Genomic DNA, 141,810 nt, shown 5'->3' on the forward strand with positions numbered 1-141,810 from the left:
CATTAACAAAACAAAGCTCCAAAATCAAGCAAGTGATAATTATGAGAAAAGGCCCTTACCATACACACAGTGTCTCAAGGTAGAGCTATGAGCTGTTACAGACAAGCTTTTGCATGTGCTGCAGGTGAAGGTGCTCCTGTGTTGACAGTGGTTTGCAGTCAGTTGCAGGCAGCACAGTGAACTGGATTTTCAGCTGCTGGAGTTCACAGAGCAAGCCATCCTGATGCAGAATATGTCCGGGTGTACCCCAACCCCACTCCCATCCCGTTTTTCTGATAGGGCGGGGCCTCCTTCACTATCATGCTTTTCAAAGGACTCACATTACACACACACACACACACACACACACACACACACACACACACACACACACACATTTTCAGAACCGCTTGTCCCATACGGGGTCGCGGGGAACCGGAGCCTACCCGGTAACACAGGGCGTAAGGGGACACACCCAGGACGGGACGCCAGTCCGTCACAAGGCACCCCCAGCGAGACTCGAACCCCAGACCCACCGGAGAGCAGGACTGCGGTTCAACCCACTGCGCCACCGCACCCCCTAGACTCACATTAATTATCTATAAATTTAAAGACAAAGTATTTTTGATATAGACCATGTTTTCAACATAGAAAATAATGTAAATTAATTTCATGGGCACTGAAGAGGAGGTTGTTTTATCAAAAGTACTTTGCTATATTTAATGTTAAGAGTTTCTGAAAATGTCTTATGTACCCTAACCTTTGCTGTCTTCTTTGGATGACAACATTTTCCTCTGTATTTGCTCCATTTCAAAGGCCAAAAGCCATGGAAAAACTAAACACTACAGTTTTCATACAGTTTAGCCATATGTGACTTTAGTATATATGTAACAAACTTCAAGATAAAAAAGAAATAAGTAATTAATCAATAAGACAATTTTTTTTCCATATACAGATTTTTTTTATTATTATATTGAAATCATACTTGAAAGCTGAACACAGATATAACAGCACACAGTACTTTGCATGGTAAATAGTATATCAGAAGTGAAAAGAGGCTAAGAAGTCACAACTTACACAAGTTCTTCTCTTGCACACACTATTTTTGTCCTTTGTTCCTCTGTGACCCTTTTGCTTTTCTGCTGGATACAGATGTACAACAGTGTGCAAATAAAAAGAATCTGTGAAACAAGCTGCAGGGAAATGTTTACAACGGATACCTGCCGCATTACTTCCAGCTGCAGCTGCTGCTTTTAGAAGTGGGAGTGTGGAAGATCCACATCCTGCTAAGAGCTACGGATTTTCACTCTTGATGAGAGAGCGATTTAGTCATTGGCACCTCTTAACGTGAACTTTAACAGCAAGTTCACTCAGTGTAAAAAGAGAATCTCCTGCAAAAGGGTTATGAAGCATAGTATGTTTATTGTAATTATCACGGTACGTCCAATTAAGGCCCTAAATGCCAAAATAATCAGTGATGTCATTGCTTAGCACTGAAAAATCACAAAGTGTTCTTTTATGTCCTTTTACAAACACTGCAACTTATGCCAACAGATTGCCACTGAGACATATACATACTACTCACATACACTCACACCCATGTCATGTGTCTGACTTCATAAGCCCCAGTGTGAGGCTTCTTGCTTGGTCTCTGCAGCATGTAACTTGAGCACACATGGAGGTCTATCCTGTGCTGACTGGTCCGGGAGAATCACGCACCACTTTGCCAGCTGTGCTCGGGGTGACAGGCCGCTCTGTTCCATACCTGGAGGCAGAAAGCAATCAGAGGTGAGCTGTCATTGTGGAATGCCACACTGAATGATTTTCTCTGTGGAAATTAGGCTGTGAAGCCAGGATTCTGAAAGCTAAAGCAGAATACTCTTAAAATTCACACACACACACACACACACACACACACACACACACACAGAGTCTGAAACCGCTTGTCCCAAGTGGGGTCACGGCAAACCAGAGCCTAACCCAGCAACACAGGGAGCAAGACCGGAGGGAGAGAAGTCACACCCCAGATGGGACGCCAGTCTGCCGCAAAGCACCCCAAGAAGGACTCGAACCCCAGACCCGCCTCTTAAAATTCAACACATGTAAGTCACCTTGGTGAATAAAGTGTGTGGCCTAGTAACACTACACAGTTCCATTAGAAGTCACTTTGAAGAAAAGCATCTGCTAAATGAAGTGAAGTAGCGTAAACGTAAATGTATTTTGAGACCAGCAAAACTGATCAGTTTTGTGAAGAGCTCAGCGTGGGTTATGTACGTCATCTGTCTGGGAAATTGTGATAATACATTACAACTAGATATCTGAACTTGACTGCTGTGAGGAAACATCATATAATGCCTGGCATCTGGGTCATAAAAGAAATGTGATATGGTCTGATGAGTTTGTTAACAATGTCATCTTTAGATGTCAGGTGCTTATGTCTGTAAAATATTGGGCTCCAACATGTGTTTGGTTTTTTCGCAATTCCATTATGGTGAGAAAAGAAATTTTTTGAATGACCTGATTCCAAGCATTCTCTTGCAAGGTGAGCAACCATCTACATCTTACAATTAATTTTGTAATTGCTTACTGGGATGGAAGTTATTTTTTAGTGTACTTCAATTTACTGGTCAGTTATTGTTTGATATGAAGAAGATAGAGCTTTTCATCTTCCATGACTTCACCAGTTCTTTGCAGAGAACTGGAAGCAAGAAGCACAAACTCATAAGCAACAAAGTAAATTCACCACAGACTCTATAAACACAGCAACACACAATACATATAAAATAGATGTGTATAGCTGTAATGAGAAGACAAACAAACTGAACATACAGTGCCTTCTATGTTCAATATCCTCTTTTTTTATCAACCTGGTCTAAATCTGTTGAAGTTAGGTTGATACTCACAAAGTATTGGGGCATATAGTGCTCTGGATTCAGATGAGGCAAAGAAAAATGAACACAGAGCATGCAATACAAATATGTACTAGTACAGCACTATAGTATACACAGAAACAATGTTCACAACCTAAGGAGTCTTTTCACCAAAGGACCTACACCTCACCCAAGCCTTTCTAGATTGCTTGACACCTCAGAAACTTTTTCCCTCTTAGCCTACAAAACAGTCACCCCATTACATTCCCCATAAATCCCCCCAACGGTTGAACACTTTATTTACATCTTACCCACAATCCAACTATTTACAATGGACCCGTTTTCCCACCCAAACTCCCGGTAACACGGGTCGTTACAGTATTTGCCTAAAAAAGTTTGCGGTTATCCTCCTTAAATGATGATTTACGCAAGAGTTCCTGCTGCAGCTAAATTCATGTCTTCCTCTTGTCTCCTTAGCCTGATGAAAGAGTCTTTAAATATATTATTTGATTTGTCACTATTCTTCTCGTGAAGGTCCAGATTTCTGCCCATCCATCCATCCATCCATCTCTCGTCAATAACCGGCGTTTATCCAAAGTAGGCTCGGGGATGGTCCGGAGCCTATCCAATACGCGTAACCACAGGGGCCAGAACAACAATCACATGTGAAACAAAAGTTCTATATTATTACCAATTACTGCAATAACATTTTCACTGTTTCAAATGCTTTTACTTTTTTCCAAGCACGTCAGAGAATGGTGAGATTGAAAAATACTTCTGCGCGATTTCACACGCACATTTCATACGATAAAAACACCTTCGTTTTGTCCCTTAACTGACTAAACACTTGCTGGTCTTGGGGAATCTCATAATTTGCACAAGTCTGCAGAGCAAAGAGATTTGTATTAAACGGGGTTACACTGCCCTCTAGTGACATGAAACATAAAATACATAAAAAGTGTAAGCAATAATCAAAGTGGCAATTTGTTCCCCGGCAACATCATTTCTTCCTGCTCTGTTTTTTTTTCTCTCCACTGGAATTACATTACCGTAACCCTTAACTTAAGGATATACTGCGCAGCAGTCACTAACCCAGAACCAACCCGATTCTGCCAAATACGCATGCGCAGTTTTGGCGTTTCGCTCGTCAGCCCGTTCTACGCATGCTCAGGCTGACGTAGGGAAGTTTATATAAAGTTACCGGCGCGACTGTCCCTTTCCACCTTCAGCCATTTTGAAGATGTTGGGTGCTGTCGGACGCTGTTGCACTGGGGCGCTGCAGGCGCTGAAGCCTGGTGTAAACCCATTGAAAGTCTTTAGTGGAACTCCGGCTGCTCTTTATTCCTGTAAGTCAGCAGACCTGCCATGTGCATGTGTTTGCTTGTGGAAAAATTAGTAATTCTCTGCACCGCGACGTTGAAATGATATGGAGTTGTGGGATTCCTCTGGCGCGCAGGCCCAAAAAATTTTGTAAGACTGATAATACTAGTGCTCAAATATACACAATGAATGAGTGTTATCACCAGGACGTTGTGCAGTAGTACTGTCATTAGATGTTCAAGAAAACGTTTTAAGACCCGTGAAATACTGGATTCATTCTGAAATCTTTTTGAATGACCTTTATTTGACATGATAATAGTACAGAGTGTGACACAGTTTAGTTCTGGAATCAGTGTCTGAGGTTCAGGTACAACTTAAGTGTGTATGTTTGTACAGCACAGTAACCTAAATGTTTTTTGACGTGTTCATGTGTAATAGTCAATATAGTGTGTGCACATGACATGTATGCATTTTTAAATACTTTTAACCAACCCTACTGTTTTTCCCTTGTCTTGCACGCAGTAAGGTGACCCTTAGACAAATTGTTGCTTTATTACATTTCTCTTATCAATTTAACATGAGAATGGTTTATATAGATTTTTTTTATTTTATATGAAATAATTCTAACTTTATCATACAGGCAGGAACTATGCTGCTGCCGCTGCTCCATCAGCTAAGCCTGCAGCTGCCAACGGCCGCATTGTTGCGGTCATCGGCGCTGTTGTGGATGTACAGTTTGATGAGGGTCTCCCACCTATCCTTAATGCACTGGAAGTTGCTGGCCGTGAGACCAGACTGGTGCTGGAGGTTGCACAGCATCTTGGTAAGACTTGTTTCCATGTGTCACTTTGAGAATATCAGATTTGTCCTTTTGTGTTTGAAAAAGAGTTGCAGGTGACTCAAGTGCGTCATCTTTGTCAGGGGAGAACACAGTGCGTACTATTGCCATGGATGGTACTGAAGGTCTGGTGCGTGGGCAGAAAGTCATTGATACAGGTGCCCCCATCAGAATTCCTGTTGGCCCAGAGACCCTGGGTAGGATCATGAATGTCATTGGGGAACCTATTGATGAAAGAGGACCAATCACAACCAAACTGTAAGTCCAGATTGGTCATTTATTTATTTTCAACTTTGGTGCAATTCTAAAATGTTTTGTTTTTCTTGAGTAATTGGTAAATGGATATAATTTTATGGCTCCTGTTAGGACTGCTGCAATCCATGCTGAAGCCCCTGAGTTCACAGACATGAGCGTGGAGCAAGAAATTCTGGTGACTGGTATCAAGGTGGTGGACTTGCTTGCTCCTTATGCAAAGGGTGGCAAGATTGGTAAGTTTTGGGGGGATTCTGTATTATGAAGTGATCCTGTTTTAATTTGTGGATAGTCAGAATGATGCATGTCATTAGTAGTGACTCTTGATTTTTAGAAAGAGAATGTCTTTGTTTTTATGTAAGGTTTGTTTGGTGGTGCTGGTGTGGGCAAGACTGTACTTATCATGGAGCTGATCAACAATGTTGCCAAAGCCCATGGTGGATACTCAGTGTTTGCTGGAGTGGGCGAGCGTACCCGTGAGGGAAATGACTTGTATCATGAAATGATCGAGTCTGGTGTCATCAACCTGAAGGACAACACTTCTAAGGTGGAAGCTGCTTCCTACCTTACCTCTTACTTTAATTTGCTCACTTAGACTTGTATGCAATGTAAAATATATTGTATAAAGTATTTCTCTGTTCTCTAAAATATAGGTAGCACTGGTGTATGGTCAAATGAATGAGCCCCCAGGTGCCCGTGCTAGAGTTGCTTTGACTGGTCTTACTGTTGCTGAGTATTTCCGAGATCAAGAAGGACAAGATGTGCTGCTGTTTATTGACAACATCTTCAGGTTCACCCAAGCTGGGTCAGAGGTAAATCTCATTTCATATACCATTTTTGTACCAGTCATGGAAAAGGACTGGCAAATAAAGGGACATGTTTTCTAGTTCAACATAGGTAGATAATATACTTTTGTCACTGTGTACAATACAATGAAATGGCCTGTGGCAACCCTCAGAAGGACAGCAACACAAAGAACACTTGATAGAAACAACCAAATAAGTAAATAAGAATTAGACACACACAAACACTGACTGAAACCGCTTGTCCCAAGCGGGGGTCATGGCAAGCTGGAGCCTAACCCAGGGCGTAGGGCTGAAGGGGAAGGGGCACACCCAGGATGGGACACCAGTCTGTCACAAGGCACCCCAAGCAGGACTCGAACCCCACACGCGCTAGAGAGTGGGACCCGGCCAAACCCACTGCGCCATCACGCCCCTCTTAAATAAGAATTGCACTGAAGAGTTTTGGAGTCTTCAGTCCTTAACAGCTTTCCTTCAGGGAGGGGATAGATGTGGGGGGAAGTAATGGAGGTGGCAGCTGGCTTTGTGATCAGTCTCCTCTGGTTGGGCAAGGAGGGTGTGATGGAGGCCACAGCTCTGGGAAAGAAGCTGCTCCTATGTCTTCTGGTGCGGGCTTTTACTGTCCTGAACCATTGGCCAGGCGGCAGAGGGTGAAACAGTGACCGGTGCGTAGTGTCCTTGATACTGCCAGGCTTCTTTCTCAGTCAGCTAGCATAGATTGTCTAAATTCAGGAGCTCCATCCTGACAATGCACTGGGCTGCCTTCACCACATGATGCAGATCTTTCTGCTCAGCAGCTGGACAGTTTCTGCTGTACAGCTGGCATACCGCACAACAGCACGGTTGGTCGGGATGCTCTCAATGGCAGTTCTGTAGAAATTTAGCAGGATTTTCTGGGCTTGTTTCAGCTTCCTGAGGAAGAAGTCTTTGGGCTTTTTTGACCAGGTGTGGGTTTTGGAGGTCCACGTCAGTTGTTTTGACATTTTTGTAATCTTTAAAAGGTTAATTTTTAATGCTTTAGTGATGCTGAAGCTTACCTTTTAATTTCTTAGGTGTCTGCCCTGTTGGGTCGTATTCCCTCTGCTGTGGGCTACCAGCCTACTCTTGCTACTGACATGGGTACCATGCAGGAGAGAATCACCACCACCAAGAAGGGTTCCATCACTTCAGTGCAGGTAATTAATTTATTAGCATCATAATGATTTGGCACCTTGTACTTTCCTTTATGCCCCACGTGACAAAATCTTTATTTCAATCTCAAGGCTATCTATGTACCTGCTGATGACTTGACTGACCCTGCTCCAGCCACCACATTTGCCCACTTGGATGCCACCACTGTGCTCTCTCGTGCTATTGCGGAGCTTGGCATCTACCCTGCTGTGGATCCACTGGATTCCACCTCCCGCATAATGGACCCTAACATTGTTGGCGCTGAGCACTATGATGTTGCTCGTGGTGTACAGAAGATCCTCCAAGTAAGCATTCTCTCAGACCTTATATAGTGGGAGATGCATGAAAAAATTTAAAATCTTTTGGTTTGACCTATACATCAATAGCTGTTATATATATTATCCCTGGCTTTAAGTGGCCCTTCATTTTATGTGTTTACTTTTAACTTTGGGTTTATCTCTTTCAGGATTACAAATCTCTTCAGGATATTATTGCTATCCTGGGTATGGATGAGCTTTCTGAGGAGGACAAATTGACTGTTGCCCGTGCTCGTAAGATCCAACGTTTCCTTTCCCAGCCATTCCAGGTGGCTGAAGTGTTCACTGGTCACTTGGGCAAACTGGTCCCACTCAAAGATACCATAAAAGGGTTCAAGAGCATCCTAGGAGGTATGCACCCACTTATGGAATGTAGATATCCAAATTGCAGAATAAAGTTATATGTCTATGGTTGCATGCTTGTCTGACTAATTCCTTGTTTGACTGTTCTAGGTGAATATGATGCGCTTCCTGAACAGGCTTTTTACATGGTTGGTCCCATAGAAGAAGTTGTCCAGAAGGCTGAGAAACTGGCTGAAGAGCATTCATAACTTTTTGATGTGAAGGGAAGGTTTTATGATCAGAGCACTTGGTTTATAATCAAAACCATCAGTCTTGTCATGTTCTATTGAATGTTCCCATTTTCATGGGAATATGGATGGAATGCAAAATAAAGTGATCCTTCTCTGAATTAAAGATGTTTTGTGAACATGTGCTCAGGCATTTTACCTTTCATAGCTCAAAGTTAGGTCTTTGAAATTGCCATCTGCTAATATGTGAGCACAAGTGTAATGAATACTTCAGAAATATTTTAGAGCATTGACTGCAGACTGTAATCAATATTTGGAAGCTGGTGAATTGTTCCTGTGGAATTCAGAGTGAAAATACATCTTACCTCACCTCTCCCTTTTTGAGATCCTTGCATTTTTGTTCATTCCTGTAAAACTTTTACATATCAAGTGGTATAAGGTTTCTGGAACTTAGAAAAAAAACTGACTTTTTTTTTTTTAAAGATCATGCAGCAAACAAGACAAAGTGGGAGTAGAATTCTGCTTTGTTTCCTTTGAGACCTTAATATGCACTTTACCTAGTTTACATTGTAAAAACCCCTTCCAAAGTTGTCATTATGCTTAGAATACACACCCTTGCATTTTCGTTAACAGGCCAATTAGGTACTCGAGGTGGACAGGGCAGGAGTTCTGATGCTACAGTCCAGCTTAATACTGTACACAGCTTGAGAATGGGAGCAAATGATCTGTACAATACCTTTACTAGAAAATCTGAGTGGGTGTGCTTAGACCTGCAGACCAACAATTATAATACAAAGTTTTGCTGTTTATTGCCAAACTATGCAATAAGACTTAAAGGTGTGTTAAAATCATATCTTTCAGGTGCATAGTCAGTCAGTAGGTGGTGGTGTGTACTTGGTAAAAACAGCCTTCACCTGCCCCTCTGCCTACTTCATTCCATGACTTCCCATTGCCTGTCCTGCTTGTCCCCTGGTTTGGAAACTCTGTACCTTCAGTGAGGGGATTAGATCAGTAACCCAACTGGGTTTGTCACACACTGCACCACTCCTAGAGCGCTTCTTTTTGCTCACCATCATTGTCCACCTGTTGCCGGAATAATGTCTCCATTGAGTTGTAACATTTTCCCATTCAGAATAAAGCGAAAGCAGTTCTGTATGCTAATTTTTCTTTTGATGACAATGTTTTAAGTGAAATGTAGGCTTTTTAGACTTTTTTTTTGCATGTACAGTAGTGTATATATTTATAGGTTACTTACCAGCCTTTTGAGCACTGGTGTCGTGATATTTATGCGGGAATAATATACTAGGAATCGCTGTTTGAATCCGGAGCGAGAAATTTCTTGTAAATACACCTTTAGCCTACAGTTAAATCGGAATCTGATGCCATACTTCAGTCAGTATTGACACGGCGCATAACGAGCTTTACGTTTGTTTTACAGCGGAGTCGGAGTGTTGAATGATTTAATTTTTCATACTATTGTGCCCACGTGATGTCATTGCCTTTATTTTCTGTTCGAATTTGATCACTCATTCACTCACGCACTCACTCGCTGTCGATAGCTGTTTATTCTGCGACAGGGTCGCGGTGATCCGGAGCCTATTCCAGACGCCCACGGCGCTGGGCTGGTGAAGAGACACCCTGGACCTGACACCGGTCCACCGCAGAGGAGCCGCACACACTTATTAACTCACACACACGGGCAATTTACAGTCCTTACTTTCGGAGGTAATGATTAATGTCCCGAAAAATAATTTCGCCACCTCCTGTAACCATTTCGTGATCAAATAAAAGATTTATAATGTTGTTTCTGTTTTTATTGTTATTTTTGAAAAGTTTACTATTTCTAAATGCTTGTACTGCATTCTGAGTTCTGTGCTGGTTTTTAATGACATATCAGCTGTGTTGAATATGTCACATCAGCTAAATGTTCTACTTTTCAGAACAAAGAAATATTAAGATAACAAGGTATAAAAGAGGATCTTAAAACTCACCTCTTCCCATGATGTCTTAAGTTCAGGTGTAAATGTTCATGTTCTATAACTCTGAGGTCATATTGATAACAGATAAACTTCAAGCAGCTACCCGTGTAATGTAAATGTTAAAAATATATATTAGGAAGGTGATTAGGAATCGTCGATAACCAGTTTTATGCAACTACTCATGTGATGACATATCATATGTGGTGGAAAGAAACTAACTGCACTGAGGCGTCTGCATCTTTCTCTCTTTTATGAGACTTCGCTTTGGAGAAAAGTACCTTCTAAATGAATATAAATGCAAATAATAGATAATTAAATTGAAGATCATAGAGAATATTGGTGGTCTTCAGATAATTAAATATTATCTATATTAATATCAAATAAAATTAATTAAAAAGTAAACATTAATAATTAAATATTGTTAATATAATAATAAATATAATAATTAAATATAATCTAATATTGTCAAAATAGATAATCTTCGGTTTTACATCTTCCAAATCACTTTTCCTAGTCTTTGCTATCACACCTGACTCATATAAATGCGTTTTTATTTTCGGCATGACTTTTGATGTGTGAAACGATGACGGGCCGTGCGCGCGCTCACTTAGAAGAGCGGCTCTCTCCGCGCGAGACGCGTCCTGCCTGGACTCCAGCTAATGATGTTGGCCCCCGTGAGATGTGGTTGACCCCGGTGCAGTTCCGTACCAACACACCAAAAGCCGCAATTTGGATGATCACCCTGAGGAGGCCTTTCCCTAGAGAGCAGCCCCAGCAAGTGCTTTTCACATAAAACCTTTCTTCTGCAACAACAGGTCATTGCATCACACAGCAGCCAGGCGCGTTTTAAGCCGGTACCTACAGAACACTTGCACAGATTACTCGGTAAAATACAGTATAATATCATCCTAGTGTATGTACATCTGTATACTGCTGATTTATTAAAGTAATTATACCGTTCTTGTTAGTTAATTTCAGCAAGTAACAACGCTGGCAGTGTCTATAAATTTCACACGTGAACAAAGTTCATTTTAATATAACGTCGTTATCACCCCCACAAAAGACCGTCGTCCTATGTATGTGAAATTTTGCAGGAATAGCGGGAGAACCGTGGAATTAAGCGTCTCAGAAAAACAACAGGTTATATTATAAAAGTGCGTGGGTCTAAAAAGCTGTATATGTTTCCCTTTACAGTGGATTTTACAATTTTTTCCCGAAAAAAAACATTTAACAACCATTTATCTCAAAGTTTTGTTTTAGGCGAGAGAACAATATACGCCAAAACAGATTCATTTGCATATTAATATTTGGCCACTACATGCAAACAATTATTCCTGATTAAGTACTTACATATGACGAATACAAAGGCAGACATATAGTTAAAAATACACTTTAAAGAACTGATATTAGATAATACAGAAAACCCTTGTTACTAGCACAAGTTGTAGTACTTATGAAAACTCACTGACTGGTAAGGTGATATTTCACTGCGAAACGGAGCGGATGTGGATAGGGCAAGGTGCTAATATGGTATAGAATTCTGTGCTCTGTTTGACATGAAACTGCCTTTGTTTTAGCTTGATGAAAGGCCCACGCTCGATCACTTGTGTTTTCTCTGATGGACAAGCGCACACAGCCATTGTCCGCGGACGAGATAAAATGGCTCATTTGTCTGAGTGACCGAATTATGCACATTCCTGGGTAGTCCGGGTAAAACGGGCTTTACCCCCGTGGGTCAGAATAGAGGGCAGAACAGAGCGCATTCAAAATGTAATGACCCAGGGCTTGAACACGCCCCCTTCCATCAACTAGCGCTCGACACGCCCCCTTTCCACAAGCCACCGCTTAGACACGCCTCTTTTCCCATCTCCCGGCTCTTCAACGTGCCGCCTTTTCGCCGACTTCCCATTGGACACGCCCCCTTTCCCGATAGCAAGCGATGAACACGCCCCCTTTCCTTCAGCTAGCGGGACAAGAGAGAGAGGAGCGCGCGGCAGCATCCCAGTCCCTGAGGCAGCACTATCCCCCCCGGCTTCGCTCGGAGCTGGACAAGCAGCCGGGACAGTGTCTCAGAATGTGGAAAGCACTTTGTAACCTTCTTGTTCTGTTAATTCTGTGTACTCTCCGGTGCCATTCTCAAGGTAAGTTAATGCCTTTTTATCGAAAAAACACCACAGAGACAAACAACATTTGCTAAGTTTTTCACCCAGGCAGTGAGTTGAGCATCAACAAACCCTCTTCTTCTCGGTCTTCTTGTAAGTTGAACTATTAACGAACTTATATTGAGCGAGCAAACTTTTGTTTGTCTCACTACTATTGTCCACTGACTGAAGCCTAGTTTTTTTTCCACTTTTTCACATAAAACTGTTTATTTATTAACCCAGGCCAAGGTGCGTCCGCTAGCCTAGAGTACACAGACTGTAGCAAGAGTGACAAAAATCTGCTTTGATTCTCTTCAGAAACTTTTGACAACAATGCTATTTTAGTTCCATTCTTCGTAATAATAGCAAAGGGTAAGTTAGGTGGTCCGTGGTGTATGCAAGCAAGGTGTACTATGATTTGCATTTCAATTACTCTTCAAAAGTTGTTTATTATTTCCTTCCTTTTATGGCTAAATTCCTCTAAACTGAATTCTGTGTATTCTTATACGTTCAATTTTTTTCAGTTTTTCTTATGAATAATATTCATTACAAGCCATGTACGTGCTACATTTTGGATGTTATGACAGACAAGATTTATTTAGAAGTGCTATGCGATTCAGAAACGTTACTTTAATCTAGAACACAAAGCCTCCCTCAGACAGATTTGAAGTTCTCTCAGAGAACTTTTGCCTGAGCTTTGCCGTTGCTAGGTAACAGAGGATAGCATGTGACCAGGACACAGTCTGTGGACTGCAACTTACTGGTACGAATCTAAGCCAAGGTCCTGCCCATGCTTTGGACTGTACAAGTATCAAATGCATCCACAATTATAAAATTACTTCTGCTTCAAGAAATTTGCTGCTCATTTGTGCTATAGATTAATTTCTGTGTTCTAGTCTTGAATTTGACAGTGAATGCCGGTAGTTGAGACCTGCCTACCCAAATTGTAATCTGCTTTCTTTTTGCTCAACACTTAGTGTGTAAGCTCCTTAGTGTGAATCAAGCAACTAATTACGCTGCAGCTGCTGCTAAAAGCAACCTTTTCTGCCTGAGAAACAATGGACAAATGCTACATGTAAACAACAAGAATAGTCACATTGCTATTAAACTTTCTATACAAGATCTTTGTGGAGTAATTATTAGAACCCATGTTAATAATGAAATGTAACATACATTGTGGAAGTGTACGGACTGATATTTCACTTTTACACTAAGGTAAAATGTAATTATCTGAAATAGGTTTATTGCTTCATTTCACCAGGTTATTTTTAAGCCGAACATCTATGCAGATATTAACTGATAATTGTTAATTAGCAGCTAACAGCTGTAATAAAAATCATATGAAATGCAAAAGAACTGGTTTAAGCAATTTCTCAGGTATGTTTTTAAGCATATAGTTAGTGCAGTGGTCCATGCATTTATGCACCTTAGTTTTGACAATATTTATTTTTTTAAGTTTTTAATCAAATGTGTTATGTTTCTTTAGTGATAGAAGTTGTCACTTCTTTATTTGTTTAAGTTAAACAATATTAACCTCTGGGAGGGCAGTACATGTTAATTATTAGCATGTTTCGAGAGAAAATGAAGTATCACATAGCCTGACATGGGCTGAAGCCTTGTTGCTCTAAAACTTGGCATATACTGAAGTTAATCTTCACATTATTAAGGAGACAAAGTCCAGGGCATTTCAGCCAGTGGTATGTTTCAGCAGAGGTTTCCTCCAAGATGGTGAGGGAAAGGGATTCATCCAAATTTAAGTCTGGTCCTGTTTGCGTCACACCAAGTGATACTGGGTGTGCTGATCTCTTCAGAAATGTGAGCGCCGGATGGCTAATTTAATCCAGATTTATTTAGCATGTGTTTGGGAGGAAATAGCCAGAAAAGGCCTTAGAGCAGGTGGACAGGTTACTTTCTGTAACACGGCCTCGTTTCTACGGGCCAGCATCTACAATAATTTCTGCTGCAGCTGCAAAGTCTTCTTCAACCCCAAGGTTTTTTGTTTGATGATTAGTCATAATAGGTAAACTACTACAATGCATGGGCACATTGTTAACTGCCTCAAACACCTTCAGGGATTTTTCAGAACGCCTGACTTTGCACAAAACTGCCCTCATGAGTGGGAAACCCAGTGTTAATACGTGATGTGTTTTTATCCCCTGGGAAGCAGGGACAGTAATTATACATGTTGATCAATGACCGGTGTCAAGGCTAGTTGACTTTCTCTTGTTAGTTAGCAGATAATTGTCCTTCAAAACATGTTTTAAGAGCTTCTGAATGTCAAATGTTTTAATTTTAAATGATTGCCTGCCTAATTCCTGTTGCCCAGGCCTGTTTTTATGAAATTGTGCTAATCATCTAACTGTCAGTTTCGGGCTGTTCGGACACTGATATTGTTGATTGGGGTTTAACAGTTAAGATATGGTTGAAGACACAGCCACGTATTTCACATCTGGCATTTGAAAGAAATGCTCATTTATATGTAGTGATAAGCCTATTCTGAGTGTTTCCTTCAGAAGTACCAAGAAATGGGACAGCACACAATGAAATACGAGATTCAGCAATGTCTGAAAGCTATTTTGACATTTGAAGCTGGAGTCAGTAATGACTGTAGAGTAGGATCATGGGGCTGAAGTTATTTACATGTGATATAATTTTCATCTCCATTAAGCACTTCTGTTTTTATTTTTTTTTTTTAGTATTTTCAGCATTTCATAATATAAAACAATGAAGTATAATTTGCTTAACTGCATTAATGTTGATTATAGATTAATCAGTTAGGATCTTCTTGTCTATTGCCCTTGCAAAAGGCATTAACCCTGTTTAAGTAGGATGCCTGCAGCTTGTATTGCAAGGCCTTATCTAGCCCCCATGGATCAATATTATCAGCAAAAGGAGTGCATTACTTAACAGGATTCACACTGACATGCATGGAATGTGTGTGTATATGGAAGTACTCAAACTCCTTAAAGGTTTCTTTTATCTTTAGATCTTCCATATCAGTGACAAAACACGACGATGTATATCTTCCTTTAATCCCATTTTCAACATAGATAGCATTGTGAACAAGGAAAAGTGGGAATTGAACAGAAATAAATCCCTATGTGGTTTGTATGGTAAGTGTATACTATATTTTGAAAATATCTGGTTAAATGTAATGCATATTCTGTCAGTGTCACACAAAAATCCACATCAAGTTACAGCTACACCCGTTATATAAATAACCATATCATATCTTTTGTTCTGTTCTAAAGAATGCTACAAAGAAAAAAGAAACAGCTAAGAAGTAGTCTGTGAAATTTTACACAGATTTTTGTTAATTTCCTGAACTGCACGTGTTTTTTAGGTCTCACACATATTGCAGTCCATTTGGTGTAATGCTAGAACAACATTAATACTGTATTAGGAGATATTCCGAGCAGAAGTTAGCACAGTTGGCAGGAACAGGATCCAATAATCCTTTCTGTTTTAAACAGCAGTGAGCTGTTTCAATGAGCCCGCGTTACTGAAATGAACATCATTGCTGCACTTAGTAGTGTGTTATAAAAATGTAATTTATGCAGCATTCATTATGGACGGCTGTTTAAATGTTTGGCTTCTTTATCCAGAGAATTACTTCTCAGTGATTGATTTCATATTATGTTTTATATTTAATGAGGCCATTTCAATTTGCAAAAATATCAAGATAGTGAAATCAAGCAGGAGAAGGATGGCTCGTGTTGGCGAAAACCCGTGAACACAAGTGAAGAATTAAAGGCATCTCGCTTAAGTCCTTCATCACATTTTTGTTTATCCTTCATTTTCCACTACTGCCAGACACATTTTGCTATGGGCTTTGTATGTGTCTCCTAGAGCCAAAGTCACTTGTTTGGCGACTGACTGCTTTCTGTGCCATTGATTTCCATATGAAGAGAGGGGAAAGTGCCATAGTCCACTCTGACCACACGGCAGGGTCCCAGGCACTCTGTTCTGCCAGCCACTTTACCTATGCACACTGAAGGAGAGGTCAGGGACACCCCTAAAACAAGGCGGCACTGATGAAAGAAGGAATCCCACTTTCTCAGGGGCCCACAGAAATGACGAAATATGTTTTGGGGTTCAAGCTGCAGGTTTTTTTTTGGTGTGGGGGTGGGGCAACGAGAGTGAGAGGTGGAGACTGGGGTGCACTTTCATTTTTTTCATTACAGGAAGCTGTACTGTATTCCACAAGCTGCCATCCATCTCCATAGTCCCTTTGGCGTGCTGACACCTCCAGTAATGAGGCTGCCGCCCCTGCCGGCTCCTCCATTGTGCCATTGTGATTTCACAGTGGGGCCTGAGCCTTCTGGAAGCTTCTTTCTAATGAAAATTCCTCCGTGGCGGCTCTTTGTTTGCCTGGGGCAGGGCGTCCTTATCATTCTTCCTGGATGGTTTGGGGTACTTGCCTGCTGTGGGTTTAAGCTGGCTAATTAGAAAAGACATGGCCAGGGAGAAGGGCTGAATGGTAGAAGTATAGGAAAATGCCAAACAAAACAACCAAAGGACACACCAGTGGAAAAGTACCAATAATTTTACTGTCTGTGTAACTTTCTCAAAGCAATCAGTGGAATCATTTTGTGTTTTTCATTGTCGATCAAGTCAGAATATTCATTCAGTAGTCACTATTTACCACCACAGTCCCAGTTTGCATTTTACTCAGTTTTTGATTAAAGATTGCAGGTAACCTGTTCATGTGTAAAGGCAAAAGAGTAGCAGGACACTACTATATAAAAAGCCCTCATTAGATTGTGTGTCACCATTCCCAGAGCAGTGATGCTATCATGAAACACTGGCCTCACTTGAAGGCCTTAGCATATTGGTTTCATTTTGGCAAAGGCTCGTTAGAGCTATTAACCCAATGTATAGGAGATAGAATTTATGGATATATACAGTGTTGCTAGGAGGCTCTTCCAGTGTCCTTCCTTTGAACTTGCTCCCCAATGGGGTTTAAAGACACAGCTAATCTCATAGGCTTTACCAAAGTTTTTTTTTGGTGATTTTTTTGGACCTCCATTGTGTGTTCAACTGTTGCCTAAACCTTCCATTGTATGATTCATTGAACTTAAAAGCAATGCCTGAAATGGTTTTACATCACAGTCAGAAAGTGATCTTACTTTGCATTTTTCTGAAAATTGTGAGTTTTATAACATAATATGATAACAGCTCATGACAGTGAATTTTAAAAGTATTGATTCATAATAATTTATTGCAAGTATAATAAAAATATGCCTTCTCTTAGCTACAGGAGCAGAACAGCAATACATAGAATGGAAGAATGGATTGTATGCCTTTTCTTCATAGCAATAAAAGTTGACATAGCATGTTTTAGTCTGTAGGACATAGACAGGTGTAGTCATTCTTCAATGGTGCAATTGAAGTGGTTGCTCTTCCGCTTGGATGCTGTGCATGCTGCTTGTCTTACCTGAGTGTTACAGGCGTTGCTGCAACCTCCGGGATCATGCCCTCCTAACAAAGGCTTCCATTGAGCTAATGGAGGGGCAATTTTATCATTAGTAAACTGATCAGGAAAGGGCCTTGCTAACCAATTGGCTGCTGAAAGAGTTAAAAAGGAAGTCCATTTGGCTGGCACAGTCTGAAAGTAAGAGACTGATGTTGGCTAATCTGAGACAGGACCTAATGGTTTCAGAGCTGCTCGCTAGGCTTTTAGCGCAGTAGCATGGCCAGTGACCCCACAATCTAATATGGAAGGGATCCATTTTTAAAGTACGCTCTACATAAAAGACATGATAAACTACTGACTTTCATATAATGAACTTTTGACCCACACCACATTTATCAAGTTGAATAGCCTGTGATTTCAAAGTTCTTTCCCTGCTTGCGTTGTTGTGCGCTATATTAGTATGTGCACCAATCTTCAAATGATTCCGATGCTCTTTGGTTCATTGGCATACGTCTTGGAAGTCCTGTCACTGACAGAAGAGGAGTTGAGGAGGCCTTTTTCCACTGGCCAGGTGTTAGAGCTTACTGCTTTCATTCAGGCTTCTTTTCTGTGAACATCTTGCAGTATGTCTCAGGTCTCTGTTTTGCTCTGTTAAAAAGGCAAACGCATTAATAAAATCACCCCAAAAGTGATGTCATGCAGGGGTTTTACAGCTGTTTGTTTTAAGTATAAAATCTTAATTCAGTATATTGAATGGGCTTGTTGGCAGTCATTTCCCTCTCAGTTAAATTAATCAGCTAAAGATCAAAGGATGACATCATAGCAATGTTCAGTGGAAATCTTTAACCCCCTACAACATTCATATGAGTATTTTCTCCTTTCACTTTCTTCCAGTTTTAGTTGAATTAAATTTTACTGGTAGAGTTAAGTGTTTGTTGCCGACACAATACAGTTCCATGCAATGCAATAACCCACAAATCTACCTGCTATTCAGGCATGGGCTAGTACTATTACATTTATAATACATGCTGTCTAAGTCAAAATGATTTATTCAATGACATATGACATCAATAAGCTTAAGATTGTTTTTTAAGTCAGTCTTATGTCGATTTACTAATTATTCAAAATGGCATTGTCACTTGTGATAATAAAGAAATATAAATGCTACATTTCTCTGTTCAGGATTCCACTGTATAGTGAACCATAAAAAATATCACCATCATACACAAATTCACCATAAAAGTATCAAATCTTACACAAATCTCTGCTCTCCTTCAAATTTTGTGTATGTTCTTTTTATATGGAATGGTCTTGTACCAATGGAATCTAAAGTAATGCTTTTGGGTGGTGACAGTGAGAAAGATTCATGTAGAGATATTACTGCCTTATCTGAATGAAACCCAATAAGCATGTTGACTGGTCGAACAGACACACACAGCCAAGAAAATGAAAACCAAGGTCACTTGCTTACTTTTTTCCAGAAGTTATGAAAAGCAGGTTGGACATGGGGCTCTGAAGTCTTTAATCCGATATTGTGTTTCTTTTATGATAAAATCAGTTATGGTTCATTTAAAAAGGGGTAGCAAGTCAAATAAAGTAAATTAAACCATGGCTGTGGTTTCATTCTGTTGCAGTTTCCTCAGAGCCAAAATCAGAGATGGCACTCTCACTTTGACTGTATGCCTTCTGAAGAGACTGTTCTAGATTTATGTGTAAACTTTCTATTTCTGAATTCCTAGTGAAATAACTGAACATCATTTCAGGCGTGTTTGTTTTCATTCCTTTTGTTTGTTTCACTGTTGTTTGTAGTTGTACAAGTGTTGCCATCTCTGACTCCCAGACCTGTTTTCCTCAGTGCATACTTGGTTAAGGAGGGAGTATATTTAAAGGTCGTTGATAAGACCTAGGCCATCAACCCTAAACCTGCACCACCAACCACCACTTTGCATTCTCCTCAGCAAAGAATTTGGGTGTTAGGGCTCTGGTACCACCCGGTACCACTATTTATCCCAATAACGTTTCTGACAAGGAACAGCATGTGCTATAAATCAGCATGTCACAATAAGACAATCTGAGTCACACATTCCATCCGGACGAATCTGTCTGTCACTGAACTATGCTTACTCCAGTCAATATCTCCTGGAGAACGTCAGAGAAGGTGTTGGGGGTTACCTTATCTTGCAGATGCCATGAAGCAAGAGACATCAAACAAGGGGTAGGGGATGAGCATTAAGGGTGGTTGTGTAACTTCAAGCTGGCTGGCACGCCTGGCTCCAGGGCCTCTTCAACTTTGCACTCTGCAGGCTTCATCAATGGTTGTATATGCCAAACAAAGCTCTTCCAGTGTTTTTTGGTGAGAGCAACACTTTTTTCTGTTTTTAGTGTGCACTGGGGCAATATTTAAATTTGCACCTCATTGTACATGGAATAAACTTAAAATAGGCATTTAAAAGAAATTAGGTATGTAATAAAAGGTATAGTAAAAAATAATCAGCTTCACCATGATCATAAAACATTTTTTCTTTTTAAAAATTTTTTGCTTCAAATAAAGACATGTTAGTTGTTATACTTGTGCAGAAAACTAATGTTTTATCAGTTACCAGACACTTACATCCAAACTTACAGTAACATAATAGTTTTTGACCCATTTATATAGTGGGGTATTTTTACTGGATCATCTTAGACAACTCTTCTAAAAGGTACAAAACAGCAGCATTTTGGAGTAGGACTTAAATCAGCTTTTTGTTACAAGTTAAAGTACTTGTGTTACATCCTGCAGTGTATATAAAATGTATCTACAGTATTGCTGAAGAATTAAATAATGAGAGCAAGAATGATAGTTTTGATACACTGATACACTGTTTTGTGTCAGGTATGTTATTCATAGTAGCTGAAATGATACAATGATCAGTTTATTCTAGAATGGGAGCATGGCAGATCAGCATTCCTTGGTGTTTTTGTATAACACATTAACCATGTACCTCTCACACTTGAAGGATGTGAGGCAGGACAGTTCCACTGTGGGACTGGTAGGTGTATTCCGCTGGGGTGGCGCTGTGATGGAACAGCAGACTGCGCTGATGATTCAGATGAGAGTGGCTGTCGTAAGTAACCATTTCTCTCACTGGAGTTACACAACTGAATCTATCAAAGAATGTGTCCTATCAGCGGAAAAGTAGCCATGTCAACCGTGCTACTGCTCAAATAAAATGAGGATTTTCTCCTGGAAACTTAGTTTATTATTAACGTTTCTATTTAATTTAAGCTTTACCGAAGACATAATTTTACCTGTTTAAAAGTTTATGTTTAAAAAACCAAACCAGTTATTGAAATATTTAGAAGAGCACAAGCTGTCAGCGTTTTGGAGTATACGCTGGCAACTTTCTAGTTATGAGGCCATATTCTTAATCATCATAATACTTGACACTTGTATTGCTGGCCACAAGAAAATTGAGTTGTAATACTTAACAAATGTGTTATGCACATTTTTTGTTTTGTTTTACTATTTACAGACAATAATGAAATTTTGACATCTTGTTTTTTCTCTGAGAAAAACCCAGTGTATAGCTTCTGATTTAAGTCATCCTGTTTCTTCTTTTTGATGGTACAAGTTGGAATTTTTTCTGTTTTCTGAAGAGAGCTTGCTTGGTGTATCTTATATATCCCCAGCTCGGCAATCCTGTGAGGATGGGCAGTTCCAGTGTGTGAGTGACGGGGAATGTATCCCGCAACTTTGGGTGTGCGATGACGAAGAAGACTGTGAGGATGGCTCGGACGAGAAGCAGCACTGCTGTATGTTTCTGTTCGCCTTTCTGTGCCATTCCTCCTATACTAATGTCACATTTGTATATTTCTGAAATGTTGCATATTTAATATCTGAATCTGAAAAAATCTGAATGGAACAGCCAAAGCATGTGGATTGTTGTACAAACTCACCATCGTCTAAATCTGTACCCTCTCTCCAGCCGGCCAGACATGCTCCAGTGAGCAGTTCACCTGCACCAACGGAGCCTGCATCCCCAGGGCATACAGGTGTGACCGGCTGCCTGACTGCTCGGATGGGGCAGACGAGACCGGCTGCCGTAAGTTGCCCGTGCGCATTTCCTCTCAGCTTGGGCTCCCCCCGGCATTTTAATCAATTTGTAAGATTAAGAGGCTTGGTGACGGATGGGAAACAACCACAATGTGCTTCTTGTTGCTGGGGACTCGTTGTGGATTCCTCTGTGGATTAAGTGAGCTGATGTTCAGATACAATCCCATCACTGTGCCTTTTCCCGGACCTCTGCATTTTGAGTATATTGCCTCAGTGTAAAAATTTAGCTGTTTTGTCATATTTAGAGAAAGCTCATTGTTTACTTTTCTAAATAGATTTTCTTACAGTTAATTTGGAGATTGACCACATGTGATACCATATTCTCTGAATGTGATAGAATGTAAATTGTATCTCTGTATTGTTTTCATATTTAATCTAAACAAAGCCCTAGTATTCAATCAAAAGCTCTGAAAATGCAAAAATGCCTGTGTCCTGTTTGAACTGGGCTGACACAAAGAAGCCCTCTCTTAAAATGCAGTGCGATGCTGTTGTTGGTATAATGCTTGGTTGCATTGTTTCTGAGATGTATGTCTCTTTGGAGAAACGCGTCTGCTCAATGAATAAATATAAATGTAAATGTAAATCGGGAAACATCTTTACTTCTATAATACTAATATTGCATCATTATACAGTATATGATATATATTAAATAGTATTGGTACAGACTTAAGCTGACAATTTAAACTACAATCAAATTAACAGAACCTCTTGCTGAACATTTTATTAACTTATTAATAATAGAGCAGAACTGGGTCACAGCAACATAGAGACATTATACTGTGATATTGCAAGTACATACAAATACATAAAATGATACAAAGACAATTTCAGTATTTAGCAGGGGTGGTCATGTAACAGTCTAAGAAGTTCTGAAAGCGGCAGCTAGTAGTGTAGTTGTTACCCCTCTTGCCTTTGGACCAAAAGGTGACAGATTTGAATCCCACCTCCAGCTGTACTACCCTTGAGAAAGGTACTTGCCCTAAATTCTGCTAGTCAAGTTACCTGGCTATATAAATGGGTAAATAATTGTAGGTGGCTAAATATTATAAGCTGCTTTAGAGAAAAGCTTCAGCTAAATTAATAAATGTAAATGTAAAAGAGTGACCACAGATTTCAGAACACATATGAATTTTTATGCAGTTCAAATCTTAGTTTTTATAGCAGAAGAAAATCAACTACACATTTGTACAGGGAGCTTCAGGTATGTACCACAGCAATAAAATACATTTCCATGTCAAATCTGAAAGAGAAATCTACCTACCTTCCATAACTTCATCTAAACAGAATTTGGATTTTTGTTTAACGGGAATATAGAAGGGGAAATAAAAATCAAACTTTTTCCTTAAAGTGTTTTCAATAAGCAGGGGTGTGGTGGCATGGTGGTGCAGTGGGTTTGGCTGGGCCCTGCTCTCTAGTGGGTCTGCTGTTTGAGTCCTGCTTGGGGTGCCTTGCGACGGCCTGATGTCCTCTCCTGGGTGTGTCCACTCCCCCTCCAGCCTTGTGCCCAGTGTTGCTGGGTTAGGCTCTGGCTTGCTGTGACCCTGCTTGGGACAAGTGGTTTCAGACAATGTGTGTAGATGTGTTTCCAATAGTCGAATGCGTATTAACAACTGAAGATTTAACATTGGATCAACCTGTTGGCTCGTTTTTTCATGTAATGAGGTTAAAACTGGACGACTAGATGAATGAACTGCTGACATGTCCATCTGCACACAGCAGCACCACAGAGCCTTAAATGAAGCTGCTTGTGATCATGTCTTCAACAGAGGGGAATGAGGAAATACTTGTCACTGACTGAGTGAAATTGCTTTGTGTGGCTGAGTTTATATTGCCTCAGTTATGCTGATTATATTTTTTGAAGTTTTAATCGCAAAAGATATGTAAACATATTGATAACCCCTAATATACAGTACACAATGACATAGTAATTTAATTGCTGGAGATGCTTTTACCTTAGTATTATGAGGGTACTTTTATTTGTCTGTTTGCAGTGGTTCACAAAACTTTAAGCCTTATTCACAATAATAATTTAAAATGTCTTTGATAGTTTTCATATATTTATGAGGTGTTGTAATTGGATCTCCCAGACTATCCTGACTGTACAGAGCTGCGATGTGCCAGTGGTGCCTGCTACAACAGGACACAGCGGTGTGACCATGTTCTCGACTGCCGGGATGGCTCAGATGAGGCCAACTGTAGTGAGTGCCCACATTGTTAAGTACTCTATCACCTGCTGCCATGTCTGCACAGGGTGTTTGGAGCAGACAGGAGGTTTGTCTATAAAGTTACACACATTTTTCTGTTGTTCCAGGTCAACACTGCAGCAACAGCCAGTTCCAGTGCAGCAATGGAGAGTGCATCCCACGTGTCTATGTCTGTGACCACGACAATGACTGTGGGGATCGCAGTGATGAGCAGAACTGCAGTACGTTTGTTTCTTCAAGACACAGCATCTCCCCTTGTTTCTTCTCTATAGCCCAACCTGTTGAATACAACAGAATAATGTTTTCTAAACCTGTAAACTACCAACTGAAATAGAATCCGTTTATGTGCTGTGTTAGGGTACAGACTGTTCTTGACTCTCGCTTTCCTGCAGCCTATCCCACTTGCAGAGGGAACTTCTTCACTTGTCCAAGTGGCCGCTGCATTCACCAAGTCTGGCTTTGTGATGGAGAGGATGACTGTGAGGACAATGCGGACGAGAGAGGATGCGGTATGGATTTGGCTACAAATTGATTTTTTATGATGCTCACTGGAGTAATGCATATTGGAATTAAAAATTTCAAGCAACAGAGTGAACTTTGCAAGCTGACTAGCAGTGCTTGATAAGTGGTATTTATGCAATTATATACCCTGTCTTGCTCTGTGTTTAGTTTGGGCCTGGAAAGTGGTTCTATGCTCCTTTTATGATTTTGTTCAAGCACCTCTTTGTGAATCAGAATTATTCTGCTCTTAAGAAAACCTATTGAATTTCATTAGTCTGTTTTGAAGAGTGTGTTTTTAAACACTGAGCTGTAGGACCCTCTGAAAAGCCATGTGACCCTCTCCATGCAGTTTCCAGGGTGATTTAAAGTGATAGTGCTGTCACACAGATCTGCCAGGTCTAAGCTAAGTCAAAACAACACACAAGTTTAACATCAGATTCCTCTGGAGGAAAACTCCATGCAACGATATAGTTATTCCTGCCACACTGTTGCTTTGAACTAGTGAGCTTTAACTCAGACTTTTTGAATATCCTCCAATTTGAAGGTTTTTGTGACTTAAACTGATACACTTGTTAACACTTATGGAAAGTTCAGTGGTGTGTTAAAGACAGGTAGTTGCATCAAAAACCAACTATAGAAACCAAAACCAATAACACATCATGGCTGCTCTGTCAGAACAAGGATGAGGCTTTTGGTAGTCATAGGTGCCTCTGCAGCTAGATCGGGTGTTTTTTGGAAACAGATGCTGCCCAGCAGGAGTGCTATCCAGGAGAGTGGGCTTGCCCCTATTCAGCAGTCTGTATTCCTCTGGAGCGACTATGTGATGGAAGCCCCCACTGCCCAGGTGGAGAGGATGAGACCAACATTACCGCTGGACGCAACTGCAGTCAGTACCAGACCATCCCTTCATCACCCTCTTGTCCCTTCCCTGAGAGCAACATTTTTACCATACCTTGTTTAAAAAACTTTCCTGTTGTTTTGCCAGTAACTTTCCTTTAACTGTGAGGTCTAATGGTATTCAAAATAAATCCATAGATTTTTTTACCATAACTGACGGTGGAATATGTCTTGCTCGGGTGCCAGGTATCTGGAAGTGTCCTTCTCTAAGCTGTGAGCACCGCTGCCACCCGTCCCCTGATGGGGGGACGTGCTCCTGCCCTCCAGGATATGTGATCAACAACAACAACAGCCGATCCTGCATTGGTATGTGTAGCTGCCACCTACCTTTGCACTCCCCCAAGGCTACTGGTGGCTGAAAAAATACTAGACACTGGGGACATCAGAATAATTGAGAAGATGCTGAATCTGTCAATTTTCCTTCGTAGATTTTGATGACTGCAAGATGTGGGGCATCTGCGACCAGCTGTGCGAAGACCGGATTGGCAGCCACCACTGCAGCTGCCTGGATGGCTATATCCTGGAACAACACAGACACTGTAGAGCTAACACTTCATGTGAGTTATTCTAAGCCTCTTCTGTGCACTTAAACAGCAGCTCAACCCCATACCCCCACCCTTCACTCAAAATCCAGGCTACCACCCCCGTTCGAAGCTCCTCACCCTGCCTGTGGCCCCTAGGGGCATTGTATGAGCTGGTTGTTGTTTCAACCTCTCCATTTGACTGTGCATGAATCAGAAACCACTGGCTTGGGGAAGGCTCTCTTCTCTGCCCCTGTCCAACTGAGCATCCAGGGGAGTGTGCTGAGGCCAATAACATAGTTACTGAAAAAACACACCTGTTTCTTGAAGACCTTTTCAGAATGCCTATTCATACTACCAGCTTTAATCTTCTAAAAAGTTTAAAGCTTTATGGGAGGTCTAAAGCATGGTGACATATGTCTGTAGTTGTAAATATCTCTCAAATATACCATAGATGTCATTGAATTTATTACACCGAGATATATGCCGACATTGTAAGAAATATTTCAATGCAAATACATATGATATTTTAGAACCAAACTTAACATATCAACAAAACTTCTTAGTGCACGTTGCTTGCTGAAACTTCATTAATGCTTTGTAATATAGTGTATAATACAGAATTTATTTTCAGATAATGTGTCTGGTGTGTGCTAACTGGTTGATATAATTTCTCCTGTAGCTGGCTCACCATTCTTGGTCTTCTCTAATGGAAAGGATCTGGTCGTTGGAGACCTCCATGGACACAGTCTGCGTCCATTGGTGCAATCTCAGAACCGAGGCATTGCAGTTGGAGTGGACTTTCACTACCACCTGAATCGGGTTTTCTGGACAGATACCATTCAGAACAAGGTTGAAACTTAGATCTTTCTTGACCCTCTACATTTATTGATATGCTATAATTCATCAATCATTATGTTTCTACGCCCTTGCGAATATTATGTTTATTGGGAATTAGTTGTCTAAATCCTTGGAACTTGTACCTTTATCTTTGTCTTTGGGAATGTGAAACACTATCTGTGTGACTCACATTCTTTTCCCGCTACATTTCCTGTGTTAGTTGCAGTTATTGACATTTTGGATTTTTGAGGTGCAAATCCAACTGATATGTGAAATCGCACTGTTACATTTGTTGCCGATAACAATGTGCTGCATTGTGCAGTTACCACCTTGAAAGGCTACTGATGTTCTCCTTGTCCACAAAGTGCTACTTTTCCTCTGATCCAATGCCACCTTTTGCCTGTACAAAGTTTGGCTTGCTTCCCAAGCAAAGCTGCTTCTGTTTGACTGGTCAAAAAGCAGGCTTGTCATTGCTATTTATGCTGAACCTCATACAAAAAACAGTCCCACAGTGTTTTATTAAAGAAATCTCCTAGTTACAGTCCTTCAGAATTCTTGCAGCATCCCCACTTCATGCCAAACTGGACAAGAACCTTGCTTGCTGTGAGTAGAGAGTGAATTCTTAGACTTATTCCTCTAGATACTACTCATGGTGCAGCCGTCTCCCAGATGGTGGTGCCACAAAAGGAGGTTGTTGATTTGGAGCAGTATCCAACATCCTAATTTAGGGAGCTGTCTCAGTCTGCTTGTAGAAAATGTTCGCATATTTTTCTTCAATTTTATGCAACCCAATCGCGTACTAAGTAGTCTGGTGGTGTTTGTTTTCACCACGCCTGCCTCGCTATATGCATTCTTTGAGCCTGCTCAAGGGGCTTTGTTTCAGCTCTTGGCTGCTGTGTGGTTTGAACCTCAGCCATGAGACTGAAAGGCGGGGATGTCTCGGGAACGCAGTATCTCTGCTGATCAGTCACCTCTCCTAGAGTCAACCATTTTAAATCTGGGACTACAAGCAGGGTTTCTCAATGTACAGAGGAAGTTAAACATTCAAGTTTCATGAAGAAAAAAAGCCCTTTCTCTGCATCTAAAACATTTGAATGAGATTTTTCCAAATAACACTCCGTTTAGCAATTTCCTTACCCAGTGTTTTACTGCTGACCAGTCAAACTTGTGTATGAAAGCACTCCCAGAGATAAAAATTTAAATCATCAGCATAGTATATGTAATGTCCAGCAGAAGTCATGTTAGTTGTCAGGTGATAGCAAGCAGTAACATCATGTACCTTTTAAACTCTGTTCTGACTACCCCATTTTTACTGTGTGTAATTCTTTTGAAACAGTTTATTTTGCAAGGTTGTAAGGTCTACATATGGCTAATCTCTTAACAAGGATGCTTTATGTTGGGGAACAGGTGTTTTCGGTGGATATGGATGGTTCCCACATGGAAGTGGTCTTAAATGTATCAGTTGACTACCCTGAAAACCTGGCTGTGGACTGGGTGAACAATAAGCTGTACGTGGTCGAAGGTGTCGTCAACAGAATCGACATGGCTGATTTAGATGGGAAGAACCGTGTAACACTGATTGCAGAGAACCTGGGAAATCCAAGAGGCCTGGCCGTGGACCCGACTGTAGGGTAAGTGCTGGGAACTCCCCAGTCCCATCTCTCTCTGTCTCACTCTGCTCAGAGGTAATAACAAGGGCATGGGATAAGGAGATTTTCTCAAGGGATTAGCTGGGAAGTAATAAAATTGATGAACCCGGATGTAACTTGATAGGGGTGTTCAAGAATGGAAAGCTGGTTGGGTGGCTTAAAATAGATTGCAAAGTGATAATTTATTTAATTACATCATCATTATTTTAACTCTATATTTACAGCTGTAAGGAAATGGACAATCTGTGTGTAGTTTTTTGGTCCCTTGGGATGCTTTGGAAACCTGCTTTGCATGTGTCACACTACAGAGTAAAATTGTCTTACTTTCTGTTCAGTTTCATGTTCTTCTCTGACTGGGACACTCTGAATGGGGAGCCCGGTCTGGAGCGTGCCTACATGGATGGGACCAACCGCTACGGAATCATAAAGACCAAATTGGGCTGGCCTGCTGGCATTACACTGGACATTGTGGCCAAGAGGGTGTACTGGGCAGACAGTCGCTATGACTACATAGAAACCACCACCTATGATGGACTGCACAGGTAAGTATCTGTAAAAAGACATTGGGAAGTGCAAAGCAGTTCAGTGACAGTTCACAGGCAGTCTAGTTTAACTTCAGACGAGTACTGGAAATATGTAACAGACTACAGATTTTCAAACAGAATGTATGAATTATTTACTGGAAAACTGGTCTATGACTCTTAGATACTGTATAACCTCTGTTGTAAATAGGATTAGCTGCTCATGTTCAAAACACACACACATTTTCTGAACCGCTTGTCCCATATGGGGACGCGGAGCCTAACCTGGCAACACAGGGCGTAAGGCTGGAGGGGGAGGGGACACACCCAGGACAGGACGTCAGTCCGTCGCAGGGCACCCCAAGCGGGACTCGAACCCCAGACTCACCGGAGAGCAGGACTGTGGTCCAACCCACTGCGCCACAGTACCCCTATGTTCAAAACAATTGTTACAAAGTTAAATACGATTACGTTTACTGAGTCAGTGGATATGAGTATATTTGAATTGTCAAGTAAATTTCTGCATTCAGCTAATATTGCACAATAATATTCTTATTTGCAAGTAATTTTTTATCAGTATCAGCAAATACAATGCTTTATTATATGCATATATTCAGCAGTAAAATTTTCACTAATGTGGCTTAATAGATTAATAAAGAGAATGAATCATTGCTGTATCTTAACTGGAGGGGGTGCTGTGGTGCAGCAGGTTTGGCCTGTACCTGCTCTCTGGTGGGTCTGGGGTTCAAGTCCTGCTTGGGGTGCCTTGTGATGGACTGGCGTCCCATCCTGGCTGTGTCCACTCCCCCTCCAGCCTTGCACCTTGTGTTGCCGGGTTAGGCTCCAGCTTGCTGTGACCCCGCTCAGGACCAGCGGTTTCGGTGTGTGTGTCTTAACTGAAGCACAGCTACTTTAAAGCTACGTCTGACAAACATGGAAACACGCCTTTGAAAGAAGAGCTCAGAAAATAGTTTTTGGCATTCAGACAGAATATGTCAGCATTTCTATTGCATCTAAGACCCCTAACGCTAGACATTATGGGTGTGACTTGTCACATGCTGTGTGACATCACATACTCCTTGAGCTGTTAACTGAGAGGTACTCAGTTTATACCTTTAATTTCTCCTCTTTATGGTTACAGTTCACGGGAGAGGTAAGCTATGCACTACCTCGCTTGATGTTCACTGAGTAAACCCAAAACAACTGAGAAATCTCCTCACTTCTACTGAGCACAGTTAGGTTGATAGTGATATATCTTAGGTAGGAATATGTAACAGACATCTTATGTATATTGTTTTAATAGAATTGCAGCTTTATATTTACTCTGCATTTTGGTAAAAATGTTTAATTTACAAAAAGGTTTCTAGCTTCAGTAATAAAAAGTGTGAACTTTTTCAAAGTCAGCATGCTGTTCAAGACTTTACCTGGGACTGCATTTTTGTCAGGAAAACAGTGGTCCATGGAGGGTCTGTGATCCCACATCCTTTTGGCATCAGTCTGTTTGAACACAATGTGTACTTCACTGACTGGACGAAAATGGCTGTCCTGAGGGCCAACAAGTTCAGTGACAATAATCCCCAGTTGATCTACCACACCTCCATGACTCCACATGGTGTGACAGTGGTTCACCCACTTCGACAGCCGTACGGTAAGTGTGCAGTGTGGAATGTCACACAGATCATTTCACTTCTTGCATAATATCAAATGAAAGAAGGGTTCTTGAGATGCATGGTAAAGGGATTATGCCCCACTATTGCAGTGAGGAACCCGTGCGGAACCAACAAGGGCGGCTGTGAGCATATCTGTGTGCTGAGCCACCAGACAGACAACGATGGGCTGGGATATCGCTGTAGGTGCCAGCTAGGCTATGATTTGCACGCGGATGGCAAGCGATGCATGGGTAAGGGCATTGATTGCTGTCTGCATTTAGGCCAGTTGTAGATACATGAGATCAGTTAGGTGAATCATGTACCAGAATCCATGCACACATTTTTTCACCAGTGAGAAGTTAATGATATGTACTATTTTTACATGGTTAAAGGAAATTGTTTTGAGACCATGTTCCAAAACAGCAACTCTGTGTAATATATAGTACATATACCAAAAAAGAAAATTCCAGTAGGCATTAAAACCTTCATCATTTAATAATCTAATTATGTGCATAATTTCAAGCTCTTTTTGACCATACATCCTTTGCAACCCACTACTTCCCTTTTACAGTGTACTACAGCATATGTAGCATTGCATCTGAAGAAGAGTCAGTTTGGGAGAGTATCTGTTTGCTGCAAACTATTTTTTACCTGTATGTAGGATCCTTCCTATGTTAAACCTCTTGTCCCTTTCAGCTGTGAGGCAGTTCCTGCTCTTCACCTGCCAGCTGGCAGTCAGGGGCATCCCTTTCAACCTCTCCACCCAGGAGGACATCATCCTACCCATCACTGGAACTCCATCCTTCTTTGTTGGAGTGGACTTTAGTGCAGAGGATGATGCTATTTTTTTCTCAGACACAGCCAAGAATATCATCTACAAGCAGAAGGTGGATGGAACTGGTGAGGGCCCTTGTTTTAAGAGCAATATTCTGTCTTGCCTCATTAAAAAAATCACCTTCTTTTAAATCCTCTCCCTGACCCCCAAATATTAATTTTAACATAAAAAAACTTTTTCCATAACAGTCATGTTGATAAAATCATTTTAATATTGATGGACACTATATTTTTCCTTTCATCCTTCAATATGTGCAGCATCATCTTGGGTTATCTGTAGGAGTAGGGCTCATGTGATCAATCACAAATGGACTGGGAAAGAAGGGGCCTCTCGTGCCGATCTGGGTCCTTGAGTGGGGGAGGAGGTGTAGTGTGGCATGAATGACTGGAAATTTCACTGTACCTTGAACGTATTGTCTAGAATGCTGGAAAAAACTAAGCTGTCAATAAGTACCACAGAAATAAGTGGCTGGAGTTATTAGTGGTAATCCTTAATGTGTCCTTCAGAGTGCAACTACCTTGTAAAACAAGTTTTTTTTTTAAGTTCAGAGCAGAAGTAGGTCAGAGCAATACAGAGAAAGAAATAGTATATCAAGAAAACACAAATATATAGAGATACGTGGTATAATGCAAGGGGACAAGGTTGTAGTATTAAGCAGGGGCGGTCATGTAGCACTATCTAAAGGTGACCAAATATCCCTGAATTTCTTTGAAGTATCACGCAGTTCAAATGCTCGCTTTTTTAGGAGAATAAAGAATTTTAAAAACTGAAACAATAATCTTCATTAAAAAGTTATTCAGTAAAAGTAATTTAAGTTAACCATTTGATGCTTGAGTCAACCATATTTTTGTAACTGGAGCTTCTTGTGGGGGACATAGCAACAAAATATATTTCCTTTCCATGTGTAAGAGTAATCTACCTACATATATTCCACAGTTTCATAAAAACAGATTTGCATTATGGTTTATCTCGAATGCAGAGGGGCACAAATCAAAGTTTTTGTTAAAGATTTTTAAAATGGTTGAATAAGCACTGTAAGCTTGTATGCTACCACATTTAGAGAAAAAAATGTATTGAAGTGCCTAGGGCAGCCTTACATTCAAAACACAGCTGAGATGTCCCCAGAAATATCCTATGAAGATATGCTGGAGTAAGGTAGATTCTGTGAATGAATTTAAAGTTTTGTTCCTGAATGCTGAGGGAGGTGCAGGCAAGAAGGAGTAGAACACCACGATAGATTATAGAAAATCATCCACCATCACGGAAGGACAAGCCATGCTCCAACGTCTCTCTCAGTACATCACGAGAACAGGTACCAACACTTGTCACAATGCTGTGTAAAGCAGAAGTTATCCTCACTTATCGAAGCTTCACAACAGTGCAGTATTGTGTTTGTAGTATCATCCTGGCAAGTGGGACTTTCCCCTTTTGGGCCTGTGCAGCACTAATACAGTCTGACAGCCTATTAACTCAAGCATGCTCCATATTTGCCTTCACAAGAAATGTACCCATTCAGGCAGTTTGATCTCTTCAGGCAGGGAGATGCTTGCAGTGAACCGAGTGGAAGGGGTGGAGGACCTGGCCTATGATTGGATATCAAAGAACCTCTACTGGACGGACCCGCGATACCGGAGCATTTCGGTGATGAAGGTAGCAGATAGGTCCAGGCGGGCCATCATCAGGAACCTCAACAACCCCCGATCCATCGTGGTGCACCCTGGGATTGGGTAATTACAGTTGGACAGCTAGTCGACTGTCTGTATTCAGGGAAAGAGATAAAAAGCTCCAGTTTCCCCTTCCTTTTCCTAAGAAGAAAAAGTGAGAGACTATATCAGAGGATGTGGGACCCAGGAGACAACAGATTTAATACAGTTCAGTGTAGTTCAGTAAAGTTTGGTCAAAGGGGTCTCGGAAGAGGAAAAGTGATTTCCAAATCTATCTTGAAAATAACATTTTTTATTTCAAATATTTTTAAATAATGACAAATTATGCTTTTATTGATTTGGTGGAAACTAGGAAAAAGAACTATTGTCATCATGTGAAACTTGCTGTGCTGTGCTTGCGCACAGTGAAAACAGTTTAGAGGAGTTAATAGCTCAGTTCCCCCCTTGTTCATTCTTGGTTCTGCAGCTCAACAACATGAAAAAGCATTAGTGGTCTGGGCACTTGTGTCCAGTCACACCTACTGTGATGCAAGAACTTCCAACCCCTTTGTGGATTGTTCGTGCGGTAAAACCAAAGCTTGATAAAAGGACTCTTTATTTAGTGCTTGTGAGACATTTCCAATAGCTTCAAAGTCATAAGGTCTCTGGGTCCAAAAGCCTAGATTAGTGCTGCATGAAGGCTGGTATTGTACTGAACACTGAGAACTTGACTATAAATGCAAAGCCTTCAAGTGTCTTCACTACATTGTCTACATTTCAGTTTATAAACATGAGGAATAATAAAAAAAGTTTTGCTTTCATCCTACTGTAAATGTACTTTTTTGTAGGTATTTGCAGTAATGTACAGAACCTGAATATGTTGGTTGTTTTATTTCCCTGTTTTGGACAGGTATATTTTCTGGACAGACTGGTATCGTCCGGCCAAGATCATGAGGGCCTGGTGTGACGGGTCACATGCACAGCCCATTGTGAACACTACTCTGGGTTGGCCCAATGGCCTGGCTATCGACTGGAGGTATGCCAGCAGTGGGGAGATGTATAGTAAAAGACGTCAGCTGGATTGATACCCAGATGCCCAGAAGCAACACACCTGACTAAAACAATTAAATTTATAGTGGAGACTGGAGTATTCACTGCCACTGTGAATGGAAACATACTAAAAATACATTTGTTGACATTCAGTTGTTTACTTGTCAAAGATCTCTGTAAGCCTCTTATAGAAATGATCCTCACTAATCTTTATTCTGACTGCATAATTTATGCTACTATAATTTATCTAATCCAAGATGTCTTTGCCTAGCTCCCTACGTCTCTACTGGGTGGACGCCTTCTTTGATAAGATCGAACACAGCACCTTTGATGGGACCAACAGACTGACTCTTAATCGCATCACGCAAATGTCCCATCCCTTTGGCCTAACCATCTTTGGAAGTTAGTTTTCTTCTCTAAGGAAGTGCGGATTTCACAATAATAGCATAGCATAACTGCAAGCACATTTAGGCTTCTTATCCTACCAGCCTATAGCCTTCTACTCATTATGGTTTGCTTTTTGCAGATTATGCCTACTTCACTGATTGGCGGCTGGGAGGCATTGTGCGTGTGCGGAAGACTGATGGTGGGGAGTTGGTTGTCATCAGGAGGGGCATTAGCCACATTATGCACATCAAGTCCTTCAATGCAAACTCCCAGACTGGTAAGCTACACTCTTTAGAAGGAGTTTCTGCTTCCAGTTACCATTTCTGAAAATTTCATTTATATTTTCCTCCTGTTACTCTCTCTTATCCCTGACCTGTCCCTAGGAACTAACTACTGCAACAGATTGACCAATCCCAATGGCGACTGCAGCCACTTTTGCTTTCCAGTGCCTAACTTTCAGCGGGTATGTGGCTGTCCCTATGGCATGACACTTGCACCCAACCAGCAGACATGTGTGGAGGATCCCTCCAACGAGCCCCCTACCCTGCAGTGTGGGGCCAACTCCTTCTCCTGTGCCAATGGAAAATGTGTCACACAGAACTACAGATGTGATGGCATAGATGACTGCCATGACAACAGCGATGAATTACACTGTGGTGCTCATAGTAAGTAAATAATTCTCTGATGCTCCCTTTACTGCAATGACGGTGATTTCACAGTATTGTGCAAGTAACCCACAGCCTTGGAGGATCTACTGTTTTACTAAAACTGAATACTAGTGAATAAAAATTTATACTTAAATACTTAATACTTGGGGGGTGCGGTGGCGCAGTGGGTTGGACCATGGTCCTGCTCTCTGGTGGGTCTGGGGTTCGAGTCCTGCTTGGGGTACCTTGTGACGGACTGGTGTCCCGTCCTGGGTGTGTCCCCTCCCCCTCCAGCCTTACGCCCTGTGTTACCGGGTAGGCTCCGGTTCCCCGTGACCCCCTATGGGACAAGCGGTTCTGAAGATGTGTGTGTGTGTGTGTGTGTGTGCGCGCTTAATACTTGGGGGGTGCAGTGGCGCAGTGGGTTGGACCACAGTCCTGCTCTCTGGTGGGTCTGGGGTTTGAGTCCCGCTGGGGGTGCCTTGCGATGGACTGGTGTCCTGTCCTGGGTATGTCCCCTCCCCCTCTGGCCTTATGCCCTTTGTTACTGGGTAGGCTCTGGTTCCCCGCGACCCTGTATGGGACAAGTGGTTCTGAAAGTGTGTGTGTGTGTGTGCTTAATACTTTACTTAAATGTCATCATTCTAGAAGATGTTACACTCTCCTCTTCTGTCAGACACAACTTGCTCTCCGACTGCGTTCACCTGTGCCAATCAGCGCTGTGTGCCTGCTAGCTGGCACTGTGATGGACACAACGACTGTTATGACAACAGTGATGAGCAGAATTGCCCAACCTTGGGTCCCAACACCTGCCCTGTCGGCATGCACACCTGCACCAGTCGCCTCTGTATTCCCATCACCTGGCTCTGTGACACTGACAATGACTGTGGGGATGGTTCAGACGAGGTTAACTGCAGTAAGTGATGAGCCAGCCATATCTGCATTTATACTTACCTAACTGGCAACTAGAGCTCAGTTAATAAGTTTTATCATGTGGTGTTCTTGAAGTGCTACTCATTTACAAATTGCACTTTGTAATTAACTCTTTATAGCTTGCTTGCCTGTCTATGTGATGCTATACCTTGAAACACAACCTTTGCAGCATATCCTTTTGCTTTTAAGAACGCTTGAGGCTTCTGTAAGTCAAAAAGCTTTAGAAAAGCTCTCTGGCCACAATAATACCTTGTGTCAGCAATGCAACATTGAGGTGGATTAAGCATCAAGCATCTGTGGCTTGTCAGACTTCACAGGCACCTGTTACCCGGGTCAGTTCCAATGTCCAGATCACCGCTGCATTGACCCCAACTACGTGTGTGATGGAGATCGGGATTGTGTGGATGGTACTGACGAGCAGGGTTGCAGTGAGTATCTGACTACGTGTATAGTGCTTTTGCCTTGGGCAAGCACACAAATGAGCTCTTTCTTCACAGAGCCAGCCATTGGCGACTTAGATTTCCTATACATATTTTGTATCAGTTTGTTTCAGAATTAGCAAAGCAAGTTATAAGCCTACAAATAATTCCAAACCTACTCTTTCTCCAGTTTACAACTGCACTGCCTATGAATTCAAATGCGCCAATGGCCACCAGTGCGTCAACTCCTACTACCGCTGTGATGGGGTTTTTGACTGCAATGATCGATCTGACGAAGCTGGTTGCCGTAAGTATTGCCTAAAGTCATAAATTGAACCCCTCAAAGAAATAGTTATATATGTGCATGTTTTGCAGCTTTGTATGAGCATGTTCTGAAATATTTTAACTATATGCTATATGAGGTTTCTATTTTTTATTTTCATTTTATTTTTCATTTATTTTTATTCATTTTCTATTTCATTTTGGTTTTTGCTCTGCTACAGATTAGCTGTGGGTGAGAGTTTTCTTATGTTCAGTCTCTTATTTCTCTTATGTTAAAATATGATATAGTCCTGACATTTGATATTTAATCTTAGTATTCCATTTCTTATTCAAACAGATAAGTGCACCCATTCTTCACATAATGGGATTAGTTTGTTCTGTCAGATCACCCTGTTAGGGCCTTAATATTCCTGGGTTAATCTTTTTAGATTGCCCTGGTATTGCATGCAGTGAAAAATGCAGCATTATTCCATTGTTAGTGGCCTTGTGCACTGTAATACTTTGTTTTAATATCTAATATTTTACCCTCTAGCCACAAGGCCACCTGGCATGTGCCATCATGAGACTGAGTTCCAATGCCAGTCAGATGGCAGTTGCATCCCAACTGCATGGGAGTGTGATGGGCATCCAGATTGTGAGGATGGCTCGGATGAGCATCATGTCTGTCCACCACGCACCTGCCCTTCCTCCTACTTCCGCTGTGACAATGGCAACTGCATTTTCCAGCGTTGGGTGTGCGATGGTGACAATGACTGCCGTGACATGAGTGATGAGCGTGACTGCCCAACACCACCCTTCCACTGCCCTGCCTGGCAGTGGCAGTGTCCTGGGCACAGCGTGTGTGTCAACCTGAGCCGGGTGTGCGATGACACATCAGATTGCCCCAATGGTGCAGATGAGTCACCCCTTTGTAGTAAGTCTTCTCCTGCACTCACTTCTAATTCCTCAACTCACCACTTTGTGACACAAAATTAAGCCAGTCAGCTTCAGTGTAATTCACAAAATAATTGTCATTATTTATCACTAAATGATGAAGTGCACTGATATATATATATATATATAAAACTTTGTCTTTAAAGCCGTCATGTCATTCCATATTTAAATTTGTATGGGTGAAGTCCAATTATCAATATTACCTCAAATTGTTATTGATTATTAGACCACACTGAAATGACATATACATATACTTCTATACTGCTTTCTGAATTCCAGTACTGAGAAAAATATAATTTTTTTTATGTGGGTCCTTGTTGATGGAGGTTTTCTGTTGTGTGTGAAACCTTGTATTCAAATCATGCATGTGATGATCCAGTCTGTGAAAGTGATCTATGATTTTTCCTCTCCCGTCCTTTGCGCTGCTTTCAGATGAGCCGCTGCCAGGTAGGCGACAACCTCAGTAATGACTCAGCCCCATTCTTGTAGCCTCCATTTCCCCAAGTCCTGCAGCACCTACTAACTGCCCGAGAATGGATAGAACGTGACAATGCATGACTGACAAGCCAAAAATTCCTGTAGTTGACTAGGCATAGTAATACCATATGCGCAATGTTCAGTGGCTTGACCAATGTTTGTTTTTGTTGTGGAGATTGGAGGATTTTACATGTAGACCTGTAGGCCCACTGATGCGCATGATCCGAGGTAGTGTAGCATGGCCTCTTACTGCACCATCCAACTTACTTGTTCTCTCTGTAATGTGTGGTGAAGTGCTGACCCCCAGCCCCTCTCAACCCTTTCCTCCAGACCAGGAGAGCTGCTTGGACAACAATGCTGGCTGCACCCATGGGTGCATCCAGGGCCCATTTGGGGCCCAATGCACGTGCCCCGTGGGGTACCTTCTCACCAATGACTCAAAGACATGTGAGGACATTGATGAGTGCAGCCCCCCTGGAGTTTGCAGTCAGCACTGTTTCAATGAACGTGGCTCCTTCCGCTGCCACTGCACTGAGGGCTATACCCTGGAAGCTGACCTCCGTACATGCAAGGCCACAGGTGTGTATTTCTGTGTTTTTCATGTTCCTTGTCTTGCTGAGTGCTTGTGCATGTGTGCCTCTAAATGTTTATGAATTTGCGCACATCCAGGCTAGTACACTGGTAGCCTGTATATGTGTGTACATGCTTGTATAGGTTTGCTCTTATCAGTGTGTTCTCTCAAGCTGAGAGTATGCTTGATTTACCATAGTCTGTAGGGCTGAGTGTTTTAGGTTTAGATTTTAGTCAAAACTCTTTAATACTGACTCAAACCTACTATAACGTGGAAAAACACCTGAGGTACTGTACGTTTTAAAATCTGCCCCAAAGTGTAAAAGTATGACACATAAGAAGTTCTGTTAATGTAAAAGGGACATATAAAAACTAATTGTTTGCTACCTTGGTGGTTCACTGCAAGTAATGAGATTAACTGCTGTAGGCATCTTCATTTAGAGTGATTATTTTTTTTTTATTCTTATCTTCTTTTTTGGGCTATTTAATTACATCTAAATAAAAAAATACAAATGGCTGTAGTTCTGCTGAAAAATTCTTTAGTGTTTATATCTCTGTCATAATCATTATTCCTTTGTTTCATTTGTTTTTATTCATATTTATGATTTTTTTAATATCATATTTAATAACATAAAAGGCCAGCATGATAATATACTCTGAATGGAGAAACTGTGATTCTCCATGATGTGTAAAAGAGGGACATAGAGTATGACATTGCTATGTTGGATGCTCTTCAAGGGGAGCTGTGGTCAGTCTCAACAGACACGTTGTCTCTGCTCTATTCATTCTTCACCCTCATCTGATTACCCCAGATAAGTCAAATAACATATATGTCACTCAGAAATCCCCTCTGGGGTAATTAGGACAACACTCAACAAAGGATTGTTTATGGGAAAAGCAGCTGCTATGAAGCCACTGTGCAGAAAGATAACCTGCTGAAAAGGCTTTTTAAGGTGCCATGATTCTGAACAGCGACTTGTTTATGTTACACGACCAGTGCTGGGAATTCTGGAAATTTTTCTTCCATACTGTGTCATCAGCATCTAGGAGAAATATAGCTGCTTTTCAGTTTGTATACCCCCATGCTTCCGTTTATTGAAAAATCTCACTTGTTCTGAGAACATACTTTGATCAAATTGCATATTTTGACCACTGAGAAAATTAAAGTTTTGTGTTCATGTTGAAAATTTATGAGTTTCCTCCAGTGAGGCATCAGTACATTTTCTGGCGAGGAAAGGATCAGGTGGCTGGGATTTGGTGACAGGTATTATGGTTTACTAAATGTGAATATTTTTTAAATTTTTTTTCCTGCCACAGGCCCCCGAGAGGCCATTCTGCTGGTTGCCAGCCGCAACCAGATTGTGTCAGATGACATTGTGGCACAACCTAATGTGGTTCGCTCACTTGTTCGTGACGGTCGCAACATTGTGGCATTGGACTTTGACACAGCAACAGACCGTGTGTACTGGTCCGACACAACACAGGACCGCATCTGGAGTGCTCATAAGAATGGCACGGACAGAATTGTGGTAAGTCAGCCTTTGTCTTTTTGCTGAGCATATGGAATTCAAAATCATCACTGATGTGAAATGGAGGACTGACATGATTTGACAGATATTTGACAGTGGCATAACGGTGACGGAAAGCCTGGCTGTGGATTGGGTGGGCCGAAACCTGTACTGGACTGATTATGTCCTGGAGACGATTGAAGTGTCCAGACTAGATGGTAGTCACAGGACTCTCCTGATCAGTGACAACATCACTAACCCCAGGGGACTGGTCCTGGACCCCAGAAATGAGTAAGTTCTGCTTCGTGTACTGAGCTACTTCCTCAGTCCCATGTAGGTGCTGAGTCACCACTGGACAGGGGCATAGAAGGCAAACATGCGCTGGATGAATATATTGTCATGTCAGATAAATTCCTGTTAATTTCTTCTCTAATTGGTGTTGTTTCTGCCATGCAGTGCTCACTTCATGTTCTGGACTGACTGGGGTACAAACCCACGCATTGAGAAGGCCAGCATGGATGGCAAAGTGAGGAGCACCATCATCAGTGACAAGCTTTACTGGCCCAATGGCCTGACCATTGACTACCCCAACAAGCTGCTCTACTTTGCAGATGCATATCTGGATTTCATTGACTACTGTGACTACAATGGGAACAACAGGAAACAGGTTTTGGCCAGTGATCTGGTAAGAACATAAAATTCATGTTTTACTTGCACATGCCATATATTTCTGTATTTTGGGTGTATGTCATGGTGTTTTTATTCAAAGTTTAGGTTCAGTATCAACCCTTTTTTAAGACTACAACAGCTTGGTCGCTCTTGATACTTTGTGAGAATGGCATAAAAGTACATGTGTAATATACTGTAGATATTTTTTGATTTAATATATTTATCAAAAAAAAAGACTTTTTACGCTTTCACATACCCTCGTACTTTACCTGCTTGATATGATATCTACTGTGTATTATTAATTCATAATATTTTTTGTTCTGTTCTGTTCTTAATGAAAAGGTGCTGCAGCATCCCCATGCAATAACAATTTTTGAGGACTTTGTGTACTGGACCGACCGGTACACCAACCGTGTGATACGGGCTAACAAGTGGCACGGACAGAACCAGACAGTGATCCTGTATAACATTCCCCAGCCTATGGGCCTGGTGGTCTTGCATCCAGCTCGACAGCCTGCAGGTACTCACATGCCACTGCTGTGTAGCAATTCAACAAACAAATGCAGTGCTATGCAGTTTTAATGCATAACAACAACAATAATAATAATAAGATTGCTGCTATTTAACTGAAGTTAATACAAAATCCATCTTTTATGTGTGAACAAAAAAACAATATGATCAAACTTAATAAAATTAAGCTTTACCCTACTATTATAAAATTAAACCACTAACAAGGCCACAGTAAGACAAGCTCATGAGATAGGGACCGTTGAGTGACACAATACAGCCTAGTATAGGTTATGTTATTAACTTCTCTGAGGCTTACACTTTAAACAAGCTGAGGTTAATAAGGGCATTTTTGAAGGATTATATTTAATTATTAATTTGAAATGTTATATTCAGTTTTATTGTTGCTGATTATTCTCCTCTTGTGAATAACTATATATGTACAACTTGTTATTTTTAGTGTTTATTTGTATTACTACTGACTGTTTTCTCTCTTTTCTGCCTCTGCAGGTGTTAACCGTTGTGCCAACAGCCCCTGCACCCATATCTGCCTGCTGTCTGCTGTTGGCCCCAGGTTCTACTCCTGTGCCTGCCCTTCTGGTTTTACTCTTGCTGCAGACCTGATGACTTGTAAGAAAGGTACTGTAGTTGATGTGCTGGTTCAAGAGAACCTAAGTGTGGTCCTCATTGTTTGCATCTGTACTTAAAAGGATATGTGTTCAGATGTTCCCTTCATACATCAGCATGTTGGCGGAGAAACACTGCTTTAAATAGGGATTAATGAGAGGAGATTCTTTAGTAATATATCTCAGTGGCAGACTGAACATGTCAACGGGATCCCATTTTCACTTTTGTTTTAATGTCCCCTTTTGCAAAGGTAAATATTGAGAATTATAAACCCCCTCTTTGTGTCTAGTGTTTCATTAAGAATACACAAAGGGGCTTTAATCTGCAGTCCGGCAGGTCCTCTTTAGGTCAACAGCTCAGCCATCTCACATTGCAGCTTTGAGAGAACAATGTAAAATGTATTTTGCACTGAAAGATGAATTATTACTTGAGAATGGTAGTGTTCCCATTTGCCTGGAGGTATCCACTGATTCTAATCTCTGGTGACATAGGAAATCAGATTTTGAAATTAACTTTCTTCAGCAAATTTAGATGTACCCTCTGGAGACAATGACTATTTGAACTGCTTCTTTAAGCTGCACACCTCTGTAAAGTAAAAACCTTATGCTGTATCATATTACTCAGAGCGCTGCAGATGCATAATTAGGCAATTACTTGCAGTAATTAAAAAATGTGAAAAAGTTCAGCACTTTTCAAATGTCAAAAAGTCTCAATCTTTTCTGTATGAAATAAAATGCCTCAAGATTTTTCTTACATAAGTTAGAAAGTGATTGTTAAAAATGTTTACTGCCTGTAAGGCAAAGAATGAGATTTTGTCTGTGTGAAGTTGTTTTTCTTAATTCTAATTTATTGTTGCCTTTTTTAAGTTGAAGACCCTTTTCTGGTGGTGGTCAGAGATAGTATAATCTACGGCATTTCCCTGAACCCGGAAGACAAGAGTAATGATGCTATGGTGCCTGTTGCTGGGCTGCAGAATGGCTACGACGTTGATTTTGACAATTCAGAGCAGATGATCTACTGGGTAGAGCACCCGGTACGTCCCTGGGCCTTGGCCTGCTGAGAGCTGTATGAATTCTTGTCCTCAGCAAAACCTTTTAATCACTCTCCTCACTCCTTCTCAGGGAGAGATCCACCGAGTAAGATCTGATGGCACGAACAGGACAGAGTTTGCCCCTGCTGCTATCCTGGGCTCTCCTGTTGGCTTGGCTCTGGACTGGATCTCAGAAAACTTATACTATACCAACCCAGCCACACAGTCCATAGAGGTGCGACATCATAAAGAAACTGTGTTACACTAACCCAGCCTTTACAATCTATAGAACAGAGACCTACTCAGCCTTGCAGCAAATAGGGTTGATAAGTCACGCAGAAACTTTGCCACCATTCTATCCTAGCAGTCTGGAGATAGGAGATATTGTGTAAAATCGTGATGTTCTCTTCCAAAATTGCTCAGTATCTGTTGGAATTTAAAGGCAAGCTTGCTAACTAAAGTAATTTCTCTAAAGATTAAATTTTATCAGTTTTGCATTTTTAGTAACTGAATACTTCACTCTGATAACAATGATATATGTTACAAATGTTGACGTGCTAGCTTTTTATCAATTGTTCTCAATGATTTGTACCCAGGTACTGAAACTGAATGGAGACGTGCAGTATAGGAAGACTCTGATCACCAACAATGGCACCCCAACTGGAGCCGGAACTCCTATTGGCATTGCTGTGGACCCGGCACGTGGGTAAGGCCTGCTAGACATAACCTGGGCATCTCTGTTAATCTTCAACCATTTGTTCCGTCCTCAAAGTTCAGTAAACATTGAGAAAAAGTTGATATGTGGTCAAGGCAAAGTATGAGTATATCTCCAACAGTCTGAAGATGTATATATTACATACCATATTTTAGCATTTCAGTGTTTTGGGACAGCTCTTAGTGTGGTCATTAGAGCTGCTGTTTTAGGTCCCAGAGGTCACAGGTTTGAATCCACCTCCAGCTGTAGTACCCTTGAGCAAGGTACTTACCCTAAAATTAATCCAGTAAAAATTACCCAGCTGTATAAATGGGTAAATAACTGTAGATATCAACATTGCAAGTTGCTTTGGAGAAAAGTGTCAGCTAAATGAGTAAATGTAGTATATATGCATGTATTTTAGTATAGTTGCTGGTCAGCTGACTGTGATTCTTTTCAGAAAGGTTTCACAACGTTTAACAGTTTCACTAAGCAGATGCTTTTCTCCAAACTGGCATACAATAGAGAATAACAAACATGCATTTTGCCAACAGAAAAGTGACACAAATGCAGACAGGTTATACTCGAAGTACACTATTTTAATCAAATACAACCATTTTTCTAGTATACATTGCACAAATCACTGCATATAGAACTGATAAAGAATACAATTTTTCTCTTTTTTTTTTAGATAATGTAATTCAAATTTATAGAGCAGACTGAAGATTAGGAGAGAAGTGGGTCTGAAAGAGACCTGTCTTGAAACCCTTCTTAAATGTTTAGAGAGATTCAGCAGTTCAGAGTGAGAGAGGGAGATAATTCCAAGAGGTTTGAGCCAGAACTGAGAACTTTCAGGCTTCTGAATTCTGGACCTCTTGTTCATGGGACCACCAAGCAGCCACAGATGGAGGAGTGTTGAAATCTGACTGGGGTGTAGTGAGTGATGTGGTCCTGTAGCTACTGGGGAGAAGATCTGCTGATGAGCTCTTTGCTGTAACAAGAGTCTTGAACTTGATACATACCTCAGGAATGCAGAGATGGGTGTAACACGATAAAATCTCAAATACTCTCAACACAGAAGTTCAATCTTACAGCATTCCAATTATACTAAATTAAGAGGTTTTGAAAAGTTTTTTGATTTTGTGAAATGTATTATTTATTTATTGAAAGGTAAAGGAATGTTTTTGCATTTATGCATACATCTCATATTTAATTACAGTACAAGCAAAGTCATTCAATTGGATGTACTTGGAAGAAGGTATTCAGATAAAAGTAACTTTGAAAATAACACCATTTTAATCCATGACAACCTGAAGGTGCGTACTGACTCATGAAGTTCATTAAAAAACTGTGTTGTTGTCATCATGCTGCCTTGTTTCAGAAAGATGTACTGGACTGACCAGGGGACAGAGACTGGGATCCCAGCCAAGGTGGCCTCTGCAGACATGGATGGCTCCAATCCTGTCATCCTTTTTACCAACAACATGGACCACATCGAGTTCATAACCATTGACATACGGGAAAACAGGCTGTATTGGGCTGTCACAGGAACTGGCATGGTAAGTCTTGAAAGTACACTTGGAAAAGAAGCTGTAAGTGTTGTGGGAACTAAACTAAGTATATGTATGGCTAAGTTCAATCAGAGAGTTACATTTACAGTTATTCATTTAGCAGACACTTTTCTCCAAAGTGACGTACATCTCAGAGAAATAAAATTTGTGCATTACATTAGGAAAAAGTTCTTTGCACGAGTAGCTGCATAAAACTCAGAACAGACGATTCCTGATCACCTTCCTACAAATTTTTTTTTATCGAGTTGAGGGAAAGGATTTATTTAACTGTAGCTACAAGCAGATTTCCTGTGACCAGTTGGATCCAGTACACTAACTACGGCTGAATCTCCACAGATTGAACGTGGAGACCCGGATGGAACAAACCGCATCACCATTGTGAACAACCTGTCTCACCCATGGGGGGTCGCAGTATATGAAGGCTTCTTGTACTTCACTGACAGGGACTACGAAGTGATCGAGCGTGTGGACAAGGCCACAGGAGCCAACAGGGTGGTGCTACGGGACAACGTGTCAGGCCTCAGAGTGTTGAAGGTTCACTTCAGAGAGAGTGTGTATCACATAACATCTGTTATTTGTCTTTTACATACCTCTGGTGAATTTGAATATTGTTTCATATTTTATTACTAACAAAATGTTACTTGGGCAGCAGGTAGCATTGAGGTTAGAGCTGATGCTTTACAGTTGAAAGACCCAAGCTTGAGTTCCAATTGTTGCTGTAGTACCCATTGAACAAGGTATTTACCCTGAACTGATTCTCTAAAAATACCAAGCTATAAATTCAGTACCTCAGTCAGTATCATTAACCACAGGTCAAAGTCAGTGTTACAGTGGTTTGCAGCTTATTCTACAAGCACGAGGTGCTAGGTTAGTCAGGGTCTACCCTGGCTGGGACACCAGTACATAGCAGGCACAGCTATATAAATGGGTAAATTACTATAAATTGCTCAGTGTACAAACCTAAACTGTAAGTTGTTTTGGTGAAAAAACTTAAACTAAATGAATCAACAAAAATGTAATTGAACTGTTTTTGTTCCTTGTTCTTTTTTTTTATTTTCTGGGACAGTACTGTTTATAAAAAATGGTTGGTGTCACCAATGGCTTTTTTGATAGCCATTTGATAATTATCATGATGATAATGGGGGGGCCTGTGGCATACCTTTTCAGCAAGAATATAAGACAGCAATGACAATGTCTGTGAGAAGGGAACAAGGCTCCCAATTCATCCCAGATCTGCCAGATGACTTAGGAAGATGTTGTTACAGATAGTGTGCATGGAGGATCCTAAACCACTGAAGTGTTCACAGGCACTGTCACCATCTTATCTTTAGGGCAGACTTTGTATCTCTAAATATACTGTGACATGATAGATCAAGCTAAAGTCAATTCGTCCAGTCCATTCCACAGTGATTAAATATATACTGTCTTATCCTTATATCCTTATTTATTCATAACTGAGGCGCATTCAGAATTGATGACTGTGGTACGTGGGTAGAGGAAAGTCATACCTGTGGATTTAGGATTTGAGTTGACTTTAATGATGTACTCTTTCCAGCAGGTAAGGCAGATCACCCCTTTCTCTCTTGGTCTTCCTCAGGCTCTGCAGGTACCTCTAATGGCTGTAGTAACAACGCAGGGGAGTGCCAGCATCTGTGCCTGCCTCGCCCAAACAATATATACAGCTGTGCCTGTGCTACAGGCTTCAAGCTGAACTCCAATAATAAGACTTGCTCACCTTACCAGTCCTACGTGGTTATTTCGATGCTTTCTGCCCTCAAGGGCTTTAGCCTAGAGGGGGTTGACCACTCTGAAGCCATGGTGCCTGTTGCAGGAAGAGGTGGGTCTTTGTGCACTTTATCTTTATCCTGTTGTCGGTCATGGAACCTGGTTATCTCATGGTTTTCAATGCTGTCCACTTAGGTCGCAATGCGCTACATGTTGATGTTCACATGGCATCAGGCTTCCTTTACTGGTGTGACTTCAGCAGCACAATTGCATCCCAGAATGCCATTCATAGGATCAAGCCAGATGGGTCTGGCTTCCGTAGTGTGGTCACCTCTGGCATTGGCCGCAATGGCATCCGTGGCATTGCTGTGGATTGGGCTGCAGGTAGGTGTATGTGGTATGTTTGTTAGATACTTTACATATACTTGAAAAAATTCTTATGTGAAAAATATTCTTTCTCTGATATTAATTAGAAATATTCCACTTTACTGTATAGGGAACCTCTATTTTACAAATGCTTTCTTGACGGAGACCTATGTGGAGGTCATTCGACTTAACACCACCTTCCGACGTGTCCTCCTGAAGACTACTGTAGACATGCCTCGGCACATTATTGTGGACCCCAAGAGCAGGTATCTCTTCTGGGCAGACTATGGACAGAACCCCAAGATTGAACGGGCTTTTCTGGATGGTACAAACAGAACTGTCCTGGTATCCTCTGGGATAATCACTCCCAGGGGCCTTGCACTGGACTACCAAACTGGATATGTTTACTGGGTAGATGATTCCTTGGACATGATTGCTCGAGTGCATTCTGAAGGGGGTGAAACACAAATTGTACGTTATGGGAGCCGTTATCCAACTCCTTATGGAATTACTGTCTTTGAGAATACCATAATTTGGGTGGACAGGAACCTCAAGAAAGTCTTCCAGGTTAGCAAAGAACCTGGGAACACTGATCCACCAACTGTGATCCGGGATAATATCAACATGCTGAGAGATGTGACCATTTTTGATAAACGTGTTCAGCCTGTCACAGCCCAGCAGCTCAACAACAATCCCTGCATGACAGACAATGGAGGCTGTGCCCATTTTTGCTTTGCACTCCCAGGCAGCCAGGCCAGGCGCTGTGCCTGTGCCTTTGGAAATCTTTTTTGGGACAACAGTACCTGTGTGGTGTCCAGGGATGACTACCTTATCTACACTACAGAAAGTACAGTGCGAAGTCTGCGTTTGGACCCTGAGGACCACTCGTTACCATTCCCTGTCATCAACGTGTTACGCACCTCGGTAGCCTTGGACTTTGACCATGCAGACAAGAGGATCTACTTCACCCAAAGCTCAGGGGCAGGAAGTAGCAAGATCAGTTACTTCAGCTTCTCCTCCCCATCAGTCCCCCCTACAGTAGTGGCCTCTGGTAGGGATCTTTTCAGTAAATGAAGTACAGTTGTACTGTTCTTATTTTAACAACTAAAAACATTCTGAGGATGAATGGCATGTTTCACTAGAACAATCTGTATAATCTATGTGTCACAATATTAAGACAAGCAGTTCATGAAATGCACTTTTTGTCTTGAAGGTTTGGGGGCCCCAGATGGTTTAGCCTTTGACTGGATCCATAAAAGAATCTATTACAGTGATTACATTAATCAGACCATCAGCTCCATGGCTATAGATGGCACCCAGCACACAATTGTTGCTAGAGTTCCCCGTCCACGGGCCATAATGCTGGATCCATGCAGGGGGTAAGCTTACTTTAATTAACCACTCTTACTAGTTTTTATACATTCGTTTGTATTTTGTTCATGCAGAAACATCCATAACAGCATTCCAGGTGATTAGTACCACTATTATTGCTAGGAAACTTGTTTACTATTTTGTTGTATGTTTGACATAGGTATATGTACTGGACAGATTGGGGGTCCAATGCAAAAATTGAACGGGCCACCTTGGGAGGGAACTTCAGGACTGAGATCGTGAACAGCAGCCTGGTGTGGCCCAATGGCCTAACTTTGGACTATGATGAGCAGAGACTCTATTGGGCTGACGCCAGCCTGTAAGGCTCACTGACACATCATTTAGTCTAAGAATATGCCCTGATGACATTCATGTTTTAGGTAGGTTTTTCCCTGTTGTGACTGTCTTTGCATTCCCTCAGACAGAAGATTGAGCGCTGCTCTCTCACTGGTGCCAACCGGGAGGTGATTGTGGGCACAGCTATATACCCCTTTGCTATGACGCTGTATGACCAGCACATATACTGGACTGACTGGAACACACGCAGCATCTACCGAGCAAACAAACATGATGGCTCTGACCAGCGGGTTATGGTGCAGAATCTCCCATCTCGGCCAATGGACATCCACGTTTTGGCCAGCAGCAAGCAGCAGCAGTGTGCTAGCCCCTGTGAGCAGTTCAATGGTGGATGCAGCCACATCTGTACTCCAGGTGTTGTTATAAACATTCAATTGCCTTCCAGTCATTTTACTATTTTTCATGTTATAGTTTTATTATAGCCAGTGTAGTCTAGACGACAGGCAAAATGGGTTTGAGTGGTGCCTAAACTCTTCATCTATTGAGATTGCATATTGTGTATAGTCTTCTCTCTTTCAAACATACCGAACAAGTGATTCTTAAACATAATGAATAATATTCTTGTTGCAAACAGCCTTTATTCAGCTGGAAAGTAAAAGCCTGTGTTTAGACAATTACAATTATCACTTCAATGCTAAAGCGTGTGCGACATTGCTGTGCATCTGACTTGTTGATTGGTGCCCAGGTCCTCATGGGGCAGAGTGTGGGTGCCCATCGGAAGGCCGCTGGTATTTGGCTGACAACAAGCACTGTATCCCAGACAATGGCACCCGCTGCCAGCCAGGCCAATTCACTTGCATGAATGGACGCTGCATTCGGGCTCAGTGGAAGTGTGACAATGACAATGACTGTGGGGATGGAAGTGACGAGCTCGAGAGAGTCTGTGGTATGGCTTTTAGTGTTATTTGTGTTTCACTGCCCATGACATCAACGTCAGTGGCTCTGTGTTCTACTGTCTGTGCTACATTGGTCAGTGTGTCTTTTATGCAGTCATCACTGAGTCTCATAGTGTATTTTGCACTGGTTGGAGTATTTAAGTTACTCTCTGTGATTCAGTGGGCACCATATCAGTGTTATGGAAAAACCACTGAATCTGTTTTTCTTTGTGTGATTAATATGAATTTGCTTCCTCTTTTATGGCATTTCTGTTAACTGACACGCTGCTAACATTTCTCTGCTAACACCAGCTTTATGATTTATTCTACACTGAATCTGTTTTTCAGGATCCAAGAGTGATTTGACTCGTTTTGGTGTGTATCGTGTATTTATTTATAAACTAATATAGTTTTAGGATAATTTTGTATGGTTTTTTTGAACTAATCAAATACTAACGCATGAAAAATGCACTTGTTTCCTGCATGCAGTGCCACAAATGGCTGCATTTTTTGCCTTGTCAGGTAACATACTGAATTTGTAAAACTGCTCACTTTCTTTTTGTTGGCAATTTAACATGAATGTTGTTGTCCCATGACCAGCTGTGCATGTCAGTACTGATGTAATGCATCCCTGGGTTTTGAACTCTAGCCTTCCACACTTGTGAGCCAACCATGTTCACCTGTGGGAATGGCCGTTGTGTGCCCTATCACTACCGTTGCGACCACTACAATGACTGCGGGGACAACAGTGATGAAGCCGGATGCCTGTTCCGTCCATGTGACACAAGCACCGAGTTTGCCTGCAATAATGGGCGCTGCATAGCCAGGGAATATGTTTGCAATGGGATTAACAACTGCTATGATAACGGCACATCTGATGAGAGGGGCTGTGGTAAGCAAATGGCCTGTTTTTCTGATCATTCACTTTACTTTTCTGGACATCAGTGCAGCATTCCAAGTTCACCTGGACCAGCAACATGTCCGAAAGTGATATTGTTGATGCACTGCTAAGAATACAACCAAAGATTGGGGGGAAATTATAGAAGCAGAACAACAGAGGTTTACATTTAGCTGATGCTTTTCTCCAAAGTGACTTACAATGTTAAGGTTACAGTTATTACAAGCTTACAATTATTTACCCATTTGTGCAGCTGGGTAATTTTTTAGGGCAAGTACCTTACTCAAGGGTACTACAGCCAAAGATGGGGATCAAGCCTACAGCTGTTTGGATCCACAGGCAGTAGCACTAACTGCTACGCTACCAGCTGTTCCCCTTGTACTCAGGTTATTTGGAATTAGGGTTGCTAGCCCATGCAGAAGAAAATAAGGGACACTTTTGGGTTCTTTCTAGGAAACTAAGGGACACTGGGAATTTCTTTGTAGCTAATTTATGTGTAAAAAAGAAGTCTCTGCTTGACTAAATTAAATGCTGGAATGAATCTGAGACATTTAATTTGCTTTTAGCTCGCTCAAATCAAATGTAGTTTTATACTGGAAATGTATTTTAACAAATGGATTATACATTTTGTAATATATTTTGAAAAGTAAAAGTTTAAAGAAAACGTGTCTGTATAATAGAATATACAAAACAATAGCCTATCATATAGCAGCGGCTGAGGTGGTGCAACAAAAAAACTGGAAATTGCTCCTTGGGGGGGGTGTTCTGTCGATGATTTTCCGTGGATGCATCTTGTTTTACGTCGTATACTCCACCGTGGCTAAGAGAAAAATCTCTCTTACAAACAAAGTTTAAATTACAGTTTGCCATACAGTAAACTCGTTCTCCCTGTTTTGCTAATCCATCAGTTCTCTGTCTCCCATTCTTTTTTTATACTTCTCTGATTGTTTCCGTTTACGAGGTGATCTAATAGTAGCGATGATGACATCTAGTCATCTAGTTAGTAGCTACCTGCCTTGTCCCTTTCGCCGGGGGGGTTTCCCCTTGACCCTTGATCCTCCTGACAGTCAGACTCACACATGCAACACAGCTGTGTTTCACATCCATTTTTGCGATGTTTTCCTAATCTTCTTATAACACTTCCATCGGGCGGAGATGTGCTGTTACTGAACACTCATACAGTTCTACCAGTTTTATAGGTCTATTCAGCATATCTGCACATTCTTGTCAAATTTTGCTGTTAGAGCATCAGGATACTGGTGCCCTCTCATTGTTATGTACTGAAGTTAGCAAAGGGTTCTTGGAGTCAAAGTAGCATAAAAGCCTTACTATTAAAGCACACTGAGGTGCAATGCATGATCCTAGTTTCCCTTTTATGAAGCCTTTTTGCACGTGACAGTATTTTGGAGATGGAATGTTACAGTGTTGATCCCAACATAGTGAGGCTGATTTGATGCCGCTGCTTGGTTATTTGCTCTCAATGTTGTTACTGTTGTCTAAACTAAGCAGTGCACAGGTTATGTAGTTTGTTTATTGCAGCTAGCCGGGTGTTGTCTAACTTTACTGTGTAAGTGATATGTCATTCCTAATGTTGACATTGAAGTTGTTGTCTGAAAACAAGCAGAGCTTGTTAGTTTGTCAAAAAGTTAATAGTCCAGCTACACAAAAAGAGAAGAGCATCAACTTGACAAAGTACACACACAATGTCTACAGCCGCTTGTCCCGAGTGGGGTCGTGGTGAACTGGAGCCTAACCTGGCAACACAAGGCGCAAGGTTGAAGGAACACACCCTGGATGGGATGCCAGTCCACCGCAAGGCATCCCAAGCAGGACTCAAATTCCAGACTCACCACACAGTGGGCCACAGTCAAACCTGCTGCATCACCATGCCCCCCAACTCGACAAAGTGTCAATTCCAAAAATTATTCTGCAAAGTGTTGTACAAGCTCTCCAGAACAAGCTACAGTGTGAATGCAACTTGGTATTATTCACCTCTGGTTGTAACTAACACTGTTTTCCAACTGTATTCTATATGTTAGTGGAGCGCACATGTCAACCAGAACACACAAAGTGTCAGACCACAAACATCTGCATCCCACGCTCGTATCTCTGTGATGGCGACAACGACTGTGGGGACATGAGTGATGAGAGCCCCACACACTGTGGTGAGTGACAGCTATGTATCTATAGCTGAAAAGCATCAAGTTCAGTGAGTGGCACCAAATAGCCCTAGAACATGCCTTTGTCTCTCCACCCTTTACAGCCACCTCAACCTGTACTGAGAGTGAATTCCGATGTTCCAGCGGCCGCTGTATCCCAGCCCACTGGTACTGCGATGAGGGGACTGACTGTGCAGACGGATCTGATGAGCCCTCCTCCTGCAGTGAGTGTCACAATGATACTGCTCTGGAAAAAAAAAACGCATACCAATTTTCAAACTCAGACTCTGTCCACTGTGTCTGCAGTACTCACAACATTTTGATATTTTGAAGTTAGGCTTACCAGTATAAGTTACACCTCTTGCCTCATAGAGCAATTGGAAGTATGATTCTAATTTCTCTCTTGTAGTGTTTTGTGTTGTTGTAGTATACTACTGCAATAGTGTTCAAGACCAATTCTTATACCAGACAAGCAGCAATAGTACACAGGAAGACATAGTGAAGGTATAGTCCCATTTTGATTATGATGGAGATACTGTCAAGTCAACCCTGACTCATAGCAACCACTCACATAGTTTACAAGGTAAGGGAGGAACAGAGAGGTGGTTTGGGGGTGCAAACTCTATCCAGACTGAGCAGGGCTTAAACCCTACATCCACCAAACACCTCAGGAGGTATAAGGTACTGGCTTAACCTGCTGTGCCACTCTGCTCCACAATCACATCTTTATTGTGAGTAAATTTTTGTTTGAGTGTTACTGTTATACAAAGTGTTTCATAGTAGAGGTGGTAAGGTTTCTTCACGACAGTGTGGTTACTATATATTGAAACCTGTGAGACACATAATTTATGAACTATGTGGAAGGTAATGGTTCTCTCACTAGGGGTGCTGGGAATAGGGCTGGATTAGAGCTAAGCTCTGTTCCCAGCACTCCCAGTGAGTATGCCAAACAGCTCATTGTTTTCAACATTCCTTCCCCACTTTCTCATTCAGTTCTTTATTCTTTTTTTTCTGTTTCAATAGGGCTTGAAATGTAGTATTAGAATTGCCTTAATTTATTGCTCCACTGATGGTATTTACAACACCATACAGACCAGTATTGGGTAGTGTGCTCTAGATATCTTCTGTGGGTAGATTTTACATGTAAAATGGATTGATTTGATGGTTTACTGTAAATGGTGTCTACTCCTAGCATCTCTGGCAAGGACATGCAATGCAGAGCAGTTTCGGTGTGATGATGGCAGGTGCATTTCTACTTCTTGGGTCTGTGATGGTGATAACGACTGTGGAGACATGAGTGACGAAGACCAGAGACACAACTGCGGTAGGTACCACCACCCCCCAGCCTTCCATCAACTCTGTCACACCACTGATGCCTTGAGAAGCCTGCACAGTAGGGGAGCAGACTGGGCCCTGCATCCCAGCAAAGGCTCTGGGCCAAAGTCCAGGGAATCTGAATTCCCGATTTTCCCTTGCCTCACTTACTACTTTGTAAAGAGGAGAACGAGGGTCTTACGTCACCCCCCACCCAAAATTCCATTTACAATGAGCCCACAGCTGATGACCTACTGTGCCGATGACTTCTTCAGTAGTCTAAAGCACAGGGCTCAGTCAAACTCTACTGATGTGTTAATGAAGGAACACCATTGTTTCCATTAAATCATGCTCTGAAATTTTAAAAAAACATTTAGAAAGAAATGAAGGCTGGTACCCGCTTGCCACACTGTGCATGAAAGGAGGTGTAATGACGATGTAATGAACTGCATTGTCTCTCCATGTGCCTGTGTTTTCAGCCAATCGCAGCTGCCTTGCTTCAGAATTCACATGCGTGAACAACCGACCACCTCAGAGGAAGTGTATTCCACAAGACTGGGTTTGTGATGGTGATGCAGACTGTGCTGATGCTTATGATGAGCACCAAAACTGTACACGCAGGTCATGTGCCATCAATGAGTTTACCTGCAGCAACGGTCTGTGTATACGCAGCTCTTACAGGTTGGCGACTTCTTTTACTAAATGGCTTTAATTTCCATTGTATGCAATATGTGTTCCTAGTGTTTTGATTTATAGAAACATATGGTAACATAAGTTAATTATTTTCCACAAAACCATTTGGGGATTTAAAAAAAAAAATCTTAGGCTAGTTCGTGATAATTTGAAAGATATGGTTGAAAGATATCCTTAAACAGAATTCAAATGCAGTACCCTCTAGTACACCAAAGGGGACCTACTGTAATCCCCAGATTTTTTTCAGGTGTGACCGACGCAATGACTGTGGTGATGGTAGTGATGAGCAGGGTTGCACCTACCAGTCATGCCAGCAGCATCAGTTCACTTGCCAGAATGGCCGCTGCATCTCTCGGGACTTCCTCTGTGACGGAGACAATGACTGTGGGGACCTGTCAGATGAACTGGATCATTTGTGCCGCACACCTCCACCAACCTGCCCACCTGGAAACTTCAGATGTGACAATGGGAACTGTATCCTGAACAACAAGGTGTGTGACAGGAGTAACGACTGTGCTGACAACAGCGACGAGAAGGGATGTGGTGAGTACTGTGCCGTGAGCATGTACAGTTTTATAGACAGGTGGCACTGGCTGATGTAAAAGATCACATTTGATCCGCTGTTGTACCCTTTAGCAACGCATTTATCCTCCATTCTATTTCAGCAACAATAATGTTAGGGTGGCATAATGGCACAGCAAGTAGTGCTGCTGTCTCATAGTGTGTGGGTGGTGCAAGAAGACATGGGGTATGGATTCAATCCCTGCTCAGTATGTGTTGAGTTTGTATGTTCTCCCTCTGTCTGCATGGGTCTCCTCCTGAAGACATGCTGTTTAGATTCACCCATTGTGTGTTCCACTGATGTATGGATGAATGACTATTATAAGAAGTGTATCTAGCAGTGTAAGTCACCTTGGGGAATAAGGTGTATAAACTGATAACACTACATGGAGTTCATTGGAAGTTGCTTTGGAGAAAAGCAGCTGCTGAATATGTATGTCTCATTTTATATATGGGTGTAGTGTAAGCCATGCAAGATGTTTTTGCTAAGAGTTGGCTACTAATTAAGATAAATAAATGAAGCTACAAGTATATGTTCTTTTTCTTTATTTAAGTTATAAATTATTTAAGTTAGGAATTGGAATACATTCTTTTCTGTCTTTCCTGTTTACTCATACTGTGGAGTTGCAACGTACCAAGTATTTGGGAAACCGATAGTGTGTAAAGCTAAAAATTGTTTATAAACAGCTCACCATATAAACCTCATGAGTTATGGTACCATAAGTCTAAACTTACACAAAACAATAATAGTATAGTTATTTCACTCCATTGCTGCTTAGATGCTGAGCAGTGTCTTCAATTGTACAGAGAAATCATGAACCACCCAGGAGAGAGTTGGTGAAGCTGTATCAATTTTTGCATATTATATTTATCAAAAAAATTAAAAGGAATAAATGATATATCCCTCCATGTTTGCAGGCATTAACGAATGCACAGATCCCTCTATGCACCACTGTGATCACAATTGCACCGATACACCAACCAGCTTTATCTGTACCTGCCGCCCGGGCTACCAGCTCATGTCAGATGGCAAGACATGTGACGATGTGAACGAGTGTGTAGAGACTCCCAGCGTGTGCAGCCAGATGTGTGAGAACACCATGGGCTCTTACGTGTGCAAATGTGCACCGGGTTACCTGCGTGAGCCCGATGGACGCAGCTGCCGTCACAACAGCAACATTGAGCCTTACCTCATCTTCAGCAACCGCTACTACCTGCGGAACCTTTCGGCCAACGGAGAAGCTTATTCACTCATCCTGCAGGGTCTGACCAGTGTGGTGGCACTAGACTTTGACCGGGTTGACCGGCGCCTTTACTGGATTGACGTGACGCGCCGAGTAGTGGAGAGAATGTTCTACAATGGTACGGGCAGAGAGACGGTGGTAAATGGTGTGCTGCATGGAGAGGGACTTGCTGTTGACTGGGTGGGCCGGAAGCTCTACTGGGTGGATAGCTTCTTGGATTGTCTGAAAGTGTCTGAGCTGGATGGTCGCTTTGTGAAAAAACTGGCAGACCATTGTGTTGATTCCAACAACACATACTGCTTTGAAAACCCACGGGCCGTCGTTGTCCATCCTAAGTACGGGTATGTAGTTCATAAGTTTCTGACTCTTACATAGTGACACACATAGACATGATACAGTTACTGAACATACTGAGTGCTGAGAACATCAGTTTTTACATACTGTACTCTAAGCCTTATGTAGTACTTATAATACAGTCTTATCTTTTACCATACCTTAAAATACAATGCCATTTATACTTAGGGTAACAACAGAGAAATGCCATTTTCCAAATGTTTACTTTTTTGGGGTCAATTTGTTTTGTAGGTATGTTTACTGGACAGACTGGGGTGAAAGAGCATTCATAGGCCGGGTTGGAATGGATGGGACCAACAAGTCGGCCATCATCACCAGCAAGATTGAGTGGCCCAATGGGATCACTATTGATTACACTAATGACATGCTGTACTGGTCAGATGCCCATCTGAACTATATTGAGTAAGAGTACATTTCACTTGAGAATGATTAGCCCCTCATACATTTTAAAAAGTTGCATTGCTAACTGGGACTGTTGGTAGCATAGTGGTTAGAGCTACTGCCTTTGGATCCATAGGTTCAATCTCACCTCTGTCTGTAGTACTCTTGAACAAGGTACTTACCCTAAATTGCTCCAGTAAAATTACCTATCTGTATAGATGGGTAAATAATTTTAACCTTGACATTGTAAGTCATTTTGGGGAAAAGCATCAGCTAAATGAATAAATGTGAAGTGACTCTCTCTCATTTCCCACAGGTACTCAGACCTGGATGGTCACCATCGGCATGTAGTCTATGATGGTATCCTACCCCACCCCTTTGCCCTGACAATATTTGAAGAAACAGTGTTCTGGACAGACTGGAACACCAGGACTGTGGAAAAAGGCAACAAGTACAATGGGTCAGGTCGTATGGTGTTGGTCAACACAACCCACAGACCCTTTGATATTCATGTGTGCCACCCATATAGGCAACCCATCAGTAAGTATTCAAGGCAGACTTCTAGCCAATGGGATCCTTTCAGGTCAGGGTTAGAATTACAGAGATCCCTGGGGTGCTCAGGCCCAATAGATTAGGCAACAGATTTCTGAAATAATTTAAAGTGTGGTGGGGTTGAGGTGTGATTTTAAACACCTTTTTAGTTATTTTTAAATTTCATTTCCTGGCTCATAACAACAAATATAAGAAGAATTAATCTGTGATAATGAGCTTGCTGTCTAGAACAAACTGTCTTAGATATGGCTGACTGACTTTCTGTTTCAATACTGGCCTTTACTTGACTGTTTCCCTTCTTTTGAATGACACATTCAGCTTCTAAGTCTAAGCAGTTAACTGCACAATGTAGCTATGAGAATCGGTATGCCTTTCTGGTGAATACAGAGAAAGTATGTCTCCAAATCTTGTCTCTTCAGTGTCCAACCCCTGTGCTGTGAACAATGGCGGCTGTTCCCACCTCTGCCTGATTCAGGCTGGGGGGCAGGGCCACACCTGTGAGTGCCCCGACCACTTCCTGACCGTGCTGCTAGGTGGTGTGGCTCGCTGCCTGCCCATGTGCTCTAGCACCCAATACCGGTGTGCCAATAATGAGCGGTGAGTCACATGGTGCTATGTGTCTCCCTATTTAAAGCCAGAATATATAACAGGGGTTTTAAATGTAAAATATGAATGTTTCTCCATCTCTGTTTCAGATCTCCAAACCAGGAATGGCTGGTTTCATGTCATGAACTGTACATTTAAAATAATTACTTTAAATTATCCTGCTGTTGTAGCTCCAGAACTATGGTCCTTCTTTTACCCAGAACCATGGTTCTCATGATGTGACTGAAATGTTGTTGTGTCTATGTGTATGGCCTTTATCTTCTTCTACAACCTGCTGAAGATGTATCCCTATCTGGTGGAAGTGTGATGGACAGCGGGACTGTCGGGATGGCTCCGATGAGCCCTCCACATGCCCGCTCCGCCACTGTCGCCTGGGCCAGTTCCAGTGCCTCGATGGCAATTGCACTAGCCCTCACTTCCTCTGCAACAGCGCCCAAGACTGCCATGACGGCTCTGATGAGGACCCCGTGCTGTGCGGTGTGTTTGCTCTTTTTAAAACATAAAGATTAAATGAGATTTATGTAAAGATCAGATTACATTAATCTTTAGACTAATTAAAAGATTAGATTAGTCTCGGAAGAGCTCCTGCTCATGTTTTCTTGAGCAGGGTTCTGTACCTGAATTATTTCGCTAAAAATAACCAGCTACTATATATAAACATATAACTTTATAAAATTTGTGTCACTTTTGAGAAAAGGCCCTCCAAACCAGCTATCACCATGCAATTAGGCTCTGAACTGCTAACACTGGGAAATGTAAGCCTGTTACGAGTGGCATTTACTTTAAACTGCTGTTCCATACAGCCACCCACCAGTGTGAAACACACCAGTGGCAGTGTGCCAATAAACGCTGTATCCCTGAGGCGTGGCAGTGTGATGGTGAGAATGACTGTGGGGATGGCTCTGATGAGGACCCCGCCCACTGCTCCAGCCGCACCTGCCGCCCAGGGCAGTTCAAGTGCAGGAATGGGCGTTGCATCCCACAGACTTGGAAATGCGATGTTGATGATGATTGTGGCGACAACTCAGATGAGCCTCATGACGAATGCAGTGAGTAGGCACCCACACACCTTTTGCATGCTTAAGCTGCCAATAAGGATGTGAGCACTTGCTTTCACGGCCAATCACACAACAACTTGATCTTGAAATACACTCACAGTGTACCACCAGCTTAACATATAAGCCTTTTTACTTAAAAGACTGAGCAACACTCAGGAGCTAAGGCTAAAATGTCATGTCCCTTATGTAAATAAAATAGGATTTATTTTGGATGTAAATATGCAGAATATTTTAATGCAGCAGTAATGTTTATATACACTCATATACAGTGATTTTTTAAATACACTCATCCTCTATTATTCTGTCTCCTGATATCTGGTATAGTACTGGTATCTCATAGTGCTGGAATGATATGATTGGACTTTGGTTTGTTTCCCACTCAGTCTGTGTGGTGTTTGTGTGGGTTTCTTCCCACAATCCAAAGACATGTGTTTCAGGTTATTTGTTCATCCGAACAGTTATATTGCTGTTTTTATATAGATGGTTGTAGGGAGTCAGTATAGTATATCTTGCACTATAAGTTACCTTAGATGAAGGTGTTGGCTAAATAATACAAGGTAATCATTGTAGTTGCTTTGGAAAAATGTGCCTACTAAATAAATAAATGTAAAGTTATGCTGAGTATCTGTGTGAGAGAGAAACTGTGAAATGTACCATCTTGTAGGCACCATGTATCCATCTGCTCAGTTTTGTTCTAGCACTCTGCAGTCTTGGTTGTGCACTCACATGTTTTTTGGTTGCATCCTCTGGTTTACTCCGTTGAGCTTAGATTATCTAATTATACATTTATTTAAACGTGGCGTAGCCTTTGTCTTCCTCAAACCAGTCCATGCACAGTATCATGGTAAATTTACTTTATGAAATCATTCTTTTTTAAAATTTATTTTATACTGTATGCATGACCCCATCTTTCCATTACCCTATTGACCAAGAAAGTCTTAAAAATAGCAGATCTTGAATTTCTGCATTTATTTACAGTTGACAGTTGAATAAAAAGTTAAACATAAAATATAATAAAATGAAAAGGAAATTGATTATTCTTACCACCCTTTCATCCAGTTTCAATTACTGCTTGTCCTGGGTAGGGTCATGGTGAGCTATCCAAGAATTACTGGGCACAGGGATGAGTGGGGTATGCTCTGGAAAGGATGCCAGTCCATTGCAGATAGTTCTTAGCACTGTTCCAAATACAGACTGAAAAAATGAAGAACCTTTTAAATATATAATAGATCAACGAACAAATAATAGATTTAGTTTTTTCACTACGTGATTTTTTGATATTCATTCAGATTTCGGGAACAAATTAGAACTGGTTAAAAGAGGCAAGTGTATTCATATTTATATGTCTCAGTAATGAGTTACTATAGAGAATGTAAATGCATTTAATCTTAATTTATTGGAATAAATGGGTCCCCACAACATTGATTAAACTATACTGGGAAACCGAATATCATCAAATGACTAACATCCCATAGTCTTACCAGTTATGGTTTGTTTGTAGTGGGGCCGGCATATCGCTGTGACAACCACACAGAATTCGATTGTCGAACCAACTACCGCTGTGTGCCAACATGGGCTGTATGCAATGGGCATGATGACTGCAGGGACAACAGTGATGAACTAGGATGTGGTAAGTAGTCATTTGCACACCTCTGTTGTCTGAATGAATGAATGACAGCTTAACATACGTTTCATCCCAGAAAATAACATTTATACAGGGTATTTGTTCTTGTGTTCCAACTCCGTCTGTAGGGTCCTCTTGTAACAGAGCACTTGTTTTTTTTTTTAAAGAAGTAGCAGGTACGAGAAGGGATTAGGTCTGAATACATCTCATATTGCATGTTTAAGATTATATCAGTCCCTCTTCTTTGTGACTCTCGTGGCTGTCAGACAACAGAATGAATAGAGTGAATGAAAGAATAATAAATCTGCATTAAGACTGGCCATTACAGGAGGTGGAGTTCTGACTGACCCTCTTTTTAAAAGACTGGGTTTATGGCCAGTGATAGTGTGTGGGTGAGAGTGTGAGTGTCTGGGATGGCACACTGTGCTCTTTGTGCATGCCCCTGCCCTACCTCCCTTTGCAGAGGGCTTATCAGCAAGCCTAACTCCATTAGTGCCATTCCTGGGACAGTGGGAAGATCATTCCTGGCCTGGCTGTAAGAATGCAATGCATTGGCCAATAAGCACAAGGGGTGATGAGTCCTATCTTGGTATACCAGGATAACAGTGTCTCATCGAAGTTGCATGCAAGCCACAGCTGGCCTATTCTACCTGTGTACACTTTGTGGCAGGTCACTGAAGTTACTGAGTTTACTGGATCTTTTAATTAATTCAAAGCACAGCGATGGTTATTGCTTTAATTTAAAAAAAAAGGCTGAGACTTGTCTCTTTAAAGCTTTTTTGTTAGTTTTTAAATTCAGAATTTTTAACCAGCGAAGGTATTGTAATTTCCTTTTTTGTCAGGAATATGACCACGTCACAAGTTTAATGTCATTATTGTTCTTACAGCTTTGGAGAATAATTATTCCATTCCTCTCAGGCAGGCTTTTGTATGCTTGAAGTTTCCAATGTGTACTGCATGCTTGTGGGGTCTGTGTGGGTCTACGTGAGAAGCCCAACAGTCAGAGTGCTTAAATGTGCATGTGATCTATATGTGTGGGGCTGTAGATGTGTCTGCATGTCTTTGTGTGTATTTGTATGTGTGGTGCACTCATATCTGTTGTATGACTATAGTCACTTTGTATATATGTTTTCAGAGGAGCTCACGTGTGACCCCATGGGGGACTTCCGCTGTGACAACCACCGCTGTGTCCCTCTGCGCTGGAGGTGTGATGGGGACAATGACTGTGGAGATGCTTCTGATGAGCGCACCTGTAGTGAGTCTGGACCTCAACACATTCAAATGCCCGCTTGGCCTCTCTCCACAATTTAATCAGACACTATATGAGGTGAAAGTTTTTCTTCTGGCAGTGCTGTCATTCACAGCAAACCAAATTGATGGTGATGTACTTTTAGCTTAATGTAGTTTTTATGCATATAATGTTAACATCAACAGGAATTAGGTATAAATATAAAAAATGGCTTGTGATATTTCATGAAAATGATATGTTAATTAACAACAGACATGAGGTGCATACTAAAAATAGCAATATGAAAGAGTCAGATTACATATGGGTTGGTTATGAATGGTTTTAAGTTAACAGAAAAGTTTTTTTAAAGGTGCAGCATCACAGAACACTGTTTTGTTCTGCTGGACATATTTGGAAAAAAAAAAATCAATGGCCTTTTTTCCAGCATGGTGTGAAACAGGCTTACAAGTGAGTTTAAGAGGCACACTGCCTTTGGTGTAGTGATTGGTGGGAGTGAGTCAGTTGCGTATCCATGAGCTGTGGAATTTAAAACAAGTCTGAAAGCAAGCTATCTGATAGCAGTGATGTAGTTCTTGAAAGAATAACAGATGGCTCTTAGTAAATTACAGAGCTTGTCAGTGAAATATGTCCAGATTTCTTCAACAAGTGCCCCTTCTTTCATGCCTGTCCTTGTAATGCATGATGATAACACCCATAATGAATTATATGAACTCAGCAGGGAAAAATGGCCTCAGAGTTAATAGTTTTAATCATTCTAAACAGCTAAGTAATGCACCCACACATCAAGGGCTACTTCTTAATATCCAGTACTTATAGAGGTCATACAAGTAATGTGATAATGTGTTTTGCTAATACAATTACTATATATAAAAGTGACGGAGCTCCCAGGTTGAAAAAATAATTTTAACTTTTTGGCATAGAGCTCTTCATAGGCTTTGCCACAACATGATTATAAAACAATGACTTAAGAAAAAATTACTTTACAATTGATGTTGGGTTAGAGTGGGTGAGAGAATTATGTTTCTCTGCTATGCTCTGTGATGATAACAGCCAACCAATGCAGTGAATGAACAATGTGTGTGCTTGATATAGGGTCGGTTTTATGTTCCATGTGGCCTTTCCAATCAAATTTCCACATGGGAATAATAAATAAAGATGATGATGATGAGGACCAAAGTAATGATGATGATGATGATGATGGTGATGATTCTTATTATTATTGTTATTGTTAACTGATTTGTCTGCCCTAGGCCCTCGTGCTTGTACGGAGAGCGAGTTCCGCTGCGACAACTTGCACTGCATCCCTGACCGCTGGGTATGTGACCATGACAACGACTGTGAGGACAACTCTGATGAAAGAGACTGTGGTAAGTGGATATTCCTGGCAGCCACCTTTATTTTCCCTGTTCTGTGGGTTGCAGGCTTCACTGAAGAGTGCTTTTTGTCTGCTTTTAACAAACCAGACATCCACTGAAAAAGAGAGGCCTCCAGCCATCTTTGCCACTCAAAAAAACACTCAAAAAAAGTCATCACCTCAAACATCTAGGGAGCATTGCATGTTAGTTATAGGGATGACTGGGGATGACAGCAACAAAATTTTTTGTAGGTCTTAATATTTGCTTTTACTCTGTGACACAAGTTTGATGATTAATTTTGCTGTTAATAAAGTTTGTACTGTGGGGCTGTGCTGCAGAGTTGCGGACATGTCATCCTGGGTACTTCCAATGCAGCAGCGGGCATTGCATTGCAGAGCGCTTCAAGTGCGATGGCAACGCCGACTGTCTGGACCAAAGCGATGAAGCTACGTGCCGTGAGTGTCCCCAAAACACAGCTGGCTTCAGCTTTTACATTAAATATTAATTTGTCTTTTTGCCAGGAACAGTTTTGTACTTTTCCTACACAGAGGCAACATGCAACAAAGACAAAACTGTAGGAAATATGACCTATAAATGTTGCAGAGGAAGAGCTGGATGTGAGTCAAACTTATGTGATCCTCCTTGGCAGCTACGCGATACCCGAATGGTACCTACTGCCCTCAGTTCCAGTTTGAATGCCGCAACCACGTGTGTGTACAGTCCCATTGGAAATGTGACGGGGACAATGACTGTGGTGATGGCTCGGATGAGGAACTCCACCTCTGCTGTAGGGCCAATTGTCTTATTCATTTCTTATTAATTACTTTCAAGAATTTTATGATGATTTATACAAACTGTAAAAATACCTTACTATTCTCTCAATAACATACGTTTTTTTACAGCTAATTAGTTGCTTTGACGATGTTCTTGAATTTTATGAAATTTACTGTGTTTTATTATTTTTGTGTTTAAATAGAGTAAATCTTAGTGAAATAGAGATTAGAATACACACATCTTTCATGAAAATAGCATAAGTATGGCTATTAATTTAGTTTTACAGCCTAGATCTGGTTTACCTGAGTTTTAGTTAAATTAACTAATCCGGATTTATATTCCTATTTCCCCAGTGGACATTCCGTGTGACCCCCCCTTTCGTTTTCGCTGTGACAACAACCGCTGCATCTACAGCCATGAACTCTGCAACTCGGTGGATGACTGTGGGGATGGTACAGATGAAAGAATAGAGCACTGTAAGTCAGGCCCAATTAGCATCTGTACTCCCATCTTTGGGAGTGGCTTCTTCTTTGGGGTTTTAACTTCTTTCTTTATTTGTACCTTTTGTTGTTTCATATTCATTTGCCAGAACATTTTAGATCAGAGATATTCTGTTGCAGGTATGATGTATAGGAATTCAGTGTATGCTTTCAGATGGGAAAACTAGAATGACACAATTATGTCCTCAGGCCAGCCCCCGACTCATGGACCCTGCTCTGTGGAGGAGTACAAGTGCAGCAATGGCCAGTGTATCCCTCTGCAGTATGTCTGCGATGACTATGACGACTGTGGCGATCACTCTGATGAACTAGGGTGCAGTAAGTAACCGTTCTGAAATGTGCTGTTCGTGCTGTATTGTAACTATTCCAACATACACTCAATGCAAAAGTAGTACTTATGATGGGGGTTTCTCATGGAATGCTGTGGATCTTTTCCCTGAGCAGACCGTGGCAGTGGCCGGTCTTGCAGTGAAAATCTCTGTGAGCATAACTGCACTGACCTGGTGGATGGAGGCTTCATCTGCTCCTGCAGACCTGGGTATAAGCCCAGTCAGACAGACAGGAACACCTGTGAAGGTAGACAGTGTAACTGGATATTTTTTCTGTAGCAGTTCATATTCAGTACCTTGCTCAAGGGTGCTATAGCGGTATCAGAGAAGATTTGTAACAGTAATCTTCAAGTCACAAATTCCTGCTTGTAACTGGTCCGTTACCTGGTGTTATTTATTCCCAGATGTGAATGAATGTGAGATATACAGCACATGCCCACAGGACTGCCGGAACTCCAAGGGAAGCTATGAGTGCTTTTGTTCCCAGGGCTTCCGCTCAATGGGCCTGGAGCATGGGATGGAGTGTGCAGCTGAAGGTGAGCACAACAGGGTGGTTTGTGTTTGTTTCTGTTGGAATACTGTTCCTAGCATGGTAAAATATGTAGCAGGGTTCGACATAGTCGCCCTGAACCTAGGGTCTGGGTCAACTTTCTTTCTCAGTCCTTCATGTCAACCTGTTTAACATAATAGTCCCGCTATTTCCCAAGGCAACCCACCAGTGCTACTCCTGCCAGATAATGTGCGGATCCGTCGCTACAACCTCTCATCACAGCAGTTCTCTGACTATGTGGACAACTCCGAGCACATCCAAGCCCTTGACTACCTGTGGGACCCTGAGGGGATTGGCCTCAGTAAGACATACCAAGCCTGTGATCTTGTGTGCTGTTCTTCAGTTACTGAATTATTTTACTAAATCAGTCATTCCAACAAATTTTACTTTGTATAGCACCTTTTTATAAGCAATATCTTAGAAAGTGGTTTACAGAACAATTTTTAGTAGCAATCAGAAAACAGCAAGACTTAAATTGCCCGTAAGGGAAAACTGAAAATTATTTCTATACTCTATTAAGAGGGCAGCTGAGCAAAATTGCTGCAGATTTGTTTAATAACAGATTACCATATAAGAACTATTGTAAAGGACAATATTTTTGTCACATTTTGCACAATTTAGTTAAAATAATTTGTATATATCGAAAAAATTACATAAATCAGTGGATTATAAGAGAGCTTTCATTTAGAGTTAGCCACAGCTCACAATGCACTAATGAATATTTTTTTAGGCATTGTTTACTGGACTTTGCTGGGAAGAGGCTCTCAGTTTGGGGCAATAAAACGAGCCTACATGACAACCTTCAACGACAATGGCAACAACCCTGTGAAGGAGGTGGACCTTAACTTGAGATACATTGCCAACCCAGATGGAATTGCAGTAGACTGGATTGGAGGGTGCGGCAAATCATAGAAAGAAATAATGTTGTCTGCTAAGTCTGTCTTTTTTTGCCAGTGTCACATCATGATTTTGCATTGCAGCCACATCTATTGGACAGACTCAGGAACCAACAGGATCGAAGTGGCAAAACTGGATGGACGGTACAGGAAGTGGCTTATCCACACAGATCTGGACCAGCCAGCTGCCATTGTTGTTAATCCAGCACTTGGGTGAGTACCCTTTCTAAGGCATTAACAAAGACACATGCTTTGTAGCTTCAGGAAGAGATTTTCTACCTAATAATTATTTTACTTTGTATTTCCAGCTGTATTTTTCAAAACAAGCAATTATTTTTCCCATCCTTTTTTTATTGTTGAATCTTACTTTGCTTAAGTATAATCTGCATTAGTCCACTTGTTGATTATGGTCCACTGGACAGTCCAATTTTAAGATTTACAGCCTGTTGTGTCATTGTCCTTTGCACATCAGTTCGGAATGAAAACAACAAATGTACAAGTTAAAAATAGACTAGGGTCATTTTATGTGCTGCAGATAACATGATGTTGTGTTTTGTGGTAAGTACCATGTACTGGACAGACTGGGGCAGAAGGCCCAAGATTGAGTCGGCCTGGATGGACGGGCAGCACAGGCAGGTCTTGTTGGATGAAGATCTAGGCTGGCCCACCGGTCTGGCCTTGGACTACTTCAATGGGAATAGGATATACTGGTGTGATTCCAAGGAGAACATCATTGAGTCCATGAAGGCAGATGGCTCAGAGAGGAAGATCATCATATCAGGAGGTGCTGACCAGTACAGACACAGATAACTGTGCCTCTTACAATGTAGTTCATAAAAAGTCATGTTCAAGTGAGCTTTGGTTGAAAAAGTAACTAGCAGAGGATCAGTGAAAATGTACATTTTTGTAAACACGAATCTCAAGTCAGAAGCATTCAATCAGGAACATTATTCAAAAGCATTTTTATGTGGGCCAGACCATTTTCATTAGTATATCTTTCCTCGCTTAGAGTCTTATGTTTAAAATTTCTACTATGGTACCTAGCGGTATTTAATTTTGTTTTTTTACCATGTCCAGATATTGGAAACCCCTACAGCCTGGATATCTTTGAGGGACATGTATACTGGACTACAAAGGAACGTGGTGAGCTGTGGAAGATCAACAAATTTGGTGTAGGGGACAAAGTCAAAGTGCTGACCATCAACCCATGGCTAACACAAGTGCGCATCTACCAGGAGCACAGATATAATCGTTCAGGTAAAAGGACTGTTTTATAACTGTTGTAATGAGTCGAAACTAACCACCATGTATATTTACAGGTAGTGACATAAATGCTACTCACTATTATTTTTTCAGTGCCTAACCCCTGTAAGGATGTCTGCAGTCATCTGTGCTTGCTGAGGCCGAGAGGATACACCTGTGCCTGCCCTCAGGGGTCCCTGCCCCTCAGCTTCAATCCCAATGAGTGTGATGCGGGTACACATCCATCAGCTCTTCTCTGTTCCTCTTTAATTTATTGCATTGTGCTGAAGCTATACAAGTTACAGAATGTATGAGTAATGCCTGTGTTGATATGTGTTATGCTGTTGTAATACATGGCTTCTATCCTTTCAGCAAACGAAGCTCCTGTTGCAATGCCTTCACCATGCAGATGTATGAATGGTGGAACATGCTACTCTGAGGAAGAGGGGATTCCAAAGTGCAAGTAAGTCTCAGCAGGTGGTCCTAGCAGACACAAATTAATAGAATAAATAAATATAATAAATCCTAGTTCATGCCAAATATACTGTCAAAATAACCCTGTTATCTTGTAATATGTTTTGTATGGCCTGGTTTTGTTTCTGAATGACAGGTGTCCATATGGCTATGCAGGCATCTACTGTGAGATGGGAAAGTCTAGTGGAGCTCCTGCAGGAACAGGTACTCAGTACCAGGTTCAAGTTATCTCAAGTCTAAGTTATGTCACTAGTTCAAGTTACTTGACCTCAAAGCCAATAACCTGTCCAAGTTACTGTTTTGTATATTTTAGTGCAAAGGTCTGAGGTCATTACAACTGGCTTTTCTACAAACATTTTAAATATGTGTCAGATTAAAAAAGGAGAGGCATCTTTATAGAATTAATAAAAATTTTAATGAAAAAGTAATTCCTTGTGTACAGTCTGACACAATGGGATTCACTGAATTGTGTGAATGAGCACAGTAAGTAAAATATTTGAGCAAACATTAGAGCTTTGTCTATAAGTACCCCAACACACATAAAACATTAAGCTGCAGAAATGATTTCCATAAACTAGTTTGAAGTCCATCTAATCCCAAGTAATGAATGTCTCTTAAGTCACGTAACACTGATAAACAAGAACAAAAAAAAAGAACAAAAATAATAATAATTTAAATTTAAGAAGGGTCTCAATACTCATCTCTTTTGGACTCACTTCTCCCCCGATCTCATAAGTGCATGATAAACATAAGTGTTTGTTTAGAAAAGCATTAGAATTAGCATTTGTGAAGAAAAGCATTAGATAAATGTAAATGAGTTTTCACAAACTATGCCAAATTGCCATTCCTTCAAGTAGAGGTTGCCTTTTTTCACCAGTATGTGGTTCACAGGAAATCTCTGCTAGTGCTGTTGTTTCTCCCCCTTTGACAGTTGCAGTGTTACTGGTCATGATTGTCATCCTAATCATTGGAGGGCTGGCTGTCGGAGTTTTCTTCAACTACAGACGTACTGGCTCCTTCATTCCTTCAATGCCTAAACTCCCAAGGTATATAACACAATAATTCACCCCCTTTATGCTAAAATCAATCTTTTCACAACCAAAGACCTGTTTCAGGTGAACTTGGGACTCTAAATTGCCCTTATGTGATGTGACTGTGGGGGGTGGCGTGGTGGCGCGGTGGGTTTGGCCGGTGCCCACTGTGTTGGCAGGTCTGGGGTTTGAGCCCTGCTTGGGGTGTCTTGTGACGGACTGGCGTCCCATCCTGGGTGTGTCCCCTCCCACCTTGGCCTTGCACCCTGTGTTGCCGGGTATGCTCTGGCTTGCTTGGGACAAGCGATTGTTGATAATGGTTGGTTCGTTGTTATTGTGAATGTGTGACTGAGTGCCTCTGTGTTCGATTGCGCTGCAGTTGACTGGTATTCCATCAAGGTGTACCCTGTCTAACACTTTATGTTTCTGGGATAGATTCTGTCCTACTGTGACCCTGCACTGAACAACTTGATAATGTATGGATAAATGGATGCTCTTTCCCCATACAGTAGAAACTCTTGAACTCTTCCAGCTGCCTTAGGTCACTTAGATCATTACAGAAACCAGTTCCGAGCAGTCCTTTTTTCTTCCTTTCAGTCTGAGCAGCCTGGTGAAGTCCAGCGACGCAGGCAATGGTGTTGCATTCCGCTCCGGTGATGATGTTACCATGGACCTGGGTCCGCCTGGTCTTGGGGTGTCTGTCATTGACAGGGCCATGCAGCTGGTAAATATGGCTTATTATTATCCCTCATTGTCTTTACATTTACCAGAACATGTTTCATCAGCTATTTTGTGACCTGCTATAATGAAATACCCATGCAACCACAACTGACTTTTGAACTACAGGCTGCATTCCTCATGCATCATTAACAGAAATAACTAATAAATAACTAATGAATTGCATTTTTTAACCTATTTCTTCATTATATCGTTAAAGGGGTGAAACTCAAATCCATTCTTTTCTTATAATCAGTAACTGAATGAAATTCAGCAGGAGCATTTTTGTGTTTCAGGTATTGCAGTGTCCCTCAGTTTTAGTCAATGAGTTGAGGTTATATTTCTATAGTAACCATCTTACAGATTTGACGTGTCAGATCATGATTAGCTAAGCGAAAGCGCTGCAATAACATTGACATGCTTATGAAATATTTAAGTGGGATTTGTGAACACAGAATTTATGTTGTGAGTCAATTTGATATTGAGCTCATAGTTCCAGGTGGTGGTTAGATAATGTGGCTTTGAAAGATCAAAATTTTTAATGACTACATCATGCTAAAATCCAACTGAAAACTGTCTCTAAGCTCTTTTGGGCTGATGCCTAATGACTTGCCACTGTTCACCTGTTCAGGATGAGGACTTCGCTTTGGGTGCAGGAAAGCAACCTGTGACATTCGAAAACCCTTTATATGCAACAAATGTTACTGCAGTCGGTGACCCTGCTGTTATCCATGCCTCACAGGTAGGCAGAACAACAAGTTTTTTTAAGTTAAATGGAACAAATCAGAGATGTGAATGCTTACAAAATACTGATGCAATGGAGAACAAAATTGAAAAAAAAAGTTTTGGTTAGTGTTCATGGTTACTGTATTGTACACAGGTGACTGTTAATGTGAGTGGGGACCAGATCAAGGGCAATTATGAGAACCCAGTGTACTGCTCAGAGCCACCTGAGGGGGTAGTGGAGATGCCTTCTGCCACTGCAGAGCCTGTTCAGGTAGTGGCTGCCAACCAAGGGTGATCATTGAAGCCCTCTCCTTCTTTCATGGACCGAAAAGGTTTGTGCTAAGATGGTTGTATCTCTTGGCTGCAGGAGTCCAGGTGGAGTTTCTTTAAGAAAAAACTGAAACCAAGCACTACGTTTGAAAACCCTACCTACTCAGAGGTAAGAAAACATCTGTATTTTGTTATGATTATGATTAAGAAGTGGTGTGCTTTCTTTTTGGCATATAACATTTTCAGGGAACTTAGTTATTCAGTTACAGACAACTTGTAGTTTGTTGAAATGCAGTGGATCTTTTGACCAGTTTCTTATGGTGTTAATAACATCAGCAATCATAATCTTTCATTTTATTCCACAAAGAACATGCTTGCTGATATCACGCCAATATCTTTACATTTCCATTTTGTGAGGTCCTGTCTCGTTCTCCTTCAGATGCAGAATGAAAAAGTGATGGAAAGTGGTGAGGATGGCACTGTAGCAGAGGCCCCACCCTTTGCCCCTCCCGCAAAGCCCCTGAAGAGAGAACGCCCCTGTGCATACACACCCAATGATGACACCTTTGGAGACACAGCCAATTTGGTGAAAGAGGACAGCGATGTATAACGTTGCCCTACCCTGCCGACTTGTGAATGGGAATAACAGATACCCTCTCCTTTGCACAGAATCTATTTTTATATGCAGCCTGTGAACAAAACTTAAGATTGTTTTTTAAAAAAGAAGAAAAATAATAGATGAACATTCTTATAGCCTACAGAGAAGAGGTCTCGGTTGACAATGCCTTCTTATGTTTCTTATGCCAATTCTCATGTGTCGATGATTTTTTTATTACAATGTACTATATGTATATCTTTGCACTGAACCGGCAGATATATTATAAATACACTGTATATTTGTAAATTTGTGAAAAATTGTCAAATATTCTTTTGGAATAGCCTATTGTGGAATAGATGATCTTATTCATAGTGACACATGACCAAGATAACACTTTTGAATAAGTGCATTGCATATATAAATGTATGTTATTTAAAGATGCTCATACATTAGATGAACATGGAAAGAGAATGTATACATTTCATCATGCCTGTTTATATACCTCATTTCTGGGCTGGAAACAAAATGAAACAAAACAAAGATATGTTTATCATGTTTAGCTCTTCAGATATATGTTTAACCTTTTCAATATTTTATTGTAGATATTGTCCAAGGATAGACCAAGGGTATCTGTAAAACTTCCATTTCATATTTTCCAGGTACAGCCAAATATTTCAAATTCAGATCTTTCCTGTTATATGCAATACTTAACACACTTTTAAATACAATCTTTTAAATGCAGTGAATAGCACAGAATTTCTATGTGAATAGAACTATTAATAGATCAAGATGTCCTAGTTAAAACTGAGCATGTATTCATTGGTGACCTTTAAAGACAAATATCCTGTCCTGTTTGTTCTGCAGTCCCTTAGCTTGTAAGGTCTGAGTGACAACAACTAAATGAAATAGTTGGACAGCTTGCACAAAAAAAATTACTGGAAATGTGTAATTGCTTTTTTTGGAAAACATAGCAAAAGCACAACATTATTGATTCTTTTCAGATGTTACCTAGGACAATACTTGAACAAAGCAGTTTTAATTGAGTCTAGTGCATTCCACTGTGGGTAATTTGCACACTTAAGCTTACATACAGATGCAGAAATGTTAAAACTTTAATCATGGTATTTGTCATGTGTAAATGAGCTTATGTGAATACTGGATATTACAGTATACTGAATGCAATGATAAATTTTGTAAAATAATGTCAAAAGAAGACAAGAAGAAAAATACTGTTTTAATGTGTAGATTACTCTGTATGCTTAAAGGTCTTTGTAGATAGACAACAGAAACTGGAAGATAAAATGATGCTGCTGAAGAAAATCTAATAAATTTCTTATTTTACCATAGAGACTCACCATAATGTGGCACTGATGAGATGCAAGTCCATTACAAAGATTCTTTTCTACTTTAACCATTTTCAACGAAACTTTCAGAAGTCACTAATTTCATATAATCAGTTTTAACATTTTTGTTTATTTTGCCTTTTCACTGTTACCCATTGCAACCAGTTACGCAGAAGCTTATAGTGAAGCACAAGAACAAAAGATGCTTCTGATGAACATCAGCATGCTTCTACTCATAAACAATACAATTATGGGTACAAATACAACTTATTTGACTGAAGGGGTTGGAAGGATAGCCCGAAGCAACAAATCAGTAATGAATGCTGGGAAGTAAGACAGGGGGATCCAGAAGAGCTTGGCATCCCAGCCTGCTCCATACCGGGTTCGTGGATGTCTGGCTGTCAGGGCATGTTCCATGCACCATGTCACCTTTGAAAGGTCCGAACTGCACAGGATGTTCATGTAGAACCTCTGCACTTTATTGACTGGGTGACATGGTGAGAGATATTACTAACCACTGATGGGAATACTGCACACACATTAGAAAGACCAACTTTTCATTACGAGTATTTAGTCAATGAAGAAAAAAGCAGTTTCCACTCACATTTTTCTACATACTTTTCACCATATGAAGCTGCAACCTCTGCCGGGAGCCGATGCCACAATCGCTCCATATTTGCCTCAATAAGGTCCAGACGGGTCACTTCTGTCTTGAAATAGCCAGGCTCAATGATACTGACTTTCATACCCCAAAATTGCATTTCTCTCCTGGGAAAAGAATAGGGTAAAAGTTTGAAGACATTTTAAATGTTGAGAACTCACAATAAGAATATGTGAACTGTATATAACAGCTTACTGAAGAATTGGGATATCTGTACAAGGGAACTTCCTGAGATTTTTTAAAATTTTATTGCAATACCTTTTTGTTGCAATTTCATGGTATAAATTATTGATCAACAACCTTAAACAGTTAACAGAAATGAATTTGTACTGTGCTGAGGATAACTGTATACAAATCAATGTGATGTGAATAATTCTTCCTGAGATTGTGCTCTTCTAGTAGTATGATTATTCTTTTATGTATAAAAAGAATAAGTAACAGCAGGGTCAGGAAGGCTGTCAAGGTACCTCAGGCCATCTGAGAAGGCTTCCACACCCCATTTGGACAGGCAATAGCCTCCACCAATCACAGAGAGCCTTCCAAGGACACTAGCCACGTTAACAACCCTGCCTTGGGCCTTCTTCAGCAGCGGGAGGAACTTAAGAGTGACCTCTATCATCCCAATGAGGTTCACAGCAAGGACCTTCTGAAAGTCCTCCAACTGCATCCACTCATCCAGGCCAATGGGCATAGACCTACCTGCATTATTCACCAAACCCCAGAGACCTGGCACAGTGCAAAAAAAAGGTTCAGTTTACTTCACAGTGCATTTGAAATGACTGGGATTATCTACAAGGTGTAGTATTAACACATTTTTAAAAGTATTCAAAAGAGTTTTACAGAAATATATCTTGTAATCTTAACTTGTGATTATAAGAAACGATGGTATACTTGTTTTTATTCTTTTCTAAAATTTTTCTCCAAAGCAACAGCCAGTGTTAAGTTTGTACACTAAGATACTCGGAGTTATAGTATGTAATGATTTATAGAGCTGGGTATTTTTCACTGGAGCAATTCATAATACAGTAAGTACCTCACTGAAAGCTACTACAGTTGGAATGAATTCAAACCCAGGTAATTCAAATGCACTTGCACCTATAACAGCAGAACTACCCGCTACCCTGCAGTAAAAGTTAGGTAACCAATTAGATCATCCGTAAATAGTATGTAGGGATAATACATACAACTGTAATACATCTACCTTATGTAGCATGCAGCATACAGTTGGGCCTAGATTTAAATACTTAAATATGTCTCGGTACCTACTGGGATACCGAACTGCTTGTAAATGAAGAACAGCACAGAACATATCACTAGGGTAACTGTTTGAACCCAGATAAAGGACAGCTACACATGAGGAGGGCAATCCTTAATTAAATTGGTCAGGGTCAGTCAAAGGTCACTCACTGTGTTTTACATTTTATCAGTGCAGAAGTTTCCACATTCCAGTCACCTGCAGTGTCTCGATGTAAGATCCAAGCTTCCTGTCACTGAGGAGTTTTTTTTTTTTTGCGACCAAGAGCTCAAAGGTTCTCGGTTCTAGCTCCAGTGTGGTGGAATGACCTCCTCGTCTCACTCAGAACTACTGAATCTCTGTTCACGTTTAAAAAGCGTCTTAAAAGTCACCTTTTCCGGACTCACTTCTCCCACGATCTCTTAAGTTCATGTAATGTGTAAATGTTCATGCTCTATAACTTTGAGATCATGCCTGTTAAACAATGGATAAAACTTCACGCAACTATTCCTGTAATGTAACGTAAATGTTTTTATAAAAATATATAAATATATACATATACAGTTCCATATGTATGGGTGCGGTGGTGCAGTGGGTTGGACTGCAGTCCTGCTCTTCAGTGGGTCTGGGGTTCAAGTCCCGCTTGGGGTACCTTGTGACGGACTGGCGTCCCGTCCTGGGTGTGTCCCTTCCCCCTCTGGCCTTCCGCCCTGTGTTACCGGGTAGGCTCCGGTTCCCCGCGACCCGTATGGGGCAAGCGGTTCTGAAAAATGTGTGTGTGTGTATATATATATATATATATATATATATATATATATATATATATATATATATATATATATATATATATATATATACACACACTATATATTACTACTAATGTGTTTATGAATCATTGACATTTGGATAAAGCTTTATGCAGGTACTCCTGTCTGTGATGGACATTGGTTCAAACGGTGGAAAGTAGCAAACTAACTGTACTTAACAATCACACGTCTCCATCCGTCTCCATCCAAGTCTTTCTTTCTCCTAATGTAATGAACACATTGTATTTTCTACGAGATGTATGTTGCTTTGGAGAAAAGCGTATGCTAAATGAATAAATGTAAATGTGAATATGAAAATATTCACATTTGGAATATGAATATGAAAATGTTACTTTGTCTTCTTCCTTAAATGGTTTTCAATTTGCTTTTGATCTATGGAGGAACGATAATAGAACTCATTAGAAAAATCCAACTCTTAATGTTTTTTGTTTTGCAGTACATCGCCCTCAAGAGGCTGTGGCTCTGCTTTAACTCCTCCAGTGCGTCACATAGACTGCCTCTACGTGTGTCCTACCTCGCCCCCCGACCTCGCCACGCACCACTTCCACAGCCCTGTCAATAGCGACACTGTCTGTGACGTCCAGCAGGATCGTCTTCAGTCTGGAGCTGGCGCTTGCTCTCAGGCTGGTGGCACCTTTCTCTGTGAGACATGCAGCGATGACGCGGAAGCCCTTCTGGTCAAGCTGGCAAGCCAGAAGGTTCCCAAAGCCCGAGTCACAGCCTGTCACAAACACGTGTTTGTCATGGATGCAGTCCACTTTGCGGGAGTCCCTGATGTACCACACCAGAGCAGCGATCCCCACAGTGGCCAGCAAGCACGACAGGAAGAGGTTTGACAGCAGAGTCTGCGACCACGAGAAAGATGACAAAAAACACAACACCGTTCATCAGGTGACCCAGGCAAGCCAGGGGAGTGGTGCACAAATTATACACTGCTATGTAATTTACTACACATAGGCTCAGCACTTATTTGCAGTATTGTTACACAACCTTATCACATAATCACTGTGGGCCAGCAGGGTGTATGGTGTTTAAGTGTGTTATCTTACTGTCTCATAGTACTGCTGTTGCTCTCCTGGTCAAAGTACTTACTCTGAGTTACTGCAATAAAATACCCTTCTGTATAAATGGGTAAAGCATTGTAAGGTTAATTATCTTCAACTGCAAGTCATCCTGGGCAAAGGTGTCACATAAAAAATGAATAATTATCATTATGACTGATTAGTTAATGGGACAAATGTACTTCTGCATAGTATACACATTTTGTCTCACCTCAATGATTTCTTGTGAGATATGTTTAAATTCAGTCGTCTAGAAAAGAAATCAACATTGTTATAAGTACCATAGACATTTCATTCAATGAAAAAGCTAAGCACTTACGAAGTGGGATTGTTTACAATATCTAAATTTAACACAAACAGATCCCCAGGATTTATGTTCCACTATTCTCTACAAAGCTGATATACAACATATAGTATACATACTCTGTGTGTGTGTGTGCGCATATATATATATATATATATATATATATATATATATATATATATATATGTAATAGTGGATATTGAAATTGTGTTCACTGGCTGAAAATAATGAAATATATTAGAAAAAGTGAAGCTAGACCTGTACGGAAGGTGGCACAGCAGTGATTTCATTTAGGAAAAAGGTAACAATGTTGGGAAAAGTACCTCCCTACCAGCAAATATTGATGCGTGAATGATTAAATGTAAATGAACAAATGTAAATGTAAATATGAACAAGCAACCAGACAAACAAAACCTCTAGATCAGCCAGTATTCATGTGCATTTTAATCGGTTCAGCTGACTTCAGCAACTTGCACTGACTGGGGCCGGTCATTTAGCTGAAGCCTTTCTCATTTACCGTTCATTCTAAATGAATAAAAGGAAATGTAAATACATGCATGAAGTGGAAATAAGAAAGGAAAAGAAAACAAGAAGAAAAGACTTATGAAGAAAAGAAACGGGAAACAAAAAGAGCAAAGGGTCACTGAAGGGAACACGTGCTACTTTGTACATGTGGCTTTATGCAAAATAACATCCATCCATCCATCCATCCATCCATCCATTTTCTATCTCGCTTGTCCTAGTAGGGTCGTGGTGGTAGCAGGGAGAGCAGAGTGGCCCAGCTGCCCCTGTCCCCCGCAACTTCCTCCAGCTCAGCCTGGGGGATCCCCAGCCGTTCCCAGGCCAACTGTGAGATACAATCCCTCCAGCGGGTCCTGGGCCGACCTCGGGGCCTCATCCCTGTTGGCTGTGTCTGGTATACCTCCAAAGGGAGGCGCCCGGGGGGAATCCTTATCAGATGCCTGAACCACCTCAACTGGCTCCTCTCGATGTGGAGGAGTAGCAACTCTACTCTTCCCAGATGTCCAAACTCCTCACCCTTTCACGGAGAGTGAGTCCCAACACCCTACGGAGAAAACTCATTTCAGACGCTTATACCCGCAATCTTATTCTTTCGCTCATTACCAAAGTTCAAGACCATAGGTGAGGGTAGGGACGTAGATCGACTGGTAAACGGAGAGCTTTGCTTTATGGCTCAGCTCCCCCTTCACCACTACAGTCCGGTGCAGTGACCGCATTACTGCTGCCGCTGCTCCTAGTCTGTGGCCGATCTCACACTCCCTTCTCCGCTCACTCGTGAACAGGACCCCAAGATACTTAAACTCCTCCACCTGGGGCAAATTCTCTCCCCTTACCTGGAGGGGGCATACCATCTTTTTCCGTGTGGGAACCATGGAGTCAGACTTTGAGGTGCTGATCCTCATCCCAGCTGCTTCACACTCTGCTGCAAACCATTCAAGTGCGTGTTGGAGGCAACCATGTGAAGGTGCCAAAAGGACATCATCTGCCAAATGCAGAGACATCACCTTCCAACTCTCACACAGAATGCCCTCCTGACCTTGACTGCGCCTTGATATCTTGTCCATGAAGGCCACAAACAGGAGTGGAGACAAGGCACAACCTTGGCGGAGTCCAACACCCACACTGAACAGGCTTAACTTAATGCCGAGCATGCAGACACAGCTTTCGCTCCGTATGTACAGAGACCGAATGGCCCGCAGTAGTGGCCCTGGTACCCCATTCTCCCTAAGCACCTCCCGGGGAACATGGTCATAGGCCTTCTCCAAGTCCACAAAACACATGTAGACTGGATTAGCGAACTCCCATGCCCCTTCAATGATCTGTGGGAGGGTAAAAAGCTGGTCCACTGTTCCATGGCCAGGGCGGAATCCGCATTGTTCCTCTTCAATCTGAGGTTCAACTATCGGCCAGAGCCTCCTTTCCAGCACCTTGGCACAGACTTTCCCAGGGAGGCTGAGAAGTGTGATACCCCGATAGTCGGGAAACACACTCTCATGTCCCCTTTCTTAAAGATAGGGACCACCACAGTTTGCCAATCCAAAGGCACTGTCCCCGAGGTCCATGCAACATTGCAGAGGTGTGTCAGCCATGACAACCCTACAGCATCCAGGGCCTTAAGCAGTTCTGGGCGAATCTCATTCACCCCAGTGCTTTGCCACCGTGGAGCTTACCAACTACCTCAGTGACCTCCACCAGGGAAATGGACTCTGACAGCCCGGAAGCCTCTGGCCCTGACTCCTGTAAGGGATGCATATCACTCGGGTTTAAGAGTTCCTCAAAGTGCATCTTCCATCTCTTGACAATGTCCTCACCAGAGGTCAGAGTTTCTCCACTCTTGTTGAGCGCATCCTGAGTGAAGCTCCTCTGACCCCTTCTGAGCTGCCGGATGGTTCTCCAGAACCTCTTTGAAGCTGACCAATAGTTGTTTTCCATGGCCTCTCCAAACTCCTCCCATACACTAGATTTTGCTTCTGCAACTGCAGCTGCTACTGCCTTTTTCGCATGCCAGTACCTGTCTGCTGAGTCAGGAATCCCCAGAGCCATCCAGGCCCTAAAGGCCCCCTTCTTCAGCTTGACGGCTTCCCTCACCATCGGTGTACACCAGCGGGTTCTCGGGTTGCCACCCTGGCTGGCGCCAACAAGCTTGTGGCCACAGCTATGCCTGGCTGCTTCCACAATGGAGGTTTTGAACAGGGTCCATTCAGACTCCATGTCCCCTACCTCTTCTGGAACATGGGAGAAGCTCTCCCGGAGGTGTGAGATAAAATCATTCTGGACAGGGTCCTCCGATGGTCATTCCCAGCACACCCTCATTAAACGCCTGGGCCTACCGGGTCTGTCCATCAATTTTCCCCGCCATCTGATCCAACTCACCACCAGATGGTGATTGGTTAACAGCTCAGCACCTCTCTTCACCCAAGTGTCCAGAACATGTGACCTCAAGTCAGATGAAACGACTACAAAGTCGATCATTGACCTTTGGCCCAAGGAGCTCCGGTGCCAAGTACACTTATGAGCATTGAACATGGTGTTTGTTATGGACAAACCATGACTAGCATAGAAGTCCAATAACATTTCACCATTCGGGTTCAGATCGAGCAAGCCGTTCTTCCCAATCACCCCCCGCCAGATTTCCCAGTGTTTGCCAACGTGAGCGTTGAAGTCCCCCAGCAGGACTATGGAGTCTGTAGGTGGGGCCCTGTCCAGAACCCCTCCCACCCTCTCCAAGAAGGTGGAATACTCTGAACTGCTGTTTGGTGCATAAGCACACATAACAGTCAAAGTTTTCCTCTCTGCGACCCTCTCGTCCACCAGGATAAACTCCAACTGTATGGCAGCCAGCTGGGGGCTTGTAAGTATCCCCACACCTGCCCGGTGCCTCTCACCCCATGCAACTCCTGAGTAGGAGAGGGACCACCCCCTATCAAGGAGTTTGGTTCCAAAGCCAACATTGTGAGTGGAGGTGAGCCCAACTATATCTAGTTGGTATCTCTGAACCCCCCGCAGCAGTTCCGGCTCCTTCCCCCGAAGTGAGGTTACATTCTACGTACCAAGAGACAGTTTCTGTCACGAGGGGCTGCGATGCCACGCGTCACCCTGCCCTCTCCTGCCGACTGGTATACATTGCACCCAATCCCCATGTTGGACCTTGCGGGTGGTAGGCCCACGTGGCACCCCCACGTTGCCTTTTCGGGCTGAGCCCGGCCAGGTCATGTGGGCTGCCTGGCCACCAGGCGCTCGCCTAGGAGCATTACCCCCAGGCCTGGTTCCAGGGTTAGGTCCCGGTGACCCTATTCCATTTTCATGGAGGTTTTTGGATCGTGTTAGTCTGGATCCTTAGTAATTTTAGCAATTTTTGTGTAGCCTCCACACAGTTTGTTCCCATGTGTGGTTGGATGTTTGGGGTGGAAAATGGTTATATAAATATTCAGGGGGGTTATGGTTTTGTAACGTGACTTTTTTTTGTTGTTCCTGTATTGTGCATTTTCTTTGGTGTTTGTTGGTGGGAGAAATGTCATTTAGGGACTGCCCAATCAGTGCTGGTGGGCCGTGGGCAAAGTGCTTGCGACCTTGTGGGGTGGGATGTTCCGGGAGAGAAGGGGAAGAAGAGGGAGGAGGAGAGGGTTGGAACACCGCGTGGGGAGAAAGGGGAGTTTTTTTTTGAGACCGGGCGAGGATAACGAGCGGTTTGGGTTCGTTCTCGCTCGGGGGGGTTTTTGTGAAAAAAAAAAAAAGAAAAAAAAAAAAACCACGCGAGCGACAACCAGTTAGGTTTTTTTGAGGAGTTTAAGGGAAAGAGAGGTAGGGTTTGGCCAGCGCGACTGGACCCGGCGGAGAGACAGTCGCCAGGACTCGCCATCATCGCTCCATCCTCGCTGGAGAGAGGGTGGATGTGACGACAGGTCGCTGTCGGTTTCCTGCACGAAAACCGTAACGGCGGGAATTTCCCTCGGTGGTGGACAAGGACTGAAGGAGCTCCAGACTAAAAAGTGCGCCAACGAGACGATGACGACGGTACCAGAGACTGAGTCATATAAAAGGAAAAAAACGTGTTCGTTTTCTTTGGTGGTGTGAATATGTTTATTTGTGTGGACGTTTTATATTAAATGTTTGTTGGGTTTGTATTTCACCTGAATGTTGTGACACTCAGTCCCTGTGTGGGTGTGAAGAATGTTTTTTTTGGGGAAAGGAAGGCGGGGCTGAGGTTGCTGTGTGTGACGCATGCATGGGAGGTTTGTACTCACTATAGTATAACAGTATAGCTGCACGACGCTAACTGGGCCTCTCCTCACCCTAGCGAGAGCCATACCCCGCAATTGGGGGAGCAACAGTACACGCATCCCAAAGTTGTGTTGTGGACACCACCGATTCACCTCCCATGCTAGTAATATTAAAAAAACATCAGAATTGAGTGGTTGGGCTACATTTGTAATTTGCGACCTTGCACTAATAGTACACACACACATTTACAGAACCGCTTGTCCCATACGGGGTCACGGGGAAGCGGAGCCTACCCGGCAACACAGGGCGTAGGGCTGGAGGGGGAGGGGACACACCCAGGACGGGACGCCAGTCCGTCGCAAGGCACCCCAAGCGGGACTCGAACCCCAGACCCACCGGGCAGCAGGACCGTGGTCCAACCCACTGCGCCACCGTGCCACCGCACCCCCGTTGCACTAATAGTAATTTTTGTAAATTTGTGATTTACGCCCTGTGTTTTCCTTGTGTTTTTCTTTCCTTATGTCCTTATAATTTATGTCATAGGCTGCTGAGAGGATTCACAGAGTAAGAATCTCATTGTACGGTGTAACAAACTGTTTACTGTAAACATGACAATAAACTCTTGAAATCTTACTCCAGATCTGTTCGCCTTGGGAGACCCTACCAGGAGCATACTGCTCCTGACGACATAGCTCTGGAGATCCCTAGATCACGCAAGCCCTTACGCCACGCCAAGGCCCCTATCCAGGAAGGGGAAATAACAAAATAACATGTTATGCAAATAACTGAACTGTCACCACACTGACTAACCCCCCAAAATCTGCTCAAACTGTTAAATTTTTATGATGTACACTGCCCCCCTATTTTATTTGTTTCTGCTCCTAATATATAGCTCACGGTAAGTGTTGCTAGTGTCCATTGTTTTACTGTGTTACTTATAATGCTACACAGTGTACATTCATGTCCTATACAGCTTTCTTTTTTGTACTGTATATTATATGTAAATGATTTTTAATGCATATTGTCTGTGAATACCGTATATTGTGTACTCTGTCGCCAGACACTGTCCCGTGTTTGCACTCGTCTGCTGTGTATGTTCTCTAACTCAGTAACTCGCCTGTGGCCGCACTCACACTCAAGTTCACTGTTACTTTGACGCGGTAAGACTCGGGCTGCCACAAGCGGCAATACACACACTGTCCGCCGGGTGGCACAAGAAAACTACGTGCAACTCGACTTGCTCGTAACGACTGCGTGACCTCTTAAAAAGAAAAAGTTTGTCTTCAGCTGCGGTTCAACAGAACACACTTTGTAACGATATAAACTAGTACTTTCGAAGAAACACCACCAAAAATCCCATACACAGTGTGAATGCAGTGAGTGAGCGAGAGCCCGCGGAGCTTTCGGACTGACTGACTCACTTCGCCACAGTGACAGTGAGTGAGAGTCGCCGCAGGGCAAACAGCAGCGGCAGCAGCCGGTCCGTGGCGCGTGTAAACACTCGGAGGTCCTGGACTAGACTTACCATGGCTGTGCACGTTCTGTTCCACGCTGGGCTCCTGGGTTGGCTCTGAGGACTGCTTTGCTGGAAGACTATCCCGTTTCCACAGAGCACAAGCGGTCTCGGGTCAAAGGTCTGCGATTGATCCCCGAGGGCAAAAGAAACGTTATGTGTCCGCGGTTTGCAGAACGCCCTTCGCTGCACTTCTACAGCGCGCTGAGCTCCGGTTGCCGATCACACCCTAACCGGTAGGACACAAGTGACAGTAACAAATAATGCCGGGTTCGGTGCCACCTGCTGCCCCCGACTTCCTCACTCCATCTGACATGTAGGCAATTCCGGACCCTGAAAGTGTGTCCCCCGAAATGCAGCCTTTTGTGCGTAGATCGTGCAAAGATCCCGGTATGTCGGTCACAAGAAAAGAGTGGACAGATGCCTTGAAGTCGTTCGGGAGGAGGTGCTGGTGCAGAATGATGGGCCACTGTCAGGGTGTCAAAGAGTTACAGTGTGTTGGAGAGTCTGGGTACTCCAGCTTTCAGGTTGCAGTGACCAAGAAAGCGCATCCTTCGTCTTTGTTCAGTTACTTATTGTGCAGTAGTGTGGGGAATCAGTGGGCTGGCTGTGTAAAACTTGACTTTAAGGGTAGTTTAGGGACAGGACGAGTGCTGTAGACTCAAATTTGACTCACAACGACCACTTGCGTGGTTTCGTGGTAAAGGAGGTTACCAAATTTGTTCACCAGCATTGCCTTCTTCATCTTTGGATTGCAAACATTCAAACTCTGCCCACCCACAGCTGGATTTAAAAGAACAGCTGGAAGCTGGGACACACTGGCATTAGCCACTGCACCACCGTGCAACTGTTACAAGGAAAATAGCAGATGATTTTTTTTCCTCAACAAAAACAATAAGTTAGCATATTGCGTAGATAACAACTAACCCACAACAACTGTAAAAACATTTTCTATGTGTTGGAGGTTCTATTCAGTGTGCTCTCATGTTGGTGAAGTATCGATCACGTGAACTTTGTACGTGATGTGTTCTGATGAAGCGCCTATGTAAATAAATGCTCTTCTCTTCTGGTTTAAGAAAACCGATGGTGTGAGCGTGTACTTTGTTACCTCTGTTAAGTATAAATACTTTACCACTTCTCAAACGCAGAGATGGCTGCGCCAACAGGTTATGGGCCCAGCACGCTTCCACTGCGGACGGGACAAGAGCGAGTTGCGTTGCGCTGAAGAGAGGTGACGCAGAGATATGTTTCATTGACAGTGAAGGTAAGCAAGTGAGCACAATGCTAAAGAAAGCACTGTAGATTCCTTCATATCCACAAGACATATTCTCTGTTAAAACAGCGACTGCCAACGGGGCTTCTGTTTGTTTTCGACAAGGACATGACGAGCTCATTCACAAGGATGGTACGAGATTTGAAATAAAAGAACATAATAGACTGTACTATCTAAACACTATAGATAAGGGAGAAGATTATTGTAACGGCTGTTACGATATTCAAACTTGGCACGAAATCCTCGGCCACAGCAACTATGATGTTGTTTCCAAGTTGCCAGATATTGTGGAAGGAATGGAAATCAAAGGAAAGATTGACAAGTCCAAACTGCACTGTGAAGTCTGCACACAAGGCAAATCTGTGCAAAGCGGGAACAGAGAACCCGATGTACGTGCCAAAGTCCCACTTGAACTTGTGCACACAGACTTGGCTGGTCCTATTCAACCAGAGGCTAAGACGGTCACAGGTATGCACTTGTATTTGTTGATGATTTCTCAGGCACAATATTTGTTTACTTCCTGAAAGCTAAAAGTGACACTGCAAAGGCTACGGAAAAATTCCTAGCAGACACTGCTCCTTATGGTACAGTAAAGTGCATTAGGTCAGATAATGGCACTGAATTCACAGCAACAGAGTTTCGGTCATTGCTAAGCAAAAATCGCATCAAACATGAATCCTCTGCACCATATTCACCCCACCAAAACGGTACTGCTGAAAGAAGTTGGCGAACATTGTTTGAAATGGCCAGATGCATGCTCATTGAGAGTAAATTACCAGAAGAGTTATGGACTTATGCTGTGATGACTGCTGCAGTAATTCGCAACAGATGCATTAATAACAGAGTGAAGCAGACTCCATACTACATGTTGACAGGAAGAAAACCGGATCCGTCAAAGATGAGAGTTTTTGGATCAATGTGCTATGCATACAAACACGACAAAAAGAAGCTAGATTCACGTTGTGAGAAGGGAATATTTGTTGGGTATGACAAGAATAGCCCTTTATACCTAGTTTATTACACAGACACTGGAAAAGTCCTTAAACACAGGCTTCTCAAATTCTTCAAGAAATGTGCTGTCGAGCAGCAAACTCAAACTGACCCACAAATACCAGATGAGGATGTTTATGGGGGAAGTTGTTTGCCATCTAAGGTAACAACAAACATCACTGAACAGAGTTCAGGGAAGTCTCAAGATAGTGGAGACAAAACAGATCTTCAAAATGACGATCAGACTGAAAATATGCAGAATAGATGCAACCCCAAAAGGAACAGGAAAGCTCCCCAATACTTATCTGACTGCGTAACTGATATTGAAGATGATGATCAGATACTTACTAATATTGACTACTGTTACAGAATGTGTAATGTACCACAAACCTTCAAGGAAGCCATGAGTTCAACCAAATCACGGGTCTGGATTAAAGCCATGGAAGAAGAGATGAATTCTCTAAAAGAAAATGGAACTTTTACATTGATGGCTCTACCCGAAAGCAAATGTGCAGTGGGGGGTAGATGGGTCTATGCAATCAAGAACAATTCAGATAACAGTGAAACGTATAAGGCTAGATATGTTGCTAAGAGTTATAGTCAAGTAATGAGAAGAGACTATAAGGAAACTTTTTCTCCGACAGCAAATATCACATCAGTTCGTGTCTTGATGCAAATGGCAGCACAGTATGACCTTGTTCTACATCAGATAGATGTGAAAACGGCTTACTTACATGCTCCAATTGATTGTGAGATCTATGTGGAACAGCCAAAAAGGTTTTGAGGTAAAATCAGATACTGATGAAAAGCTTGTCTGTAAACTGAACAAGTCATTGTATGGTCTGAAACAGTCAGGTAGAAACTAGAATAAGGTACTGCATGATTACCTGAGTGAAAATGACTTTATGCAAAACCCTGCAGACTCTTGTGTCTACAGCAAACAAACTGAAAAAGAGAGAGTGATGCTGATAATCTGGGTTGATGATCTGATTATTGCTTCTAGTACCAACGAGTTACTAAATGATGTGAAAAGGATGCTGACAGCTAAATTCGAGATGAAAGACCTTGGTAAATTGAAACATTTCCTAGGCATTGATTTTGAGCAAATGGATGGAGTTGTAAAAATTAATCAAAAAGGGTACATCTTAGAAGGGTACAGTGGCGCGGTGGGTTGGACCACAGTCCTGCTCTCTGGTGGGTCTGGGGTTCGAGTCCCGCGTGGGGTGCTTTGTGACGGACTGGTGTCTTGTCCTGGGTGTGTCCCCTCTGGCCTTATGCCCTGTGTTCCTGGGTAGGCTCCGGTTCCCCGCGACCCTGTATGGGACATGTGGTTCTGAAAGTGTGTGTGTGTGTGTGTGTGTGTGTGTGTGTGTGGGTACATCTTAAAAATACTGGAAAGGTTCAACATGTTGAATTGTAAGTCCAGGTCGACCCCATGTGAACAAAAGCTAGAGTACAATGGTGATGGAAACTCTGTAAACCACACAAAGTATCATGAAGCAGTAGGTAGTCTGATTTATCTAATGACATGTACTAGACCAGATCTTAGTTGGGTTGTCAGTAAATTGTCTCAATCTATGTCAAAACCAAATGAGCAACACTGGTGTACAGTGAATAATGTGATGAGGTATTTGAAAGGTACACTAAACCAAGAACTGATGTACAAGAAGAGTAACGAGAAGCTGAAACTTGCAGCATACAGCGATGCTGACTGGGCATCAGATCCAAATGACAGACGAAGTATGACTGGATAGTGTTTTAGTCTAACCAAAAATGGTCCCCTCATTTCCTGGAAGTCAAAGAAGCAGCCTACAGTTGCTTTGTCATGCGAAGCGGAATATATGGCACTGGCTGCGACCACACAAGAAAGTCTGTACCTTGTACAACTGATGAATGGACTGGAAAGTGGATGTCAATATGCACCGGTAAAAATTTTTGAGGATAACCAAGGTGAAATTGCTCTTTCCAAAACCCTGTTTGTCAACAAAGATGTAAACACATTGACGCTAGGTACCACTTTATTCGATCAGCAATCAGTGTGGTAAAATAACAGTTGAGTACTGTCCAACAACAGAAATGGTTGCAGATGTGACGACTAAACCAATGACAAAGTATAAGAAAGAAAAGTTTGAAAGCTTTATGTTTGGGGCATAAATGTTGCTGATACAGGGATGTAACTGTGTGCTATATTGCAGATAGTCCTGTAGAGAATGAGAGCAAATGGGGGTGTTGGAGGTTCTATTCAGTGTGCTCTCATGTTGGTGAAGTATCGATCACGTGAACTTTGTACGTGATGTGTTCTGATGAAGCGCCTATGTAAATAAATGCTCTTCTCTGGTGTGAGCGTGTACTTTGTTACCTCTGTTAAGTATAATTACTTTACCACTTCTCAAACGCAGAGATGGCTGCGCCAACACTATGGACTACCATACCATTAAACAGCACAACCAGTACAGTGAGTGCAAGTTGCCTCAATATTTTACATTGCCTACCTGCTCTCTCACCTGCTTTGAACTTAGAATATATTGGTTATGACAACTGACTCAAGTCTGTCTTTCTCTCATCACACTGAAGCCACAACTCGGACCTGCAGATACACCCTGCACATCATCAGTATCCCTCCTTGTCTAACAACAGACTGTGCAACTACTTGTCCAGGCCATGGTGACATCCCATCTAGACTACTGCAACTCTCTCCTGTGTGGTCTTCCAGCTACTGCCATCAAACCTCTACAGCTGATACAGAACGCTGCTGCATAAGTTGTGTTTGACTTGCTGAAGCCTTCCCACGTATCCCTCCTCCTCGTCTCTCTGCATCGGCTTCCTATAGCTGCCCGGATGAAATTTAGGACTCCGTTTATAGCTTATAAAAGCATCAGTGGAACTGCTCCCAGATATCAACAAGAGCTGATCATCTGCTACACCCCTCCACCTCTGCCCACTTGGTGGTCTCATGCATGAAAGGTCCAAAAGTTTTTTTGCGACCGAAAGCTCGAAGGTTCTCGGTTCTGGCTCCGTTGTGGTGGAACGACCTCCTCCTCTGACTCAGAACTGCTGAATCTCTGTCTACATTTAAAAAAAGTCTTAAAACTCACCTCTTCTGGACTCCCTTCTCCCGTGAAATTTACATTACATTTATTCATTTAGCAGATGCTTTTCTCCAAAGCAACGCACGTCTCAGTGAAAAGGTGATCTCTTAAGTTCATATAATTTGTAAATGTTCATGCCCTATGACTTTGAAATCGTAACTCCCGATAACAACAATGGCTAAACCTTCACGCAGCTACTTGTGTAATGTAAATGTTTAAAAAATTTATTAGGAATGCGATTTTGAATTGTCGATTATTTGGATAAACCTTTATGCAGCTACTCATGTGATATACATTGGTTCATATGGTGGAAAGTAACAAACTGTACTTTAGAATCACGCATCTTTACTTAAGTCTTTCTTTCTGCTAATGTAATGCATACACTGTATTTTCTGTGAGATGTCGCTTTGGAGAAAAGCATCTGCTAAATGAATAAATCTAAATGTTATTTTGGAGTCCATTAATGCATCTTTATCTAGTCCTTCTTTTAATCCCGGATTTTTTGGTGCTACCTTTCTATTCTCTTTTACTACCGTCAACCTCAATCTTTAACTTAGCCATAATTTGGGAAACACGTTTTCTAAATATGAAAATCCGATAGCTGACTGTAAGCACGTGATCATTAATTGGCCAATCACGATTCAATTTTGCCTGTAAAAATTGGTGACGCCCCTTGTAACAGGCCCCAGAGGCTTTGCAGGAAGGTCGCTATACAGGGTTCAGTATGTTAGGTAGTACAGGTATGTCACAGTTGATGTGCCTAGGTACATCATAAGGCGTATGAGGTTAAAAAAAAAAAAAAAAGAGAGAGACACATTTAGGGTCTGCAGAACAAAAGTGGAGTCATAAGATTGGTTCAGTATTTTAAAATGAATGTTCCTTTACTGAGGGGGTGTGGTGGGGCAGCGGGTTGGACTGGGTCCTGCTCTCTGGTGGGTCTGGGGTTCGAGTCCTACTTGGGGTGCCTTGTGGCGGACTGGTGTCCCGTCCTGGGTGTGTCCCCTCCCCCTCCGGCCTTATGCCCTGTGTTGCCAGGTAGGCTCCGGTTCCCTGCGACCCCGTATGGGACAGGTGTGTGTGTGTGTGTGTGTGTTCCTTTACTTAACAGACACCCTTTTTCAAATTCTTTGTTACAGTCAAGAGTTCACAGCATGGTGTATGGGACACAGGAACTTGTTACTCTGATCTCATCACAGCTGGATGTAGGCCAATGTGCTGTGAGCACAATTACATTTGGTACCTAAAAGCTCCTAAAAACATTATGGATTCGGCCTTAACACAGCTACGGAAAAAACATTCCAAAAAATTAACATAGAATAAAATGAAGTTAAAATAGCACCTCTGTTGCAGCAGAACGCGCAGGACCCTCATCATAATTCCTTTTATATTATCTTTACTTAAAGGGAGCAGTAATATGAAGAACCATTGTAGTCTTCAATGTATGAGAACCTGGACTAACAAAAATGGCTAGATCACAGATTTCTTGGGTAGGACTGCATCTTTAAGAAGCACATAATCTGTGATACAGGTGGGCATGTAGGACAGCGGGAGCCAGAAAAACTTGGCATCCCACCCAGGCGAGTAGCGGGTGCGAGGATGGAGAGCGGCAATGGCATGTTCCATGCAGCTGACCACCTTCATCAGGTCCCTGTCTGGGAGCTTCGTAAGCTTTTCCTTCATCATTGCAGTGACTGGAAGACAGAAAATACATGCAACTATTACCAGGGTATGCAAAATGAAGGTAAATGTCAAAACAGAAAGTATTACAAGATACATCCAGTAGTGCAAATAAAACTATCATCTGCAAACAAAGAATGTGGACAAAACAACAGAAAAACTTAACAGTATTTTAATATCAAGGACCTAATAAACAGTAGGGCACTTTCTATTCTTTCTATTTTCTATGGGTCCGTCTATCCCTGACACTGCAGTTTGACCCGCTGTTCCCTTTTTCTGATACAGTTTGTTCTATTCTGAAAAACTTCAAACCTTTTTACAACGTTGTCATACAAGTCTTACAAGTCGTGAACTGTGTGTAATGAGAAACAATATCATTCTTCAAGAAGAAAACTTCCACTTGTGAGGAATGAAGAAGGTTGAAATTTACTCTACACTGTGCTCCACAACAGTTCAGTGATCTGGTAGCAAGACAGACCATTGAACGCATTTGATTTCATCCTGGTCTTGAAGAGCATTATCATTGTAGAATATGGGAACATCATGAGGGAACAGTTTTTCACACCATAGGGTGCACCTGGTTCTGTAAAATGGTCTCATATTCCTTGGATGTTCTACAACTATGCAGAGCAATCATCGGCCCTATTGACTCTCATTAGATGGCTGCTCATATCAGTACAGATCCTCCGCCATGTTTAACAGTTGGAAACTGACATTTGAGGTTGAAGGAACCCTTTAACTTTCTTCAAATGTAAACCTGTCTGGATGTTAGAAATAGGGTGAAAGACTATAACTTTTTTCCCATTGCTCTGAGGTCCAGGTTTTGCACTCCTTTCACCAGGTTATGCGTTTTTATATGCTGGTCTTGGGTACAAGTGGTTTCTGAATGGCAGCCCTGCAAAAAATGTCTGCTTTGGGAAGCTCACAATATACAGTTTTTGTTGAGACTGGGTCACAGAGGAGCTGATGCAATCCAATTTTTGAGGCTGTATTTCTGTGGCACTCAGGAACTATCCTATGAAGTGTCCATCTATCCCTGACACTGCAGTTCGACCTGCTGGTCCTTTTTTCAGATACAGTTTGTTCATCTTAGCCATATGCTGCCAATACTTTTGAGACTGTTCCCCTCAACACACACACACACGCTTTCTAAACCGCTTGTCCCATACAGGGTCACGGGGAACCAGAGCCTAACCCAGCAACTCAGGGCGTAAGGCTGGAGGAGGAGGGGACACACCCAGGACGGGACGCCAGCCCGTCACAAGGCACCCCAAGTGGGACTCGAACCCCAGACCCAGTAGAGAGCAGGACCCGGTCCAACCCACTGCGCCACCATGCCCCCTTCCCTTCAACCCATTAACTGACTTTGCAGTTTCTGTGACTGATGCACCCGCAATTTGAGCACTGACAATTGACCCCTTTGGATCTCTGTTAGTTGCCTTATGTTGCTTGGAAATCTCACATTTCAAAGTTTTAACTGTTATACCTCTGTTATAGCTGGCAGACACTGCTTACCCACAAGTCCAATATTACCTTTGCATCTGTGTTTGTTAGCTCAAAGATGACCTCCCTTTTATTGTATCCTAGCCATTATTTTGTTCACCCACTCTGTGTAACTGCATCACTGGAATACTAATAGTGGCTTATACTACATTTGCCTTAAATTTACATTTATTCATTTAGTAGATGTGTAGGGGGTGCGGTGGTGCACCAGGTTTGGCCTGGGCCTGCTCCCTGGTGGGTTTAGGGTTCAAGTCCCAATAGGGGTGGCTTGTGACAGACTGGAGTCCTGTCCTGGGTGAGTCCCCCCCTCCAGCCTCGCACCCTGTGTTGCAGGGTTTAACTCTGGTTGACCGTGACCCCACTTGGGAAAAGCTGTGTGTGTGTGTGTTGGCTAGAAGTGAAAGTACCAAGGAAGAGAATCCAGAATAAAACAGCTATAGCAACTACAACGGCAAATACATTTTGAACCTATTACTAAAAACAGTTATGTAAGTTATGAATTTAGTCATGAATCATGCCCAGAGTACAAATGGAGAATCTGAATGCCTCTGCTCAAAGTACAAACAGTGAAAAAGAGGATCTGAGTGTCTGCAGCTGGTGATATTAAGTAAGTACAATTGTGTAATACTTGCTCTAGAAAATAAAGATAAAGAATTCCATACTTGGGTATAACAAGAACTTTGAGCAGTTTAACAACCATTAAACTCACTTTAGTCTTACAAGAACATGCTTTTGTAACCAACACTGAGAGCATATCGCTTGTCCTCTAAGTCTTGCGTAAGTAACCTAACCGAATCCAGAGTGCACATTACCTTTGTCCGGATAATCATTTCCATATTCCTCTTTGGTTTCCTGAGGCAATTTCTCCCACACTTTCCTAGTACCCCTTAACACAAGTTCAGTGTCGGTCACAGCGGTTTTGAAAAAGCCAGGTTCAATGCAGAGGACTTTGACTCCAAAAGGTGCCATGTTCCTCCTGAAAAGATAAAGTACGCGTGTTTTTATGTTCGGTACCCTTTGAACAAGCAAAATTTCTAAGCAATGATGATTATCACAGCTCAGTCAAAACCTACCGGAGGGAGTCGTTAAAAGCTTCCACACCATATTTGGAGATGCAGTAGGGGCCACCAAATGGACTTATCCTCCCAAACACACTGGCGACATTTACCACCCGGCCCCTGGCTTTCTTGATGAGAGGGAGCACGCTTAGCGTTACGGCAATGACCCCACTGAGGTTCACATCCAGCATGGACTTGTAGTCCTCAATGGTCAGCCAGTCACAGGGTGCAGATGGCACAGAAACCCCAGCATTGTTCACCACAGCCCATAGGCCTGTGAAGAAGGGGCAGAAAAAGCAACAGTGAATTTTTCTGGTGAATTAAGCTGACATAATAAGGCATGTTTTTCAGAAATGTGATGAAATTCAAATAAAGCACTGAAATTCAAATGGATGAAAATGCACTCTATTTACGGTTGCCTTGAAGTCAAGGATCAATAGATGCTGGTTCCATTTAAATGACTATTGGTGACGCTTGGTTATTCATACCAGAAAAATCAAACCGTCTTACTTCCAATATAGTAGCCAACTGAAAACACTTAATTACTCGTATCAGTAACTGACACTACACTATACGTACCAGCAGAGATTTTAGATGGTGCTTTGAAATATAGAGGACAGAATATTTCTGCTTAGGTTATGGTAAGGACAAAAATAGACATTATGCACTGCTTTAATTAAAATATGAAGGATTGACTGAGGACAGTACTGCTTTGTACTACATCTAACACACCTAATATGAAATACTTAGATGAACATAAATAGAGCCCTGGCTTAGCTCACCTTTCTCCCCAACCTTGGCCTTTATAAAAGCTGCTGCTTTTTCAACACTCTCCTGTTGGGTGACATCCAGGTGGATGGTGGACAGCCTTTCAGAGCATGTCTTTTTCAAGTCTTCTTCCCCCTTTTCCGTGAAACAGGAGGCAATCACGCGGAATCCCTGCTTGTCCAGATGCTTCGCGAGCAAGTTCCCGAAACCAGAGTCACACCCGGTGATGTACACATATTTGTCCGACATATTAGGGACTCGTTTGATCTCTCTGTACCACCGATACAGAAATAAGAAAGCCACCAGGCCCAGGAGGTACAGAAACATTTCTAGAAAAAAAAGGGTTAATTTGATGTTTCATTGTTAATGCACTGCATTCTGCATGTCTGCTGTACAGAAATGATGTGCTGTACCCCCATCACTTGGACTATCCCCTGGTTTAACTGTATGCAGCTACTGGCAATTGGGCATAAAGGAATGCAAATTACTACAGATAACCAATATATATCTTACAGTGAATCCAGTAGAAAGAATGTAAAAAATACAATACAAATTATGTTGGTGATTTCCTCCAGCACATCTTACCTGAAATGGAGAACTGACCAGACTAGTCTTTGTCCCAGAAGCACTGGATTACTGCAGAGTGCACAAAGGAACCGTTATGAAACGGAATTCCGGACGGACTGGTAATTTATCAACAAGTGAAGTGTGACTAAGAGGCAACAACTTGGGAGATCAAATGAGAAAGAAGTGGGAGTGAACTTCCCTTCCCTTCCCAGATTCCCAAATTCTCTCTCACTCTTTGTTGGCAGATCACAAAGGTGGACAAATGCAGCTGTGATCTCAGGTGTAAAACACTGTATAATTGGCCACACAAGCTGTGTCATGAGCCGTAGGGAGACACTGTTCACAAACACATTGTGCTCCAAAACAGCTCAGTTTCAACTGCTGAGCTTTTGATGTTATTCACAGATTTGCTCATTCAACTCATTTACACACACAGTCTGAAACCACTTGTCCCAAGGGAGTCACAACATGCTGGAGCCTAACCTGGCAACAGGGCATAAGGGACACACCCAGGGCGGGACGCCAGTCCATCCAAGACACCTCAAGCGGGACTCGAACCCCAGACCCATCAGAGAGCAGGACCCGGCCAAACCAGCTGCGCCACCGCACCCCTGTTACTCACTTACTTACATGCTTTTGAGCAAAAAAAGTGAACACATGCTGAACCAGTGAAGCAGGTCAGTTTAGGAGCGCATATGACTTATGATGCTAGTAAACTGGAAACAAAAAATCAACAGAAAAAACGTAGCTTTTAATTTTACAGAACGCAACTATTTGTAATAAGAGCAGCGGAAATACTCGCTGTATTTTTATTTTATTTAGCGTTAACACCTCACACCCAAGCACTGGCTCGGCGACTTAATAATTATAACCCTGCTGTATATATATATATATTATATTTCAGCGAAACAAGAAGAAACTTCCTACACATGGTGAAGTAACGCAGCGGCTGCACTGACTGTGTAAACTTTATGTTGCGGCCAGTTCCTGACAGACGAAACCGGTCTCTTTTCACATCTCTGTGTCTGTCACTCAGCTGCCAGACACTTTTTTCATCGTGATGAAGCACAAGAGCCTGACTTGTCTTATCTCATCTTAACAACAATAGAAGTTCAATACAATTATTATTATAATTAATAACAAAAGATAAATCCAGCAGCAGCACCCGAAATTACCTTACTCACTATATTCCTGCCTATATAACATATTTTTTCCTTCCGCCCCCAAATGCTTGACACGTTCTGCTCGCGGACGATCGTCGTTATGACTTTTGTAAAATGGAGGAAAAAAAAAAAAAACGAAGCGACCTACCTGTCCGATAGCCGCCTCAGAACTGCCGAGACGAGTTGGTTAACTCTGAAAAACAGAGTAAACTGAAGATCGTTTTGCAAATCTTCCGGGTCTGAAAGAGAGCAAGGGAAAGCGTATGGACTATATGGCGCCACCTACTGCATTCAAGATGAATTTATTTATTTGTGGCACACGGCGCTTCTTAGAAATTCTGAATTATTATTGTTAGTACTGTTTTCGAAGTAATTCATATTGCTTTCCCCGAATGCTAATGACGACACTGGGAGTAATGTGGAGGACGGTTTAGTCGTTATTATAATTTTGTTAATCATGTCATAAAGGGAAGGGGGCGCGGTGGCGCGGTGGCGCAGTGGCGCAGTGGGTTGGACCACGGTCCTGCTTTCTGGTGGGTCTGGGGTTCGAGTCCCGCTTGGGGTCACTTGCGACGGACTGGCGTCCCGTCCTGGGTGTGTCCCCTCCCCCTCTGGCCTTACGCCCTGTGTTGCCGGGTGGGCTCCGGTTCCCCGCGACCCCATATGGGACAGGCGGTTCTGAAAATGTGTGTGTGTGTGTCATAAAGGGGGGGGAGTCCGGTGGCCCAGCGGGCTTGACCGGTGCCGTGGGTAGCCGGTCTGAGGCTCGAGTCCTGTTTGCTGTCTTTCTCCCTGTGCTTGCCTTCCCCACCATGCACTGCAGAGTGTTGTGTTTACTCAATAAGCACACTGAGAATGATTTTGTTAACTGGCACGTAGCCTCGTTTAATGTTCACGCTGGGTTTTCACAACCATGTGCTTTTTAGTATCTCCGCTAAATCCGCTTCCTTGCTGCCTCAGTATCCTTCCTGTACTTACCGAACACATCTGCCCTCTATAAGTAATAACAGAAACAACAACTGATCACCACACAGAGGAAGGATTTGGCAACCCGTCTCTGTTCCTCCCTTGAACTGCCTTGGAAACCACGCGAGTGGGCGCTCTCGGTCGGCTCCGTCTCGGCAGCAATCGTGCATTACTGCTCGCAGAGCACAGTCGAATGGTCCAGTAGGTGGCAGCAAAGAGCAATAAATAATTTATAGTAACCGCCTCATACGTTACCACGGGTAGGTGAAATGTCACTTCTTTTCATTTTAGCACATGGAGTGGATTTTGACCTCAAGGCATTCGCCTCACTTACTTCCTTCAAGAAATAGGACGTAGTTCAGTGTTCGCAGTGACGCCCTTCTAATGTGAAGATGCCCTGTTGCACAGCCCTTACTTACTTCATGTACTGACCCTGAATTACCACACTAAAAATACACTACAGTTAACTGTGTAAACAGTTGTAAAGTTGCTCATGAGTCACTTTTGACATAGTTGCCATGGTCAGTTCCTTAAAAAATGATCAATAATGAACAAGATACTGAGAAAACTTCAGCGCACATATACAGTAACTTCACATTTTGACTCTGTGCAGTGTATTCTGCATATCTTTTTGAATACATACGATTGTCAACACATTTCCATTTATTCATTTAGCTGACGCTTTTCTCCAAAGCGACTTACAATGTTAAGGTTACAATTATTTACCCATTTATACAGCCGTGTAATTTTACTGGAGCAATTGAGGGTAAGTACCTTGCTTAAGGGTACTACAGCTGGAGGTGAGGCTCGAACCTGCGACCTTTGGGCCCAAAGGCAGGCTACAGGCTGTCCCCACATTCTGTTACAAATGAATTTCTGCAGTAGTTTCGTTATTTATTTGAATTTGTTGAATTTATTTGAAATCGCGAGTCGCCTGCTGATTTAACTGCTTAGCAATAACAATATTTGCTAGTTGTGTTTCATACTTGAAAACTTAAAAGGGAATTTGCGTCAGTCTTTTGTATAGCTGGGAATGGCTCCAAGGGAAGTTCACTCCCTACTAACTGATATTCTCTGGAGAGGGTGAGATTAGACATGCTGGACAATGGGACATGGCGTTCTCAAACACACACACACACACATTTTCAGAACCGCTTGTCCCTTACGGGGTCACGGGGAACCGGAGCCTAACCCGGTAACACAGGGCGTAAGGCCGGAGGGGGAGGGGACACACCCAGGACGGGACGCCAGTCCGTCGCAAGGCACCCCAAGCGGGACTCAAACCCCAGACCCACCGGAGAGGAGGACTGTGGTCCAACCCACTGCGCCACCGCACCCCCCCGTTCTCAAACACTCTTTGTCCAATTGTTGTAGGACTTCGTATCAGGGATTTCAGCGCTGTCTATGGAGGGAATTAATACATGATAAATCGGAAGGTACAAATTCTTCTCTGAAATACAGTTACTGACCGAGAGAGCATTGACCCACAAATAGTATTCCCAGTTTGTTGTTTTTGAGATATTGATTCTTTTCTCAGTTAATGATTATGAAGACACTTTTGTTTACTTTGATTCTCTCCGTTATTGGGTCTTGTGAGTACATATCATGTGTACTTTCTTGGTTGACCATGTCGAAATCCCCATAGATGAGGGGACGGCACATAGCAGCCTTAAGGCTTCTTGTTTCCATTTGCTTGCAACAAAAATTTGCTGCAGTGAATCTCCTTCATTTTTCCCTGCTTTGAACAAAGAGACGGAATCAATACAAAATTAAAGGTTTTATAGAAAATGATTTGGCAGTTTAAAGTTAAGACCTGTTTCCCAGTTCTGACTCATACTGCTGTTTGGCTGTTGCTTGTTTCTTGATAAGGGAAGAGTGGAGATAAACTTATCTATGTTGATTAAAACTTTAAGCTGAATCATTCTGGTCTGTCTCCTCTAGCTCTTGAGTAAACATATTTCAAAGGAAATTTACATATAATTATCATGCCTGTAATGAAAATGATCAAGTTCTTGATCATTTATTGATTAATTGATCAAATTTTGATTATTTGACCATAGCATAACATTTTAATTAATACGTTTTTTGAAATTCCATTACAGATGGAAAATGGCAGTGAAAAAAGGTGTGCAAAAATAATTTATGATTATTGCTATAACTAAGTGTGACTGATGTGCTTTAGGGCAATAGCCTTGAGGTCATTAAACCCTTTCTCTAGATTGAATTGGTGGACTAGCAGATGCTGATTAGTGGAACAGAAAGCTGGTGGTTTGCAACACGTCTGCGATTAGGTGAACAAATCAGCAAAACCATAAAAAGTATAACTTAGAATATATATGTAGTCTTCTTAGTAACTATATTTATTTATCATATGCATCTTTCTGAATCTTCTTAGAGATACTTCATCTGAAGTCCCAAATTGTTGGTAACTGCTTGTTCTAACACAGGGTCACAGAGATCCAGAGCCTATTCCAGAATAGGGCACTAGGCTTGGCAGGGTACACCACAGATGGGACATACTTGAAATGCTTGGATTCATTCCTTTTTGACAACACTAAACATACCTTTAAAGCTAAAGAATTCAGTGCATGGGTTGTCCTCAGGAATTAGTCACCTGCACAGTTCAGAAAGTATGACTATTCAGCTCTTCATTAAGCTGTCCCTCCTCCCCCCTGTGATGCCACTTTGGTGTGACATACGGATGTATGGACGAGTCTATCCAGCAGTGTAAGTCACCTTGGTAAATAAGGTGTGTGGGCTCATAACACTACATTGTATGGATTGGAAGTCGCTTTGGAGAAAAGTGTCTGCTAAATAAATAAACGTAAATGTAAATACCACACTGCCTTTTTTCATTTATTTGTTTCTTAGTTAGTGTTACTTTGTGTCTGTTGCGCCTGTTTATTATGAGACATTTAGTAGCGTAGCAGTGGGGGTAATGAATTGTTATGCAATGTGTACATGGTTAAGTTGTTTTCGATAAAGGCATGGACTTAATAATGGTTAATAATAATGTTAATAGTAATGCAAGAGATCACTCTTTTATTTGTTTCGTATTTATTTGAAAAGTGTAACTGAATACGTGAATTTATTGTACTTGAAGGATTTTTTATATGTAAGAGAATTTTTCCTTTTTACTGAGTGTCTCTGACCGAATGCTCCAATATTGCCCTGTGAATTACACACACATACACTTTCTGAACTGCTTGTCCCATACAGGGTCGCGGAGAACCGGAGCCTACCCGGCAACACAGGGCATAAGGCTGGAGGGGGAGGGGACGCCAGTCCGTCGCAAGGCACCCCAAGCGGGACTCGAACCCAAGACCCACCGGAGAGCAGGACCTGGTCCAACCCACTGCACCACCACACCCCCTCCCCTGTGAATTATTTCAGTTTTTTATAATTCTGTATGCTTCTACCTGAAAAGTCAAATATGGGCACAAATGAACTATCAGACCTGATTCATACCTGTCCTTTTTTCCCACAAAGTTTAGACCCGTGAAAATATTTTCTTGCAGTGCAATACCGTCTACAAGAGATGTCAGTCTGAACTCTCACCGCAAGAGAAAACTTGTCAAAGGCTTGACAGAATTAACAAACTCTTATTTATTCTGCTTTTGGCTATATTTCTACAGTATACTGGCTCTGCTATTGTATATAGCTTTAGTACACAGAAAAAATAAAATGCTTTCTTTTTCCCAAATCATTGATTTTTGAATGCCATTTGAACATCTACTGTACCGTATGTAGATTGTTCATCTATAAACATATATGTGTATACATCGGTTATTTTGAAACACCTATTTTGAAACATATACCTCTTCCCTCTGTCAAAGACTTTTCTAGTGTTTGTCAAAGTATGATGCAATATATTCACTCAAGTACTATTGTATCAAGTACCATGAAGACAATTTCTTGCGGACAACTTTGAAGAAAACTTAATGAAACCGATAGATGGAAAACAGCCTTATGTCTACAAATTCATGCATTAATCCACATCAAAGAAAGCAGATTTCTATTCTTGGTAAATCTTCCAATAGCAGAAACTACAAGGCCTTCTCCTGAAAAGAATGGCACCTGCTGTGGTGAATGTTTATACATCAGGAAATGAATTCCACGACTGGGTTGCCATGGGACGTGATCCAACATGCTGCAGCGCCTAAAAAAGACTGCCTTGATCTTCCCATAAGAGGATGTCAGTCCAATGAAAATATAAGAGGCAGAGCTCGCCAAGCCGATGCACCAAAGCACCTACTGTGTAGACAAAGGGAATTAAATAAAAGGTGGCCTATGGCAAAGTGCTGCTCCAGAGGCCTACAGCGAAACAAGGCAACGTGAGCAGGAGTGCAGCGAGAAGTGCCAATGCTGAATCTGCAAAAAAGAACAGGTATGAAAGCTTTTAATATTTTAATGACAATGCCCTGTTTGAATGGACAATTTTAATTTTCCTTCTGGAATTTTAAATGAGATGGGCACGCTGGCGTAGTGGCGCAGTGGGTTGGACCGGGTCCTGCTGTCCGGTGGGCCTGGGGTTTGAGTCCCGCTTGGGGTGTCTTGCGACGGACTGGCGTCCCGTCCTGGGTGTGTCCCCTCCCCCTCCGGCCTTACGCCCTGTGTTACCGGGTTAGGCTCCGGTTCCCCGTGACCCCGTAAGGGACAAGCGGTTCAGAAATGTGTGTGAATTTTAATTGATTCAGTTAGTAGGATGCATGTTTCCTGCTTAGCTTTAGATGCAGATTTAAATAGCCTTGCAGGTTTGTGTCACAGCACCAAAAATAACAACTGTACATCACATGACCTACCAGTTGACACAGTCTTGTTTGCTTGACCTCTGCGATGTCTCTGTCTTTACGCGTGTCTGTCTTTGGTGAGGCAGAGTATCCTACTGTCCATAGCAATTGATAATTGATAAGTTATTTTTCCTCATTTATATCTGACTATTTTTACTGGAGGAATTCACAGTGATTACCTTGCTCAAAGTTACTAGAGCAGCGGCAGAAGCGGGACATGAAATGCAACTTTCACACCACAGGAAACAACTTTATTTGGTTCCAAACTATGTAATTAGTAAATGAGCATAAATTAAAATAAAAAATGAAAAGTTTAACTTTCCAGGGAATAATCTGTCTGAAATATTTTTTGTGAAGTTTTTTTTTTTGCTCAAATTTTGCCCTCTAAACTGCATTATTTAAAGGAAACGAATTCTGAACAACATGAATGTGTTGGGCAGCTGGTAATGTAGTAGTTAGAGCTGCTGCCTAACCGCTATACAGGTTGCGGGTTTAAATTTCACCTTTGGCTCTAGTACTCTTGAGCAAGGCACTTACCCAAAATTGCTCCAGTAAAATTAGCTGGCTGTACAAATGGGTAAATAATTGTAAATAGATTAACATTGTAAATCACTCTGGAGAAAAATGTCAGCTAAATGAACAAATGTAAAATCAAATAAAAAATGTGGACGTTGCAAAATACCTATTTTCAAACCATCTGTGATGCACATTCATTTAATGTCCTATTTTTGGAATCACAGTTATAAACTAATTCAGCAGGTATGGATGACTAGTTATTTTTGTCTTACTTCAGTGTCATTATTCCAGTTTTTTCATGTAGTTTAACTGATAGAATATTGTACAAATAAAGGGAATATATATCCTAACTGAAAGTTTTCCCTGTGCCTGCTCTCTGGCGGGTCTGAGATTTGAGTGCTGCTTCGGTGCCTTGTGACAGACTGATGTCCTGTCCTGGGTGTCCATCCCCCCCCCCAGCCCTGCACCTTGTGTTACTGGGTTAGGCTCCAGTTTGCCGTGACCCCGCTCATTATAAGCGGTTGTACACATTGTGTGTGTGTGTGTTTGTGTGTGTGTCATATCCAATACAACGGTCAGCAGTTTCAGTACACAGATATTTCTGGAAGTTTATTTTATGTTGATTATTTACCTATTGGGGTGTTGTGGTGCAGCGGGTCTGGCCACGTCTGGCTCTCCGGTGGGTCTGAGGTTTGAGTCCTGCTTGGGGTGCCTTGTGATGGACTGGCGTCCCGTCCTGGGTGCGTCCCCTCCCTCGCTGGCCTTGCGCCCTGTGTTGCCGGGTTAGGTCCAGTTCGCCGTGACCCTGCTTGGGATGAGTGGTTTCCGACGCTGTGTGTGTGTCTGTGTGTGTATTTACCTATTTCCCTGGGCAAAAAAAACACTGCAAAAAGGTGTTATGTTAGTGTTATGACAAATGTTTATTTATTGTTTCAGATTGGGATATAGAACTCACCTGTAAACTGACCCCTCTGGTTAAATAACTCAAATCAATGAATCTCATTCTATGCATTAACTTATTACCTGTTGGATGAGTAGCTACATCTGTTAAGTTTAAGGGCCATATAATTTTATTACAAGAAAAACACTAGGAATTTTATCTGTTGAATAGGGAACGAGATAAGAGGGACACAGACTAAATCAACAATAAAAGACGCAGGTAAATTATAAATTAGTTCTTGAGGCAAAGGGGCTGCTGGTGAAAGGAAGAGGATTAAAAGAATAAAAAAGGTATAGTGTCTTTTGATTTTTTCCGACTCTACGTCTGAATGCTAGTAAAAAGAAGACACTGTAAACAATCTCTTTTGTTACTAAGACAGTTGTTCAAATTATTAATTTGAGTGTTTATTTTTATTGAGTAATAATAAAAGTGTATACATATGACATATACTCACAATGTTCATTGGTTCGTTACTGCAATCAACAGATAATACATTTAAGGTGTAGTCACTAGTATTTATTGTTATAATATAATTTTGCTTATGATGCCATGGTATCACTATTTGGCCCTTGTGTGTAATGCATATGTATGAGTATAACCAGAATCTGTCAAAACTGTGCTATGAATAATTGTAACAGTAACATTTGTATTTTACAAGTTAAAACATTTAAAACTAGTGACAACAGCAGGGGTATAGAACGTGTCATGGTAATTACATTTATAAAAGAAAACATATTGAGATTAATTTGCTGTTTACAAAACTTTACTTGTATCTACATAACTGTTGATTCGCTGACATTTGTAACTATAAACTTTGCTTATCCTGAATCTACACAAATACATTTATATGGAAATGTTCCCAGTCACTTACTCTACTGGCTATCACTGCTTTACAACTTCATGTATATCTACTGTTTGCTTTTCTCGTAACATTTAGCCTTTCTGTTTTTCTGATATGCAAGCGTGTTCTGTAGCTCAGCAGTGCTAAGTGAAGACATTTTTTCTGGACTTGTATTAATGACCAGGAGATGTCTGTCATTTTTCCGATTTTTAAATTTTTACTTAAATCATCTGGTAAACATACAGTATATACATACTTGTCCACTGCTTCACGTAATATTCAGCTTCTCAAATAGTGCTGTTTCAGACATAAATACAGTTCTAATCAATTCAATTTATTTTTATGGAGTGCTTTTCTCACGCCAGTGAAACAGAGTGCTGACTAAAGGATCGGGAGACTTAAGGCAAATAAAGTAAAAGGTCAGCTATACATGAAATTATTGTAAGAACTATGTCAGTTGTTAAAGCTATTAGTGAGCCAACTGGCCACGGAGGAAAAGGAACGAAAGAAACTACCAACTGAAAGGCAAGGGAGGAAAAACCTCTGATCCATGAGGTTTCTTTTATTTTCCATTTTCAAGCTAGAGCAAGTATAAATTTTGCACCAGAGTTTTCAAGGGAAGAGAAGATTCGTCAGAAGCATTTCTGACAACGCAAGGTGTCATTATCTTCTCTCAGTCGTAGGCTTCTTGAGGGTCAGGGTCAATGGCATTTAACCACCGCTGTCGCTGCAATCGTCCGGGCAGTATTAAAGACATGCATTTTGTGGGTAAAAATTGCCTAACCTAGATATCACAAATAATTCCTGAATAAGCAGTTCATGGGGGCGCAGTGGTGCAGTGGGTTGGACCGGGTCCTGCTCTCCGGTGGGTCTGGGGTTCGAGTCCTGCTTGGGGTGCCTTGTGACAGACTGGTGTCCTGTCCTGGGTGTGTCCCCTCCCCCTCCAGCCTTACACCCTCTGTTGCCAGGTTAGGCTCTGGCTCCCTGCGACCCCGAAGGGGGCAAGCGGTTCAGAAAATGTGTGTGTAAGCAGTTTGTACTCAGTGCATTTATATTATTAAGTCTGTGCATATAATGTAAATGTCACAGTACTTTTTAAGCAACTCATGTTTGTTCAAAGATCATTTCAACGGAAAAACTTGTGGTGAACTTGAGTTTCAAGAGACTTTGTTTCAGAGATTGCATTCAACTTCCACAACATAAGGCCTTCAGTGCACTTTTGTTAAGCTTTCATTTCTTCCTACGGTATGTCCATTTTAGTTTGATACATACCGATCTTGGACCTATAATGAAAAATTTGTTTGATGATATTGTGGCTCGCAGCGCCGTCGGTTTGGATGGGGCGAAGAAGGGCGCAGAGGCAGCGTTCCTTTCAAACGTTTTATTAGAACACTGACGTACAGGGAAATAATGCTCTCGGTCCGAGGACCCCGTTTCCTCCAGGACCTGCGCGTCTAGCCACCCTTCCCAGCCTGCTTAGCGCCCCCAGGCTCTCTCCTCTTTCTCCCCTTGGCAGACGCAAACACCCCCTTATATTCCCTGGACATCACCCAAATCGAACAAATTACAATAAACACTCTTCCCACTGAGAACAGTAACGCAGGTCGTTACAATACGTACTTTACCAAAGTTGATAAATTGTTTTTCAGTTGTTTTCTGGGGGTCAATCAATCCATCACATGTTGCTAACATGTTTTCCATGTTGTAGCTTGCATCTCTTCATGACCTTAGGCATCTCTGCCAGCAATTCCCAAGTGAGAGAACAAAATGTCTGTCCAGCGCTCTGTTCCTTGTAACATTGCTTTTCTGGCCAGAAGAAGAAGACAACGTGCAAGATAGAGAAAACAAGTATGGAATTGTTATGTCAGCTGTTGAATACCTTAAAGGAAGTTACTTAAACAAAATGAAAGACATTCCAAGGAGGAAACGGAGGATTTTCACTCATTTCTTCCTGGGTAATGGCAGGGGATGGAACAAGATTATCCATAAGAGCAAAGTGGAAACAATCACAAAGCTGCTTTCTGTGTCAGAGAAGAGGATGAAGTGGCTCCGTGGGGAAGTGTGGAAGATGCCAGAGATTGCGAAACAATTTAGGACCGTTCAGGGCTGGACGGAAGACGGCACAGGAAAAAAATGGAACTCTGATAGTCAAGTCTGATATTTAGCGCAGAAATTACTGATACTGGTCTGAAGCAGGGGGGTGCGGTGGCGCAGTGGGTTGGACCGCAGTCCTGCTCTTCGGTGGGTCTGGGGTTCAAGTCCCGCTTGGGGTGCCTTGCGGCAGACTGGCGTCCTGTCCTGGGTGTGTCCCCTTCCCCCTCCGGCCTTACGCCCTGTGTTGCCGGGTAGGCTCCGGTTCCCTGTGACCCCGTAAGGGACAAGCAGTTCTGAAAATGTGTGTGTGTGTGTGTGTAGTATGTTGTTGTTTTAGTAGTTTACTGGCATCTCCAAAGGAAGCCGTGTTTCACGGCCACATAGGTACTGATGATGATGTTCTTTCTTAAATAAACATGCATTGTTTTTCTCAGCTCAGTAAATCAGTCAAAATAATTGTTTTCTTTTTTCTTTTTCTTTTGTAGAAGTGCAGTCCTAGATTCACAGATATGAAGAAGTCTGATTTAAACTCTGTAGAAGATGACACAGGCCAAGCATCCCAGCTAAGTGAAGGTAATGTGGTACACATGTAGGTATGGTTTGTACCAGTGAGAACTGTTGTCTTGAGCAGCAAATTCAACCTACCTGTTGCTGAATACAAAAAATGTGCTGAATGATAAAGTAATTGAAAGCTATGCAGTTTTTTTCCTAATTGGGTTTTAAATATTTTTCAGATTATTCAGACAATGAAAAGAGGTGAGTTTGGTTTCTACTTGTAAAAATGATTGGTAAATGTTACCGTAAGCCTGTTATTTACCTCATTTTGTCATTTTTTATATCGCTGTCACATCTGAATTCATTGTATATTTCTAATATTTTTTGACTGTAGGAGTGAAAATAAGGAAGAAAAAAACTTCAGTGTTGCATTTTATGAGTTGGTAAATACCATCAGTCATTAAAACTATGCACAATTTACACACTTTTTAAAGTCCAAAATACACATTACATATATTCCTTCTTCCATTTTTCAGTTTTGATGTGCTGTAATTATTTCAGCTCATAAACAATGATATAATGAATGATTGAAATTAATGACAGGTCAACAAAAATGATGCAGCTATATAAAATTATGTACAAATGAACAGGAAAGAAAGTTTTTAGTACAAAATGAACAAATATGGACATTTTACACTTTTATTTTATTGGTCATGATTTCCACATGCACTTCAGTACATAGTGACACTGAAGTATGTTCTGTGAGAAAAATAGAACTTTTTACCTACCTGACTGAATCTAGAATATTAAATCCAGTCAACTATATTATGTAATCTTCTTTTTCATTATTGTTGACTTAACAATATTGTGATCAGTTTTCCCCTGTATAGTCAAGCCATTTTGAAAGGTGTGTTCCAGGTGGCTGATGTCTGTCTGTCACACCAGACTTTAAGCCCCGATGTTGTGTGATCTCTGTACCACACAGTTTCGATTTGCAACAGGAAAAGATATCTTGATGATGGTGGTGGGTGGAGTATGTGCTCTCATCCACGGGGCTGCAACCCCTCTCATGCTCCTTGTCTATGGCCTGATGACCAACACCTTTGTGGCCTACGAAATGGAGGTCCAACAACTGACAGATCCCAATAAGACCTGCATCAACCAAACCATCAGCTGGATCAATGGCTCTGTCTTTCAGCAGGCTGACAACAGCACACTGGCTTGTGGGTATGTGAATACTGAGATTTGCTCACAAAATTCAACATTTTTAAGCTATGTAAAAATTCATTGTGATTCATTGTGAATTATAGTATTGCACCATGTTTGTTAACATGACTTTTTATGAAATCATATATATTTATTTTTTTCAACAGTGTGGACATTGGGGCTGAAATGACCATGTTTGCCTATTACTATCTTGGCATTGGGCTAGGAGTCTTAGTTGTTAGTTACTTTCAAGTAAGTGACATCTTTCCATAAAAGAAAAATTTTAGGTATACTGCAAGTGACTAGGAAGATCTTTAAAGACTTGTCATTGGAGCTGGTGTTAGATGTATTGAGAAAAGTTTCAAAAGATAATGTTTTATGATAGTTCATCAGAAAAACAGTCAAAAAGTTTAAAATGTTTCTAACTTTCTGGGCGCATAAAACCTGAATAACAATTTCTGTACAATTTAAAAAACGTTTTTCATCCTGTCAAAAAACTATAAGTGGCAACATTTTTGTTTGCTGTGCAATTATATACATTTTTAACTTTTCTTTGGTGGAATTATGAATTATTTATTTTCTTGAAATGAGAGTGCCCACAATAATAGTAAAACTGGATTTTGTACAGGTGGCATGCCTCATGCGCCCAGTCCTCCATTCCTACATACAGTATCTGTGTACTACATCTGAACATCTTTCTTTCTTCCAAGCTGTTTACCTCTATTAGTTCATTGTGCTTTCACTTAAGTTGCCTGAGTTATTTGCCAACTTCTTCATTTCAGATCGCTCTTTGGGTGTCAGCTGCTGCAAGGCAGGTACAGAGGATGAGGAAAACATACTTTCGAAAGATAATGTGCATGGAAATTGGGTGGTTTGACTGCACCTCCGTTGGAGAGCTAAACACCAGAATATCAGAGTTTGTATTGAACTCTTTATTCACTCTTTAGGCATGTAGTAGGAATATGAAAGGAATAAATACTGTTTTATCATCCAGAAGCTTTGTACAGGTGTATTTCTTAACAAATTATATTCATGGGAATGTGTTACCTGTCTCATGTAGAAGGCATTGTATATTGCAGTTTTTCTTACTGTCGCAAATAAATAATGACTTTTTTAAAACCTTTTTACTCTTTGTATTCTCACTTTTTAATATCATCATATCACAACTGAGCATTGTAGACACAGGAAAGCTGTGACAGTATCTTATCCTCTGCAGAAAAGGTGGAAATAATTTCTCTTTTCTAATTTCACAACAGTGATATCGACAAGATTAACAACGCCATTGCAGACCAGGTGTCCATTTTCATTGAAAGGGTCTCAACCTTTGTCTTTGGCTTCATGGTGGGTTTTATTGGAGGATGGAAGCTGACTCTGGTGGTCATTGCAGTCAGCCCTCTAATTGGGCTTGCTGCTGGGTTAATGGCCATGGTAAGAAGTTAGACTTTTCACTAAATATTTCCATGTATATCTTAATAGTTTATTCTTAACATAGATTTTTAAAAAAAAATTATTCTTTTGAATCAAAGAATTTAAGGGTTCTAATTTGGTTCCCTTTCATGATATTTTGTCTTGGATATGCAATCAGCATCTTAGATCAACGTGCATCACAATAGCCAAACAGCTCTGTAATATAGACATGGGTGTTAAGGAAAGATGCCTTCTGTTTTCAAGTGAACATAAGTTTTTATGTATTATTGTATTGCTCAGGCAGTGGCGAGACTCACAGGTCGAGAACTTAAGGCCTATGCCAAGGCCGGGGCTGTGGCAGACGAAGTGCTCTCCTCTATCAGAACTGTGGCAGCCTTTGGAGGCGAGGATAAGGAGACTAAGAGGGAAGCTGCACTGATTTTACTTTAGATAGTACTGAAAGAGGATTCATTTCAAATGCTGAAGGAACTGCAGTCCACATGAGTGAATGGGCTATGAATGCGCTATGTGAAAAGAAGAAAACAGTCATTTGGTAATAAATACCTACTATATGCTACTTTCTCCAAAGGTAGAGGAAAACTCATTACTTTCTATGTTTCAACAGGTATGACAGAAACCTTGCCACAGCTCAGAGCTGGGGTATCAAGAAGGGTGTGATTGTTGGTGCGTTTCAAGGCTGCATGTGGTGCATCATTTTTCTTTGCTATGCTCTGGCTTTTTGGTACGGAGCAAAACTGGTCCTTGACACAAAAGAGCTGTCTCCTGGAACCCTCATCCAGGTACACTATACTGAAGATGTACTGGTGTACTGTCAGTGTTGGCCAAGTTGTTGACCACACTCAATTCTACAGTACTCATCAGGTCACACTGATGCATGATAAATTTGTGTTGTTCTGTTGACCATTCTAGAGCTTTACTGAATGCTGAAAAGTTTTCACATTTCAACTCTAATTGAGTAACTGCTGAGGTGATTAAGTACATTTCTGTGAGATGAGATGGGAAAATAGATGTGAGTTGGTGTTTGTATCTGCATGCATCTTTGCCTCCAGGTTTTCTTCGGGATTCTCATCGCAGCAATGAACTTGGGACAGGCCTCACCCTGCCTGGAGGCTTTTGCTTCTGGTAGAGCTGCTGCTAAGAATATTTTTGACACCATCGATAGGGTAAGGCATTCAGAGTTTATGACTCATTTACAAAATTTTAGTGAAAGCTTAAATTTTGTGAAATTTTTCATTTGTTCATTTGTAACATTGCCCTATCGGTTAATCTCCAGGAGCCACAAATCAACTGTTTCTCAGAGGAAGGGCACAAGTTAGATAAAGTAAAAGGAGATATTGAATTCCATGGTGTCACATTCCATTACCCATCCCGACCAGAGGTTAAGGTACTCCACGATGTTTAGAGCTTGCTTGAGAGTTAATTTTTGGGTGTTGCATTCTGTCTCTTCAGTGGAACATTTATTTAAAACCTAATATTTTTGTTTAGATTTTAGATGGATTGAACATGCTGATTAAATCAGGGGAAACCACTGCATTTGTTGGACCCAGCGGTTCAGGCAAAAGTACTGTTGTGCAACTCATACAGAGGTTTTATGACCCAAAAGAAGGAATGGTAAAAAAAGCTTTTTAACTCACTCTTATTCTTTGAAAAAATTATTTAATAAGATATAATAAAATGCAAGTAAGGTGCACATCAGTATGGCTGTGAGATAAATGTGGGATGCTGTACTGTACAACATGGCTTTTTGTCATGCAGGTGACCCTGGATGGGCATGATATCCGCAGCCTGAACATCCAGTGGCTTCGCTCCCTGATTGGGATTGTGGAGCAGGAGCCTGTATTGTTCGCCACAACAATTGGTGAGAACATCTGCTTTGGGCGACCAGGAGTCTCTATGGAAGATGTTGTAAAGGCAGCCAAGGAGGCCAACGCCTACAACTTCATCATGGACTTGCCCCAGGTAGAACATATTAACTGTGGAAACTATGTATTATAACACACGAACATACAGTTTTACATGCTACAAAAATCGGATGTCTTTGGTATCTCAGAAATTTGACACCCTAGTTGGGGAGGGAGGTGGTCAGATGAGTGGTGGGCAGAAACAGAGGATTGCCATTGCTCGAGCGCTGGTGAGGAACCCGAAGATCCTGCTGTTGGACATGGCCACTTCTGCCCTAGACAATGAGAGTGAGGCAGTGGTGCAGGAGGCTCTTGACAAAGTGAGCAAAACCTACAAACCCTAACACGTCACAGAGATCATTTATGAAGGCGTGTAGATATCATACTTTAATTTCCAAAAAAGATGATTTATATAACATTTAAGAGATTGCAGCAGTGACCAGCATACATTAATACTCATTAAAACTCTCTTGTGGTCTTTGTACACCCAGCCTTTTGAGATTGATGTGGGCCTGCATTGGTTGTTTAGGTTCGCTTTGGCAGAACAACCATCAGCATTGCCCACCGGTTGTCTACCATTCGAAATGCTGATGTCATCATTGGCTTTGAGCATGGAAAGGCTGTGGAAAGGGGCACACACAATGAACTCCTGGACAAGAAGGGTATTTACTTCACCCTGGTCACGCTGCAGAACCAGAGCAGTGATGCATCAAGTGATGCACCCAGCGATGAAGCAGGCCAGTGTGGGTCTATGCTGTGTCATTTCATTTCTAATTCTACCAAAGATTTCCCTGTCTGATTTATCAGTCATCCTCATATTTACTTCCAGCTCTTCAAAATGATGCCACTGAGGAGCCATGTGTTGAGAGGACTAACAGTTTCAGCAGGAAAAGCTTTAAATCTAAGCTAAGGTGAAGCTGCAGATGTTATGTACTTACATTTCAATAGCCATTTGCTAATATTTAATGACAGGGAATAAAATACATCATAGTAATGTCAAGATGAACACACACTCAGAACAGCTTGTCCCATATGGGGTTGCGGGGAGCCGGAGCCCAACCTGGCAATACAGGGCGAAAGGCTGGAGGGAGAGGGGACACAAGTCCGTCGCAAGGCGCCCCAAGCAGGACTCGATCCCCAGACCCACCGGAAAGCAGGACCCGGTCCAACCCACTGCACCACTGCACCACCACCCCCCCGCTCAAAATGAACATATTATTGCAAAAAAGATTAATATGAATTTGTAAAATGCCAAACTGTAGTGCATTTTTGAGTGTGAACTTGCTTGTGTTCTTTAAAGGTCTTCTCTCCGTTTGCGGTCAGAGTCAACATTGTCCCTTAAAAACCGTCCTCATGCTCTGACTGCATCACTCAAAATTGGACCAAACAACTTCAATATGACAGAAGATGAAGCCGAAAAGGTGGTGTATCTTAGTATGAAGGACAGCAGTGATCACAATAGAGTTACAGTGCAGCCAGTCTCAGTACAGTTCCTGTGGGCAGAGAGCAGTATGTAATCATCACAAGTGAACATTTTTATATTTCATAGTACAATGCAGTAAAATATGACAGGTTTTAGTGTTGTCAAAGGATTTTTTTGTTGATCCCACCAAATTTAATGGAGTTGGCTATAGCCTATGTTGTCCCATTTACTACCTGTCCTTAAGTTTTTAGAAAAAAATCACTGCCTTCCGTATAGCACATTATACCAAAAGCTAAGCTGTCAGTTTGTTGTTTTAATAAACAGGACTCAGGGGACAGTACAGAGGAGCAAGCAAAACCAGCACCAGTGTCCCGTATTCTCAAGTATAACAGGCCTGAATGGCCCTACATGCTTCTGGGATCCCTGGGCGCAGCAATAAATGGGTCTGTCAGTCCCATCTATGCTGTTTTGTTCAGCAACATTCTAGGGGTGAGAAATTTGAGTCTTCATGTTTCTCAAGTGGCTCTCAGTCTTCTAAAATATGAAGTATGTTATGATAGATTTATATTTTACTGCTTGAAAATGCAGGCATTTTCGACTGAAGATCTGGACATGCAGAGGAACCAGATCAATGGCATATGCATATTGTTCATCATTGTAGCCGTTTTGAGCTTCTTCTCACAGTTCTTACAGGTAGGCTCATTAGGAACGTTTGTGTGCCAGCCCACAACACACACGGCGAAAGAGGGGCAAAGAAAGTGATCTAACTCATTCCAGTGTCTCATTTGGAAAACTGACATGGAGTGTTGTTGAAGGGGTATGCATTTGGGAAGTCTGGGGAGCTGTTGACACGGAGGCTCAGAAAGCTGGGATTCCAAGCCATGCTGAAGCAAGAGATTGGCTGGTTTGATGACCCCAAAAACAGTCCTGGTACTCTGACCACAAGGCTGGCCACAGATGCATCCATGATTCAAGGGGTAAGATTCTCCATGCTCTGAAATGGTTTTTGTGGAGCTGTATAATTTAGTAAGGAATCACTCCTTGGAATTTCAAAGACAATTGCTCACGATTTCCGTCATAGTTTCTGTTTGGAGAGTAAATGGTTTGCTTTCTCCACCTCAGGCCACAGGATCACAGATTGGAATGATCGTTTCCTCCTTAACCAACATAGGGGCCTCGCTCATTATAGCGTTCTACTTCAGCTGGAAGCTAAGCCTCCTGGTGGTTTGCTTTCTGCCACTCATTGGACTGTCGGGGGCCTACCAGGCAAAAATGCTAACAGGTTTTGCCAATGAAGACAAGAAAGCCTTGGAGGAAGCTGGGCAGGTGAGCACTGCTGCCCTACTACACTGCTAATTACCGTGACTTCTGCTCAGAGAACATTGTTCAGCGTTGTTATCAATGAACACTGTACTGCACCTCTGGATCTTCTTGCCCGCTCACAGGTTTCCAGTGAAGCTCTTTCCAACATCAGGACCATTGCAGGGCTGGCGAAGGAGAGCGTCTTTGTGGATTTATATGAGAAACAGCTGGAAACCCCTTATCAGGCAGCCAAAAAGAAGGCTATTGTTTACGGCATCTCTTTTGGATTTGCACAATGTGTCATTTTCATGGCCTTTGCAGCTTCCTTTCGATTTGGTGCTTATCTTGTCACCTCTGAAGGACTGCATTACATGATGGTTTTCAGGTAGGTTTGGCATATTAATTAAACCCCTACTGGATGTAAGCATTTCAGAAGCAAACTGGTATGAAATTACTAGCCTGGGCATAACCAAATTTCCAATTTTAAGAATTTAAGGTGTTTGTGAAGTAATGAATTACATTATTTTCACCCATACTGAAATCTCAGACATAAATCTCATTTAGCAAACCCTGATCCTGCATGCTTAAATGTGGACTGCACTTGACATGACCACCCAATCTGTGTCCAGAACTTGACTGTGGTGTACTTTAAATGCACTGATGTATTGATTTATGTAAACTGCTGTTTTTTATGGTGACCTTGTGTATAACTGTTAGCATGTAAGTTTGCTGTGCTCCTGCTTCTACAGAGTGATTTCAGCCGTTGTGATCAGCGGGACAGCACTGGGAAGGGCCTCGTCCTTCACCCCCAGTTACGCCAAGGCCAAAATTGCAGCAGCCCAGCTTTTTAAGCTCCTTGACAGAGTCCCAAAAATAAGCCTCAGCCTGACAGAGGGCATAAAATGGGTGAGAAGGATCTGTTGTGACCCTACCTTTTCAAAGTGTTTTTCCACTGCTCTAGTGTATAAACCTATTGTCAGGATCCCTGAGGACCAGACTTGAGGTAAAATCAGGGGATGTCACCCCGAAGCCACTCAGCCACGTCAAGCACACCTGAACTCAATAAAAGCCAAAATCCCAGCACCATAAAACGAGTGACGGCAAACATCTAGTTGCAGATTATTGATCAGCTCTTCACTGCATTTCCTAGCAATCTCATAGTGAATCTTGTTCCGTATCAACTCACATACTTCTGAAGTCCTGTTCACAGTGTATTTGTGTTCTAGTCCAGCACTCTAGTCCTGTCTGTGTCTGTCCTCTGCGCTCTCATCCCGGTCCCAGTGTTCCTACCTGGTCCATGTTGCGTTTCTGTGTATTCAGTCAGTTTCCCTTACGAGAACACTTAGCACATCCCTTCACTCCATGCTCCTTGTCTCACTTTGTCCTGTTCTTTCTTTGTTTGCACAATACACACACACATATATATATATATATATATATATATATATATATATATTCATCCTGCTTTTAAGAACATCACCCTTTTGGTCTGCATTTGGACACACAACAACACATGTCCGTCTCTGTGTTACCTCTGAATGTGACACCTTTCAAAACACTTCTGAACCAAAGAACCTGTCACATTGGAAAATAGTGTCAGCTAAACAGCAAATTAATAAATTAGATTTTTTATGATCCTGGCATCTGACGTATTTTCATTCCATGTAAAATAATTGCATTTTTCTATACAGGACTCTTTCAAAGGAGAGGTGGAGTTCATCAACTGCAAATTCACGTACCCGACAAGACCTGATATCCAAGTGTTAAATGGCCTTGTAGTGTCAGTGAAGCCAGGTGAAACCCTAGCCTTTGTGGGCAGCAGTGGCTGTGGTAAGAGCACTAGTGTCCAGATGCTGGAGAGGTTCTATGACCCCGACGAAGGCAGAGTGGTGAGCGTTTTCTTCTGCTATTCATAGTTGTTTTGTCTAATTTAAAATGACTGGAATAGAAGCCTGGAAATATTTAATCTCTCACTCCTTGTAGTCTGCATGAAATGATTATGTAGTGGTCACTGGAAATACCTTGGCTGACCTAAACCCCCACCCTCTCAGCCTGCAGTAGCTTACAGTGCTTTGGGAGACATAAGTCAGACTTTGAAGATTGCCTTTGGTTCATCACATATTTGAAAGACCCAGAGTGGAGGAATGTTTTGTTTGTGACACTTAACTGTTCTCTGATTTATTATATTACATTTATGTCTCTTTTAGCTGATAGATGGGCACCCATCTACGAATGTCAATGTGCCATTCCTGAGGTCCAAGATTGGCATTGTCTCCCAAGAACCTATCCTATTTCAATGCAGCATTGCTGAAAACATCCAGTATGGAGACAACAGTCGAGAAGTTAGCATGGATGAAGTTATTTCTGCGTCAAAGAAGGCTTTTCTGCATGATTTTGTCATGTCATTGCCAGATGTAAGTCTTTAACAGCTATTTACCCAGAAAGGGCTTTAATCAGTTGCTTGATTTTTGTAATAAGATTCCTTGCTGGCCATATCCTTCTGAAGGAATGTACTGGCTAATAACTGTGGCCACACTTAAAAGTTACTAGGCTCTCTGTCCTTGGCAGAAATACAAGACACAGGTTGGTGCCCAGGGCTCCCAGCTGTCCCGTGGACAGAAGCAGCGTATTGCCATCGCCAGGGCCATTGTGAAAAACCCCAAGATCCTTCTCCTGGATGAGGCCACGTCGGCTTTGGACACTGAGAGTGAAAAGGTTCCCAGATTATGCTAAATTTTCTAATTTTTTTAAATAAAGATCAAAGATTGATTTTGATATCAGTACATGCTCAGAGCAAACACGCTACACTTCAGTATAACATAATATACACACACAGACTGAAACCGCTTGTCCCGAGCGGGGTCGCGGCGAGCTGGAGCCTAACCCAGCAACATGGGGAGCAAGGCTGGAGGGGGAGGGGGACATCAGGTCTATTATAAGGCACTCCAAACAGGACTCAAACCCCAGACCCCCAGAGAGCAGAACCTGGCCAAACCCGCTGTGCCACCACGCCCCCCTAAAATAATTATAACCTTTAAATTTCTTTAGTATCTGACTTTAAACAAAGTTAGGTGCATGAATGTTTTTATTGGAAAACAGTAGGTTTATGTCTCACAGTACAATAGTAGGGCTTCTCCAGAAACTGAGCCTGAAACCTTTCAGCCTCAAGTCCACTGTTTTACACATTAAGCTGCTTGGTATATATGTCATGAAGAACCAGTTACCATAAAACCTTGTGTATTGCTGTAGACGTGTGTGTGACTGATGCAATGTTTCCTTCTACAGACAGTTCAGGCTGCACTGGATGAGGCCAGACGGGGCCGCACCTGCATTGTCATTGCGCACCGATTGTCCACTATCCAAAATGCTGACATTATAGCTGTCATGTCCCAAGGGGTTGTTATTGAAAAAGGAAGTCATGATGAGCTCATGGCCATGAAATCTGCCTACTACAAACTGGTCACAACAGGAGCACCCATTAGTTAGTCAGGAATTTCTAGAACTGTAGTCATTAAAGTGTCCTGCATTTATTAACACTGAGACACATTGTGAATTTCTATAATGCAGCAATATGGAAAATATTTAGAGTTTGTGACTGTGAATATCGGTCCATTTTCATTAACCATTTGTCCTGGAGAGGGTGGCGGAGATCCCAAGCCTATCCCAGAATAACTGGGTGCAAGGCTGGGAGGGTACGCACTGGATGGGATGCCAGTCCATTGCAGAGCTGACTGTGAATAGTGGAACCAAAATGTTTTAATTCTTGGCAGACTTGTATATTCTGATTACAAAGGCAGATGAGCTTTAGACATTGTCTGAGCAATGTACATTGTCAAGAACTTTTGATAATGGAGGTCATTCTTTAAAGAACAGGCAAATGTCCTGAGAAGTGATCAGATTCAGAAACAACAGATGCTGTGAAAAGCGAACAACTTAAAACAGGATGGCTAAGGTGGTCTCATTCACAAAGAGGTCAAAAATCAAAAGCACAAAGGTCTTTGGTTCTGGCTCCAATGGGGTAGAATGATCTCCCTCTCTCACTCAGCACTGCTATCTCTCTCTCTAAATTTAAGAAGCGTTTCAAAACTCACCTCTTTCAGATTCACTTTTCCCTGATCTCTTAAGTGCTCAGTAAACGTGTACATGTATGTTATCTATTTATCTATTATCTGAAATTTTGTAGGAAGGTGATCAGGTGTCTATTCTTTGTTTTAAGCACCTACTCGTAAGGTGAACATCGGTGCATAAAGTGGAAAGAAACAAACTAAGTTTATTTAAGAATCACATGTCTGTAACAATGTCTCTCTTTCTCCTAATGTAATGCACAAATTGTATTTCTTTGAGATGTACGTCGCTTTGGAGAAAAGCGTCCGCTAAATGAATAAATGTAAATGTATTCAAAAATAAAAAAGCATATATGCAGCTGTGTAATGTATACTTTTTTAAAAATTAGTTTTATGAATAGCATGGGGTCACAGGAGCATACAGAAAGAGACACAACACTGAGAAAATGCAGATATGTCCACATACATAGAGCGACGACTCAGGATCAAAAGGTTGCAATAGATCACAGGCACAGTCATGTAGCACTGTGTAATAACTTCCAGAAGGGTGTCTAGATACTAGACAGATATTGGAATTCATAAGAATTGTTGTGCAAATCAAATGTAAATTTTTCAAGAGTGAAATTTAAACAATTTACTCATCCACATGTTTACAGAGTGATGTATATCAGTTTAGGTACTCATTAGGAAGCTAACTACTTTTATGGAAATCTCTAGTTAAACCGCTCATCTAAAGATACCCATCTGGAAATAAGCTTCAACTGGACCAAATGCTATTGTGTTCATTACATAAAATGCTTCCAATCTTCCAGTGCTTCTAATTGTGTTTGCTGGTGTCCCTGGTCAAAATGAAAAAAGCGATGGAGGCTGCAAGGGAATATTTGGTATACAGATGCTCCTCGACTTAACAATGGTTCAACTTACGATTTTTCGACTTTATGATGGTGAGCTGGCGATAGACATTCAGTGGAAACTGTATTTCGAATTTTGATTTTTTTCCCCAGGCAAGTGATATGCGATCCTATATTCTTTCGCGATGCTGGGCAGCGGCAGCAATCCGCATCTCCCAGTCTGTCACGCAGAGGTGTGTTTTATACATCCATAAAGTCACAGAAAGCCCACCTGTGTCTGCTGCTACTGGTGGGAAGAAGAAGAGAAGGGCAATTACTCTTGAGGAGAAACTCAAGATTGCCCAGCATGAAGGCGGCAAGCCCGTAATAGCAATCGCACGTATGCTAGGCTATGATGTTCCATAGTGTATTAATGTATTTTCGACTTATGATATTTTCGATTTCCAATGGGTTTCGTGGAACATAACCCCATTATAAATCAGGGACCAATTGTACTTCAATTTTGGCTGTCAGGCAGCTTTGTGAGTTTAGCAAGCTCTCAACTGGGACCTCTACTGGCAGAGACGGGGTCATGGGCTGGTGGTAGGGTGCTGTCAGCAGTGTATGAGGGATTGTGGGGATTTAAATGCTTTGTTATTGACAAGCATAAAGAGTGGTATGATCAATGTAAAACTTTTTTTTTAAAAAAACAAACTTTGTATGTTAGAAAGTTCTCTATGTATGGCATTAATCATTAACTTTTATTTAAATGTGCATCCCTTTTCTGTTTAATAATTCTAGATAGTTGAATTAAATGAACTTAATGCAAGTTTTTGGCTTCCCATTATGTTAACAGTGTATTATTATTATTATAACTATTATTATTACTGATGATTTTATTGCATTGTTCTTGATAAAAATAATTTCTTGTTAATTTGAACTCTCTACAAATCTTAATGATGAAGGATTGCATAATTTGAATATGATATTGAGAGCCATAGCATTATATGATTGACTACATACTTTACAGTGGGGATAAGCAGTAGACGTGCCTGGGCTTGTCTACCAGAACAGGCCTTTAAAAATAGAAACTTACTATAGCGGCTTCATTCTGTGTACTTGACCCTTACTCTATTTCGACAATGAGTATAACTCATAGGAGGGCCTACCACATTTAGCCAGTGCCTGCTGTGTGGTGGGTCTGGGGTTTGAGCTCTGCTTGGGTTGCCTGACTGGCGTCCCGTTCCGGATGCTCCCCGCCCCCCCCGCCCCCCCCTCGGCATAGTGCCCTGTGTTGCCAGGTAGGCTCTGGCTTGTCGTGACCCCGCTCATGACAAGTGGTTATGGAAATTGGTCGGTTAGTGTCACTCATGACAGACTTGCTGATACCCAGAGATAAGGTGCCACAGAGTGGACTATTCTCAAATAATGCCAAGAAGGATTCTGTCTCAGAGTTTTAAAGCTGAATGCCGAGTTAAAGAGTTCATAAACTAAACATCGTTGTGCATATTGTACAAAGCACTCTGCTATTCAGCCAATAATCTTTTTCAAGTAGTCAAAATCAAAGTCAAAGTGAACTTTACTGGCACAGGTGAGTGACACATTTCTCTTTGGAGCTCCATGCCACACAAAGTAACAATTGGAACTGATGGAAAAAAGCTCATAAATAGAAAAGACATATACCAGCAGAATATGAATACCAGTAATGCAGGACTCAGCTGAACGTTTCCCCTTTTAAGCTTGTTTTTCTAGTTCATTATTTTCCATGCCAGACCAAATGAAATGACCGCACGCTGCTCGGCGCGTCCCTCCGTCCACCTCGATCCGGCTGATTGTTCTGCAGCACCGTCGTGTCGCGTTAGGAAAATAACGGTATCTGCAGGTATCATACAGTGCAATTAAACATTTGAAAATCGATTAAAAAAGCGTACATTTTGATTTTCCCACATTTTCCAGGTACTGTGTGTACCCTTCCCCCTCCAGCCTTACGCCCTGAGTTGCCGGGTTAGGCTCCGGTTCCCCGTGACCCCGTATGGGACAAGCGGTTCTGAAAATGTGTGTGTGTGTGTGTGTGTGTAAATATTATAGTTCATAAATGAGGTTATACACGTGGCACTGTGTGCAATGCGAGACGCGGGATGTCCTTTCCCAAAAGTTTCTTTGAACAGGCAGGTCAAGGACCCCGAGGCTGCGCACACCGACCGGACACTTACCTCGCGCTATATACGGGCTGCGGCGGGGTCGCGCGCTCCGGTGCGCTCTCTCTCTCTGCTGTCTGCTCTCTGCTCTCCAGCGCTGGGATGTCCGCTGCAGAGGGCGCATCGCCGGCCGGGCTCAGTTGTCAGCAGCATCGCTCTTCTGCACTCGGACATTTTTCACAAATTTGGACGCGACGTGAAATCATCGGTGTTCGTTTAAATTAGGATCGGCAGCATCCGTGACTAGTATATAATAAATAACTGAATTCGCTTTTGAACTGGGGGTGCGGTGGCGCAGTGGGTTGGACCACAGTCCTGCTGTCCGGTGGGTCTGGGATTCAAGTTCCGCTTGGGGTGCCTTGCGACGGACTGGCGTCCCGTCCTGGGTGTGTTCCCTCCCTCTCTGGCCTTACGCCCTGTGTTACCGGGTAGGCTCCGGTTCCCCGTGACCCCGTATGGGACAAGCGGTTCTGAAAATGTGTGTGTGTGTGTGTGTGTGTGTGTGTGTGTGTGTGTGTGTGCTTTTGAACTGTTTCCTTCTCTGGATGCGCAAAGACTTGTTGACTTGTGGGGCTAGTATTTGCACCGATTATTAAACACATTCAGTAACTAAGCCTAAGCCAGGCAGTGCTCGCGGATACAAGCTTCATCTTCGACGTGTCATTTTTCATGCATCTCGAATTTTAATTCAGATTTTATTTTTTCATGTCAAGGAGCAATCATCATGCCTGCATCAGTAAAACTGCGCAGTATTAAAAAACTTGGACAGGAGAACGGAGCGTATGAGCTGTCAGATGATGGAGGTAAGAAAATCCTTCTATTTCCCATCAGGGCCTTTTAAGCAATAAAGATTATTATTATTATTATTATTATTATTGCAACAACCCATGCACATTCATAATGTAATTCTTCTTCCAATTTCATAGTTCAGAATTGAAAAAAAAAAATCATTTCGTCCGCCTGCTTACTCACAATAGTTATTACAGTAATTTTGGCAAGGCAATGTTTACAGAGATGTCTTGGGAAGTATGACGCCTGATCAGCTCTATTCTTCTTATTACCTTTTTTATTTGTAATAGAGAATACTGGGGATTACATGTAAGTAAACTACTTTCTTTCAAATATTACCTTTTGTATATCTTCATATATGTAATGTCTACACAGTATAAAATGAATATTTTAATTTTTACTTCTGCTTTGTCCCTCAGGACAATGAAGTCCTTCAAAAAAGAACAAATGTAAGACTAAATAAAGTTAATTTATGCTTACTGTTCTCACTCTCTTTCAGCATTTTAATATTAATCTAAATCATGAATCTCCACAGGACGAAAAACAAGAAAGAAGAAGCTCTAATCAGGATTGGTTTCTTTCAGATGGTAAAACATCTTTAATGATATGTAAATGAGTTGTTTTGGTGAAGCCCTGTCCTTTGAAGGACCCCTCCTTTGTCCTGTCCAGTTTCGCTTCGCCAGATGGCAGGAGGTCCTCATGATGCTGGTGGGCTGCATGTGCGCCATACTTCACGGCTCTGCTCAACCTCTGGTGCTGCTAGTGTTTGGCTTGCTCACCGACACCTTCATCGAGTACGACATCGAGCTTCAGGAACTCCAGGACCCTGAAAAGCACTGCGTTAACAACACTATACAGTACAGAAACCTGTCCACTGAAGACAACTTAAATCTGAACATGACGAAAAAATGTGGGTAAGGTGGGCCCACATCAGCACCTCACTGTTTAAAAGAAGATTTTTGTTTTCCTGAACATCAGAAGCATTGCATTTTGTTTATCCTTTGCAATTACATTTTACATTTACATTTGTTCATTTAGCCAATGCTTCTCTCAAAAGTGATGTAAAACTCAGGGTAAACAAAATTGCGTTTCGCAAAAGAGAGCTTAAGATACAAACACAGGATTTATGAAGCTTGTCTAGTAGCACCATTTTCGCTCGGTCACATTACATGAGCAGCTTTCTATAGAATTGTGTTTGATTAAAAAAATGCAAAGATGATCACTGCAGATGATGTGCTGAAAATTTTTAGAATGTATGTAGCTATTAAGAAATCAGGAGAGAAGTGGGTCCGAGAGAGATGTGTTTTAGAAGCTTCTTCAATGTGAGTTTCAGATTTTCTGAAGGGAAGAGGGAACCAAATACATGGAATTATGCATATTTATTTATTTAATATATATGAAAAGAAAACAGCTGTTTGCTGCTCGAATAGTGAAGGTCACTTAAATCTTTAGCCACCGTCAAGAGTATATAAATATGGAGAAATTTGTGTCTGCTGAAATGCAATCCTTTGTAAACCTGAAAAAATAAAAATACATGGCTTTCGAACTGTGATTTTAATTTAAATGTATGTATTAATTCCAGGGTATTGGACATTGAACTTGAAATGACATACTTTGCTTACTATTACCTTTGTATCGGAGCAGCAGTGTTCTTCCTAGGGTACTGTCAGGTGAGGTACCCTTCTCTACAGTATTAATTTTCACACATGTAAAGAACATATTTCTATTACCATTGCCAATATTCATGTCTAAACATGTGAAAACCATTGATAATCAGACTGAAAATTAAAATACATCTCTTTACTGGTCATTTTTTTCCTTAGATTGCTTTGTGGGTGACTGCAGCTGCACGTCAGATCCAAATCATTAGGAAGCTGTATTTCAGCAAAGTCATGAGGATGGAGATTGGATGGTTTGACTGCAACTCTATGGGGGAGCTGAACAGCAGAATGTCGGAGTAAGACAGCACCAGTCATAGCTTCCTGTGGCAGCACTTATCCCACCTGGACCAATATGACTTGCCCATTATTGATATCTAAATCAGTAATTTTGTACAGTGCTTAATAAATTAATAATAATAGTAAATGTTATAGACAGGAAGAAAAAATTAGACTGGGGTTTTAAACATTGATAACAATTATTAAATGCCAGTCATGGTTTTCCTATTAATCACATCTCTAAACACTGATTAAGATTAACAGTTTTTATTTTAATGTGAGTTTCTCAGTTATCATTTTTTGGTGGTCCTTGATCTAAAGTCTAGTCTATCGTTGCTTGTTTCCAATTCATAAACTTCCGCAAAGTCTGGACAGTTATTTGTTATGTTAAAACCTAGCTTGTGTAGGGATTGTTCAGAACCACACTCACTCATTATCCTTAACTGCTTATCCAAGTCAGGGTTGCAGCAATTGAAACTCTGTAAGTGCAAGGTTAAGCAGGGTACACCCTGCATGGGACACCAGTCCGTCACAGGATAGACATACAAACTGAGTGCAATTTAGAGTCACCAATTAACCTGAAACACGTCTTTGAATTGTGGGAAGAAACCCACCCAAAGAAAAGGAAAAACATGGAAACTCCACACCAGCTGAGCTGGATTCAAACTTATGTCTGAACAGCCCAGGTTCTGTGGAGCAGGAGCACTACCCACTATGCCACAATACCACACCAATAAATACAATCTGGTATTTGTGCTGCAGTTTATCCTGGTGCAACATTGGGACTTGCTTTAATAAGGCTCTAACTAGCATGATATTTACAATTCAAATATTGGAAAGGTTAAAGCCTTTAACCTTTGGGCATCGTTTTAAGATTCTGGAATGAAACTCCAACATCTACAAAATCTGGGATTTAGCTAATTTTAACTTTAACTTTGGTAGAAAAATCTGCTGTTCACCCCTGTGAGTGTAAAAAGACTGGAGCACACTGTCCACATGCCCTTCTGTTTTCTCAAAGAGTTTTTGATTAGAATAAAAAAAATACTGCTAATATACTGTTATCACAATTTTACCATTAGAGTGCTAATGTTGAGTCAAGTTATTTTGGTTAAAAGTATCAGATAAATAATAACAAAAGATTGTCATTATGTTCTTGGCCTTCCACAGTGACATCAATAAGATCAGCGACGCAATTGCTGATCAAGTAAGTATCTTCCTACAGCGCTTCACCACATTTGTCTGCGGATTTCTCGTTGGCTTTGTGAAAGGGTGGAAGCTGACGCTCGTCATCATCTCAACCAGCCCCATGATCGGACTGGCAGCTGGCCTCATGGCACTGGTATGACTAAAGATTTTGTCTGATTGCCTCCATTAAATCTACTCTGAGATGGTCAAATGGTCAACGCTCGCATCGTGAGTTTGAGCTCACAATGATTAAACATCGTTAACAGTTTGTAGCAAAGCTGACCGGCCAAGAACTGCAGGCCTACGCCAAGGCAGGAGCCGTGGCTGATGAGGTGCTCCTCTCAATCAGAACGGTGGCAGCCTTTGGGGGGGAAAAGAAAGCAATTGAGAGGTGAGATGTTTCATAAATCAAGAATGAACCTTTATAAAGCCATTAGAACTAAACTTTTTTAAATTAGTGAGTTAATCTTCTACCATCCAGTGTGACTTATTTGTCTAACTGGAGTTCCTATTTGTGTTTGTGAAAGTCAGGTAAATAATGGCCACAGATCTTTGGAGCTTCACAAGACTCATGTGCCATCTTCACTTTTATTGCTCTGTCCATTGGAGTGGTGAATATTTGACCCTGTTTGACCTTCTGTGACACCACAGGTACAACAAAAACCTGATCTCAGCCCAGAAATGGGGGATCCATAAGGGCATGATCATGGGATTCTTCACGGGGTACCTCTGGCTTATTATCTTCTTCTGCTATGCCTTGGCTTTCTGGTATGGCTCCAGCCTGGTGGTGGACAAAAATGAGTACAGCCCTGGAACCCTACTGCAGGTACGCCCTGATACTTAAATCACAGTAGGCAAAAGCACAACTTCCCTTCTTTCTATTTCTGTTACTGTAAGGTACAAAATAAAATAAAAGTCAGGTGAACTCTGAGATTGCTTATTCCTGCTGATTTTACTGTGTATGGATTAATTTAATTGTGAAAGTCAGGAATCTTTTCGTACAGTTAAATTCAGGAAAGATGGAACTGAAGTCAAGTTTTCATCTCTATGCTGAATAATCTGAATTTGACTGCAGGTATTTTTCGGTGTGCTGGTAGCAGCCCTGAACCTGGGACAAGCAGCTCCTTGTTTGGAGGCCTTTGCCTCTGGTAGAGGAGCTGCTACTATTATCTTTGAGACCATTGATAGAGTGAGTCTTCTGGAAGCTTTCTGTTCTTAAAGTTTTAACTTTTAAAATAGCAAGAAATTTACAAAATATTATCTAACTAGAACATGCGAGTCTAGTAACAGAGCAATAAGTGCTGCTGCCTCACAGTGTTCGATTCCTGCTCAGTCTCTGCAGAGTTTACAAGTTCTCTCTTTGTCTTGTGTTTTATTCCTTCCTTCTTGTATGAAGGAACCAGAAATAGACTGCTTTTCGGAAGCTGGATATAAACTAGACAGAGTGATAGGGGACATCAAGTTCCACAATGTAACCTTCCACTACCCATCAAGACCTGATGTTAAGGTGCAGAGTTTTGTATTCTTCAAAATAAAATTTTCATAATTAAAAATAGAATAACAAACTACTTGGTTCATCCTTGTTCGATGACAAAATATGTTAAAAAACCAGTTCCATCATTTTAGGTTCATGTTAGAATACAAACAAAATTATATTGTGTAAATTATATTCTTAATTATAGAGCAGTGTTTGAAAGGAGGCTTGTTCTTACAGATTCTAGACCAGCTAAATGTTGACGTGAAATCTGGGGAGACAACAGCTTTTGTGGGTGCCAGTGGCGCTGGGAAGAGCACAGCTATTCAACTCATCCAACGCTTCTATGATCCGAAAGAGGGCATGGTGTGTCACATTGTATCCGGAGAGAATAACCAACTGCACTTTCTTGTTTTTATTTGCAATTCTCTAGGCAAAATTAAGGGAACATTAAAAAGAAATACTAAATTCTAGACTGTGGTCTGCTGTCAGGTAACCCTGGATGGCCATGATATCCGCAGCCTGAACATCCAGTGGCTTCGCTCCCTGATTGGGATTGTGGAGCAGGAGCCTGTGTTGTTTGCCACAACAATTGGCGAGAACATCCGTTTCGGCCGACCAGATGTCTCCATGGAAGATATTGTGAAGGCAGCCAAGGAGGCCAATGCCTACAACTTCATCATGGACTTACCCCAGGTAGAATGAACATATTAACAATGTGTTTGCAATGCAGTGCACATAGATTTTACATGCTTTAACAACGGTGATGTCTTTGGTATCTCAGAAATTTGACACCCTAGTGGGGGGAGGCGGTGGTCAGATGAGTGGTGGGCAGAAACAGAGGATTGCCATTGCTCGAGCGCTGGTGAGGAACCCGAAGATCCTGCTGTTGGACATGGCCACTTCTGCCTTGGACAATGAGAGCGAGGCAGTGGTACAGGAGGCGCTTGATAAAGTGAGTGGAGCCCAGAGAAACCGGCAAGCTGTAACATAGGAAAGAGACTGAAGTCAAAATCTATATGGTATCATAGTTTGGTTTCCAAAAGGAATGACTTATAGAACATCAAGTAACACTTAAAAAAATACACACAGATACAGACAAACACACACACGTATGTATGTATGTGTGTGTGTGTGTGTGTGTGTGTGTGTGTGTGTGTGTGTATAACTAGATTGGAAAATAATGAGTTATTTCTTTAGCTGGCCTTACTAAGAGTCTTAGGTGTGCTGAAGGTACGCCTGGGACGCACTACCATTTCTATAGCCCACCGCCTGTCCACGATTAAGAACGTTGATGTGATTGTGGGCTTTGAGCATGGTCGTGCAGTTGAGAGGGGCAACCATGAGGAACTTTTGGAAAGGAAGGGAGTGTACTTCACACTTGTGACACTCCAGAGCCAGGGAGACCAGGCCCTGAATGAAAAAGCTCGGCAAAGTGAGTAATGACCTTTTCCCTGCATGACCTACATAAACCTGAAAAATGGACAAAGTAGGTATAAAATTCTTACTTTACCTGTTCATCTCTCCTTCTCCTTACTTATAGTGTTTGAGGCAGATAAACCTGAGGTGGATACTGGGAAACAAAATCTCTCTCGAGCTGGTAGTTATCGGGCAAGTTTGAGGTACGGTCTGCCGCAAGGCCCATGGCCTTTTCGTTTCTGTTTGAGGTGGTTGCCATTACTTTCTTTGATGCCTCTGTACGTTGATCTCCTGAGCAGCATCTTTTTTGCATTGTCTCAGAGCCTCCATCCGTCAGAGATCTAGATCCCAGCTCTCCAATGTCATCTCTGAGGCTTCTGTTCCCATCACTGGGGAACTTAGTCCAAGACCCTACCCAGAGTCCTTCATGTTACAAGACAATATCAAGGAACTGGTCAGTGTAAGAAGGCCATTGTGGGTTAATTTGTTTAGGTTGACTCATGTGGCTCCTATGCATCTCTGATAAGACTTCTTTATGAATCCTTAGATTGCCACTGCAGAGGAAGAAGAAGAGCCACAGGAGGGTGCTCCTGTGGTGAGGATATTGAAGTACAACTTTTCAGAATGGCCCTATATGCTATTTGGCAGTATAGGTGCTGCAGTCAATGGTGGAGTCAACCCCATGTATTCACTACTGTTCAGTCAGATCCTTGCGGTAAGCTAATAAAATCCTAGAACTCATTCATTTACAATGTCAGTATCACATTATTTGGTGTCTGTCTTTTAAAATGTTTGTGCGTTTATTTAGACATTCTCAATGCCAGATCCAGAGACCCAGAGACAGGAAATTGATGGGATCTGCCTGCTCTTTGTCATCATTGGAGTGGTCTCATTGTTCATGCAAATCCTACAGGTATGATTTTCCAATCTTTGGTTATGGTGTTTGGACATTTATTGTGGCACTGCAGCCATTTGCTCACCCCCGATCTCTGTTGCCCCTGTGTCTCAGGGCTATGCCTTCTCCAAGTCTGGGGAGCTGCTAACACGTAGGCTGCGGTGCATGGGATTCCGTGCCATGTTGGGCCAGGAGATCGGCTGGTTTGACGACCACAGGAACAGCCCAGGAGCTCTGACCACACGTTTGGCCACTGATGCCTCTCAGGTCCAGGGGGTGAGTGAGTGTTTGACAACATCCCACTGAATGCCCATAGCCACTAGCTGCACTTGTAACCCAGCCCTTTCTTTGGAGCTCCTGGAATGCTTTATCTGGAAACCTCTGGCCCTTCCCTCTGTAAACCTAGCCGTTATCTTGAAGATCTTTGATTCTTAGGCTCTGGGTCACCGTGACCTGGCTTAGGCTAAGTAATTATTGTAAAAGTAATGTCCTGTTGTTGTGTTCACAGGCTACAGGCTCACAAATAGGCATGATTGTCAACTCTCTGACCAATATTGGTGTAGCCATCATCATCTCCTTCTACTTCAGTTGGAAGCTGACCCTGGTTATCATTTGTTTTCTGCCCTTCTTGGCACTGTCCGGAGGATTCCAGGCAACAATGCTTACAGGATTTGCTAAGGAAGACAAGCAAGCAATGGAGGCTGCTGGGCAGGTAAACTTCCATTGTCCTGGGATGAAGCACAAACCAAAGTGCTGCTGTAGAATTCAAGAAGACAACAGAGGCATATGTTTAGCAGAGGCTTTATTTCAGCAATTGCAAGGATGCAAACCAGAACAATCTGAAAAGACTCGCACTGAGAAGTTAATTCTTATTTATTAATTAGTCAACATAGCTTAACATAAATCTCTTATCATAGGTATTCTTATACCTCATTTGTCTGGGATGTGGTCGTAAAGTAGTAAGTATAATATGTCATGTTGAAATTAGGGCTATTAGTTTTGCTATTTTCTTTGTCCAGCTGACCAGTACATTCTGGCGTACCATACAGACATCCTATTAGTGACAATATCAGTTCTCTAATTTCCCACAGTTCAGAACAAGACTTCTAAATCAATCCTCAGTTATGCATACCAGACCCAGATTAGGAAGTCAGCTCAGGTCAGGCTGTCTAGAGTTTTGCTTCCATAATCCCTAAGTCATAGTCCAGTATCTACTCCTTTGCAACATTTAGTAATACGTAATAAGACACAAGAAATTTGAGTTTACATCAATCATTTACTATGAATAAACTGGTGGAATCAAATGTTTTACTTAATCTGAAAAAAGGAAATGGGACAGCTGGTAGTATAGTGGTTAGTGCTGCTACCTTTGGATGCAAAGGTTGCAGGTTTGAATCTCACCTTTGCCTGTACTACTCTTGAGCAAAGTACTTCCCCAAAATTCCCTAGTTGTATAAATAGGTAAATAATTGTAAAGAGATTAAACATTGTAATTTCCTCTGGAGCAAAGCATAAGATAAATAGTAACTGCATAATAGTTGTTCTTTTACAAATTGCAATATAACTAACCTGAAATTAATCTTATGTTATTGCTGCCGTTCTACATTTGAAAGTACTCGAATGTATTCTATTATCTCCTGTTGTTGCTAGTCAGCATGGAAGAGGGTATTTGTGGTATTATGTAAGACTCTTTTGAGAAAACCATAGAGCACTTATAGAAACCTACATAACATTTGTTTTTTAATACAGATTTCAGGGGAGGCACTGAACAACATCCGCACCATTGCTGGCTTGGGCAAAGAGAAGACATTTGTGGAGATGTATGAGGCCAAGATGGATGCTCCGTACAAGGCAGCCCTAAAGAAGGCCAATGTATATGGTGCCTGCTATGGCTTTTCCCAGTGCGTGGTCTTTCTGGCAAATTCTGCCTCCTATAGGTTTGGGGGATATCTGGTGCGGCAAGAAGGGCTTCACTTCAGCTTGGTGTTCAGGTAAGAAGTTTTGAAGCCTTTTAATAAGGGACCTGTGCAGTTCATTGGTAAATTTCTCTATGCCCTGTTGATATGAAATGTGCCTCAATAGCCATCTGTAGAGAGCAAACTCAGTGTACACAAAATAGGCCCTTTTTACCTAGTGTTATGTAAGATAACTGGTGTTCTCTTCACTAGCCCAAACACTTATAGTTGGCTGGGCACCTAAAAGATAGTGGGTGGAATAGGATCACTGTTGGCCCACTTCCAAGCTTGCTATGTCTCCCAGTGAAATCTGCATCCTATTAAATCATGAATGTGTGAAAATATGTCTGTGGTCCCCAGTACTCATGTTGTATAGTGGATGTCTTGTTGCTTCAGGGTTATATCTGCCATTGTCACAAGTGGAACAGCCCTGGGTCGAGCATCTTCCTACACACCAGATTACGCCAAAGCCAAGATTTCAGCAGCCAGGCTTTTCCAGCTGTTCGACCGGATTCCAAAAATCAAAGTTTACAGTGAAGAAGGGGAGAAATGGGTGACTATATATTTTTGCTCTCATACTTCAAATCCCTAACTTAGGAAGCAACTGAACTGCATTGTCATTAGTTTGTATTTGGAAACTATACAAAAATTGATAAAATGTTATTAGCTTTTGGAAAGTGAATTATACTATATTCCGTTAATAAAGACTTTTATTAGTACAGTATATTGCGTTAAGTTCTGTCAGACACTTGGTGTTTCCAAATACTATTTTCTGCCTCCTCTGTTAAACATCTGTGTTTTTACAAGGCTGGAGAGAAACTGGTTAGTAGGCTATTTCATTAGGACAACAGCAGTTTATAGCTGCTTTGATTTTGTCATTGCTTTGTGGTCTTCCAACATATCTTCATCAGCCAGGGTTATCACAGATGGCATTATCTGCAATAAATCAATGGGAAAAATCAAGACACAGAAATCAGTTAATGCACCCAGACAGCTGCTTCTCATATGCCTTCATCAGGCCTTCTGTTTATTGCGATGTTGCTATGTCCTTTAATAGTTTCACTTACGTTAAATGCCAGCAGTCCGGACATGCATGTATCCCCAGAGACAACAACATTACGGCGTTCTGGAACCTGGCTCTTTAAAGACTCGATGCATTTATCAGTGCCATATTGTGCCTAATGACTGTTTCTAGGCAATAGATAAAAGGAAAAAATGGACCTGCATAATTTGCAGCAAGTCCTCCTGTTTAATACATTAGTTTGGTTTGCTTAAAATATAGCATTTGTACATCATGTTTGCCAAAAAATATTACTGTTAAGGTTCAGTATCAACACCTTTCTAATACATTTTCATCATTTAAAACTGAACTTGACATTAAGATGTTAGGCAGCTGCATTTATAAATGATAAATTAAGTAATATTTTACCACCATCATTTTAGGCTTCGACTGAAGCACAGATGTAGACTGAAAGCACATTAAAATGTTTTAGCCGAATGTGACTTTACTAACCCTATCTTGTTCTCTATTTCTCTGTTATGCTGACAGTCAGATTTTAAAGGTGAGATTGAATTTATAGACTGCAAGTTCACATACCCAACCCGACCTGACATCCGTGTGCTCAATGGCCTGAATGTGTCAGTGAAGCCAAGTCAGACCCTGGCCTTTGTGGGAAGCAGCGGTTGTGGTAAGAGCACCAGTGTCCAGCTGCTGGAAAGGTTCTACGACCCAGAAGAAGGCAGAGTTGTGAGTCTCTATGGGCCCTTCTCTTATATTATATGAATTAAGCATAATGGCTATAAATTAGTTCACTGAATGTCAGAATTACCGGCTTAAAAAATGTTCCAAAAGACCAAAGACAAGTCCAGTTCATAATACATGAGCTCCTCAGCTTATAAACGCAACTGGAACTAGATGTCTATTCATAACTTGATCTGTTTTAAATAGTCACAAATCACTTCTGCTACTAAATCACAATCATAAAAACCTACATAATATGTGAATAACACACACAGTCTGAAACTGCTTATCCCAAGTGGGGTCGCGGCAAGCCAGAGCCTAACCTGGTAACATAGGGTGTGAGGCTGGAGGGGGAGGGAACACACCCAGGACGGGACACCACTCCATCGCAAGGCACCCCAAGCAGGACTCGAACCCCAGGCCCACTGGAGAGCAGGCCCCAGCCAAACCTGCTGTGCCACCGCACCCCCAATACATAAATCCCTCCACTTATTCCTGGATTAATAATGCAAATAATACAAATAATTAATTTAAATAGTACACTTGAATTTTTATTAAATTCAAACGATTAAATAAAAATACCTTCTGTCCACAAACTCCTGTTCAATGCTTAATGTTGACCAATTTACCCCATAAATGTGGTGTATTTGTCATCGTTTACTGACATCCGCCAAATGCCAGACAAGAATTGTAAGTGCTGGGGAAGTCAGGTGAATTAGTGCCTCACTTCTGTTTGGGTTTGTTTAATTGCCATTTAATGACTGGGAATTGCAACACAGGTCACTTTAGCACACAACTAAATTTTAGAAAAAAGAGCAACGAAGAAAGAAAATACAATTAAAAAAAAATAAACTAAAAAAGTTAGTCTTGAAAAATTTCTAACTCCAGCATTTATAACACTGAAAGCCAGTGTAATGGATACCCGAAAAATATATAAAACTTTTCCACAAGAGTTTTTTTTAATTGAAGCCTAGTTAACTGTGCAAACAAATATAAAGTCAGTATAACTGAAAAGGCTCCCTCCGTAATTTGTAGATTAAAGATTGATAAAAGAAGTTACTGCCATGCGAAATATCCCGTTATTATATCCCTGAAGGAGGTACTTGAATTTAATCAATTCAATGGAAAATTCAAATAAAGTATGCAAAGAACTGGTCTGGAAACTATGCATTTAATTTAGGGTAAAAGTGATGTATTGTGTGCCACACAGCTTATTGATGGCCACAACTCCACCAAGGTCAATGTGGCATTTCTACGCTCCAAGATTGGCATTGTCTCCCAGGAGCCCATCCTCTTTGACTGCAGTATTGCTGAGAATATCAAGTATGGGGACAATCAGCGAGAGGTCAGCATGGACGAGGTCATCTCGGCGGCAGAGAAGGCCCAGCTGCATGATTTTGTCATGTCCTTGCCAGAGGTAGGAGATAAACTGGAGGACAAACTATCCCTTTTAGTTGTACACATGGCTGCACTGTCTCTATGAGTGTTTCATTGTAGAAGCAGGGTAAAAAGTTTTCATCTTATTTATGGGATACATTTATATTTTATCTTACTTTTATTTTACTACTGGGGTCATCTCTTTTTCAGTGACATCTGGCAAACAATTCATCAATAAACTGTAATCATTCCACATCAATGCGCTTTGCATATAAGAGCCAATAATTGTCTAAATTAACTACAAGCACCCAACAGTCAGATATGTAGCTAGGTATATGTTAAAATGAACTTTTTGACTGCAGTTGGTTGAGGCCTATGAAAGTTTCCTAATTATCTCTCCCTTTTCGCTGGAACCTAGAATCATCTCGAACATCCTCAGCCTTCCTCGCATTGCTGTTTTTTTCCTGTGTTTCTATTTAGAAATACGAGACCAGTGTGGGTGCTCAGGGCTCTCAGCTGTCCCGGGGACAGAAACAACGCATTGCCATTGCCAGGGCCATAGTGAGAGACCCAAAAATCCTTCTCTTGGATGAGGCCACATCTGCCTTGGATACTGAGAGCGAGAAGGTAACTTGCACAGATTCAATCAACCGAGTCTGACTGGTATTTATGAACGCTGTCAAGCTTTTGTGTGTTTGTAACATTGTTGTGCTTGTGTGATTGTGATTTCAAGTGTAAAGGACACATCTGGACTGTGCCTAAAGTATTCATGTCAGCACAATGTCTATTTGACAGACAGTCCAGGAGGCTCTTGACAAAGCTAGGGAGGGCAGGACCTGCATCATCATTGCTCACCGCCTGTCCACCATCCAGAACTCTGATGTCATTGCAGTCATGTCCAGAGGCTATGTGATTGAAAAGGGTACCCACAACCAACTCATGGCCCTTAAGGGTGCCTACTACAAACTGGTTACCACTGGTGCTCCCATCAGCTAATACCGTGGGACTGAACAGTGCAATGTTGCCTTGGAACCAAACTCACTGCTGAATCTGTCACTGGAACATGATTAAGTGTTTTGTATTTATTTTACTTCGTCTTTCCAAACAGGCCGTTGTGCTATCAGTGACGGTTCTTAATGTTTAAAAGGACCGTTTCCACAGAAATAAGGAAAATAACTCATAGCATTTTGTGAAAGTTTTGCATTGCAGGAAATTTCAGTGTGCTATTTTGTAAATTCTGTTGTGTTTTCTCTTACTTGCAGTAGAAGTAACTGAGCCAGAAGTTGGTAGCTTGTACCTTTATTATAGTGTAAAATACTATACTAAAGGAAAATAATTTCATTGAATGAAATATTAATTTCATTTGCACTTTGCAAAAATAAAATGTAACCAAAACAGAGGCCACTTTTGTCAATATGCATTGTTATAACAACAGAAAACAGTGAAAGAGAATGTTTGAGTTTGAGTTGAATGTTTGAGACAGTTGCACCTTTTTCAAACCTAGGGGGACCTAATGCAATTTATTCTCCCTGACTCCTGTGAGTACATGAAGGCAGTAAGGCACGAGGGCCACCACACTAAGAGGGCCTACAGCACTTTTGCAGAAGGAGAAGGCATGGAACAGGAGCTCGGTCTTCATGGACACCTCCATGAGTTCGCACAGCCTTAGAGCACCTAATGAGGCGCCTGTGCAGACCAGCCGGAAGCTGGCCCTTTGGCCGTTCCTCCCTCTGCAGCTTTGTAGGAACATCTGGGAGTGGAGCGCCAGGCCAAGGCCTAGTAGGGCCCCAGAGTTTCGGACAAGACCAGCAAAGGGGCTGCTGTCCAGGTGGATCCACGCGGGGTCTACACACCACTTCTTCGCCTTGGGGACAGACCACATCAGGTCAATGTTGGCCATTCTGTGAAGCAGGTAGAAGCCGCTGGCAAAGGAGAGCAGGAATAGGTTGGTCTGTATGTACACGTTCAGGTTGGCAGTGTGGATGGAGGGGAGGTGCTCAAAAGCTTCAGCGACCAGAACCCCTGTAGAAGCAGGAAAATTGTAACACAGAATAACAGCATTAACAGTAACTTGTTCACTGTGCCTAGAGAAAAAAGCAAACAAGGAAGATAAAGTAGGAACTCTGTCTTTGGCAAAAATCTTCAGTATGTTTTTACCTGCCAAAACTCCAAGGATGACCTGGTGAGGAAAATGTGTGGCAACAAAGACCCTAGAGATGCAAACAATAATCTGAATGATCCAGAATGCAATCCACAGGAGGGACCATGTAATCCAAAGCCTAAAAATATAATTGATAGGGAGAAGATTTCATTAAGCTGTGGCATTCGATGTTCAGGGTGCACACCTAGCGCAGGTAAGCAAGCTGACGTGGAGCACTCCTGCTGGCATGCCTACCTGTGATTCCAGTGGCGTGGGCCGCTTTTAGAAGGCTGAGTTAGGTGGAGCACAGATGTTACTATGACATACCACACACTCGAAGAGCCCATGGCATGACCAGATGGACTGCCTGTTTGGAAAACACAGCTCATCTTTATGTCCTGCCTGTGAGGCCAGAGAGCAATCACACACTTCCCCAATGAATTACGTCACTTAGTCCATTTTTATTGGCTCCAGCAATTCCCCTTTTCCTAATCAGAAACAAAGCAGGTGGACATATAAAATAAACACATTCTGAAATCATTGAAATAAAATCCAGTCAATCATAATGAATGTAGGAAAGCTATGAAAATTATTTCTGAAAAAAAAAAAAAAATCTGGATAAACAGCTAACATAGTACTGCTAAAATACTACTTTAAAATATTGTTTAATTATGTAAGAAAGCAATGCTGGCTAGTTTAAGTCAAATAACTGTCCTGACCTGGTCCAGTTTCACAAGTAATATGAAACTGCTCCAGATGAGGGTGTGAATTGTTCTGATAAAACTGGGTTTCATGCACCCACCAATAAGGACGATGTCCGAACAAAATCCTGAAAACATGGAACAGGAAAATAAATAAGAGCATTACAATATGAGCGTTTTACAAATACAGGTCTCAATAAATTTAAGCTGTAAACAGATATAGAATGAAAACAGTAAGAGCAGTTATTTTTTTCCATTAAATCATACATATATTCAGTTGCTTTAAATTTGGTGCTCTGTCTGTAATAGTTAAATTAACGCTACTGATCACCTGTACAGAATGTGTTTTATATAAAATCTGTGTAATGAATCTTTGTATTTTGCACTTGCCATAGTTGAATTGCTGTGGATTAGTGCTATTACTATGCAGCGGATTAATAAGTAGTAACAACAGCATCACTTACCATTTGAAGATGAGATTGAACCAGTCACCAATCACCGCCACCCAAAGCATCTTGATCCCCACAACATGGCTAACCTGGAAACAGAGGGGGAAGTAAAAGGACAGGATGTTGCGTGGGTCTCCCACTGATGACATAAAGCTAAAAAAAGCCTGGTAGTCCCTGCAGGTGCTCTGAAGGTACTGAATAACCAACACCTCACTACTGTGAATGAAGTCCATTGAGATCACTTTCATGTTCTCTGCAACTGCCAACTCCACAACACTGAGGAAAGGCATGCATCCCTTGTCCCAGAGGATGTCATCTTTATACCTGTAGGGAGGTCTTATCCATTATTCAGCATGTTCTCACCAGTCCATGTGTGGACAAGGGGTGTGTGGCTGTGGGCTATGTGGATGCTGGAGCTCCAGGACATGCCTGGATTCAGCATTCAATACAGCAGACTGAACAGTGCGTACATGACATTTTCCATGGACTTGGCGTTTCATTTGTTAAATATTAACTATTACACCCACAGCTGTTGACGGTGTGTTACCAGAAAAAGCACGCTAACGTCGAAACCGCTTGCTATTCTGGGATCTTTTTGGGATTAATTTATTTTTTATTACGCAGAATGTGTAAAAATAAAACATGACCAGATGGGAGGTTTTGAACAAAATTTCCGCCACATTTGTTAGCCTTGATTTGATTATTTACGGTCAGTGAAACTGAAAAAAAACTTCATAACTGAACCGACACAAGGTTTGTTAAGACGCTAAATGCTTGTATGTCACATATCACTATGGTAGTTATAGCCCAAGAGAAACATCTACTACTAACCTTTCTGTTTGACAAACCTGATAAATAATTTTTGGCAGTTCCTAAGACCCTGTGTGGTAGGCTCCTTCATTGATTGATTGATTGATTGATTGATTGATTGATTGATTGATTGATTGAATGAATTTATTTCACTTAGGTCCATCTCCTTAAAATTACACTACACTATTTATACTATTGGCCACCAGGGGAGTCCTGTTTATCCCCAGACAGCTCACACGTGTAGGTCAGAAAGCAATCAGCCCAGGTATAAAGGGGGAAACACCTGAAAAGAGTCACTGCAGTGCTAAGAGATAACATTGTCTGACCTGTCTTGCTGGCCCTGCAGTTGTTTATTTCCCCCTGAATTCTCAGTTGACACTTTCAGCTGAGAGTAAATTGCCCTTGGATGCAGTTACCATGGAGTCTGGTGTGTTCCAAAATTATATAACAAAGTGTTAAATGCAGATTAGTTGAAGGGAAGCCTGTACAGTTCAACATTTTATCAGCTACTTGACTCTTCTGACACTAATTGTAACTGCAAATTTTGGCATGTTGGAGAGATTCGTGTAGAGGTTTTGAAAAGTTTTAACTGAGGTAAAGTTTAAAATAAATGTTAGAATGTTCCTACTCACTTGCTATTTATAACCACTTCTGCAAGTCAGGGTTGTGATGGTCTCGAGCCTGTCCTGAAAGGATAAGGCACTAGGCTGGTCTGGTCATACCCTAGATGGGATGCCAGTTCATTAAAGGGTAGAGGATGTCGTCACAGCCTCTGATTTCAAAATAATAATATATAGTGGGTGCCAGACCATGGCAACCTAGTAATGGAAAAGTGCTTAATGATAATAAATGGTTGGATAATGTATAATGTAATTCTACTGTAATGCATTTATTTCACTCAATGATTGGAAATAATACATTTGGAAAAATCATCAGAAATTTCCAAATGGAAAAGTACAGAAGTTACAGTAGACAATTGAGAAAACTTAAACTTATAAAATTTGTATTAAATTTTGTTCTTAGGCTGTTATGTCAAAATTAAGTCACAATTCCAGCCAATACAAGTATGAAGTCTGCATGATAAAATCTTTTTAAGTTTTTGAGAACTAAGTTTCTGTTGTTCAAAAGAAGCATAGTTTGTGTGGAACTTACTGTTTTTTTTTTTTTACATTCTTACTGAATTTACTGTTACATGAGTGAATCTAAAAATATTTCACAGAATATACAGTACAAGAAATGTATAGGAACACCTTGCGTTTCTATGTATGTTATGGAAATAAGTGTGCCGAATGGAATTTCTGAAATTCCATGTTTTCACTATCATTTACAGAACAGAAATTAAATTCATAATGAGGGTATTTTACCATTTTTGAAAGGTGTGATTTTTTTAATATATAATGTAATCATTTCCTACATGGATAGTTTTAAAATCTGTATTTGTGCATTGTACATTTTAATTAATGTATCATGCGATAAATAGCCACAGTATTTTTATGTGACACATGATGTTCTGTACAGTTTTGAAATCTCCCAGTACAGAACATCGCAGATTGATTTTGACAGATACTATTAAAAACATTTGCAAGGCACCTGATTTGTACTAAGTTCAGAGGTGTAAATTCTGATAATGAAGTGAAATGAGCTGTACTGTGGTTAACTAGGCTGAAGTAAATCTTTTATCCTCTTACTACTGAGGGGTAAAAGCTGTTTACACATTTTTGCACAGCTGATTAACCACACATTCTGAGACTTTCAGCGTTCTCTAAAATTTACTGTAATATAATACATTTGCCAAACTGTTGTTACTCTAAATTCAGTGGACATTGTCAGCAGGGGAATGTCACCTCATTCTATTTAAGCATTACTATCTGAGACTAAAGGGGGTGTGGTGGCGCAGTGGGTTGGACCGCAGTCCTGCTCTCCAGTGGGTCTGGGGTTCGAATCCCGCTTGGGGTGCCTTGCGGCGGACTGGCATTGTGTGTGTGTGTGTATCTGAGACTATAATAATTCTGCTGTATCATTGTTAACCTTTGAATAAACATTGTTCTTATTAACAAGAGAGAACAAAAGCAACAGCATGGACAAGAACTAAAATAAGTATAATGATAATCCTTTGATTATGAGATCCCAAAACTATAGAACTGTGGACCAGTGATTGTTGGTGATGACGCTTGGGAGGCTTCATTCAGATAATGATTTGAATGATGTACCAAATTCCATTGCAAGTGATGAAAAGTGTCTCTGTTTCTTTCTGCTTTAGGTTCCTCTGTGCGCTAATATCCCAGTTGAACTTCGACTAGGTGAGACCAACAAGCTTTCTTCGCCAGTCATTGCCAGTCTGCCCAATTCGTTGTCGATATTGCCTGATCTGGTGAAGACCAGCAACAGACTTGACACGAGGAATGCAGAGGGTTAATAAGCTGATCGTGCTCATATGACATTTAGTTTTACCTACTTGTGTAGAGTTAGTATTTAACAAAGGGATGGGTAGCCAGCAAGTCTTGTACCCCTACAGATCTTTTTTCCCATACAAAGCTTAGGATCTACCTGGCATGGCTACCTTGGCAGCAGAAGGGTTAAAAATGGGCAGTCAACCTGCCCGGACCACTTTTGTCCCAATCTTCGAACAGGGGGCCCATGTATGCATGAATCAATTATGGGGTCAAGATGAGAAGCAGGAATTGTTGTAGTGGACAAACTGGGCTATACATCAGGTGCTTCACACAGGATATACGGTATCAGGGCCACTACAGGCACCCCACACACAGCTCATGTTCAACGTAAACTGTAATTTTAACACTCTTAGCGCCCCAGGGGGCACGGGCAGCCTGTTGGCCTCTGATCTCTAGAATTGTTTTTCTCTTCTACCAGTTTTAAGAGTTTTGTTCCTCTCCTCAGCTGCTTTCTGCCTTTTTTCATCACTTGTTTTATCTTTGTATTACTGTTTGTTTTACTGATGCCACTTATTGGTATCGCTGTATTTTTGGACTATGCTACATTAAGCTGTCAGATGCTACTCCTTGGGAAGGGACCCACACAAAAACAGTTCATTGAATTTCAGTGGAACCTATAAAAAACAGAATACTGATGTAACCAAGTGATGTGGCTGTATGTATGTGTTTCATTAGAATGAAAACATGAAGAAAAATTATACAACTATATCATTTTTTTTTGTATTCCTAAATAGCTAATTCTTTGAACTATGTTTGCTCTATGTACTGTTGTGTGTTTGCTACATTCTCTCTTACAAAGTATTCCATTACCACCTAGTTTCAAATCCTTTCCCTTTATGAAAAATGTAAAACTAAAGAACAAAGAATTAAGGCCTCCGTGAACCGCCACCTTCTCCTCCGTGAACCGCCACCTTATCGTGGTGGAGGGGTTTGAGTGCCTGAATGAGTCCAGGAGCTATGTTGTCTGGGGCTACATGCCCCTGGTAGGGTCTCCCATGGCAGACAGGTCCTGGATGACAGACGAGACAAAGCGCGGTTCAAAAACCCCTTATGAAGGAAAAAGCAAGGCGTCCGTTTACCCCGCCCGGTATGGGGTCACCGGGGCCCCACCCTGGAGCCAGGCCTGGGGGGGGGGCTCGCATGCGAGCGCCTGGTGGCCAGGTCTATGCCCACGGGGCCTGGCCGGGCTCAGCCCGAAGCCATAACGTGGAGCCGCTCTTCGGTGGGCTCACCACCTGCCGGAGAAACCGTAAGGGGCCGGTGCATTGTGAGTTGGGCGGTGGTCGGGGCCGAGTGCCCGGCCGAACCAAACCTCGGGCGCCAACTCTGGTTTTTGGGACTTGGAATGTCACCTCACTGGCGGGGAAGGAGCCTGAGCTGGTGCGGGAAGTTGAGAGATACCGTCTAGATATAGTCGGGCTCACTTCCACTCACAGCTTGGGTTCTGGAACCACTCTACTCGATCGAGGGTGGACTCTCCACTATTCTGGCGTTGCCCAAGGTGAGAGGCGGCGGGCTGGTGTGGGCTTATTAATAGCCCCCCAGTTCAGCCGCCATGTGTTGGAGTCTACCCCGGTGAATGAGAGGGTCATCTCC

At 41.8% G+C, this 141,810-nt stretch overlaps 7 protein-coding genes across 17 annotated transcripts; 4 read left to right on the forward strand and 3 right to left on the reverse strand.

The window, feature by feature from the left end:
- The first annotated feature begins 4,070 nt into the window (after positions 1 to 4,070).
- LOC108927883 (ATP synthase subunit beta, mitochondrial-like) lies at positions 4,071 to 8,454 on the forward strand. The gene is made up of 10 exons (XM_018741495.2): positions 4,071 to 4,195; positions 4,810 to 4,992; positions 5,091 to 5,265; positions 5,374 to 5,495; positions 5,622 to 5,806; positions 5,913 to 6,071; positions 7,115 to 7,237; positions 7,325 to 7,537; positions 7,699 to 7,900; positions 8,003 to 8,454. The coding sequence occupies exons 1-10, from the start codon at positions 4,090 to 4,092 to the stop codon at positions 8,098 to 8,100; spliced, it is 1,566 nt and encodes a 521-aa protein (XP_018597011.2). The 5' UTR covers positions 4,071 to 4,089; the 3' UTR covers positions 8,101 to 8,454.
- Positions 8,455 to 12,080: 3,626 nt separating this feature from the next.
- lrp2a (low density lipoprotein receptor-related protein 2a) lies at positions 12,081 to 72,390 on the forward strand. 2 transcript variants are annotated; one of them, XM_018741635.1, is made up of 79 exons: positions 12,081 to 12,199; positions 20,612 to 20,719; positions 21,285 to 21,407; positions 21,581 to 21,697; positions 23,796 to 23,906; positions 24,020 to 24,133; positions 24,305 to 24,421; positions 25,156 to 25,299; positions 25,497 to 25,616; positions 25,739 to 25,867; positions 26,514 to 26,683; positions 28,079 to 28,302; positions 28,656 to 28,862; positions 30,287 to 30,489; positions 30,601 to 30,741; positions 31,187 to 31,390; positions 32,860 to 33,052; positions 33,879 to 34,004; positions 34,290 to 34,420; positions 34,545 to 34,682; positions 34,789 to 35,070; positions 35,729 to 35,968; positions 36,294 to 36,413; positions 36,595 to 36,711; positions 37,219 to 37,599; positions 38,052 to 38,066; positions 38,427 to 38,675; positions 39,984 to 40,195; positions 40,281 to 40,465; positions 40,631 to 40,859; positions 41,186 to 41,363; positions 41,861 to 41,989; positions 42,844 to 43,010; positions 43,099 to 43,242; positions 43,604 to 43,713; positions 45,083 to 45,260; positions 45,609 to 45,822; positions 46,870 to 47,109; positions 47,193 to 47,381; positions 47,494 to 48,414; positions 48,577 to 48,742; positions 48,895 to 49,053; positions 49,156 to 49,445; positions 49,777 to 49,977; positions 50,616 to 50,858; positions 52,904 to 53,029; positions 53,128 to 53,247; positions 54,216 to 54,347; positions 54,817 to 55,018; positions 55,278 to 55,573; positions 56,510 to 57,176; positions 57,421 to 57,591; positions 57,887 to 58,110; positions 58,542 to 58,719; positions 59,009 to 59,205; positions 59,532 to 59,777; positions 61,288 to 61,416; positions 62,546 to 62,665; positions 63,910 to 64,026; positions 64,353 to 64,469; positions 64,664 to 64,801; positions 65,142 to 65,264; positions 65,478 to 65,606; positions 65,733 to 65,864; positions 66,022 to 66,153; positions 66,325 to 66,468; positions 66,898 to 67,063; positions 67,148 to 67,276; positions 67,627 to 67,847; positions 68,141 to 68,320; positions 68,420 to 68,539; positions 68,678 to 68,768; positions 68,916 to 68,983; positions 69,711 to 69,825; positions 70,408 to 70,534; positions 71,159 to 71,269; positions 71,408 to 71,524; positions 71,621 to 71,692; positions 71,963 to 72,390. In XM_018741635.1, the coding sequence occupies exons 1-79, from the start codon at positions 12,133 to 12,135 to the stop codon at positions 72,131 to 72,133; spliced, it is 13,974 nt and encodes a 4,657-aa protein (XP_018597151.1). In that variant the 5' UTR covers positions 12,081 to 12,132; the 3' UTR covers positions 72,134 to 72,390. The 2 variants fall into 2 exon arrangements, with proteins under 2 accessions (XP_018597151.1, XP_029112681.1); XM_029256848.1 differs by lacking the exons at positions 12,081 to 12,199; positions 20,612 to 20,719; positions 21,285 to 21,407; ... (13 more) ...; positions 32,860 to 33,052; positions 34,290 to 34,420 and adding an exon at positions 50,315 to 50,341 and having other exon boundaries at positions 33,911 to 34,004.
- A 129-nt stretch (positions 72,391 to 72,519) lies between these two features.
- On the reverse strand, positions 72,520 to 84,027 carry rdh1 (retinol dehydrogenase 1). Its single transcript, XM_018741514.1, has 6 exons — positions 83,820 to 84,027; positions 77,459 to 77,497; positions 76,701 to 77,031; positions 74,593 to 74,851; positions 74,069 to 74,232; positions 72,520 to 73,949 (listed from the first exon to the last, which is right to left on the reverse strand). The coding sequence occupies exons 1-6, from the start codon at positions 83,820 to 83,822 to the stop codon at positions 73,732 to 73,734; spliced, it is 1,014 nt and encodes a 337-aa protein (XP_018597030.1). The 5' UTR covers positions 83,823 to 84,027; the 3' UTR covers positions 72,520 to 73,731.
- Positions 84,028 to 90,192: 6,165 nt separating this feature from the next.
- dhrs9 (dehydrogenase/reductase (SDR family) member 9) lies at positions 90,193 to 96,328 on the reverse strand. 2 transcript variants are annotated; one of them, XM_018741500.1, is made up of 6 exons: positions 96,044 to 96,328; positions 94,751 to 94,801; positions 94,180 to 94,494; positions 93,413 to 93,671; positions 93,152 to 93,315; positions 90,193 to 90,850 (listed from the first exon to the last, which is right to left on the reverse strand). In XM_018741500.1, the coding sequence occupies exons 3-6, from the start codon at positions 94,490 to 94,492 to the stop codon at positions 90,627 to 90,629; spliced, it is 960 nt and encodes a 319-aa protein (XP_018597016.1). In that variant the 5' UTR covers positions 94,493 to 94,494; positions 94,751 to 94,801; positions 96,044 to 96,328; the 3' UTR covers positions 90,193 to 90,626. The 2 variants fall into 2 exon arrangements, with proteins under 2 accessions (XP_018597016.1, XP_018597018.1); XM_018741502.1 differs by lacking the exon at positions 96,044 to 96,328 and adding an exon at positions 95,216 to 95,253.
- Positions 96,329 to 101,094: 4,766 nt separating this feature from the next.
- On the forward strand, positions 101,095 to 118,063 carry abcb11a (ATP-binding cassette, sub-family B (MDR/TAP), member 11a). 3 transcript variants are annotated; one of them, XM_018741658.1, is made up of 28 exons: positions 101,095 to 101,248; positions 106,528 to 106,615; positions 106,777 to 106,798; positions 106,932 to 106,980; positions 107,523 to 107,764; positions 107,911 to 107,995; positions 108,526 to 108,659; positions 109,000 to 109,171; positions 109,451 to 109,575; positions 109,776 to 109,950; positions 110,221 to 110,334; positions 110,445 to 110,555; positions 110,657 to 110,782; positions 110,927 to 111,130; positions 111,222 to 111,392; positions 111,602 to 111,815; positions 111,902 to 111,983; positions 112,373 to 112,493; positions 112,820 to 112,984; positions 113,084 to 113,188; positions 113,311 to 113,472; positions 113,618 to 113,821; positions 113,941 to 114,182; positions 114,547 to 114,703; positions 115,489 to 115,686; positions 116,005 to 116,211; positions 116,366 to 116,512; positions 117,083 to 118,063. In XM_018741658.1, the coding sequence occupies exons 2-28, from the start codon at positions 106,552 to 106,554 to the stop codon at positions 117,281 to 117,283; spliced, it is 3,999 nt and encodes a 1,332-aa protein (XP_018597174.1). In that variant the 5' UTR covers positions 101,095 to 101,248; positions 106,528 to 106,551; the 3' UTR covers positions 117,284 to 118,063. The 3 variants fall into 3 exon arrangements, with proteins under 3 accessions (XP_018597174.1, XP_018597175.1, XP_018597177.1); XM_018741659.1 differs by having other exon boundaries at positions 111,602 to 111,809; positions 117,083 to 117,283; XM_018741661.1 differs by lacking the exons at positions 101,095 to 101,248; positions 106,932 to 106,980 and having other exon boundaries at positions 106,601 to 106,615; positions 117,083 to 117,283.
- Positions 118,064 to 120,931: 2,868 nt separating this feature from the next.
- LOC108927954 (bile salt export pump-like) lies at positions 120,932 to 135,048 on the forward strand. Of its 7 annotated transcripts, none has more exons than XM_018741644.1 (29): positions 120,932 to 121,214; positions 121,603 to 121,692; positions 121,969 to 121,987; positions 122,098 to 122,127; positions 122,214 to 122,265; positions 122,348 to 122,592; positions 123,261 to 123,348; positions 123,502 to 123,635; positions 124,783 to 124,954; positions 125,067 to 125,191; positions 125,452 to 125,626; positions 125,876 to 125,989; positions 126,197 to 126,307; positions 126,515 to 126,640; positions 126,767 to 126,970; positions 127,059 to 127,229; positions 127,508 to 127,709; positions 127,818 to 127,896; positions 128,015 to 128,147; positions 128,241 to 128,408; positions 128,502 to 128,606; positions 128,703 to 128,864; positions 129,097 to 129,300; positions 130,338 to 130,579; positions 130,940 to 131,096; positions 132,093 to 132,290; positions 133,495 to 133,701; positions 134,142 to 134,288; positions 134,457 to 135,048. In XM_018741644.1, the coding sequence occupies exons 2-29, from the start codon at positions 121,614 to 121,616 to the stop codon at positions 134,655 to 134,657; spliced, it is 4,050 nt and encodes a 1,349-aa protein (XP_018597160.1). In that variant the 5' UTR covers positions 120,932 to 121,214; positions 121,603 to 121,613; the 3' UTR covers positions 134,658 to 135,048. The 7 variants fall into 7 exon arrangements, with proteins under 7 accessions (XP_018597160.1, XP_018597164.1, XP_018597163.1 ...); XM_018741648.1 differs by having other exon boundaries at positions 129,241 to 129,300; XM_018741647.1 differs by having other exon boundaries at positions 120,932 to 121,135.
- Positions 135,049 to 135,171: 123 nt separating this feature from the next.
- Positions 135,172 to 137,184, reverse strand: LOC108927922 (glucose-6-phosphatase 2-like). Its single transcript, XM_018741552.1, has 5 exons — positions 136,967 to 137,184; positions 136,521 to 136,630; positions 136,057 to 136,168; positions 135,819 to 135,940; positions 135,172 to 135,683 (listed from the first exon to the last, which is right to left on the reverse strand). The coding sequence occupies exons 1-5, from the start codon at positions 137,182 to 137,184 to the stop codon at positions 135,172 to 135,174; spliced, it is 1,074 nt and encodes a 357-aa protein (XP_018597068.1).
- Positions 137,185 to 141,810: the final 4,626 nt, after the last annotated feature.

The sequence above is a fragment of the Scleropages formosus genome, chromosome 12 (assembly GCF_900964775.1).
Source record: "Scleropages formosus chromosome 12, fSclFor1.1, whole genome shotgun sequence".
Lineage (NCBI taxonomy): Eukaryota > Metazoa > Chordata > Actinopteri > Osteoglossiformes > Osteoglossidae > Scleropages > Scleropages formosus.

Bases quoted from the DNA above. Each gene is read 5' to 3' on its own strand.
- LOC108927883 (XM_018741495.2), top strand. From the start codon at position 4,090: ATGTTGGGTGCTGTCGGACGCTGTTGCACTGGGGCGCTGCAGGCGCTG. The intron at 4,993-5,090 runs GTAAGACTTGTT...CATCTTTGTCAG, and splicing joins GGAGGTTGCACAGCATCTTG to GGGAGAACACAGTGCGTACT. The intron at 7,238-7,324 runs GTAATTAATTTA...TTCAATCTCAAG, and splicing joins GTTCCATCACTTCAGTGCAG to GCTATCTATGTACCTGCTGA.
- lrp2a (XM_018741635.1), top strand. From the start codon at position 12,133: ATGTGGAAAGCACTTTGTAACCTTCTTGTTCTGTTAATTCTGTGTACT. The intron at 55,574-56,509 runs GTGAGTACTGTG...CCATGTTTGCAG, and splicing joins CAGCGACGAGAAGGGATGTG to GCATTAACGAATGCACAGAT. The intron at 65,265-65,477 runs GTAAGTCAGGCC...TTATGTCCTCAG, and splicing joins AGATGAAAGAATAGAGCACT to GCCAGCCCCCGACTCATGGA.
- rdh1 (XM_018741514.1), bottom strand. The intron at 74,233-74,592 runs GTACCTTGACAG...TTCTTTTCCCAG, and splicing joins GCCTTCTCAGATGGCCTGAG to GAGAGAAATGCAATTTTGGG. The intron at 73,950-74,068 runs GTGAGTGGAAAC...CATGTCACCCAG, and splicing joins TGAAAAGTATGTAGAAAAAT to TCAATAAAGTGCAGAGGTTC.
- dhrs9 (XM_018741500.1), bottom strand. From the start codon at position 94,492: ATGTTTCTGTACCTCCTGGGCCTGGTGGCTTTCTTATTTCTGTATCGG. The intron at 93,316-93,412 runs GTAGGTTTTGAC...TTATCTTTTCAG, and splicing joins GCTTTTAACGACTCCCTCCG to GAGGAACATGGCACCTTTTG. The intron at 90,851-93,151 runs GTAATGTGCACT...TCTGTCTTCCAG, and splicing joins AAATGATTATCCGGACAAAG to TCACTGCAATGATGAAGGAA.
- abcb11a (XM_018741658.1), top strand. From the start codon at position 106,552: ATGAAGAAGTCTGATTTAAACTCTGTAGAAGATGACACAGGCCAAGCA. The intron at 107,996-108,525 runs GTAAGTGACATC...TCTTCATTTCAG, and splicing joins TAGTTGTTAGTTACTTTCAA to ATCGCTCTTTGGGTGTCAGC. The intron at 111,816-111,901 runs GTGGGTCTATGC...ATTTACTTCCAG, and splicing joins CAGCGATGAAGCAGGCCAGT to CTCTTCAAAATGATGCCACT.
- LOC108927954 (XM_018741644.1), top strand. From the start codon at position 121,614: ATGCCTGCATCAGTAAAACTGCGCAGTATTAAAAAACTTGGACAGGAG. The intron at 128,148-128,240 runs GTCAGTGTAAGA...ATGAATCCTTAG, and splicing joins AAGACAATATCAAGGAACTG to ATTGCCACTGCAGAGGAAGA. The intron at 128,409-128,501 runs GTAAGCTAATAA...GCGTTTATTTAG, and splicing joins TGTTCAGTCAGATCCTTGCG to ACATTCTCAATGCCAGATCC.
- LOC108927922 (XM_018741552.1), bottom strand. From the start codon at position 137,184: ATGGACTTCATTCACAGTAGTGAGGTGTTGGTTATTCAGTACCTTCAG. The intron at 135,941-136,056 runs GTAGGCATGCCA...TTATATTTTTAG, and splicing joins CCACGCCACTGGAATCACAG to GCTTTGGATTACATGGTCCC. The intron at 135,684-135,818 runs GTAAAAACATAC...CTGCTTCTACAG, and splicing joins CATCCTTGGAGTTTTGGCAG to GGGTTCTGGTCGCTGAAGCT.